Below are 144179 nucleotides of genomic sequence, written 5' to 3' on the forward strand. Positions count from 1 at the left end.
TATGCTTTTTTCCTAGCGTGGACACTCCTATACAATTCAGACCAGTGCTGAATGTTCTTGGCAAGCCACTGAATCAAAGTGTGATTTTTAGTAGACAATTGTGATGCTTCCCAGGATACCCAGGGTTGTGAGGAACCTCACTACCACATGCCCTTAGCATAAGGAAGCTTTGTGCCTTCCATGGGTCATATCCCCAAATCCAATGGCCACGAGCAACACAAACACTCCCCTCTAGGCCTCACCAGCCCCAGTTACTCTACAGGTTAGCAATAGGAACACTCCAACCCCCGAAGGAGGTTGCACTGAACACTCACTGAAGCCTCTGTTACACTGAACACTCACAGTATTAACCAATTCTTTGCTTCTAAAGAAACAGTACACCCCAATTTACCAGATCCACTTCAGATTATCTCTCCACTTAACACACAACACTTTGACACTTTTATATTGAAATCAAGTATAAGTTTATTTAACAAAGCACAGAGATTCAAGTAACAGCAAGTAGTAGCAAGTAGAAAACAAATGTTTATATATAAAACAAAATCCTAACACACATTCTAGAACCTAGACTTAACTAACTAGATACTTTAGTGTCTTGTAGAGTAGAGTAATGCTCACCCAAAGGTCTTGCAGCATTTTACAGACAGGCTAGGCTGTGATTCTCCTTTCATAAGGCAGGCACGCTGTCAGCTTGTCTCCCAATATATACAAATCCCATACTTTGACTTAATTCATAAGTAGGCCACCGCTCCCCACCCCTCTATTGCAGTGGTTCCCGAAGTGGGGTTCGCAAACCCCTGGGGGTTCACAGAATGTTTCAGATGGTTCGCAAGAAAAATTTCATTAATGGCGGCCAGAGGACTCTGCTGGGACCCAGCTGCAGGGCAGACAGCATGAGCCCGAGGGAGAGCGGGGCCGGGCAGTTTGAGCTGGCAGCCCGAGCCCCTCCCCTGTCAGCCAGGGAACCGGCAGCCCGAGCCTCGTGGAGAGCGGGCAGTTTGAGCTGGCAGCCCGAGCCCTCCCCGTCAGCGGTGGAACCAGCAGCCCGAGCCTCGGGGAGAGCGGGGCCGGGCAGTTTGAGCCAGCAGCCCTAGCCCTCCCCTGTCAGCGGGGGAGGCAGCAGCCCCGAACCCCAGCACTCCATGCGGGGTGCAGGTGGCAGCTCAGATTCCTGTCCCACCTTCCTCGGTGGAAGAAAAGCTGTTTGCGAGCCAAACCAGCCAGAAGCACGTTGTAGCCAGTGTAGGAGCGTTAAGGTGTCTCAGTAATTGTCCTTCTCTCTGGAGTGCTGATTTGCTTCAGTGAGTGAATCTTCTCAGTTTTTAGTTTGTTGGCTGTTAGCAGTCTCTCTCTCTGTTATTTTTATTAGAACTTTTGTACACAAGTTCAATGGATAAGTGGCTGAAAAAGGAAAGTGTAAAGACGCTGGAATCAGCTAGTGTTTCCTCAAGTCCACACTGTGGAAAGTCTAATGATCATGATGGTCCTGGAAAGACACTTACAAAGAAAAGAAAATATGACGATGATTATATAAAATATGGCTTTACATGCATTGGTGATCAAGAACATCCAAAACCACTGTGTGTGATTTGTGGTGATGTTCTAGCAAACAGCAGCCTCAAACCTTCTCTACTTCGGCGCCATTTAGAAACTAGGCATCCTGCACAACTCGACAAGCCTGTTGATTTTTTCAAGCGAAAATTAGCTGAGAAGAAAATTGACATTACCAGTTTTATATCCAAAGCAAGTACTGATCATGAAAATGCACTTAAAGCGTCATACCACGTGAGCTTCCGAGTAGCAAAAGCATCAGAAGCCCATACCATAGCAGAGAGCTTGATTGGTCCATGTATAAAAGACGTAGTTCACTGCATGCTCGGAAAAAAGGCTGCAAAAAGGATTGACATGGTACCTTTGTCCAATAATACCTTGTCATGAAGAATTAATTACATGTCAAATAATGGAGAGACCACAATTTTACATAGAGTGAAAAATAGTCCATATTATGCTATACAGTTGGCTGAATCAACTGATGTAGCTAATCTAGCTATTTTGCTACTGTTTGTACGTTATGTGAATGAAGGTATGGTTGAAGAAGACTTGTTGTTTTGCCGACCATTGGAAGAACGTACAACTGGAGAAGATATCTTCAATCTGACTAATGCATATTTTCAAGAAAAGGAAATAGATTGGTCTCATTGCCTAGGCATTTGCACTGATGGGGCCACATCAGTGACGGGGAAGTATACTGGATTTGTAGTTCGAACAAAAAAGGTTGCATCAAAAGTCTCTTGGACTCATTGCAACACCCATAGACAAGCCCTTGCAACAAAATGCATGCCAGAGGGACTGAAGGAAGTGCTGGACAATGCAGTGAAAATGGTGAATTTCATAAAATCATGGCCAACAAATTCCAGAATATTTCACGTACTTTGTAAAGAAATGGGTAGTATACACGACTGTGTGTTGACCCATACTGAAGTTAAATGGCTCTCAAGGGGTAAAATCCTTGTGCGCTTGTTTGAGGTTAGAACGGAAATCCTAGGTTTTTTTTCCAACAGCCACCCTTTCCACTTGCCAGCTGTATGGAAAATAATGTCTGGGTCCAGAGCCTAGCTTATTTAGCAGAAATTTTCTCAAGAATTAATGACCTAAATTTATCTCTTCAAGGCCTCAATATAACAGTTTTCAATGTGCAAGAGCGAGTTGAATCCCTGATAAAGAAGTTGCAGTTCTGGGGAAGTTGTTTGGAAAACAATCAAGCTGAGCGTTTCAGTAATCTTCATGACTTCCTGGCAGAACATAAGCTTCAGTTGGATCAGTGCACTAAAACCAATATAATTGCACACCTAAAAGGACTTTGCACAACTTTCAGGGAATACTTTCCAGCTATGTCAGGCGATAATAATTGAATTCGCAACCCTTTTGATGATACCACTTTCTCAACACAGATATTAAACACGAAGGAAAAAGAGAAATTGATTGAGATCTCCGGTGATTACGAACTGAAAAGGAGTTTCAGAAATCTGTCATTGATCAACTTTTGGCTGAGTTTAAGAAACTAGTACCCCTTTCTGGCAGAAAAAGCTGCTGCAGTTTTGTTACCATTTTCAACATACTTATGCGAGAAAGCATTTTCCTCATATGCACATCTAAAAAACCAAATACAGAAACAGACTTGATGCCCAACCAGACCGGAGACTTTATCTTTCTCCAGTGGTTCCAGACTTCCAAGAGCTATGCAGAGCAAGGCAAGCGAATCAATCACACTGAGGAAATTTAAACTTAAATCCCTGGAAATATTCATTTTTAGGAGGGGGTTCACGAGATGTCACAATTTAGTGAAAGGGGTTCGCGGGCTGTTAAAGTTTGGGAACCACTACTCTATTGTTTTGTTTCTTCCTGTAGATTCTCTTGCAGATTTTGCAACCTTTCGACTGGCACCTAGCTCAATATCCAATAACGTTTCGTTGTGAGGCAAACAACATACAACACACAAATGACCAGACAGAGACATAAGCGTCTGTTACCACCGGCCTGAAAGGAACATGTCCAAGGCATGCAAATATCACAACAATGCTGTTCAATTCTGTACACACACAAAAAAAAAAAAAACAGTTCTGTTATTAATAATTTGTATTGCAGTAGCAATGAGAGGGGGCCCCCCAGTCATGGATTCTGGCCAGTCCCATTATGCTAAGCACAGTACAAACAAGGCATAGTCTAAATCCCTGATCTTACAACAACTTAAGCACATGGGTTGCTTAACTTAATACACGGTTAGTAAAGTTAAGCATGCGTTTAAAAGTCTTTGCAAGGTTGGGGCTTAAGGGAGTAAATATCCAGCTGTTCCTGCTTATTTGTCAATCTGCCTGTGGCACTCTCTTGATAGAAACAAAAGAAATGGAGGAAGGGAGCCAACAGGCAGACCAGAAATATATTATCACCACCAGTGAAAGCTCAATACAGGAAAAAAGATATTCCTTTAACAGTTTGATCTATTTAAATGCACCTCAATACAGAAATTGAAAGAACTACTACATTTAGAAATACAGCCAACAAAACACTATAGATCAAAATTGCCATTAGCTTTGTTAAAAACGTATCTTATGACTGGTATTTTTGGTACCACAAACAAAATAAAATCTTCATTTTGGAAGAAAGCTTTATGCTGTGTTTTCTTACAATGAAGGAAAGTATGCCAAAGAAATTAAGACAAAGAAACTGTGTCCCTCAAATTACACTTAAAGTATTTTATTGTTAATAAAATTTCATCTTAGGAATTAAAATACCCTGGAAATTAAACCAAGCTTTATAGTGTTATTCCCCACCGCCATAGCAACAAAATCGAAGAAAGATTTCACTTGCAAAACAACAACAGAGAACTAAACCTGGTATGTTAGAGGAAAGATATTCTATGAAGAGTGGACTAAAGCGGTGGTTCTCAACCTGCAGCCCAATCAGCACACAGCTGTGGCCCATGTGACACTCTCAGTTCCATACAGGTAGTATATATTTTGTATGGATGCGACTAGAGTGACCAGACAGCAATTGTGAAAAATCGGGACAGTGGGGGGGGGGGGGNGGGAAATAGGAGCCTGTATAAGAAAGACCCAAAAATCGGGTCTGTCCCTATAAAATCAGGACATCTGGTCACCCTAGATGTGACCCACGTAACACAAAGAGCTGCATATGTAGCCCACAATGGTAAATAGGTGGAGAACCACTGGACTAAAGCATATTCCAAATGTATTCATTTGTTAAAATCAGCTTGTACCCCAAAAATAGACCACTAATCTGTAAAAAGAAAAAACTTCGAAAGGGGTCCGTTTCCACCATCCTGTTTTATAATAGAAATGTTTGTCAGATCTCACTAAAATAACTAGCAATGTTACAACAGTCTGCTTCACAAATATTCTTTGATATACAATTTGTTTGTACCTATTTTGAAGTCTGTAGCTATCAAGATTACTCAAAAGTAGCCATTAAACAGGCACCTGCATCTTTTACTCATCCATTTCCTTCTTCTCAAAAGGACAAACTCCCAAAATATTGATTTCATTATGAAAATCTAAATTGCAAAAGTTAGTATCAAATCAGAGAAGTCACACAAACCCTCCAAATATGTGAAAATATAGCAGTCAGCCATCTGACACTTCTGAATGGAAAATCCTTCCAAAGGCTTTTCAAGGCTGAGATAAAATTAGATGAGAAGAGAGACAAGTGCAATGGTTTCCAGGGTTAGAGACTTTAAAGAAGTCTACAGACATTGACCTCTGCCTTTCAAAAAATGTGATGTACACAGCACAAAATTTAAGTTACCTGAATTTAATGTGCAAGCAACTGGTTAAGGAAATCTGCATAGAAGCAAACCCAGCCACCAACTACAGCTCTTTCTGCCGTTTTCACATACCTGTCTGAGTGGATTGAAATCAATGCAGAAGAGGAAATGTGCTGGAAAGATTAATGAAAGCAGATTAATTTTCACTAATGTAACCAGCACAGCACCAGATTGTTTTTTAAATCTTTCCATAAAAAGTTATATGCTTAAACAAAAACACAAACAGAAGTGACAGAGGAAGTAGAGACTAATAACTGAGCATAAGAAGCAGAAATTCTACAAGTAACAGCACATTTGAAACACTCATCCTAGTGTAATAGAAGAACTAAATAGCTGCAGCATCTTTGTCTTGTCTGTAGCAGACTGCAAGCACTTCAAGGCACAAGCTGTTTTTTCTAGTTTTCCGAAGCGAGATGGATATGTACAGCTATTTATTAATAAGCAGTCTCAGCAAGACCATCCCCTATCTCTCTGGTTTTCCCCATGACCCCACCTCTATGTGAAAGGAGACCAAGAGACTCGGGGACTCTCAACCTGTGAAGATGTGAACAAGAGATCAGAGTCACCAGTGCTGATAACCAAATTGCCACAAGGCAACACACACACACACACACTCCACAAGCCCTCTCCTAAAGAGAAACACGCGCAGGCCGCTGCGCCAGACTCCAGTTGTGAGACGATGGGCAAGTGGCTTAGGCTGCCTGTGCCTCCGCTTTCCCATCTGTCAAGCGCGAGCGGAGGGGGTCCCTGGCTGCCTGTCGGGGCGCTGTGCGGGCACATCGGGGGGGCAGCGCTCCCAGACCCGCCAGCCCCAGGCGCTGCCCAGGCGCGCGGCAAACGCCTTGGGGCAGAGACCCTCTCTCGTCTCGCTGCGAGGGCGCCGGGAACACGCGGCCCCGAGCGATCAGGTCAGTCCTCGCCGCTTGATGACCCAGGCCAGCGCCAGGCGGGCTCGGCAGGCTCCGCAGACTGAGCCCTGCTGCCAGCTTAGAGCCGGGGCAGCGCCCCCGCCGCCTCGGGTCAGGGCGCCCCAGCAGCAGCAGCAGCACCAGGCACCCGCACTCCGAAGCCCGTCGGGCAGGGACACCCCAGCCCCAGGCGCGGCGGCGGGAAAGAGTGGGGAACTCCCTGCAGGGAGCGCCTGACAGCTCTCGGACCCGGGACTGGAGGGAGCCGGGAGGCCGGTACCTCCCCAAGCTGCCGTTACCCGGCGGTTCTAACAGTCCCAACGGCCAAAGTCTCCCAGCCCCGCCAAGAAAAGTTCCCTCAGCCCGAACAGCCGCTAGTCAGACTCACCCCTCCCGCCCAGCGGCGCCGCCGCTCCGGAGTCCGCCGCTCCCTCACTCACTCCGACACACCACCTCCCCTCCGCTCACTGACTTACTAGCCTCGGGGTCTGCCTGGCGGCTAGGGGGGGACGTGAGGGGCCGACCCCGCCCAGCCTGTCCCTGCCTGGCTGCGGCGTCAGCCAATGCTGAGGCGATGAGCAGTCACGCTAGCCTATGGGATGGCACAGAGGGTGGGATTTAGAACGGGCTCCCCCCTCCTTTTCCACTGGTTGGATCTGTCCTGTTCGAGGGGGTGGGGTGTGTGGGCGGGGATACAGGCTATGGGCGTGGTTTCCAGACTTCTCTCGACATCTGATTGACAGCAGAGGATCCATTCAGCCCCCAGTGTTCTGGGGTCAGGGGCGGTGAGAGTGTTCTTCCCGTTCTCGTGCTGGTGCAGCTGCTCTGTTCTCTCAGGACACCGGGGCCGGGTGCCTTGACAGTGACACGGGAACGTGATCCTGTGAGATGCTGAGCTGCCTGGATGGCTGCTGCAGAGGAGGGGAGTGGAGGGACTCAGCATCTTGCAGCAGCGGTTCAGCACTTCCCATGATGGAGCCCAAAAGCATTAGAGGCCTCGACAACCTTAAGGCATGGATTACAGGGGAACTAATGGAAGCAAATCCATTACCTTAGTCTCACTCTTAATCAGAGATGGGCCCAAACTACAAGATAGGTGCAAAACTGCCAGGCTCTATCTGTACAATACATACCAGCTCCTCTTTTAATAACCGTTCTTAAAGCTAGCTAATCTATGTAGTATAGAAACTGTAGTGGCCACACACCCATTCCTTTATGTTCTGTTTTGCCTAGTTCTCTTATTTTTCGTTGTGCATTTAAATCAGGGCAAGTACACTGGCTACCAAATAATGTGAACCATGTACACATAAATTGTAACATAAATTATTAATAAGAACCAATTAGCTCTACACTCCCTGAATTCATTCACCACAGGTTCAGGAAACATTTCTTACTCAGACAAAATATTATCATAATGAAATTTCAGGAAGAGCTTGATCCACTTTAAGGACTGATGTTTTCATCTGAGGATACAACTTGGCAAAAACAAAATCTTAACTCAAGATAAAAAAAATTGTCTCAGATTTGGAGCTCAAAATTCCATGAATTAAAAAACCCCACTAAGGACCAATAGGCCTGAAATCTGTTAATTTCAACTTTCAGTCAGCGTTCAGGCACATTGGTGGGGTAGCATGAACAGCCACATATACTTGTTTTACTGTTCTCTATATCTCAACCAATTTTGATAATTGTTCAGAAATAAAAATAGGGTTGACAATGTAGGCAAATTATTACCTAAAGTGATCTGAAGTATGAGTTACACAGCCCTGACAAATAGATGCTTAAAATGGAAGTACTGACTGACCCTTACGTGGAGCATTCAGAAGCCTTAATGAGAACACCTCGCCTTTAATCTCTTCCATTTATAAAGAATACATCGTTTTCAACTTTTTTAAAGTTTTAAAGTTTCAACAAATGATCAGCGTTTTCAACTTTTTTATGTACATATGTAGTGTCTTCTTACCAACCCCTTGGAAATTAAACAACTGTGATGGAGGATTTCAACTTTGCATCAATCATAAATAAGGCTTTTTTCTATCACAGACATTCTGTAATTTCAAAACCTACACCGTAAAAAGAAAAGATACTTCACTTTTAAAAAGCTAAAATTAAGTGATGAGGTCAAATTTATGCTGTTACAGTGGTGAGGAACAAGACAAAATTAATTTTTTTTGCACAGTCATTTCTTTTTATGAATAACAATGTGGATTATAATGAAGAATTAATTTAAAATAAAATTAAAGGCACTTTATCATTTGTAAAAGTGTTATGAAGATTATGTATTAATCATGAAAATATATCTACATAGGCGTTTCAAGGATTAATAAGGATTTAATGAGTCACTGTTGTTAGTGCAATTTTACACATGGTGAAACTAAGGCATAGAGATTTTTGACTTGCCAAAAATTAAATGATAATCAGTGTCAGACCCAGCACTAGAATTCAGGATTGGGCCCTTTGACACTTACTTTATAACAGGGGTTCTGAAACTGGGGGTCGGGACCCCTCAGGGGGTCGCAAGGTTCTTACATGGGAGTTGCAAGCTGTCAGCCTCCACCCCAAGCCCCACTTTGCCTCCAGTATTTATAATGGTGTTAAAAATATTTAAAAAGCATTTTTAATTGATTGAGGGGTCGCACTCAAAGGCTTGCTATGTGAAAGGGGTCACTACTAAAAAAGTTTGAAAATCACTGCTCTATAATGCTGTTTTCTCAAACAATTATTCATTTCAAAGCCCTGCCCTTATATATCATATGGACAATATTAATAGGTGAAGTACACCCTATGGTCCTGCACTAGTAGATATCTATGCTCACACAAAACTCTGTTGACTTCAACGTATGTCTGTGATGTGTGGATCTCGTTGCAGAATTGGGGCCTTAGCCAGGTCTCTGTATTTACCTATTCATATCTTACTTGCTGAACTGGATGTATACTTGGATGTCTTGACATAGATCGGGGTGGCCAACCTCTGGCTCCGGAGCCACATGCGGCTCTTCAGAAGTTAATATGCAGCTCCTTGTATAGGCACCGACTCCGGGGCTGGAGCTATAGGCACCAATTTTCCAATGCACTGCTCAACCCCTGGCTCTGCCAGAGGCCCTGTCCCCACTCTACCCCTTCCCGCCCCCTCCCCTGAGCCTGCAGTGCCCTCGCTCCTCCCCTCTTCCCCTTTGAGCCTCCTGCACTCCACGAAACAGCTGATTGGAAGGTGCGGGAAGTGATGGGGAGGTGCTGATCAGTGCGTGGGAGGCGCTGGGAGGAGGGGAGCTGCTGGAGGGCTGCTGACATATTACTGTGGCTCTTTGACAATGTACATTGGTAAATTCTGGCTCCTTCTCAGGCTCAGGTTGCCCAGCCGACATAGATGCACATAGAAGTATATAATCCAATGTGTATTATTTTGTTTACAGTAAAATCTCTGATTACTTTTAAAGACCTGTCCATTTATAATTACTTATGCCTTCATTGCTCAGTTATTCATCTCTGCCACACTCCTAGTCTGTTACCACTGAAAAGTCTGAATTTAATAAGGTGGTAGTTTTTGTGACATGGGATAAAAATGCAAAGTGATTTTCCTTACTCAGGCTGGCAGCCGGAAGAGGTGGGGCTTATCAACCCCAATACTCCATGGTAAAGAGGAATGGGGACTGTTAGAGAGAATAATTTTAGGAATAACCAACTGGTTGTTTATGTTTAGTTAAGCTAAAAATAAAGGCTAATCTTAGGAAGAGGATAAATTTGAGTAACTCCAACAGGGCATGAGTCTTCTGCTTTAGACATATGTAAGTGAGAGGCGATGCAGATGCAATGTGTGTACTGGGCAAGGAGCAGGGTGGGTACTTCACCTGCATACAGTGAGGTAAGAGAGAGACTTTTGATTTATTTTTAATTCTATAGCTTGAAAGTGACTTAGGATGGTTGCTGCTTCTGATTGCATCTATTAATTGCAAAAGTGGTATAGCATGATCATAATCCTAAATGCTGCTAATCAATTAGTAGTTTTATTGTTAGTGAAGCATTATGATTGTAATAGTTAACACAAGTAATGGTGTTATGAATCCCGTACAATGATAAGAAGGTGAATACCTCACACTGACAACACTGAGATTTTAGGGCATATTATCAAAATAAATTAGTTTGCCTTGTATTATCTTAACAGGTTTTAACACTGTTTAAACTATTTTGGTGCTTCAAGCATTTTTAAATGGCTTTCTAGGTATAGTGGCTTTGTAATGTTATTAATGGTCCACATACTTTCCCAGGAATGTGTGGATTCTTATTTCAGTAATCATATTTTTATTGCTGTGTGCACATGTGAACCGAATTTATTACCTTTTTTTCTTGTATTCGTTGCAGCTCTCTTATCGCTAGCAAAGGGCCATTTCAAATTACCTAGCAAGAGTTCCTTTCAGGCTGATAAGGACTACAAAGAATAAAAACTTCAGTTGCACTTCCACTGACAATTGCTGATACTTAATGCTGCCTTTAAAATAAGTGTTCCAGAAAGTTGTTTCATTATAGGTTTCAGAAAATATTTTTGTTCCCCAGGAAAATAATTTCTAGCCCTCAACTTCACTTGTTGGGTTAGCAGTTCATTCTGCACTAAAATAAATTTAGTTTTAATTTTAATTTCATATATTTAGATTGCAAACTACTGTGCATTTGTAAGCTTCTTTAAAAAGCAGAAATCCTTGATAACTAAATATTTAACTGTAATCTGGGGTCATATGATTAGGTACCCAGCGCTCAATTCAACTAGTAACACACTATTAAAATAACAAATCTGAGCCTTTTCTATGGAAAATCTGAAGTTATTTCTGGTTATATTATCTTATATCAAATCTATAGCATATGAGACATTCTAGAGGACACTGTTTAGAGAAGGGTACTGAAATTGGGACTCTTAAGACTTCTTGTTCCTGGGTCACAGTTCAAATCTAGGTCAGGTCAGTAGCAGCTGGAAGTCATTACCATCTGATGGCCATTTGGTGGTCTGTGTGAATGGAGTAGTCAATTCTTCAGTTCCTAGCAGAAACTTATCCAAATCTCAGAACCAGATTCGAGGTGGACACCCATTGGAACCTTGGTTAGCAATCTCAAAGAGATCAAGGACTGAGGCCCCAATCATGCAGACACTTAAACCTTTAAGTAGTTCCATTAAATAGAACTATTCATGTGTGAAGTTACTTTCATACAAAGCAGTGGACTGAAGGACCACTGAAGTCAACAGAATGACTTCCATTGAATTCAATTAACTTTGGATAACTAAAAGTCTGCCAGGCTAGAGCCTGAATGAATTATACTCTGACCCTCAAAATTGTCCTAGAATAGGGTGATGCATGGTAGTGGAAGACTGTGTGAAAGCTTGCAATTCCCCTACCTGTGCGTACTCCCTTCTAGCTATATAGAAGACTTCAGTCTTCAGGACTATCCGTTTGACATCTTTCACAAAGAATAAACTCAACAACAAAAAATGAGACCTTGTCAGAAAAAAAGTCACCAGAAAGCAGAGCTGTTTGGGAAACAGGATTTCCATTTCACAGAAAATTCTGACATTTCAAAATTTCCTTTTGTCCTGAATTGGAACCAAAAGTCAAAATTCCCCACCAAACGAATATTCCAAAATATTTCATTTTGGGAACACTGAAACCAAATTATCAAAACAAAACATTTAGATCAGCTCAAAACATTTTGTTTCAGCCTTATCATTTTGAATTTTAATATAATTAATATCAATATTTCAACAATGAATTAAATGATTTGATAATTTCCCATCACATTTTTTGATAAAATCAATATGGTCCCAGAAAACATTTCAATGTCATCGAATCAGCATTTTCTGACAAAATACTGTTCTGGAAAATGTTTGACCAGCTTTGCCAGAAAGGTGGAGACTATATCTTTATAGTAGTTGCTTGGCTATCAAACTAAAAGATCAAAGATCATAGATACTAGTTTTATTTTTTTATAGTATCAGAAAACATTTTAAATTACAAAAGCAGAACAATAAAAACAGTTACAAATGTTTTATTGATCAATTGACTGTACTTATGGTCCTCTTAAAGCAGGGGTTTTCAAACTGGGGGTTGAGACCCCCTCAGGGGGTCACGAGGTTATTACATGAGGGGTCATGAGTGGTCAGCCTCCACCCCAAACCCCGCTTTTCCTCCAGCATTTATAATGGTGTTAAATATATAAAAATGTCGCACTCAGAGGCTTGCTATGTGAAAGGGGTCACCAGTACAAAAGTTTGAGAACCACTGTCTTAAAGGAACATTGTCAGCTTTAAAATCATATATTGGTACAGCAATTTTAAAAATCATTTCCTTAACTTTATAACAAATAACATGTTATATTATCAAATCTGAAAGAATTTTTCAAACATGTAATTTTATTTTTAACACTTTTTTTTTTTGGTCTCCTTTGTGCAGTTCACTTGCACTGGACTCGGACAATGGAAATACACAAATCTATTTTGCATTTGTCTCTACTCAGTTTCTTTTTCCAGGTCTCATGTGCTTGCATAATGCTGCAATATCTTAGTTGCAAATTCCTTCAGAGGAATATGTACTTACTATATTTAAAAAACACTCAAATGGAATTTAAAACAAAATAATGGAAGCTTTTCTGCTGGGCTTAGGTTTTCAAATACTAATTTTCACAAAACCCAGATTTAGGGTTAAATTTGAGCTGATGGTGTATCTTTAAAGGCCAGTTCTCTAAACAAGATGCTCAGTGCCAGAGTGTCACATAAATATGATTAACAGATAATGTTCATAACCTTAGAGAATAGGAAGCAATAACTCTGATTTTGATTAAATACAGCAGGAAAGCATCTGCAAGGCATCTGATAACATCAAAAGCTATTAATTCCACTGCCACAAATTTTACTCCTATTATACTGTATGACGAGATTTAAAAAAATGCAGCAACCAAATCAGAACCAATGCAAACCAAGAATAATATGTTCTTACCTTAAGAGGGCTAGAAAGTCCTTTGCTGACTCTTTCTCAGACTTTTTAGAGAACACATTGGGTTGTGGTTGGGAAGGGTAATAGAGCCAGCGTGAGGTTAAAAATGAATTCTTACTTTTGCAGGGATAGGTCCCCAAAGTAAATTGTTTGTGAGTAGCATGTATCATGCAATTGGATATATATAGGCCTGAATCTTGTCCTGCGATGAACAGATGCACTGGGGAGCAAGTGGTGGACAAGAATGCATAAAGATGTCTCTTCCAATTTAGTGTGTCTACGCAGCAATGGGACAGAATTTATAGCACTCCAGAGTGTACCACAGACTAAGGCTGGATTAAGGCAATCTGAGGCTCTAGTACACCATGACACAGGGCCCCTTGTGATTCCCATCCCTGCACTATGGCTCTGCCCACCATTTGGGGCACCAAGAGCAGGGCTATCGTGCATCACACGTTGTTTGACACTCCGGCATTTGTCAGCCCTGTAATGCCTGCCTTAGTCAAAATTTCACGCATCCAGCTAAACTGTAGCAGGGGCTGCAGTTCCTCCTGATGGACTCTATTGTACATGGTTATGGAGTGTGGCAGCAGCAGAACAAGAGCAAGCAGGGAGAGATGGGGGCTGGATGGGGAGCAGAGAAGGCATGAGTGAAGAATGGAAAAAGCTGATTGGGGGAAGGGAAAAACAGGAGAAGCTGTGCCAGGACCCAAAACCTCAAGGATCCTTGGCCTCCCATTGCATGAAGCTTGTCTTGCTGCTCAGAGTGTAGAAAAACAGAGGACTTCATTTAGTACGGATGTCAAACAAGATAACAACTTCACTAGTTCTATAGCCACACATTTTTAGGGTGAAGTTTATGGTTATGTGCCAATTAAATTCAAATATGCAAATTACCTCATTAAATGTCATCCATGGAGCTGCACAAAACTTGGCAGCTATGTGAGAGCACCTTGCCATCCCAGGGAAGTGGGGGCTGTAGTATGGGGCTCCCTTTTCCTCAGCCCCAGGAGCATTAGCTCAGGGGCGGCTCTGCAGTACATACACCAGCATCTGGGATTTATGGGATTTGATAGGTGGACCAGGTCTCATGCACTCTTCTCCTCTGGTGGAGGACAAAGGTTAACAGAGTATGCTAGTGAGTGTTGGAATTCACACCTCTCAGAGTTATTGTTTCAGGCTCTCTGCTGACTCAGACAGACATCTCTGCATCTGTTACTCTTGGGTCACATTTTCAAGCTTTTGTTTGCAATCACAAGGGTTAGAAAAATCTTAGCATTTAAACAGAAAAAAACAGTTACTCACCTTTGTAACTGTTGTTCTTCGAGATGTATTGCTCATATCCATTCCAATTAGGTGTGCGCGCGCCGCGTGCACGATCGTCGGAGAATTTTCTACCCTAGCAACACCCAGTGGCTCGGCTGTGGAGACCCCTGGAGTGGCGCCTTCATGGCGCTGGATATATACCCCAGCCGACCCAGCGCCCCCTCAGTTCCTTCTTGCCAGCTACTCCAACAGTGGGGAAGGGGGGCAGGTTTGGAATGGATATGAGCAACACATCTCGAAGAACAACAGTTACAAAGGTGAGTAACTGTTTTTTCTTCTTCGAGTGCTTGCTCATATCGATTCCAATTAGGTGACTACCAAGCCTTACCTAGGCGGTGGGGTCGGAGTGAGACATTGCTGAGTACAGAACCACTGATCCAAATGCAGCATCGTCTCTGGACTGCTGTACAAGCACATAGTGAGCGGCGAAGGTGTGGACCGATGACCAAACCGCCGCTCTACAAATGTCCTGGATCGGGACGTGATCCAGGAAGGCAGTTGAGGAGGCTTGGGCCCTCGTGGAGTGGGCGGTGAGGCGCAGCGTCGGGGCACCGGCCAGGTCGTAGCAAGCATGAATGCAGGATGTGATCCAAGAGGAGAGACATTGCAAGGAGACCGGTAAGCCTTTCATCTGGTCGGCCACTGCAACAAAGAGTTGCGTCGTCTTCCTAAAGGGCTTCATATGCTCAATATAGAAAGCAAGGGCCCTGCGTACGTCCAAGGAGTGCATACGCTGGTCTTGACGGGTGGCGTGCAGCTTAGAATGGAAGACTGGGAGAAATATATCCTGGGTCACATGAAAAGCTGATACCACCTTGGGAAGAAAGGCAGGGTGGGGGCGAAGCTGCACCTTGTCTTTATGGAAGACTATGTATGGAGGCTCAGACGTAAGCACCCTGATTTCAGAAACACGCCTTGCTGAAGTGATAGCTACAAGGAAGGCTGTCTTCCAAGATAGGTAAAGGAGTGAGCAGGTAGCTAATGGCTCTAACGGGGGCCATGTGGGCTTGGAGAGAACCAGGTTAAGATCCCACGCCGGAACCGGTTGACGTTGCTGTGGGTATAGTTGGTCTAAGCCCTTGAGGAATCTGACGACCATCGGGTTAGAGAAGACCGAGGAAGAGTGTTCTCCTGGGTGGAACGCCGATATAGCAGCCAGATGTACCTTGACCGAAGATATCGCCAAGCCCTGCTGTTTTAGGGATAGGAGATATTCAAGTATAAGTGGAATTGATGCCTGCAAGGGGGGCGTGGCCCGCTGCTCGCACCAACAGGAGAAACGCTTCTACTTGGCCAAGTAAGTGGTCCGTGTAGAGGGTTTCCTACTTCCCAGCAGAATCTGTTGCACGGGATGTGAGCATCGTAGTTCTGTCCGATTCAGCCATGGAGCATCCATACTGTAAGGTGGAGTGATTGCAGGTCGAGGTGATAGAGTCGGCCGTGGTCCTGAGAGATCAAGTCCTGGCGCAATGGAAGCGTAATCGGACTCTGTACCGATAGCTCCAGAAGCGTGGTGTACCAGTGCTGTCTTGGCCAAGCTGGAGCGACTAGAATCATATGTGCCTTGTCTCTGCATAGCTTGAGCAGTACCCTGTGGACCAGTGGCAATGGAGGGAAAGCGCAGAACAGCTGGTCTTTCCACGATAGCAGGAAAGCATCCGACAGGGAGCCCGGAGATCGTCCTTGGAGGGAGCAGAACGCGTGGCACTTCCTGTTGGCGCGTGAGGCGAACAGGTTGACCTGGGGAAATCCCCACCTCTGGAAGATGGAATGGATGATATCCGGGCGAATCGACCACTCGTGCGTCTGGAAGGATCTGCTGAGATGGTCCGCTAGAGTGTTCTGGACTCCAGGGAGGAACAATGCCATTAGATGTATCGAGTGGGCAATGCAGAACTCCCACAGGTGAATGGCTTCTTGGCATAGGAGAGACGACTGGGCTCCTCCTCGTTTGTTGATGTAGAACATGGCCGTGGTGTTGTCTGTGAGGACTGACGTACAACGGCCATGTAGGAGACCGAGAAATGCCTGACAGGCTAGGCGCACCACCATCAGCTCTCGAACACTGATGTGCAGAGCTAGTTGGGATGCGGTCCACAGGCCCAGTGTATGGTGCTCCCCGAGGTGAGCACCCCAACCTAGAGATGAAACATCCATGACCAGGTACAGGGAGGGATGTGGGGCGTGAAACGGCACTCCTGCGCAAACCGCCTTGTGGTCCACCAGGTGAGAGAGGTCAAGACCGAGTTCGGAACCATGACCACCATGTTCAGGTTGTCCCGATAAGGACGGTACACCGCCGATACCCAGGCCTGAAGTGGGCGAAGCCGAAGTCTGGCATGCCTGGTTATGTAAGTGCAAGAGACCATGTGTCCCAACAGGCCGAGGCACGTCCTTATCGTGGTGATCGGGAAGACCTGGAGTCCGTTGATGATGTTTGCGATGGTGTGAAACCGAGTGTCTGGCAGAAGAGCTCGGGCGAATCTGGAGTCTAAGACTGCCCCGATAAACTCTATTCTCTGGGTTGGCTCCAGAGTGGACTTTTCTTTGTTGAGTAAGATGCCTAACTCGTGAAATGTTTGTAGTGTTATCTGGACGTGAACTTGAACTTGCTCCCTGGTGTGGCTGCGCACCAGCTACTTGTCTAGATACGGGAACACCTGTATCCTTTGTCGACGACGGTATGCTGCCACGACAGCCAGACATTTGGTGAACACTCTCGGAGCAATGGACAAGCCGAAGGGAAGGACGGCAAATTGGTAGTGCACATTGTTTACTACAAATCGAAGGAAGCGCTTGTGTGGGGGGTGGATTGCTATATGAAAATATGCGTCCTTCATGTCGAAGGCGACGTACCAATCTCCAGGATCCAGGGAAGGGATGATGGTCCCCAAGGAGACCAAATGGAACTTCAACTTTACTATGAATTTGTTGAGTCCGCGTAAATCTAAAATGGGTCGCAGACCCCCTTTTGCTTTGGGGATCAGGAAGTAGCAGGAGTAAAACCCCCTGCCCCTTAACTCTATGGCCCCCATAGAAAGGAGCCCAAAAACCTCCTGTGTAAGGAGATGCTCGTGAGAAGGGTCCCTGAAGAGGGACAGTGAGGGAGGGTAGGAGGGGGGGAACGAAGAAAACTGGAGAGCGTATCCCCTCTCCACTGTGCGAAGGACCCAACAGTCCAAGGTTATAAGGGACCAAGCACGGTGGAAACGGGAGAGGCGATCCCGAAATAAAGGGAATGGATCCTGGGTAGTGGCTAGCACTCCGTCCTCGAGCGCACCTTCAAAAATTTTGCCTAGGCCCTGAAGGTGGTCTAGGAAGGCCTTGGTTCTGACCGGGTTGGGGGCCGGTCGACCTCCGTCTACCACCTCGCCCCCGCCTTCTGGGGAAGTCCTGTCTTGGACGAGGAGGAGGAGAGTAGAACCTCTGTGGCTGGGGCCTAAAGGGCTTGCGCTGGGGTCCTGGGACATGCATCCCCAGGGAGCGCATGATGGTTCTGGAGTCCTTGAGGCTCTGCAACCGAAAGTCCGTCTTGCCCGAGAACAACCCCTGCCCCTCGAATGGCAGATCTTGCAGGGTCTGCTGCAGTTCTGGCGGTAACCCCGATACCTGAAGCCAGGAGACGCGTCTCATGGCTATCCCAGACACTAGTGTCCTGGCGGCAAAGTCCACTATGTCCAGGGAGGCCTGTAAGGAGGTCCTAGCCACCTTTTTACCTTCCTCCACTAGGGCCCCAAACTCCTCTCTCGAGTCCTGGGGGACCAACTCTTTAAATTTACCCATGGAATTCCAGGAGTTGTAATTGTACCAACTCAAGAGCGCCTGTTGGTTTGCGACTCTGAGCTGCAGTAAACATTAAGTCCAAACAAATCGAAGCGTTTGGCGTCCTTCGATTTGGATGCTGCCGCCTGCTGACCATGGCTTTCTCTTGCATTCACTGAGGAAACTAACAGTGAACACGGCACTTCCTCTCTACACCTCTGGCAGTGGGAGGGATGGAGGCCGGGGTTTGCCATATGGCATTAGTGTTAGCCTGGATCGTGCGAATAATGGGCAACGCCACCCGGGATGAGGCATCAGCTGAGAGGATGCTCACCACCGGGTCCTCCACCTCCACTATCTCCTCTGCCTGTAGGTCCATGTTCCGTGCCACCCTATGTAACAGGTCTTGGTGAGCACGGAGGTCTATTGGAGGTGGGCCTGAGGTTGTTGTGCCCACCACCGCCTCATCTGGGGAAGATGAGGAGGACGCCTCAGGGGGTAAAGGATCCAGCGGTGGGTCCGGCTCCAAGGGTCCCTGATGTGCAGGATCCCCTGCAGCAGGGTCTGGGACCTGCATGGGTGTTAGCACAGGAGTCTCCATGCCCCCTGGGGGAGGACGGAAGATGGTGGCCTCAGGTACCCTGGGCTCAGAGTGTGCCGAGCAAGAGGCCGCTGGTGGAGCCCCTTGAGCTTGGTGATATGCCCATGGGGTCCAGAAAGACCAATGTGCAGGGTCCTGTCTAGGGTCCTCTGCCCCCTCCTGCCAATGGTCCAAGTCGTCCGGAGCCTGACCTGAGCAGGGTCTGCTGATCAGGAGGCCCCTTCTGACGAACGAGATGCCGATCTTAAGGGCCAGGGCGGTGCCAAGTGTGATTGCAGAGGCTCGTCCTGGAACGGTGCCGAGCGGTGCTGGTCCACAGGCGAGTGGTCTCTGCACGGTGCCGGGGAGCGAAACCGGCCATGCCTGTACCGGGATCCCGATCTGGATCACGAAGACGAAGACCGTCTGTAGACTCGGTGCCGGGAGCGGCCTCACAAACGGGAGCATCGCTCATACTGGTGCCGGGAACTGCGTCTGGACTCTGACCGGTACCGATGCTCGGGTCGGTGCCGAAAAGTGGACCGGTGCCGGGAGGAAGATCTGGGCCGCGAGTACGACCGGCGCCGAGATGAAGACCAGTGCTGGGACTGCGAGCGGCGTCGGGACCTTCTCCAAGACTGGGAGCGGTGCCGTGAGTCCACGCTCGGAGATGGAGGGCGTATCAGGGCAGGCTTGCCCCTGGATTGCACCGTGCGGAGGGGATGCAGTGCCGCAGTCTGAGATGGCGCCAGCTCTGTGAGGGCGATGAGGTCCTTCGCCGTCGCAAATGTCTCCGGCGTAGAGGGGAGACAGGGCTCAAGCACAGGACGAGGCGTTGAGCCAGTCCACACCGGACTCAACAGCCCTGGTGCCGGAGTCAACAGTGTCGACGATGCCTGCACCCTCTGGTGTTCCAAAGCCAGACGCAGCTCTAGCACCGGTCCGGGGGGAGCTGGTGCCTGTTGTATGGTAGCGTCCTGAGTCTTACGGGGTCTTTTATGTCCTGGAGACAGGGAAAGGCGCTGAGGGGCTTGCGGCGGACGCGGTGCCGATGGAGGACGGTGCCGTGGGGCCTTATCTGCGTCTCCTCGTGGTGCAGTACCGGAAAGCGCCGCAGGGATGCTGCGCACCGAGGCTCTCGGTGCCGGAACTTGGCGCACCAAAGGACGATCTGGGCTAAGTGCCACCTCCATAAGGAGCTGCTTAAGTCTAAAGTCCTGCTCCTTTTTGGTCCTGAGCCTGAAAGCCTTGCAGATTTTATACTTGTCCGTCTGGTGAGACTCCCCTAGACACTTCAGACAAGAGTCGTGAGGGTCTCCCGTTGGCATAGGCTTAGCACAGATCGCGCACGGCTTAAAGCCAGGAGCCTTGGGCATGAGCCCGGCTGCGCGCTGGGGGAAAAAAGGGGGGGATAAACCCCCGCTAACTATTTATAACTATTCTACAAAACTACTAATCTATAAGTATATAACCAACAACTATCTACAAGAATTAATGAGTAAAGCTAGGGAGAGTGGAGAACAGCTATGCCGCGCTCCACAGTTCCAACGACCGTCACGGGTGGTAAGAAGGAACTGAGGGGGCACTGGGTCGGCTGGGGTATATATCCAGCACCATGAAGGCGCCACTCCAGGGGGCTCCACAGTCGACCCACCGGGTGTTGCTAGAGTAGAAAATTCTCCGATCATCGTGCACGCAGCGCACGCACACCTAATTGGAATCGATATGAGCAAGCACTCGAAGAACAAAGTAAGGTATTGTAGTGACATGACTCCAGGAGCCAGAAAACTAGAGATGCCTATAGTGCCTACGCCTTAATTTGGTCCAACTAGGAGGAGGTATCAGCTAGTGCACTTTCTAATACACCATGGCCCCGATTGCGTATGTCTAGGCCCCAAGGTGGCTAACATATATGCTGCAGTTGGTTCCACATTCTAATCAGACTGGAAGCTGCTTTAAAAAGGAGCAGCAGTAAGATGCACCCAGAGGTGCCTTTCTACCTGCCCTGAGCCATTCCAATCTCACCAATAGCACTGACACCACCATAGAGGGGCCAGCACTAGTCCACAGCCCCCACCTTGTGTGCAACTCCCATCAGTCCTTACTGGGGTCCTTACCATGGGCTCACTCATATTGTTATTAAAGTTTGTGTCATTTGTGATGGATAGTGGTTGATTTTTCTGGGCAGTGATTGGCCATATTTGTTCTCCCATCATAAAATAAATGGTAACCTTTTTTCACAACATGTATAATGTATTAATGTCATAACTATAAAGGGAAAGGTAACAGCCCTCCTGTGTACATATTATAAAATCCCTCCTGACCAGAGACTCCAAAATCCTTTTACCTGTAAAGGGTTAAGAAGCTCAGGTAACCTGGCTGACATCTGACCCAAAGGGCCAATAAGGGGACAAGATACTTTCAAATCTTGGTGGGGGGAAGGCTTTTGTTTGTGCTCTTTGTTTTGGGGGTTGTTCACTCTTGGGACTGAGAGGGACCAGACATCAATCCAGGCTCTCCAAATCTTCCTGAACAAGTCTCTCATATTTCAAACTTGTAAGTAAACAGCCAGGCAAGGCGTGTTAGTTTTTATCTTTGTTTTCTCAACTTGTAAATGTACCTTTTTGCTAGAGTGTTTATCTCTGTTTGCTGTAACTTTGAACCTAAGGCTAGAGGGGATTCTCTGGTCTCTTTAAGTTTGTTTACCCTGTAAAGTTATTTTCCCTCCTGATTTTACAGAGATGATTTTTACCTTTTTCTTTAATTAAAAGCCTTCTTTTTAAGAACCTGATTGATTTTTCCTTGTTTTTAGATCCAAGGGGGTTGGATCTTGATCCACCAGGAGTTGGTGGGAGAAAGGAGGTGGATGGTTAATTTCTCCTTGTTTTAAGATCCAAGGGGTTTGGATCTGTATTCACCAGGGAATTGGTGAAGAGTCTCTCAAGGCTACCCAGGGAAGGGAATTAGCATTTTGGGAGTGGTGGCAGCGGACCAGATCTAAGCTGGTAGTTAAGCTTAGACGTTTTCATGCAGGCCCCCACATTTGTACCCTAAAGTTCAAAGTGGGGAAGCAGCCTTGACAGTTAAGGTTTGAATATTTTTAAGACTAAGTGAAACCAAAAGTACAGTATCAAATTACTGTATTATGGAATGCTTTTAGGATAATTATGGGAACAATCTGAATGGGTTTATAAGTGTTCTGAAATGGGACTGCTGTTTCTTATAAGAAAATAGATGCACAACATTAAAATATGCACACTTGAAACAAAACACAAAATGTGTACTTGAGGCAGTCAGTTAATTTTGTTACCCTTTCTGGCAGATTATTACCAAGTTGATGTCACTTGCCTTTATAATATTTGAGCTGTATCTTTAAAGACCAATTCTCTAAACAAGATGCTCAAGGTCTGAAAAACACTGTGTTTTTCCAGCTCTTATAATATGTTACTAATGATATGTATTACATTATGTCTTATTTTCTTAAAATCATTAACTGTTGTAATCCATTTTAAAATTGCCATGGATGCAGAAGCACTTTTTCTTGTTATGTAGGTCTTGGATACTTTGAGAGAATTCAACTAAGTAACTAGTGAGTGTCTTCCACCCACCCCCATTCATAACTCCATCTCCATATAATTAAATAGATGCTTATGTGACTATAGTAGAAGAATAAATCCCTCCAGCTCTGAGATGGATTAACTGATCCAGAGCACTCTGATAGTCAGCCAGGAGTCTGTTCCCCCTCTATCAGGAGCACTGGCTGCTTTGTTTTGATTAAATACTTGTTTTCATTCCAGCAGAAGCTCTTTTCCATTCGGTCAAGGACAAACCCTGAGCCAACCATTTTTTAATTGTTTATGCTTTATAAAATACTTGCCTTTAAGTTTTCCTCTTGGTGAGGAAGGCCATGGAGCTGATATAATCACTTGGCCATCTTCCACACAGTTCATCTTTTTGAGCATAGGGATTGGTTTCAGCCTCCAACACCATGCGAAGGAGAAGAAGATTCTTTAATTAATCAGGACAGCTGCCTTCTCTGCTTTCCCTTCCCCCAAAGCCTGACATTTTAAAGAAGAGGGCCTTATTATTCACAGGGCTGTAATCTACAAAATAGAAAACATTCAAATTATGGATTTATTTTTTGATAGCAGTGGATATCCTGTTGATTTTACGAAAAGCCACTTACATGTAGCTCAGAAGCTTACTTGCCTTACACAGCTTACTTTATGTTACATTCCATCTGATTGTATGCTGCCTTGATTCATTCTGTCATGAATATATGTGTGGCATTGTATGACAATTAAGGGAGATAATCCCCAGACTAACTATCAATATCAGTATCAAGTACCGAATCAGAAGTTTTGGAAGATCAGTGGGGAGAAAAAAGTTTGGGATTCTCACTAGCTCTCAGGAATTGCTCTCCGCTTGATACATTAAAGTTATTACATTTTTATAGAGGTGTGAATTTACAAACAATTTAATAACCAGAGGAAGACACTATTCCCTATTAACAGTTTGTATTCTAAAGATTAACAAGATGTATGGCAACAGTTCAAGTGATGGAGGGTGCAGAGGGGTTGTTGATGATGGAAAAAGGGTCAGAGGATTTCCTGAAATTAGTTTTAAAGACGAATTTGAAGGAAAGAGGGTGTTTTATAGACAGAAAGCATAAGACTGTTCCAAACAAAGTATAGGAGTCCACATGAATGAAGGTGTACAACTGAGAAGGTAAGAAGGTTACAAAGGAACCATACACATGCATGTATAACAATAAATATTACACATATTTATAGAAACACTCACATAATGCAAAAATTCCGTTGCTAGTGCCTATTGTAACCTCTTAATATTCACCTTAATTAGTTAATGTTTTTAAAGTGTTGTGAAAATAGAAAGCTCTATATAAATGCTAAACATTGTTATAACTACCTTGTTTGAATAAAAGCCGTGCATATTGTAAGAAAGAACATTCTTTTTTGTTTGCTAGACAAATGATATTTCTAGAATCTGTAGCCCCTGTTGTATTTTCCATTGTCACAATGACATCTACTGGTAGGGACAGGTTTAAACACCTGGAGAATTCTTTGTCCACACAGTAACACCTTTACAATTTTCCATCAATATGTTTTTTGCAGACTTGCTTAATAACAATATCACTACAGTGATAAAATGTATAGTAAGCAAGAGGATATCATTGTTCAAAGATACTATAGAAGCTATAAAATACAGCAAACCCTTCAAAAGCTACTTGATAAATGAGTGTAAAAAATGAATCCATATTCCATGTGTCAAGTCAAAATACCAAACATCCTGTAAGGCCTTTTAATATTATTAGCTGATAAAGAAATAAACTTCTACTATGTCTAAAAATAAAACAGAAAACTGACTTTACAAAATAATTATCTATTATTGTGGCACTGTGAATTTGTGTAGGTCCAAAACTAGGGCTTTGTCAAAATAAATGAGATTTTAGTAATTGGTTGTACAAAGCCTAATGTGAACTAAAATAAATGGAGGCTTTTGGGGGTATTTTTATTTGTGTCACATTTCAATGTTTTCCTTTTATTTGCAATTAAAATATTATACATTTGTATGGAAAAAATGTTGCAGGTATAAAAATAATGTTTTTGGAAGGCAAATGCATATGTATCTTCATGTTTGTTCTTAACAGGAGCTTAGAATGTATTTGTTTGCTCGGGTATTTACTCAAGATCTTACTGTTTTGTGGGTACAACTATTTTACAAGAGCAGGGGAAAATTGCAGGTTGGTACTGTCATAGTTAACTGGGCTAACAGCACCTCTAATCCTCCTGGTCTCTCCAAGCCACTGCCCTCTCAGATCTCTAGCCATCACCTGTCACTCAAGGTGGAATCACATGATTCTCCCACTCTTGAGACTGAGCCTTGGATGTAGTCTACTGTGTATAAATGTGATGTACCCCAGTAGGTCTGACTTAGGCTCAGACCCTGCAGTTCTGTTCCCTCCAGGAGCAATGGCTGTGGTAATAGTGACCAGACGGCTTCCTTAAAACAAGCATTATTTATTTAGAACAAAAGCATTTCAGAGAAAGCACATCTTAAAAACAACAAAACAGTATACGTATCTCACTTTTCTCTAAGGCTTAGCATTCCCTGCATCTGGAAAGACCCAACGTCTTTAGATGTCCTCTGCAGAGTCTCTCTCTCTCTCTGTCAGCCTGTCTTCCTAGACAGCTTCTGACAAATAGCAACCCCTCTCCTTTTTTCAGAGGGTTTTGATATTAAACAAATATTAATATCCTTTACCTCTCCAAGTTGCCAGCCAGGAGAATCAAGCCTGCGTCTTCCTTGGAGGCAGGAGTAAGGTCCTTGAAGCTGATAGCTTTACCCATTGTATTTCTACTATGCGCTTGAGCAGTAGCTGGGAAGCTATTGAATTGTTTCCTGGTTTGTTCTTCTCACAGCCCCCAGTATAAGTTAGATCAATACAGTCATACAGAAAATTATTATGACCCAATATGCAATAACTACTGGTCACTTCTGGCACTGAGGCTGGCCAGCGCCCTGGTGCCAGCCAGGGGCCCATGGCAGTTTGGCCCGTGCTCCTCTGGCTGATGGGGTAGGGTGTGCTCAGGGCTCCTTGTGAACAGGGGGGCAAACCCCCACGCCCCAACCCCGCTCTCCGGCAGGAGCGCTGAGTGGGAGAGTGGGCCAAACCCCCGGACCCTGACCCGCTCTCCGGCAGGAGCACCAGGTGCGCGGGTGGAGCAGGGTAAGCCTCTGCACCCCAACTCCATTTCCCCAGCAGGAAACATATGTGACTTGGGGGAGGAGATGGGGGGAATGCAAGCAGATGGGGGGGAGGGGTCCCCCTTGCTCTGGTCTAAAGCCCCACAAAACCATAACTGCCTCTGGGTTGGGTCTTGTTCAAGGAGTCGACCCCACCATTTCTCCAGTCATCCCTAACCTGCATCTGGGAACAGGAGTGCCCTCAAGCGTTGGCTTAGTGGTCACTGGGGGCCTATGCCAGTGCAATGGCCCTTTTCTCCTCAATCCCGGGGCCCATTCGAGGTGCTACTATTTGGTGGCCTCTGAGAGAAGGGCCCTGCTGCCCCATTGGGTAACACCTGCTCCGGACCATGGTGCCATGCCCTGAGCCGAGTTCCAGGAACTGGCTCTGCAGGACCCAGCTGGCACAGAAAGAAGAGTACCACCCTCAGCTGGTGCTGGCCTCCTCCTCTCCTGATGATGCTGTATCAGGAGCAGGCGTGTTGCCTCCCCTAGATGACTATAAGGCCCATCAGGAATTGCTAAAGAGGGTGGCCCAAAATTTGGACATACAGGTGGAGGTAGTAAAAGAGTCCTCCCATAGTCTGGCTGACATTGTGGCCACGGCAGTCCCATCAAAAGTAGCCTGCCTCTCAATGTGGCAATCATGGACCCTGTGAAAGCCTTGTGGCAACCCTGCCACTTCCCTTCCCCTCACATCAAAGAGAGCTAAGAGGAAATACTTTGTTCCTGCCTAGGGTTATGAGTTCTCGTACACTCACCCCTTCTTCTCTCTCTCTCTCTCCCCCTTTCCCCCCCAGGATCCCTGGTGTTCTCCGTTGCCAACAAAGGGGAAAGGAAGGGTCTGCAAGGTGCAACACCAAAAGCAAAGGAATCAAAAACTTGGATTTATTTGGTAGAAAGGTCTACTCTACCAGGGGTTTGCAGCTCAGGATCGCTAACCAGCAGGTGTTGCTGAGCAAATATGACTTCAACATATGGGACTCCATGTTGAAGTTCAAAAACTTGCTGCCTCAAGAAGCCAGGCTGTAGTTTTCCTTGCTGGTGGATGAGGGGAAATCCATAGCCAGAGCTTTCTTTGCAAGCTGCCTTGAATGCAGCGGATTCGGCGGCGAGGTCCATGGCTTCCGCAGCAGCCACGTGTAGGAGTTCATGGCTACAGTCCTCTGGCCTCCTGCAGGAGGTCCAGCAAACTCTCCAGGATCTTCCCTGTGTGAGGGAGCTTTGCTCTTTTTGGAGCAGACTGACATGAAACTTCGTGGACTGAAGGACTCCTGGGCGACCTTTAAGTCCCTGGGACTGTATACTTCAGTGACTTTAAGGAAGCACTACAGATCTCACCAGTCCTCCGGGCACTCCACCCCACTGGCCTGTCAAGACCTGCAGAAGAAAAGGAGCAGGAGCTTTAGTGTAGACCACTGCTCCTTTTTACCTCAACATCAATGTTTGTCCCACCCAGACACCTGGGAGGCTCAAACCATGCCTTTTGATGGGGCACTCGAGGACAAACCAGTTCCCAGGTTTTGGGACCCCGTTTCTCCTTCATTTGTGGACCTCTTGTCCCACTTCATCCGTGCATGGTCTCATATCACTACGGACTGTTGGGTGCTGTACACGGTGGAAGTAGGCACAGGCGCCGATTCCATGGGTGCTCCAGTCCTGGAGCACCCATGGAGAAAAATTAGCAGCTGCTTAGCACCCACCGGCAGCCAAGCTCCCGTCTCTCCCTCCCACTCCCATCCACCGGCAGCCTCTGTGCCTCCTACACGGGAGGGAGGAGGAGGAGTGGGGGTGGGGTGCACTCAGAGGGAGGGTATGGAAAGAAGTGGGGTGGGGGCAGGAAGAGGCAGGGTGGAGGTGGGGCCTTGGGGGCAGGACTGGAGTGGGGACAGCGCTGAGTGGGGGTTGAGCACCCTCGGTGAAAATTAGAAGCTGGTGCCTGTGGAAGTAGGCTATAACCTCCAGTTAATTTCTACCTTTTCTTAACACACTCCTTCCCTGTCCCTCTTCAGAGATCTCTCTCACGAGCAACTACTGGCCCAGAAGGTTCAATCTTTCCTTCGGGTGGGAACTGTGAAAGAGATTCCGCAGAATCTAAGGGGGAAGGAGTTGTACTACTGTTATTTCCTAATCCTGAAAGCCAAGGGTGGTCTTAGACCTATCCTACAACTGCGCCAGCTCAACAGCTACCTCAAGAAACTGAAGTGCCGCATGGTTTCCCTGGCTTCCGTTATTCCCTCTCTGGATCCCGGAGACTGGTACACCACCCTTGATTTGAGAGACATCTACTTTCATATATCGATCCTTCAAGGTCACAGAAGGTTCCTCAGGTTCGGTGTGAACCACACACTACCAATTCACAGTTCTCCCATTTGGCCTGTTGACAGCCCCGCAGGGTTTACAAAATGCGTGGTGGGAGTGGCGGCCTTCCTGAGGAGACAGGGATACAAGTCTACCTGTATCTGGATGACTGGCTAGTCAATTGTCAGTCCAGGGCCCAGGTGGAGTCTTGTATCCACCTCATCCAGTCAACATTCAAGGCCTTAGGCCTGCAAATGTACAGAAGTCCACCTGCACTCTGGTGCACAGGATAGAGTTTTTTGGAGTGGTGCTTGACTTTACTCAGGGCAGAGCCTTCACCCCAAAAGGCTAGTTTCAGGCCATTACATCCCTGATAGTACACCTTAGGGGCCATCCAATTACATCAGCCCGGAATTGTCTGAGGCTTTTGGGTCACATGGCCTCATATACATATGTAATGTAGCAACCAAGACTACACCTCAGACCCCTCCACGCATGGCTGGCCTTGATGTATTTGCCAAACCACTACCATCCGGACTTGGTTCTCTCAGTCCCCCAGTCTTTCCCTCCTTCAACTGGTGGATGGATCCACTTGCTGTTTGCCTGGGTGTTCTGTTTTCACAGCCCCAGCCCCCATCAATATCTTTGGTCTCAGATGCATTAGCGCTAGGCTGGAGAGTTCACCTGGGACCCTTCAGGACTCAAGGCCTTTGGTCTCCAGAAAAGCTCTCTCTGCACATCAATGTCAGAAAGCTCAGACAGTTCGCCTGGCTTGTCAGGCATTCCTGCCTCATGTTATAGGCAAGAGCATGTTGGTTCTTACGGACAACACGGCAGCCATGTTCTAATCTCAACAGGAAGCAAGGGGCTTGCTCTTCCCTCCTGTGTCAAGAGACAATTCAGCAATGGAAGTTCTGCATAGCCCACTCAATTTACCTCGAGGCTTTCCACCTGCATGGAGCACAGAACGAACTGGCAGATCTCCTCATTAGGTCTTTCTGCAGTCACCATGAGTGGTCCCTTCGTCCGGACATCATTAGGGTCGTTTTCCAGCAGTGGAGGGCTCCCCAGGTAGATCTATTTGCCACCCAGTACAACAAAAAGTGTCACCAATTCTGTTCCCTGTGAGGTCACAGTTTGGGATCACTCATGGCTGCCTTCCTGCTCTTGGGTACAGGTCACCTGTACTTCAGTTTCCTATCCCACTTGTGCTCAAGGTTCTGCTAACGAACTAGTGGGGCCAGGCGCAAGTCATTCTAATAGCCCCAGCTTGACCCCATCAGCATTAGTTTGCCACTCTGCTAGGCCTCTCTGTGGTAGCTCTGATCCTGCTCTTTCTACACCCAGACCTGATTTTTTAGGACCACAATCGGCTACTCCACCCAAACCTCAGCTCCCTCCACCTGACAGTCTGGAAGCTCCATGGCTAAACCCCAGAGAACTAGCCTGCTCAGAGCAGGTTCGTCAGGTCCTAATAGGTAGCAGAAAGCCCTCCGCCAGGGCTACTTACCTCTCAGAATGGAAGCGGTGCTCCATCTGGGCTTCCCAATGTGGAGTCTTGCCCAAGCGGTTGTTGCTGCAGGTCATTCTTGAGTACTTATTACACCTGAAACAGCAAAATTTAGCTATCAGCTTTCTATCCTTGGGTGGATAACCAGTCTGTTTTTTCACATCTATCCATTTCCTCAAGGACCTAAAAAGATTATATATCCAAATCTGAGACCCGGTCCCTCTCTGGGACCTAAATCTGGTCTTATAGTGGCATTGTGCCCCTTATTGTGCCTTTCATGGAAGCTGGCTTTCGTAGTGCTTACTACTTTCTCTAGAAGGGTCTTGGAGATCCACACCCTCACATTAGAATCTCTTTACACTGTCTTTTTTAAGGATAAGGTGCAATTACATTCTCACCCTTGTTTCCTCCCAAAAGTGGTTTCACAACAATCAGGCAATCATCTGTGTGTGATACTCTACCTCAAGGTAGCACTCGAGAACCCCTGTATTCACTATTGTCATATGATTTTGATATGTTTTGTACAATGCATGCCTTGTGAAGTATCATTTTAAAAGTCTTGATCAGTTGAACCTTAATATCCTGGTGAATTGTTTGTGCTATCATTTTATGTGAAGTTGTGAAATATTGCTATGTGTGCGCTACTGAAATGTGTTGGGAGGTTGGAAGATGCCCATAGCCAGCCTTTCAGTTGCAACAAAGGAGCAGCTATCACTGGCCAGACAGGCGTTAATGTCTGATCAAGAAGAATCCACTCCTGCAGAGCCTGCTCAGGGAAGGCACGTAGACAATGAGGGTGGAAGAAAGTATAAAAGAGGGACAGTGACATCATCACTTGGCCTCCACCTCCCACCTCCTCCCATTTCAATACCTGGAAGATCATCTGGAAGACAAAGACTTTGAACTAGGGTGGGGGAGAGGGGGACAAACTACAGGCCAGGGGCCACATACGGCCCTTCAGATGTTTTAATCCGACCCTCAAGCTCCCGCCGGGGAGCAGGGTCTGGGGCCCAGGGCTTGCCCCACCGGAACAGAGTCAGGGGCTTGCCCTGCTCCGCGCAGCTCCAGGAAACAATGGCATGTCCCCCCTCTGGCTCCTACACATAGGGGTAGCCAGGGGGCTGCCCCAACCCCAAGCGCTTCCCCCGCAGCTTCCACTGGCTGGGAATCGTGGCCAATGGGAGCTCCAGGAGCAGCATATGCAGTCGGGGCAGCACGCAGAACTGCCTGGCCGCACCTCCACGTAGGAGCTGGAGGGGAGACATGCCGCTGCTTCTGAGAGCTGCTTGAGGTAAGCGCCACCCGGAGTCTGCACCCCTGACCCCCTCTCACACCCCAACCCCGGGCCCCTCGGTCCCAGCCCAGAGCACCCTATTGCACACCAACCCCTCATCCCCAGCCCCACCCCAGAGCCTGCACCCCCAGCTGGAGCCCTCCCCCATCCCACACCCCAACCCCCAATTTAATGAGCATTCATGGCCCGCCATACAATTTCCATACCCAGATGTGGCTCTCGGGCTAAAAAGTTTGCCCACCCCTGAACTAGGGAGACTGGACCCAGGCTGGATGGGAGTTCAGTCTGTGTATTAGGAACTGTGAGCTGCCTGTAACATCTATTAAGGTGAGAGATTGTTTGATTCAAATCTTGCCTAGTCTATGAAAGTTAGAATTTGCCCGCATTTCTATTTTTATTTCTTAGGTAACCAGTTTTGATCTCTATGCCTTAAAATCTATCTTTCTGTAGTTAATAAATCTGTTTTATATTTTACTTAAAAAGCGTGGTTTTGGTTTAAGTGCTTGGGGAATCTCAGCTCAAATTAACAAGGGCTTTTGCATGTCCACTGCTCTTTTGTTGGAGTGATGAACTAATTAAGGAGCTTACGCTGTCCAAGAGAATCTTCAGCAGTGTAAGATGGTATATTTCTGAGGTGCAAGGCTGGAGTGATTTGCTGGTGCCTCTCTCTGTATGATTCATGAGTGGCTCAGGGAGCATTCATGCAATTTAGCTGGGTGTGTGGCTCCACATGCTGATGCCTGAGCGATCACAGTGCCTGAAGGGGTTTTGCTGCTTGTCACTGGCACAACATTGTGTGAGACAAGCCAGGCGGGAGAGTTAAGGGAGCACAGTGGTCCCACAGTTCCAGGTTGTACCCCGAGGATCCCATCGTGCTGTGTTCTATCCAAAACCACATGCAAACAGGGAAGAGCAGCGACTTCACTCATTGGATGTTAGGCATGCTCTAGCATTGGACATTAGGCGTGCCCTAACATTCTACACAGAAAGGACCAAACCGTTCCGGAAATCCACCCAGCTGTCTGTAGCTGTAGCGGACAGGATGAAGGGTCTTCCCATCTCTGCTCACAGAATTTCATCTTGGATCACATCGTGCATCCACAAGTGTTACAAGCAGGCCGGTGCTCCACTTTCAGCTATCCTAACTGCTCACTCCACGAAAGGATAAGCATCATCATCAGCATTTCTAGCACAGATCTCTATTCAGGATATTTGCAGAGAAGCAACTTGGTCATCAGCACATACGTTCTCTTCTCACTATGCCATCACTCAGCAGTCTAGGGACAATGCAAGATTTGGTCGAGCTGTCTTGCAGGCAGCATGCCCATAAACTCTAATCCCACCTCTTATTCAACTGTTTGTGAGTAACCTACAGTGGAATGCACATGTGCAAGCACTTGAAGAAAAAAAATGGTTACTAACCTCTCCACAACAGTTGTTCTTTGAGATGTGTTGCAAATATCCATTCCACGAGCCGCCCTGCTACGCCTCAACATCGGAATTGGCTGTAAAGAAGCAACTGGGGTGGGTGTCGCCAGCTGAGTCCTTCATACCAGCGCTATGAGCGCATGGCACCAGAGGGCGCCGGAGCCGCCCTGACGGGTACCACTGAGGGAGAAATTTCTGGCCACTGTGCTCGGGACATGCACACACCTACAATAGAATGGACATGTGCAACACATCTTGAAGAACAACAGTTAGGGAAAGGTTAGTAACCATTTTTTCTTGAATTATCTGTGTCTGTAACCAATTGGGCAATGGACAGTCAAGCTTAGTGGTGGAAAGGAGATTTGGCCTACCAGTTAGAGCTGAATCCAGAGTAGGCAGAGTCCAGGAAACAAGTCAAATGCTAGAACTGGAGGGTAAACTGGAGCAGTCAGCTGGGGCAGAGCAAGGGATTAGTACCAGAGAGACAGAAGGATGCCAGAACCAGAAGGGTCAACCAGAGTCGCACGCCAGAGGCAGAGCCAGGAATTGAAGACAGAGGGGAGCAGGGGCTGGAACAAGGGCAAGCACAGCTTCTGTGATGATATGTGTTGAGCAGCCACTGATCTTTCTTTTCTTTTTCTCCTTTTTATGGCAAAACAGACTTGACTGAATAGTCTATAACCACTACCAACTATAATTCCTCTGTACTTAGTGGTTTATACCCTCTCGCTCTGCCCTTTGTCTTTCAGATAATGGAACAGTGTCTTTTTAATAATTTTTACTAAATAATAATGTAATTTTTTAATCCTAAAATGTTTGAATTTCTCAAAACGATTTTCCATTTCTTTATCAAAGCCCTTACATACCCATAAATGGTGATCAGTTGTTTCTTCCACTTTACAGAGTGCATATATTCCATCATAGTGTCTCCTTATTTGAAAAATATTTTTGTTTAAGCCACAATGACCATATAAAAACAACAAGGAGTCCTTGTGGCACCTTATAGATTAGCAAATTTATTTGGGCATAAGCTTTCGTGGGCTATAACCCACTTCATCAGATGCATGGAGTGAGAAATATAGTAGGCAGGTATAAATATACAGCACATGAAAAGATGGGAGTTGCCTGCCTGTTATAGCCCACGAAAGCTTATGCTCAAATAAATTCATTAGTCTCTAAAGTGCCACAAGGACTCCTCATTGTTTTTGCTGATACAGACTAACACGGCTACCCCTCTGAAACCAATGACCATATAGTACTCTAAACAAAAGTACTTCATTAGTCTTATCCAGGCCCTAAAGTATATCATAAGCCTCAACTATAGGGCACAATTAAAAAAATCATCTTCCTCTTTTTTCATTAATCCAAATTTTTTGTCATTCTCCTTTTAAATTTTTCTGGACTCAGCTTTTTAATTCCTGTTTACTCAAGGCTATTTCTATGTTAATCCTTCCATTTCTTACAACTTTTGCTGCTTGGTCTGCCATTTCATTTCCTGTTATCCCAATATGCGTGGGGATCCATGCTAATGCTACATGTACTAACTCTGTTACTTGACATACAATTTCACTGATTAAATCACTTCTGTGTACTGAGACACCCTTTTTGATTGCCACAAGGCCTGAGACTGAATCTGAAAAAATGACTGCTGCTGCTGCTGGGCGTACATCCCAGATCCAATTTAATGCTAGCATTATTGCTACTAGTTCGGCTGTTATGACAGCTGCATAATCAGATATCCTTGTAGATGTACTAATTTCCAATTTTGGTATACAATATGCCGTTCCTACTCTTCCTGTTTTTTCTTGTTTGGACCCATCTGTATATATTTGACAAAACCAACTCCACTTTTCATCTATATACTAGGGGCTTGTCTCCATTTACCAGTGGATCAATGTTGTGGCGATCAATCCACCGGAGGTCAATTTACCGGATCTAGTGAAAATCCGCTAAATCAATCCCCGATCTCTTTTTTACCCTTAAGTTTATAAAATAAATCTAAATCCACATTTGGACATGTGGCTTTCCATCTACAACTAATTTTCCCGTAACTAAAAGTTTTGACTTTGTTCAGCTTTTCCTTGTCTTTCAACTCCTGCATCCACACATTAAATCAAACGACATGTGGCATTCTAACATTATGTGATACAGTTTGCCTAATTCCCAACAATCCTCATATTTGTTTGGTACCTTCATCATTGTGGTTACCATTAACTTTGGCCAGAAAGTTAGGTCCTGTAGTTTCATTCGTAGCTTCTAGTGAAATGCCACTTACACTGTCTGTAGCGTGCCTATAGGTGTTGTAAGAAATGCACTTTTAGTTCTTGACCATGTGCTATCAGACTGTGTCCATTTCAACAAAAGATTGAGATCCCCATACTAATCATATTTCACCATTAATTCCATTCAAAATGACATGAATATGGTCCATTGACAAGTTGCTAACATACATATATTTTTCTGCTGCCCTTGTTATGATTTTCATTTTTCTGATTTTTCCCCAGTTTGTGATGTACAATTTATCATTTCTATCATAAATACAATAAACTTTTCTTTTTTTGTTACTAGTATATCATTGCCTATTCCTTCCACAGAGTTTCATATTCTTTATAGAATGAGGCTGTCTACAGTTCCCCTTTTTCTGTGCTGATTGTCTCTTCTTTCTCCACCTGATACTTTGAAAATGTCCTCACAGGTTCCATTAAGATATATTACCAATGTTTGTCTTTTGTAGCTCTTTAGCTTGACTTACTGCAATTCACCCCTATAAGCCAGACTGACTGTGATTACCATCACAGTTACAACATTTGACCTCTGTCCCTTCTATACAATTTTCATAGAAATGCCCTCCCTCACATTTACCAGATCTTGTTTTCCATTTACAAACAACTGCTACATGTTCATACCTGTTGGCACTTATATATCCTCCTCCACCAAGGTGTTATGACTTGGTTCTGAATATCTGAAACCCTGTTACTTTCTCAAGTAGAGTCCTTCCCTTAAATGTAATCACTACAGCTGTCAACGACTTTCTTTCTCCTCCCCATTTACTAATTAGTCACTTACTTACACACTTTAACTTCTCCTATGCTTTTGGCTATCTCATCATTGGTCAGCTCTAATGGCACTCTGTCACATACTTGGGTAGCTGGCAATTTATTTTAACTTTCCCTAGTATTTTAGTTTTTAGCAGTTTATCATCTTGCTCTTTGTTTTTACATTCAGCTAAAAGATCACCATCTCAGTGTCTCCCAGCTCTTACAATTCTCCCTATGCTTTTTTTTATTCCAGTCAGCTACTTTCACACGATTAACACCTAATCTTATTTCCTTAACTACGGATTTTACAATTATAACATTTTGGTTTATTTCCTTTCTCAGCTTTGCTTTTTTTGATGATATTATCATCATCTGATTCTGCTTCCACTCTCTTCCCCCTCCCTCCCCTCCATTCTCACTCTCCAATAGACTCTTTTTCAGTTTCCAGAGTGACTTCATTCGGGGCCAGAAAATCCTCCATCTCCCTCCCACAGGCCAGGGCCGCCAGCCAGCCACTGATCTGCTATGGGGGGTCAAGCTTATAAGCAGGACTGCTAAACCAGCAGCCAATCAGGGCCAGTGCAGCTGGGCTCATTGGTTGCCTAGCAGCGTTACTTAGTCAGGAAGCAGTCAGCCGCTAGTCCAGTGCCTCACAATGGTGTCCAGTGCTTGGCAGTCATAGATGCAGCAGGAGATTCAGCTTCACCATAAAACACAAGAAGAAGAAAAAGAACTTCAGTGGCTGCTCAAAGCATTTGTCTATAGCTGTAACAGCTCCTTTGCCTGCTTGTTCCTGGCCCTGCTCCTGTCTTGCCTGACTCTGGATAACCCAATCCTGATTCTCAGCTCCAATTCCTGACTCTGGCTCTGACTCTTGGCTCTGGTGCCTGGCCTCTGACTTTGATTCGGAGGCTCTGATTCCTGACTCCTGCTCTAACCACTGCCCACATCCCAGTCGCTGACATAGTATGCTTATAAAATTTGCAAATGACACCACACTGGGAGGAGTTGCAAGCACTTTGGCAGACAGGATTAGAATTCAAAAGGACCTTGACAAATTGGGTAACTGATCTGAAATCAACACGATGAAATTCAATATAGACAATGGCAAAGTACTTCGCGTAGGAAATAAAAATTAAATACACAATTACAAAATGGGGAACACCTGGCTAGGCAGTAGTACTTCTGAAAAAGATTTCAGGGTTATAGTGGACCATAAATTAAATATGAGTCAATAATATGATGCATTTACTAAAAAGGGTAATATAATTAACAGGAGTGTTGTATGTAAGACACGGGAGGTAACTGTCCCCCTCTACTCAGCACTGGTGAGGCCCCAGCTGGGCACCACGTTTTAAGAAAGATTTGGACAAATGGGAGAGTTCAGAGGAGAGCAATAAAAATGATAAAAGATTTAGAAAACGTGATCTTTAGAAAACCTGATATAAGAGGAAAAGGTAAAAAAAAATGGTTATGTTTAATCATGAGAAATAATCCTAATAGTCTGAAGTTAGTGAATGGGAATCACCAGGACATAGAAGGATTTTGAGTTCTAATCCTCAATTAGGTTATAGGGTGAGGAAGCATTTAAAGATAACCACAGCTGATTTTCTAAATGAATGCAATACAATATAAACCGAGAAAGCACATTAAAAATATACCTCTTTTTGTGCTCACAATCTCACTTATTCTATTCCTTTAGCTAAGAGATGTGAACCAAAAAGAATCAGGGTGTTAACATCCTGTTACGGTAACGGTAATGCTTTAACCCTACTTACATGAGACATTTTGACTTTTTGCCCTGTACGTTAATCACTTAATTCCCAGCATTCATCATATTAATTTAGTGTTTCCAATGACTTTAGCTCAAAAGGTTAAGTTTAAAAGCTTAATTCTTAAAGTAATGGACATTTCACCTGCAGCTATCTGCAAGACACACAGAGGCACTGTGATGAAGGCATCCATGCAATTTGCAACATCTGAGCTTGGATTGATTCAAGCTTTCTCAAATTCATTTTCAATGCCGAACTGAAAGCCTGGCACCCATAGTCAATAATTAGTCTTTTTAGCTTTCTGTTAGTATTCCCACACTCCAGGAAGTTCCAGAAATACTTTTAAATAATAGCTGATTCTGCCTTTACACTTATCTCTAATTTTTTCAATATGATCCTTCCAAGTGAGCTAGCTATCAAATATCACACCTAAATATCGGAAGCTTTTAACCTGCCACTGCTGCTGGGCTTAAGAGCCGGTCTGCTGACTCTTCCAACCAATCAGGCGGGGTAGCCTATCAGGCAGCCTATTACAGACCAGCTGCACTCATCATGTTGCTTCCAGACTGCCTCTGCTCTAGGTCCTGCTTCTAGACATACTCTCCACTCTATTATCTACATCTTTAAGTAAAAGACTGAATAGTACTGGACCTAGTACAGACCCCTGCAGGACCCTACTAGATACATCCCCACAATTGGAGTGAACCATTGATAACTAATCTTGGAGTACAGTCTTTCAAACAGTCATTCACCCACCTATAGTAATTTAATCTAGTTCACATTTCCCTAGTTTGCTTATGAGAATGTCATGTGGGATTGTGTTAAAAGCCTTACTAAAATCAAGATATAGCAAACATTCAGCTTTCCGCCATCCTCTAGGCCAGTAACCCTGCCAAAGAAGGAGGTTGTTTGGGCATGATTTGTTCTAGACAAATCTATGTTGGCAATTACTTATTACCCTATTAGTGCTTACACATTATCCTCTAACTGCTTAAAAACCAATTGCTTACAAATTTGTTCCAGTATCTTTCCAGGTATCAAAGTTAGGCTGACTGGACTATAATTCTCTGGGTCCTCTTTCTTCCCCTTTCTAAAGATTGGTATTATGTTTGCCCTGTTCCAGTCCTCTAGGATCTCACCCATCCTTCATGAGTTCTCAAAAATAATCACTAATGGTTCTGAGATTGTTTCAGGTAGTTCCTTAAGTATCCTAGGATGAATTTCACTGGTCTTGCCAACTTGAATACATCCAACTTATCTAAATATTCTTTAACCTATTCTTTCCCATTTGTTGCTAATATTCATTGCTGTTTGCAGTGTTGTTGTAGCTAGGTGGACCCAGGATATGAGAGAGACAAGGTGGATTACTGAACTACGGTAATTTCTGTTGGTGAGAGAAACAAACTTTCAAGCTCCACTGAGTTCTGTGATGAGAACTGAAGAGAGAGCTGTATCAGACAACATGCTAAACAAACAAAGTCTTTGGAACAATGTCAGTTCTGAGCAGCTGCTGAGGAAGTAATGAGTAACTGATGAGAGGGCTAGGTTTTTTTTTTTTTTTTGGTCATTTTCATCTTATGGATGTCAAAATGACTCAGCTGCAATATACAGCCCTCTCACTCATCTAGCATACAGATGTATTCTCATGAGATCTTCTAGAGCATGTATTAACCTAGTGCCAAATAGAGCCATTTGTAGACAGATATATATATATATACACACACTGTTCCTACTGTAGCCAGTAGGGGTTATGAACACCTACGAGATAGATGTGCTCACAATCTTTAATATAGATGCTGGCAACATATTTTTAGGGAAGACACGTCTTAAATGTTGACAGTAATTATATACCTTGATCGTACGCACTTTGGGGCAGGGACCATCTTTTCATTCTGAGTTTGTACAGTGCCCAGCACAATGGGATCCAGGTCTATGACTAAGGCTCCGAGGGGCTATGATAATATACCTAATTAATAAAGTAATATAGCTACTTACAAGTAATTCAAAGAATAAAAATGGCACAATAAAAATACTCATCATGAACTGTGATAGGTGAAAGTCCATTATTGTTTCAATACACTACACACTGCTAACTGCAACTTTAGTCACAGTTATTACTTATAATAAAGCTTTCTGTGAATGAATTCATTCAGTCTAAGAAGATTCTGCTGTGTTTAATGTTACAGTTTTGTTCAGACTGCTAGAGCCTTTCACTTAGTGATAAATCTGTTAGGACAGCACAGAATACATTCATGTCACTTACAGAATGTCTTTGGAAAGGGAAGCCTAAAAGGTTTTCCAATTAAATTACCAGGATTGAAATGAAGCAAGAAGATACAACATTTCATCTGTGTGGATGCTGAAAGTTCCATCTTGTCAGGTGAAATGGTGCAAAATTTATTCTAAAAAGACACATTTTTTCCCAGCTACAAACATTATGCCAAAGTTGATTTTAGGAAAGAAGTGGATAATGGGTTATCTTGTGAGATGGCAGCTATGACATAAATTTTGATTTGACCACAATCTACCCTGCACATCTCAGTGGCTGAAATAGTAGCAATACAGATACAGAATGGCAGCCTCATACCTTGCCCATAGGTTTTGAAGTGTGAATTTCATCCTCTCCAACCTTCAGCACATCACCCCATTTATTCTGTCTGGTACAGGAAGAAGTAAATTTCACTCTCATAACAGAAAAAGGGGAATAGTTAGAAATAATGGAGCATTCCAGGCAAAATCTGAAATTTTACTAATCCTAACCACCCAAAAACACACTGAATTCTCCATCCAATCTGACAGCCCATGCTCGAATTAAGCCAGGAAACAGATATTAAAACATCAAGTACTGAACAAGAAACAAAAGTAATATTGGATATGGTGGGTCACAGGTCAATGCCTAATGTCTCATTGGTTTTCTAATGAGAATACCTCTGCAGTAACTTGTCTTTCAAACTAAATTTTGATCTTAATTCTGTAGTTATGTTAGCCTCACTTTCCACATAAAAAAAACACAACAGTAATTCTTACTGTAGTAAAAAGAACAGATTTGGTTCTTAAAACCTTGGGCAACTACATAAGTAACATAACACTGTTAATATTACTTAGATATTTTAGTTGGCTACACAGTGACTCGCCTCAATTGCATGTTTCATGAAGATGACTCATACATCCTTTCTTTGAAGGCATCAAATTACAGAACACATTTGGAATGGAAAACATGTTTTACTTAAAATGTTTACAGAAATATCATTAGGACCAAGGATGTATTCATGGGGAAATAGCGTTTCTGAGTTCCTTTAAATTATGGTGGTGGTCCAGGATATATGAAGATTGTCCTTTTTTTTGTCATTTTCTGGCAGTGTGCTACTGTTTTAAAAAATTGTACCCAGCTCCTTTTATGATGTGTGATGCTTTGCAAATGCAGATAAATCATAATGGTTACAATGATAATTAAGAACAGCTTTGTCTTAAAATTCTAGAGCCAGATTGTTGCTATTCTTCTCCATCCCCCACAAATTGCCATATGGAAGGTCTTTTCTGTGCACAAGATCTCTCTGTTCCTGTGCAAAAGTAAGGGGTCAGCCCTGCTCCATGGCACATATTCTTAATCTCTGGTACATGGAAGTTCTCTGCAGGATTCGGAAGGCAGAGAGGCAATGTAAGATATACATTGTTCCTCCACCAACCTCATGCAGAATCTGTAGAAAAGTTAATACAGTCTGAGACTGCAGCAGGTATGGGAATCCATAACAATCTACATGAATTGTAAGATATTCAGATCTCTATCCACCTTACTTTAACTGATCATTATTCTTTGAGAAGTTAATGACGATAAGTTTTCCACCTGGGAATTTCCTTTCTTTTCCTTTTTATTTTTTAAAGGAGGAGCATCTCATAGATAGGATCAGATGAGATGCAAAAGAGATCAAGGATATATTGGTTTTATCTGGGGAGAATAGTATATAGTTGTGAGGACAGAGTTGAAACTGTTTGTAGAAACATTTTTCTATGCTGAAATCCAACATTTGCAGGAATCAATTTGTATAATGGGATGGGCTAAATTAACATATAACTGCTACTGGTACACTCCCCTTTCCTGCACCTTAGTGTAACTCTTCGCTGAAAAACAGGCCAGAGTTCAGTCTTTGAAGGATTTTTTTTTTTGGAAAGCATCCCACATGGGGCTCAGCAAAATTTTTCAAATAGTTTATTCCATGAAAAATGCAGTTTCAGTCAGCCTGAAACTATTCATGAATTTGCTCAATAGTTTTTGCCATTTTAAAAAAAAACTAAATTCACAAGGGGACCTTGGTATCCTTCACAAAACACATAGCTGTGTAGGTGAAGTTCCTTGGATAGCCTTTAGCCCAGTGGTTAGGGCACCCATCTGGAAGAAGGAAGACTCAGGTTCAAATCTCTGCTCTGGCCTGGAGCAGAGATTAGAATCCAGGTCTCCCCTTCCCTCACCCGCATTCCAGGTGGGTGTCCTAACTACCAGGCTATAGGCCAGGGGTAGGCAACCTATGGCACGTGTGCCGAAGGCAGCACGTGAGCTGATTTTCAGTGGCACTCACACTGCCCAAGTCCTGACCATCGGTCCGGGGGGCTCTGCATTTTAATTTAATTTTAAATGAAGCTTCTTAAACATTTTAAAAACCTTATTTACTTCACATACAATAGTTTAGTTATGTATTATAGGCTTATAGAAAGAGACCTTCTAAAAACATTAAAATGTATTACTGGCACATGAAACCTTAAATTAGAGTGAATAAATGAAGACTCAGCACACCACTTTTGAAAAGTTGCTGATCCCTGCTATAGGCTATTCTTGGGTGGGTCACTCTCAGTCTGTCATGTTGAAACTGTTCCACTTGGTATAAAATTCTTGAATATTCATTGGAACGGGGATTTGAACATGGGGCTCCCTCCACTTGGGTGAGTGACTAACAACTGGGCTGTGGGATATTCTGTAGTGGGTTTTTCTCACTCTCTCCTGTTGAAGCTGTTCCACTTTGTGGAAAATATTTGAACAGTTCCTGGGCCAGAAAGAGAGAGAGAATGTTTCTATATTCTTTTTGTTTCTGTTTCCAATTCTGACACTGACCCTCTGTGAGAGCTAAGACAAGCCACTTAACCTCACCGTGCCTCAGTTTCCCCTATTTATATATTGGGTATGTTAATGCTTATTTCCTCCTAGAGTTTAGGCAACACAGGGAGATATCCTGAGCTAGCATCTGATTAGGTGCAGCTAAGTCCCTTAAAAGAAGGATGGATTAGTTGTAGTCAGAAGACAGCAGTATGGGCATTCTGTGTTCTAGAAGTCAGGGCAGGGAGTGCTGAGGAAATACAGGAGCGATCCATTTTGGTTTGTATTTTGTAGTTTTGAGTTTACTTTTTAAACTGTGTGGAAGAATGCAGGTAGAAGCTTTTGCCAAGTTGGACATCATACAGAACCCCTGCAACAAAACCCAACCCAGAAAAGGTGATTGTCAAACACACCTCAGCCTCCAGTGGATTTTTCTTGTCACTCAGCAACTGGCCTTATTACAAATCCTACATCACCAAGACTACTTGCCCATATTCCCTCCACCCAAGGAAGACTGGCCCTTGTTCTGTCTGGAACCTCTGCAGTACCCCTATATCCTGCTGGCCCAGGAAGTGAAGACTTGACCTTGGACCCACATGTTCGTCTTCTACATGACAGCATATTGCATTACCAGTAGCCTGCCAGGCCATTATACTTCAAAGATGCTCACATTGTCTTGCTGCATCTAATTATATTATAATGCATAACTAGTAATAAATTTCTGCAGTGTTTGAAGTCATTACAACTTACAATATTGTTTTTGTAGGGGTGGGTCCAGGGAAGTTAATTGGTTTAGCAATATGGATGGTAGATGACACTGATATTTATCCTTCCTCTGAGAGTAAACAAGCTAACTTTAAGAAAAGGACTTGAACTAGCTAATACACTAACAAAACCAAACAAAAACATTTAATCTAAGTCAAACACCCATGACCAGAGAGGATAATGTGTAATAAGTACTATTACAGCAATAACTTCACCCCACCCATTAGCTGGTTGACCAAGAGGTCAGCCAAGCAAGATTCAGGGTTTTTTCCTCCTTTTGTAATAGTTTGTTTTATCTGTTCCCATACGGAGATTATTTTCAGAACATTTACATGTATTTGTCATAGTTGCCTCCCTAGGGTGGCCCTGAGAAGAAGTTATTCCACAACAGGCTAGAACAGGAATGTAGTCAGTTACAAGAAGAACAGTGCTTGACTGAACATACATACTGAACTATCAGAGAGAAGCAGATAACTAAACAATTGATATCAGTCACTGGAACTTTAATAAGAGTGTTTCCTCTGGCTGTTCACCAGGCTCTTTGTTTAAATTGGGGCTAAAAAACAAAGTGGTTCACATAGTCTGAATACAAATCACTTAATCTCTCAGATAATCAGGTATCTCTGTCACAAACTCACTAGTTCTCCCAGTTAACCATGGAGTCTTCCAGGAAAGACAAAGTGAACAAAATTTGAACACCTTGTGTAAAAAGAAAGATGGGGGAAAAATTAAATACAGGTGTTCCTTCTACATCATGAAGAAGCAAAAGAGGGCACAAACCCACTCCCCTCCCCTCCCCCCCCTACCCCAAACACACACACCAAGGTCATTTTTAAAACTCCAGTGCTATTTAAACAGCTAGCACCAACTTCAGTTGCAAACCGCAGCTCAGTGAGTTGTAAGAGAAAAGAAGTTACCCTTTTCCTTTGGCCATAGACTCATAAGCCATAATTGCGTAGGAAGAAAACTAAGGAACTATTTCTACAAGAAAAAGGAAAAAGAAGTGTAGAACAAAGAGCTCTACAGCACTAGAAACAGACAATAAGTCATTTACTCAATGTAACAATGAAACACCCATTCAAGACAAGCCATTAGAAAAACTTTTAATAACAAATTGTGCAAAAAGGAGTATGCCAATTCAACCAAGAAACACTGTTCAAATACAAATCCCCTTAGATCTCAAGGAAGGACCAAGAGAGATGGGGCAATGTTTTTTCATGGGGAGAGAAAGTCGGCACCCATCAACAACCTGCCCCCACAAAGACTGCTGTGCAATTGTTGACATTTTTAAATGTCCCTGTGGTCAGGCAGCCACCTGCTAAGCACCTCCTCATGGCCTCAGGTGGCTTCACAGAACTCTGCCTCAGTTTTCCCTCCCCAGGGTTTTCTCTCTCTCCCAGGAATTCACAGGGCTCAGCTCTCCAGCTATGTCACCATCAGAGTTCCATTCCCTTTCAGGGTAATGAAAGTCCCAACAAAGAAGTTCTTTTGCCCCACTTGGGCTCATCAGCTTGTCTTCTGGCCTCCCTGCTGTGGGACAGAGCACTAGCTCCTAGGTTGCTTCCCTAAATCCCTCTCACAATCTCAGCCTTTCTAGCCTATCTTTCAGTCATCCTTGCTCCAGGATAGGGTCCCAGGTAACTTCCGTTGAGTGCCCTGAGTCCAGGGCCATAGAATCCCAAATAGCTCCTTCTGGTTCCTTTTCCAAACTGTGTTCTCTGCCCTTTCCTGAGGCTCAGATGTTCATCCATCTCCCATCTTATCCCAATTAGTCCTACCCCCTTAGGCCAGGAAGCCACTAATTATGAAACAGGCACAGCTGGTCCCATTTCCCCTTAAAGGAGCCAGTCATCCTGTGACAGTACGAAACTAAGGTGGAGTTTTGATTGGGGCAATTCCTGTGAGATCTTCCTGATGCACAATGGAAGCACACAGGCAATATGAAACCTGCTCCTCTGAATACATTGAGCCAGCTCCACAGACTGTTGTAGTGGAGCAGTAGACCCACGATCTCCCTGACCTCTCTGGGGAAATTTACACTTCAGGATACATAGCACTCCTTGCCCTTCCCTGAGTGCAGAGGCTGCGATTGTCCCCGGCCCTTGCATAGGGCACACAAGGTGGTGGTCCCACTTTACTTCCTATACATCCAAGAAAAGACCAGGGACACTAAAATCAGAGTTCGTGTTCAACAGGGGGATGTTATTAATATTTAACGTTTGTGCCTATTCATATGAGTATTATCACAGAGTTTTGCTCAAATTTAAATATTTCTAAACATCTTAATCTTTAGACACACCGGAATAATTTTTGAGATTCCCATGGGATGACCCAACCCTTCCACCCTCCTCTTATAGTAAAAAAATGAAGCATTGATCTTGCATACATAGCTGCCAGAATAAAATGCAGGACAGAAACCTTAGTTGTCTGCATGCCAGCACACTACACTACTGCTGCACCAACAGAGAGGCTGGTTTTGATGTTTCTACATTGCTATGGATTAGAGGTTATTGGAGTAACCAAACATTTCAGGATACACAGGAATAATGCACAAACCTGTTCAGCAGCATTAGTTGAAAGCTCAAAATGTAATATGATGCAGTTCTTGAGACTGCTGTGAAAAAGATGTCGTTTGTACCAGTCCAACTACTTTCCCACCCAATCCTGTGAATAAAATACTCTTTTGGGAGGATATAAATGTCTCTTATAACCTCAGTTTGTGGATTGGAGTATAAGACACAGTTAATGTTTGTACAGGGCTTTGAAAACATAATGTTCCATACCAGTGCTAATTATTATGATAAAATTATCTTAATTTGCATAATATGCCAATTTACACTGCAAGTTGCCTATTTCTTTTTAAGTTAAATTATCTGACAATTTCTTATTTTTGTAATGGGTAGCTCTATCACTGCTACAATTTCCAATCAACACCACCACCACCATGCTTACATGGTGAGGATCTATGGTGCTGAATGTCCCTGGTCACATTGTACAACTTTATTCCAGACTCTGAAAGCTTCATAGGATTATCACTGATCTGGTGCAGCCAGGTCAATCACTGAAGACTGTAGCTACCGCCAGCCTGTGGCCGGACAACGTCCCCTCCTGACCTCAAGTCTGATCTTCTGGGCTCAATTTGTGGGCACTTTATCTCCGATGGGGCTACATAACCAAAAAGTGCCTGCCACTGGTGCCCAATGATTTCTATCCTCTCAAGGACAGTTCTCAATAATACCTCCCTATTACTGATAAAAATCAAATCATCTTATGCCCTGCAATTGCCGTTACCAATGCATATAAAATGTCTTCTGGTGAATTCTTTAAGCAATGTCCATGTTTCAGATCCATATACAGTGCTGTCGCATCTTATGTGCATTTAACATGCGCGATTTCAGCTTTACGCGGTCGGCAAAAACAAAAAAAGAGAAAAATAACAATTTTAATACTGTACCTGTAGTGCGGGAGATTCCGCCCGCCATTACACTCAATGTAATTTTGACTATACGCGATTTTCACTTTACGCGCTGATTGCAGAATGTAACCCCAGCGTACGATGCGACAGACCTGTAAGAGGATTGGAAGTACACAGGTATTCTTCCAATCCCCACCCCAAAATTCTGAATAAAAGACTTTCCATGTGTGCCTTATGTTGTACGCTTTCCCATGTTCCTCTTAAGGCTGAAAACCCTACTCACATCATGAAATCTAGGACCTTGGCACATATTTTTTTCTTCTTCATGAAAAAATGTCCCCCTTGTCTTTTAGTTTACTTGTATATGGAAAATGTTATCTGGTTTTCATCAAAAGAGGAGGATGGAATCCATGAAGATCCATCTGTTTCTGATGCATTCCAGCTACTAACTTCCCTGTATTCAGCTGTAAATATAAAACTCATCTCTTTGACTTATGATAGGTTGTCTTCAATACATTATATATACACACACAAAGCCCACCATGAACTAATAAAGCTATTTCTCCCCGCTGGCTGGAAAGGAAGGAAGAGACAGAGATTGTTGTTTCTATTTTTAAATACTCATGAGGCACTCAGACACTATGTTGATACAGGCCATATAAGTACTTAGATCAGGGGTGGGCAAACTACAGCCTCAGGGCCGCATCTGGCCCTTCAGACGTTTTAATCAAGCCCTCAAGCTCCCGCCAGGGAGCAGGGTCCAGGGCTTGCCCCGCTCCAGTGCTCCAGCCGGGGAGCCGAGTCGGGGGTTGCCCCACTCCATGCGTGCCGTGGCTCCACATGGCTCCCAGAAGCAGCAGCATGTCCCCACTCTGGCTCCTACGTGTAGGGGCAGCCAAGGGGCTCCGCAAGCTGCCCCCGCCCCAAGCCCGGCTCCTGTAGCTCCCACTGGCCGGGAACTGTGGCCAATGGGAGCTGCAGGGGTGGCACCTGCAGACGGGGCAACGCGCAGAGCTGCCTGCCCGCACCTCTGCGTAGGAGCTGGAAGGGGGACATCCTGCTGCTTCCAGGAGCTGCTTGAGGTAAGGGCTGCCCGGAGCCTGCTCCCCTCCCCCGAGCCCTGATCCCTTTCCCGCCCTCCAAACCCCTCAGTCCCAGTCCGGAGCCCCCACCTGCACCCCCAACCCCTCATCCCCAGCCCCACCCCCAGCTGGAGTCGTCACCCCCCCCCCAACTCCAGTCTGGAGATCCTCCTACACCCTGAACTCCTCGTTTCTGGCCCCACCCCAGAGCCCGCAGCCCCCTCCTGCACCCTTAACTCCTCATTTCTGGCCTCATCCTAGAGCCCACATCCCAAGCCGGAGCCCTCGCCCCCTCCCACACCCAAACCCCAATTTTGTGAGCATTCATACAATTTCCATACCCAGATGTGGCTCTCAGGCCAAAAAGTTTGCCCACCCCTGACTTAGATAGAATACACTCACACCACTCTGTCTTCTTTTGTACTTACTGTACCTGAGATTATCTTCCACTGTTGTATGCAGTAGCCATATCAGTCCCAGGAAAACTTCTCTCTTTCACCAACAGAAGTTGGTCCAATAAAAGATATTACCTCAACCACCTTGTTTCTGCGGTTGTTTAGCACACCTCACAATGTGCAGGATGTGAACTAGTGGTGCTATATTAATAAGAGATTTTCAACAAAGAGTCTATAATATTTAGAAATGGGCAGAAAATGTATTGTTATATCCAGATCAGGTTCAGATTACCAATCAAAAACAATGGTTGGAGTTCAAAAGTACCCAACTCTTCTGAGCTGTTTCAATAAGATTTCATCCAACAATGGTGGACATTTTGTGAGTTTAACTGATCTAGGGTTCTCCTCCACATGAATAGTCAATATCACCAACATCAACTGCTCTTATGAGTTTTCCACCATTTAGGACTATATATTGGAAGAATAGCTGTTCTTGTGTATCCCAACTAGGAAATAGGCCTCTTCTGGTTTTGTTTTTGTTCTGAAACTAAAATTTTATAGGTAGGTTTGGATCTGTACACCCTGGAATTTGAAATGGGGCAGATTCAAGATCTCAGTTTTGGTCCATTTGTAATATAAGTGCCAGGATAAGCCTGGGATGGCAGACTCAACATGGCAATGATATTATATGTACATTTCTCTTTTCTGTTTTTACAACGTATTAGATAAAAGGGAAAGCCAGGTAATATCTCTGTCACTATCTTATCCTAGGGTGACCTCCTAATGATAAATGAAATAAAGGATAAATATATTAAAATACCAAATCTGATTTCTATAGTATAATATGGATTTCTATACAAAATAGTTTGTGTACTACAAAAAGTCACACACGATTATTGCTGCAGCACAGGACAAAGTACATCATATAGTGACTTAGTACAGTATAAGGATATTAGGCACCACATATAATATGTTCCTTAAACTAAAGATCATATATAAATCCCTTTCTCCCACAAATCACAGGGTTACTCAGTTATAAAACCTCGGCAGCATGGCATTAAAAGTAGAGCACTTACAAGTCAAAGTGGGACTATCCTCTAGGTAAAAGCTGTATCCTGCCAGTTTTAACCCCAACACCCAAATTTTCACTGCAAAAACTTGGAACGGCTAGGTTTTGTACCATGATACTTTGAGATCTGTTTTCTTCTGGTGGACTAGGACATGCTGCATATTTATGTACTAAATTTAGATGCTAAAACTGGGAGGAAGGACAGTTATGCAGCCAAAATTAGCCATATCCAGCAGAATGCAAATGCAAGCCGGGGAATGGTCCCGCTATTGTTGGGAACTTTCCTGGCTTCTGCACTACCCCAGTGAAGTGGGCTAGCGAAAGGATCTGAGTCCTCGCTCCCACTTCCTTTACCCAGAGGCCTCCCTGCCCTTGAGGACTCCCCTCCACTCTCCTGTGTGGCAGAGTCCTCATAACCCCAACAAGGCTGGGCCCAGGATTCCTGGGGGGCTCAACCCCCAACCCTGCTGTGGTCACCTAGGACAGGGGCTAGGGTGTCCCCACTCCAGGGCACTCTCTCTGCACTGGGCACCTCCCTGACCCACTGATCATTTCATACAATTTAAAGCAAGTACAAGTTGTTTAATTAACAATTAATTTTAAAAAAGAATAAGAAAAATGGGAAAGCTTAAAGGAAAACACATCACCCTGCTCTGTGGCAGGGAACATCACAAACAGTGTCTCTGGACATCAGGGCACTTCACCGTCTGTTCCTTGTAGGTCCCAGGTCTCCTTCTCAGGCCCTGGCTGTGCTGCAGGGATGCTGGCGGTTGGACACTTGCAATTGTGGTGGCCACATACCTCCTGGCTTTGGGTGGTGGGACCCTTCTTCCCAGCGTCAGCTCCCCGTCGGGTTAAGATCCCCCTCCCAGTCTGGCCTACGAGGACCCTTGGCTGGGGGGTGTCTTTCTGCGCTGGGCCCTTTGCTTAAGGTCCCCCCTTGGCTGGCCCCAGTTGCTCACCACACCTGGCTCTGTGGCTGCAGCTCTGCTCCCAGCACAGGATCTGCTCTCTGACGGGGCTGTGTCTCTGGCTCTGTGGCTGCTTTTCTGACCCCTCTGGATCTGGCATGGCTCTGCTCCCCAGCTCAACTTGGGCCCCTGCTCTCTCCTTAGCTCGGCCCCGCTCTGTTTGACCCAGGCAATTCCAGCTCACACGGAGGATGGGACCCCCCGGCCTCCTGACTCCCTGATTAGCCTGCCTGCCCTGTCAATTAAGCTGACCTGGATCACTGGCCTCTCCCCATTGTTCCTGGGGACTGTCAGTCTCAGGGTCCTGATTTCCCATCAACCCTTCCCCTTTTAGTGCTGGGAGCTAGCCAACCAAAACACCCCCCACTGAGTGTTAGTAAGGGGGCAACAGTCCCCTTACATAAACACCACATTAAAGTTAAAAGTAAAGGGATGTGCTGAAATCCAGATTGGGGGAGAAGGGGGGGCAGACTAGTGAAAAATTTGGCAGGATCCAGGTATTTATAGTATTATTGTTCCAGGATATACCAGAATTTTTTTTAAGTGCAAGAACAGCAGCTACACTTGTTCTCAGGCTCTGGCGGATGAATGTGATTGTGACCACACAGTGGCAGGTTCCCTGTTTTGCAGTGGTGTGGTGCCAATATGCTCAGGGCTGGATTGGTGCCCAAGCAGCGACTAGTTGTTTCCTCCCTAAAAGGGAAGGGGGTTTTTATAGAGGGGGCGGGAGGACAAAACCCGTCAGGAACCAGTTTTTACCTTTTCCCCTAAACATTGTATGCCTCCGAAGCTCGGCAGCTGGCAGCTCGGATAACACAGTAAAACGCGCGGGGTTTGCACAGCCCTGTTCCCCTCAGTACACACGCGCATCCACCACCCCACAACGTGCTCTCAGCATTGCACAGTCAGGCGTGTGCGTGCGCACTTGACTCAACCCTCCTCCCCCGCCCGTTAATAAAGCAAGCACGTGACCCATTCCACCTCCTGGTCCTTTGTTTGTTTGGCTCCGGAGCGCCTGCGGGGGTAGGAGGAAGACTAGAGATAAGACCCCTGCGCCGTTCTATGACGTCAGTGTGCGCCGGTCCGCTCCCCCCGCCCCCTTTGGGAATTATGTAGGATTTTCTCCAGGAGCTCACATTCTATCGGTGGAACGTTGGCGATCGATGTGTCGCGCGTCCCCACCATCCCCGGAGCGCTGCAGCCGCGGGCCCCAGGCTGCGTTCCCAGGTGTCTGTACTAGAGACTGGTTGGCCCTGCGGCTTCTCCTGGGATCTGATCAGTCCGGCTCCTCCGGCTGCCGCGGCAGGTGATTGCCTAGGTGGCTCGCCCTGCTGGCTGCCCGGTTGTAGAAGCAGCAGGAGGTTTTGTAGTGCGTGGTTACGCAGCCTACTCGTCCGTCTGGGATCTTAGTTAGGGCAGTTCGGTGTGTTATAATTGGCTTCCTTTGGCTGCTGTGCATGGGCCTGCGTGAGTCCTGCCAGCCTTTGTTTTCTTGGTGGTGAGAGGAGGGGAGCATGGCAGCCTCTGGGTCGGAAAAAAGCAACAAGAAGAAAACAGAGAAGAAACTTGCAGCCCGAGAAGAAGCTAAACTGCTGGCGAGCTTTATGGGAGTCATGAATACCATGCGAAAACAGGTAGGGCAGGAGATACAGCTGAAGGAGCAGAAGGTCCTGTGTTCTTTCGCTGTTTGTGGTGAAATCTGCCCAATAGGATCCAATATCCAGTGTCTAGTAGCCAACATCATCACCACCCAGTCTTAGTAAACTGATCTATATCCACCTCAAGTTTCCCAGTAATCGTAGTTAGAACTAGGGTGACCAGATGTCCCGATTTTATAGGGACAATCTTGATATTCGGGGCTTTTTCTTATATGGGCACCTATTACCCCCCCACACTCTGTCCTGATTTTTCATATTTGCTGTCTGGTCACCCTAGTTAGAACATGTCATCATTAGTCCTGTCCTTTGTTTTTGGATGCGTGTGTGGGCTTCCACTGACTTCTCTGCATAGCTTTGAGTATGCACTGGAAACTGTAACCAAGTAAGCTACACCAGGTCTGAATTATTGTTCCCATTTTACAGGCACCAAGCATGTAAGTAATTTTCCCACGGGCACACATCTGGTCAGATGTTGATCCCAGGAATCCTGCTATCCCACTTGTATTCACTAGACAATTCAACTTTGTTTCATCTTTAATAGATGTCTCCCTGTCTATAGGGTGGTTGCTTAAGACAATTTTCAGTATTATTGTGTTAAACCAACATCTGCTTTTAAGTATTCTAATAGGGGTAATCCACCAATTCAGAGTTTGAGCCCAACCAAAACTAATTTATCAGCTAGGCTTCAGTATCCTTTATTAAATGAATATGTTCATATAGAATAATCTAGAGATCTGGTGGAGCTTCTAAAAATTGTTTAGGGATGGACAAAACCCCTTTCTATTTAATCCTTGCACATATTGGACTTTGAGAGGAAGATGTCACAAAATGAATTGTATGAAATACAAGCAATAAGTAGACTCAGCATGCTTTGGGCATTGTAAAAATAATAAATAGCTGCTGACATACTTGTGTACTGTGGCACAGTGTCAAGTATCAGGGGGAAGCCGTGTTAGTCTGTATCAACAAAAACAGCAAGGAGTCTGGTGGCACCTTAAAGACTAACAGATTTATTTGGGCATAAGCTTTCGTGGGTAATAACCTCACTTCTTCAGATGCATAGAGTGAAAGTTACAGATGCAGGCATTATATACTGACACATGGAGAGCAGGGAGTTACTTTGCAAGTGGAGAACCAGTGTTGACAGGGCCAATTCAATCAGGGTGGATGTAGTCCACTCCCAATAATAGATGAGGAGGTGTCAATTCCAGGAGAGGAAAAGCTGCTTCTGTAATGAGCCAGCCACTCCCAGTCCCTATTCAAACCCAGATTAATGGTGTTAAATTTGCAAATGAATTTTAGTTCTGCTGTTTCTCTTTGAAGTCTGTTTCTGAAGTTTTTTTGTTCAATGCTAGTGACTTTTAAATCTGTAATAGAATGACCAGGGAGATTGAAGTGTTCACTTACAGGCTTATGTATGTTACCATTCCTGATGTCCGATTTGTGTCCATTTATTCTTTTGCAGAGGGACTGTCCGGTTTGGCCAATGTACATGGCAGAGGGGCATTGCTGGCACATGAGGGCATATATAACATTAGTGGATGTGCAGGTGAATGAGCCCTTCAACACCATCCTGGCCACCATGGATGTAGAAGCTCTTTACACCAATATTCCACATGAGGATGGACTACAAGCTGTCAGGAACAGTATCCCTGATGAGGCCACAGCACGCCTGGTGGCTGAGCTTTGTGACTTTGTCCTCACCCACAACCACTTCAGATTTGGGACAACTTATACCTTCAAGTCAGTGGCACTGCTATGGGTACCCGCATGGCCCCACAGTATTACAACATTTTTATGGCTGACTTAGAACAATGCTTCCTCAGCTCTCATCCCCTAGTGCCCCTCCTCTACTTGCGCTACGTTGATGACATCTTCATCATATGGACCCACGGAAAGGAGGCCCTTGAAGAATTCCACCTGGACTTCAACAATTTCCACCCCACCATCAACCTCAGCCTGGACCAGTCCACACAAGAGATCCACTTCCTGGACACTACAGTGCAAATAAGTGATGGTCACATAAACACCACCCTATACCGGAAACCTACTGACCGCTATATGTACCTTACATGCCTCCAGCTTCCATCCAAGACGCATCACACGATCCATTGTCTACAGCCAAGCCCTAAGATACAACCGAATTTGCTCCAACCCCTCAGACAGAGACAAACACCTACAAGATCTTTATCAAGCATTCGTAAAACTACAATACCCACCTGGGGAAGTGAGGAAACAGATTGACAGAGCAAGACGGGTACCCAGAAATCACCTACTACAGGACAGGCCCAACAAGGACAATAACAGAACACCACTGGCCATCACATACAGCCCCCAGCTAAAACCTCTCCAGCGCATTATCCACGATCTACAACCTATCCTGGAAAATGATCCCTCACTCTCATAGACCTTGGGAGGCAGGCCAGTCCTCGCTTACAGACAACCCTCCAACCCGAAGCAAATACTCACCAGCAACTACACACCACACCACAGAAACACCAACCAGGAACCAATCCCTGTAGCAAACCTCGTTGCCTACTCTGTCTCCATATCTACTCTGGCGACACCATCAGAGGACCCAACCACATCAGCCACACCATCAAGGGCTCATTCACCTGCACATCCACTAATGTTATATATGCCATCATGTGCCAGCAATGCCCCTCTGCCATGTACATTGGCCAAACCGAACAGTCCCTCCGCAAAAGAATAAATGGACACAAATCGGACATCAGGAATGGTAACATACATAAGCCACTAAGTGAATGCTTCAATCTCCCTGGTCATTCTATTACAGATTTAAAAGTCACTAGCATTGAACAAAAAAACTTCAGAAACAGACTTAAAGAGAAACAGCAGAACTAAAATTCATTTGCAAATTTAACACCATTAATCTGGGTTTGAATAGGGACTGGGAGTCGCTGGCTCATTACAGAAGCAGCTTTTCCTCTCCTGGAATTGATACCTCCTCATCTATTATTGGGAGTGGACTACATCCACCCTGATTGAATTGGCCCTGTCAACACTGGTTCTCCACTTGCGAAGTAACTCCCTGCTCTCCATGTGTCAGTATATAATGCCTGCATCTGTAACTTTCACTCTATGCATCTGAAGAAGTGAGGTTATTACCCACGAAAGCTTATGCCCAAATAAATCTGTTAGTCTTTAAGGTGCCACCAGACTCCTTGTTGTTTTTGTGGCACAGTGAACATCCTCCTGTATCTGTATTGAAAGTTCAGTTATTGTTATGCAGAGTTTATTGCTAATACGAAAACAGGAAGAGTTACTGCAGTGGGTCCACTTTCTTATCTGACAGGTTTCAGAGTAGCAGCCGTGTCAGTCTGTATCCGCAAAAAACAGGAGTATTTGTGGCACCTTAGAGACTAACAAATTTATTAGAAAGCTTATGCTCTAATAAATTTGTTAGTCTCTAAGGTGCCACAAGTACTCCTGTTCTTTCTTATCTGAGGACTTCTCTGTACTAAGCCAAAAAATCAAGTTTGAGTAGAGGGCTGTGTTATTTCAGGTTGAAACTGTATTAACACACAACCCTTTTTCAGAGACTGTTGGAATTGAGGTGGACATGCACAGTCAAGTCTTTATGCTTGGTGTAGGTGGAATGGGTGTTGGGTGTTTTTTAGTATTTATTCTCCCAATGTGGATCCCAAACTAAATATGCCTCCTGTCAACTGAATCAGTTGAGATTCTGTTAGAATTCTAGGTGACAACCCTGCAAAATGTTGTTTCTTGATCTACATGGCTGCTGTATCTGACTGCTTACCTAAGAAGCCCATGCTCATGTTTATAGCCTGGTAGGTAGCTACTGCAGGGCTGGCCCACAACATTTTGGCACCTGAGCTCAAACGACGCCCCCATGCCTCCTTGCTTGGGCCAAAACTTTGAAAGGTCTCTCATCTGCCTTCTTCCTGTTCTACTCCCCTATTGGGGCAGGTAGCAGAGCAGTACCATGAAAGGAGAACTAACAACTTCAAATGCCTTGTTCAAAAATGTTAAGTAACACTTAACTTTCAAATGCCTGAACAGCAAATGTAACTTTTCTTGTCTGCATAGTAAACACTGGCATTTTTATCTGTTTGAATAATCAAAGTGGTGCTTTCCGTGCCTTCTTGGTTGCAAAGATTTGAACTGCTTTCTGAAGGTCCACAGTCTGGGCCCGCTCATGCTCTATTGAGATGGTTGCAAGGCCGACCAGCCTCTCCTGTGTCATTGTGGAGCGTAGATGTGTTTTTATTAACTTCAGCTTGGAGAAGCTGCGTTCTCCACTGGCAACTGTTACAGGAAGTAGTAGAAGTATGTGCAGAGCAAAAAAAGCATTTGGAAAGAGAGTGGTCATCTTATTTGTGCATATATATTCCAGAACAGCTTTTGGAGTTGATCCTGCTGAAATGTACACCTCTACCCCGATATAACGCGACCTGATATAACACTAATTCGGATATACCGTGGTAAAGCAGTGCTCCGGGGGGTAGGGCTGCACACTCTGGCAGATCAAAGCAAGTTCGATATAACGTGGTTTCACCTATAATGCGGTAAGATGTTTTGGCCCCCGAGGACAGCGTTATATCGGGGTAGAAGTGTATCTTGAAAGGGCTTTCAGTTCATCACCTAAATCACTCGGATCAATATCGCGCATGTCATCATGTGTCAACACTGTCTCTAGTGCCCTGCATTGCTGGTGTAGGTCTTCTTCAGGTATAGTGAGGAGTTTTGGAATATCATACAACATCCCAAATATACTGCTGTGTTCCTTGAGCTGCATGAAACAATCTAGCACCTGGTTAAAGAATTCAATTTTGAATTGTTGTTTGGGATCACTTATGGGATTATCCCGTGCCTCGTAATCAAAATGTCGTCTTCTTCTTTGGTGACTCTTGTATTCTTGAATGGGTGGGAAAACAGCTTCAGTGTGAAGTTCCTCTGCCAACTTCTGTGCACTCTTCAGAACATTTTGAAATCCCTCATTTGACCGGTAAGTATAACTTTGCTTTATCCAATTGTTCCATTGCTCTAGATATATCAAGGTCAACACCTTGGAGTCTCTTGCTTACAACATTTATTTCAAACGCTATGTCATGCCACAACACTAAGCCACACAGAAATTTGAAGTTACGTATGTTTCTGGTGATTCCATTTCCCTCTGCCACTGTTCTCCCATGAACAGTTCCTGTCATAGCACTAACTTCCATAATGGCAACTATTGCATCATCTATCTTCCCAATTTGGTGTTTGATAGGCTTTATCACCTCCATTCGACTTTCCCATCGTATGGCACTCAGTGGTTTCAGTGTCAGAGAGGATGTTCCCAGATGTTGCTTCAAAATTTGCCATTGATGAGTTGATGCAGAGAGAAATACATTGATGCTTTGAATTACATTAAAAAATTCAGCAGCCTCACTAGAAGCTGATACTGCATCACTGACCACCAAGTTCAATGAATGAGAACTGCATGGGACAAAAAAAGTTCGAGGGTTTAACTCTCGGATCCGTGTCTGCACTTCTCTGTTCTTTCCTCTCATGTAGCTACCATTATTGTAGCCCTGACCTCTCATATCAGCTATCGCAATTCCCGTATCTTCCAGCTTTTTAAGAAGCACATTTGTCATACCAGCTCCTGTAGTATCATCTATGTCAATAAATTCTGTAAAATGCTCTCTGACAGTTGCCTTTGCAGGGACATTTTCACTAGGTTCTGTTGTTGTTACAAAACGCACCATTAGAGTCATTTGTTCCGTATGGCTGTTGTCAGGTGCGCAGTCAGGAATAACAGAGTAATATCTTGCTGACTTCACATCTGCCACAATCTTCTGTTTGACTTTTGTTGGCAGTAACTGTATGATCTCATTTTGAATTGTTTTTCCAAAGTAGTGGTGTGTGTACATTTCCTGGGTGGTGACTCTTCTTAGGCTTGGTCTACACTACCCGCCCCAATTCGAACTAAGGTACGCAACTTCAGCTACGTGAATAACGTAGCTGAAGTCGAAGTACCTTAGTTCGAACTTACCTTGGTCCACACGCGGCAGGCAGGCTCCCCCGTCGACTCCGCGGTACTCCTCTCGCCGAGCTGGAGTACCGCAGTCGACGGCAAGCACTTCCGGGTTCGACTTATCGCGTCCAGACTAGACGCGATAAGTCGAACCCAGAACTTCGATTTCCAGCCGTCGAACTAGCTGGTAAGTGTAGCCAAGGCCTAAGATGCTCCGGGAGTACAGCATCAAACTCAGCCATCAGCTCCACAATTTTAAGGAAGTTTCCATTGTTTGGCACATACAGCTGATCTGAAGTGCCACGCAGTGCTAAGTTTTGGGTAGTAAGCATTCTCACAATGGCATTGAGCCTTTTCAGAACATTTTGCCAGTAAAGAGACTCTGATGCAATCTTCTCTTGATGCTGATCATCTGTGGTTGCCTTTAACCTTAGTCTCATCTCAAGCTCTTTCCACCTATGGAATGCTTTCTGGTGATTTGCTGCCTTCTCATGGCATGCCAGATTTCTAGCCAGATTTTTCCAGTCCTTTGTTCCTGTAGAACCCAATGTGGCAGGAACATTAGACTGGAAGAGTTTGCAACAAAAACAATATGCAGCATTCTGGGTTTTTGAGTACATAAGCCATGGCCTCTCCACTTTGTCACCATTGGGGATTTCATGCCAGTAATGTATTGGATGGAAACTTCTATTTTCATTTGTCTTTGGGGAACATGAAGTTTTTCACTTGCTGTGGCCCATGCAGTACAAGAAAGTCCCTCAGGCTGCTGCTCAAGTGGGTCCACAGTCTTGGATCATGATATAATAATATATGGAGATATACCTATCTCATAGAACTGGAAGGGACCCTGAAAGGTCAATGAGTCCAGCCCCCTGCCTTCACTAGCAGGACCAAATACTGATTTTGCCCCCGATACCTAAGTGGCCCCCTCAAGGATTGAACTTACAACCCTGGGTAAGGCCAATGCTCAAACCACTGAGCTATCCCTCACTGCCTCATCTAGACTTATGGAACTAAACTCAGCAGCAGCTATTTCTTGCGCCTCCACCACACTCTTCTCTGATCTACCCTTTTCTTCAGGAATGTGCATGGGTTACATCCATTTGAGATGGAGATATGGATGGGGCAGTAGCTGCCAGGTCACCTACACTCTGACTAACTGGAAGATCAGGCATCTCCTCACCACTCACATCCTCACTGGGGCCGGAAGGCTCACCGTTAACATTTGTGTCTATGTATCTCAGGAGAGCTCCTTCCTGCTTAGATAGAAAAGATTCCTTTGCTTTCTTTCTTTTTCTGAATGCTGCCCCAGAGGGGCGTTTTCTTCTTTCACTCATGACTGTTCTGTGCCAGCTATAGTGGCTCTCAACACTCAATTGAAGGGGACAAATAAGCAGGCTGGTAGCAGGGCCTGAGTGAGGGAAGATATCAACGTCTTAAGGGCCTAACTGGCTCCTACTACTACAGTTGACTGCCTGTTCTCCTCAAGTGGGTTCAGGGAAGCAGCAGGAAACTCCCTGAGAAGCTGGTTTAATCAGTCCAGGCTCCTGGGGGTGCTAGAGAGGTACATAAGAGGCGGCTCCTCTCTTTCCCTGCAGCTCCTGCTGCTTTCTTTTATTCCTTCTCACCTTTTCTCCTGCCTTCCTATCCTCAACCTCAAAGGCACTTGAATCCTAGAATTAAGTTTGCTTTTGTGGAGTTGGTTGGTTGTTTTAAACAGAGTTGGCAGTTTTTTAAAGAGACATTATTAAGGGCACACAAGCAAACTATCCCACTGCATAGGAAAGACAGGAAGTGTGGTATGACACCATGCTAGCTTAACCTGACCTGTAACTCAAAAGAGAGTCATACAAGAAGTAGAAACTAGATCAAATTACAAAGGATGAATAAAAAACACCACCACAAGCATGTAGGGACAAAACTGGAAAGGCCACGGCACAAAACAAGGTTAAACTAGGTAGAGATATAAAGTGTAACAAGAAAGCATTTTACAAATACATGAGAAGCAAGAGGGAGACCAGGGTTAAGGTAGGCCCATTACTCAGTGAGGAGGGAAAGACAATTACAGAAATTCATTCTGTAGAGTGCCATTCACTCACAGCACCAATTTGAGGCTACTGAATGGTGCTATTCCTTGTCTGTAAGCAATTTGAGGCAGGGAACATCTTCTCAATACATGTACATACAGCGCCTAGCACAATGAGGTCCCAATTCTTGATTGAGGCTTATAGTTGCTGCCACAACACAAAAAAAATTAATAATGTGTTGGCATATGGGTGCATGGTGCTTTATTATAGCAGAGCACCAGCACCACTGTAGTTAAGATTGAACATCACTTTCAGGTCTAAGGCTGACTCATCAAAGTGTGTTAAAATCTGCATGCTTACTCAGATTATCTTGAGATTTTCAGTGACACACAAGGGTGCTGGGTAACGTTAGTAGACCAAGTTAGAAGTCATCTGAGAAAAGTGTTCCTTAGATGTAGCTCCTCTCTCTCTCCCCCCCCCCCCCCCCACATACACACCCCCAAAAAAATACAAGGGCTTGGGTTTGGAGCAGTTTTTTTTTTTAAGACCAAATTTGGTCTTTATTGCTTAAGTATTTTTAGCTACAGGTGTGCAAAGAGACTTTTTCTGGTGTACACTTGTTACTCAAACAACTGTTTGTTTGGTTTTTTAACATATGCATTATTTTTATGAATCTGTTATTGTAGCTGTAGGTGCTTCTGATCTGTGTTATTTCCTGAGTGAATCAAAAACTACTAAAAGAGCATTTAGGGATCTGACTGAAACTCAGATAATCGGATATTTAAACTATCATTCTGTTTTCCCTATCTAGTTCTGACTATGCACACTTCCTTCCCACTCTATTAATGGGTTGTTTTGGTTTAACTTTTTTGCAATAAGGGGACTTCATGTACCTCAGAATGAAGTTCTAATGCTAGACAGCAATATTAGTGAATTCAATAAGAACCTGATGCTATATGTCCTCAGGTCCTATTGAAGTCTGACACAAGTGAGTGTTCATGTTCTTAAAGTCAGTCTTAAAGGAATGCCAACTTTAATTCTATTCATTTATATATATTCCACCCACACACACTATTCTTGCTCCAACAATTTTTCTAGTTTTACAGGTGCTTGCTCTTCCAGTCGCTGTGTGAAAGATCACACAAATGGGAAAAACTGTCTGACTAGACATTTAGTGCTGTCAAAATATACCAGGTAACCAAACTGAGTAAACAGAAAATTCTCAGAACAGTGATCTTACATGTTACTTAGACAATGACAGGTAAAAAATCATTTCTTTTGTAGAAACTTTTAAACTGACAACTGTCCCTTTAACTTGCATATTTTTGAGATGATGCTTGGGTGATCTATTTGTCTCCAATATAAAGGTGCATTATTGTCTTGTTAAACAGGGTAAACCAAGATTAATATGTAAGCCTTAACTTTGATCATCCCTTCACCTTTGTTTGGCGTATCTAAACTACTAATTGTTCTTATGTTTTTTACTTTACCATTATGTGATGAGCCTGCTAGCCGGAGAGCAGAGAAAGCAATGGATTTCTGAAAACCTCTTTTAAGATAATATTCTTGTGTGTATTTCTCACAAAGCTGATCTTTACTTTTTTATTAGAAAACTCTCTGTGATGTCATTCTCATGGTACAGGAAAGAAAGATCCCAGCTCATCGTGTTGTGCTTGCTTCAGCCAGTCACTTTTTTAACTTGATGTTTACTAGTAAGTCTTCTCAAAATTGGCTTATTTTAATGTTTTTAATATTTAAAATAAAAAGGTTAACAACTTTTTGCCAGGGGTCTCTGAAGAAGATAATAGAGACTGGCTCTTAAACAGTCGGAGGGAAAGCTCTTGTACTTTCCTCTCTCCTTAATTTCTCTCCTTCCCCCATGCAGCGCTGCTTTTTACCCTTTTTATCTTCTCTTATTAAAGTCAGTGGGGCTACTCATGTGATTAAGTATCTTCCTGTGGAACTCCTTGCCAGAGGATGTTGTGAAGGCCAAAACTATAACAGGGTTCAAAAAAGAGCTAGGTAAGTTCATGGAGGATAGTGGCCAATGGCCAGTGCCCCAGAGGGAATGAACAGAACAGGTAATCATCAAGTGATCCATTCCCTGTCTTCTATTCCCACCTTCTGGCAAACAGAGGCTAGGGACACCATCCCTGCTCATCCTGCCTAATAGCCATTGATGGACCTATCCTCCATGAATTTATCTAGTTCTTTTTTGAACCCTGTTATAGTCTTGTCCTTCACAGCATCCTCTGGCAAAGAGTTTCACAGGTTGACTCTGTGTTGTGTGAAGAAATACTTCCTTTTGTTTGTTTTAAACCTGCTACCTTTTAATTTCATTTGGTCATTCCTAGTTCTTGTGTTATGAGAAGGAGTAAATAAGACTTCCTTATTTACTTTCACAACACAGTCCTGATTTTATAGACCTCTATCATATCCCCCCCCCCCCCCCCCCCCCCGGTTGTCTCTTTTCCAAGCTGAAAAGTTCCAGTTTTATTAATCTCTCCTCATACGGAAGCCGTTCCATACCCCAATCATTTTTGTAAAATTTTGGAGCCTGCAAGTCCACTCAGTCCTACTTCTTGTTCAGCCAACCACTCAGACAAACAAGTTTGTTTACATTTGCAGGAGATAATGCTGCCTGCTTCTTGTTTACAATGTCACCTGAAAGTGAGGACAAGCATTCTCATGGCATTGTTGTAGCTGGTGTCGCAAGATATTTACGAGCCAAATGTGCTAAAGATTTGTATGTCCCTTCATGCTTCAACCACCATTCCAGGGGACATGCGTCCATGCTGATGACAGCTTCTGCTCAATAACAATCCAAAGCATTGTGGACCGACGCATGTTCATTTTCATCATCTGAGTCAGATGCCACCAGCAGAAGGTTGATTTTCTTTTTTGGTGGTTCGGATTCTGTAGTTTCCGCATTGCAGCATTGCTCTTTTCAGACTTCTGAAAGCATGCTCCACACCTCGTCCCTCTCAGATTTTGGAAGGCACTTCAGATTCTTAAACCTTGGGTAAAGGGCTGTAGCTATCTTTAGAAACCTCACATTGGTTCCTTCTTTGTGTTTGTGAAATCTGCAGTGAAAGTGTTCTTAAAACGAACATGTGCTGGCTCATAATCTGAGACTGCTATAACATGAACTATATGGCAGAATGTGGGTAAACAGAGCAGGGAACATACAATTCTCCCCCAAGGAATTCAGTCACAAATTTAATTAACACATTTTTTTTAATGAGCGTCATCAGCATGGAAGTATGTCCTCTGGAATGGTGGCCAAAGCATGAAGGGGCATATGAATCTTGAGCGCATTTGGCTTGTAAATATCTTCCAATGCCGGCTACAAAAGTGCCATGCAAATGCCTGCTCTCACTTTCAGGTGACATTGTAAATAAGAAGAGGGCAGCATTATCTCCTGGAAATGTAAACAAGCTTGTTTATTTTAGGGATTGGCTGAACAAGAAGTAGGTCTGAATGGACTTGTGGGCTCTGAAGTTTTACATTGTTTTGTTTTTGAGTGCAGTTATGTAACAACAAAGAAATCTACATTTGTAATTTGCACTTTCACAACAAAGAGATTGCACTACAGTACTTGTATGAGGTGAATTGAAAAATACTATTTATTTTATCATTTGTACACTGCAAATATTTGTAATAAAAATAATACACACTTTGATTTCAGTTACAACACAGAATACAAAAAAATATATATATATATGAAAATGTAGAAAAACATCCAAAATATGTAATAAATTTCAATTGGTAGTCTATTGTTTACCAGTGTAATTAAAACTGCGATTAATTACGATTAATTTATTTTGAGTTAATCATGTGACTTAACTGCGATTAATTGACAGCCCTAGTTCTTATGTTCTTAAATGTGAGTAGAACTTACAAAAGTGAAGTTATTATTGGAATATTAATAATAAACTTTTATATTATGATAAAGTATAAATTAATTTTGTTTCTATTTAAATAGTTCCTATGTGTGAATATTTAGGTTCTGGGAATGCTGGTTTTGTTTTGTTTTTGTTTTAAGGTTTTCCCCTCGGCATAGTTGCTTTACTGCTGATTTTTGTGACTGGTGGAAAAATAACTGCTCAGAGAATGATAGACTGATGTAGTTCTATTGTTACTTTTCATTGCAGCAAATATGCTTGAATCAAAGTCCTTTGAAGTGGAGCTAAAAGATGCAGAGCCTGACATTATTGAACAGCTTGTGGAGTTTGCTTATACTGCGAGGTAGCTTGTTGTTTAAAAATTTGTCATTTTTGCCACAAAGTTTAAAGCTTAGTATACTATTTATAAATGATAAATCTCAAAGAAAAAAAAAGCGTGTGTAGTTCAGCGACTTGTTACTATTTATAGCTCCTTATTTAAGTCTTCCTTAAAATTTGTTAACATTGGTAAAGTTTTTTCTCTGTACCATAGTCATTCAAATAGTTATTCCAACTAAAATATTAATAATGTATGCCTTGATCCTGAAAACACTTAAACTTGTGTCTTAAATGGGGCTACGTGTGTGTACATGTACAGTAGGAGCTAGGAGTATGATTTCCCCTGCTTGTGTAAACATATTTACGCTAGCTCTCCTCTGAGCTGTGTCGAGTACAAGCTGAGTCGAGCTAGAGAAGTACATGTACACGAGCATGGAATAACACCTCTAGTTCCATGTGTAGACATAGCTTAAGTGTGTATAGTTGAACTCTAATGTGCTCGTGTGATGAGGGCCATAGTGATGTAACTTAATAAAACAGGGTTTCTGTTGTTCCAGGTTAGGAACTTTTTAAAAAAAAATTGAATATATAATTGGCAAGTTTTTGCTTTTGTTTCTAAATAAACATTCCCAAGTGCTTAAATGTGCTGTTTGCATTGCTACATGGAGTCTCTAAACATCGGTCTGACAGCACCTAAAACTAATAGATGCAAATATCAGTGAAAGAGATACCAAAGGCTCGGATCCTGCAAGCTGCTGTCTGTGGGCAGGGACTTGCATATGCCCCTGTTAACATCAATGGAGCTCTACATGGGCGCCGGTCACCAGAGTCTGCATATGCAGAATAGCTTGCAGGACTGGGGCAAATGTTTCTAGGAAGATTAGATGGGTACTTCTATAAACTTCATAAAAATATTTCTTTTCTCTTCTGCTTTTAAATAGTACTTCAGTCACCTGGAATGTTTATATTGAGCTTATTTGGGCTAAAAGGACTTTGGGGTGACGCTTGATGAAGAGATGGTCGGTCCGTTCCTTCAATCTGCTACCACTTGTATAAGGGCTAATTATACAAATGAGGGTTGCAAGATCAGGCCCCTACAAATGTCCAGAGGTTAAGAATCATCCTTTAGAATTAAGGACCAGTGGTTCCAACCTGTCTTTATTTGCTTATTGTTATGCTTACATACATTATTAGGGGAGGGCAGGAAAGGACCCAAAGAAAGAATACATCTCACCCTTAAATGTAAGGTAAAGCTGGCTGGGAAAGAGTGGGGAAATAATTTTGCAGATGTTTTTGTGTAACTTTGTTTAAATGTTTCAAACACCAGTAGCTTGGTAGTTTGTGGTGCTCATTTTGTACTAAATGTGTTTTGCAGAATTTCCGTTAATAGCAATAACGTCCAGTCTTTACTAGATGCAGCAAACCAATATCAAATAGAACCTGTGAAAAAAATGTGTGTGGATTTTTTGAAAGAGCAAGTGGATGCTTCAAACTGTCTTGGTAAGTGATTATTTAACACAGATGCATCATTTTAAAGGTATTCTTTGAAAAATGCCAATGAATGTTTGGAGCTGGGTGTTTTTCTTTTTAAAAGACAACAGAATTTGCACAAATCAGGTATATATCATTCAATATGTCATAAACTTTTGAGACGTTTCTTAGAAACTTATGAACTGCATAATATTACTAAAAACTTATCCCACCTAGATCAACTCAAGTTTCAGAGCAGCTTCTACAAACAATATTTCTTATAAGAGGTTCCGTGAATTTCAGTATAGGATCCTGTTTAACAGAAATGAAGATTATAATGTCATGTTCTTGACACTTTTTAAGGAATTGATGTTGTTTTCATTATAAACTGAGGTCCCAATTCTACAACTAGCTTTTCCTGTGAAGAGACCCATTAACCTGATCCAATTATGGGCTTGCACAGGATTGGGAACCAAAAGTGGAATAGCATTATATTGTGTTAGAAGTACACCTCTACCCCGATATAACGCTGTCCTCGGGAGCCAAAAATTTTTACTGTGTTATAGGTGAAACCGCGTTATATCGAACTTGCTTTGATCCACCGGAGCGCGCAGCCCTGCCCCCCCGGAGCACTGCTTATTCGGGTTATATCGAGTCGCATTATATCGGGGTAGAGGTGTATTTCTTTCCCTCCTTTCCACTGAGATAGATCCATAAATTGGTGTTTGCCTCCAGTTTCAGAAGAAAAGAAGCATTTAGTTCTTTCAGCTTGACTTGCAGATGAGTTATGGGTAAAACTGTGTGCTATGTAAGTAATAAAAATACCATCATTTCAGAGATACTTATTCCATTGGCGTGTATGAAAACTTCTTGCAATACAAACTTTGGGAAAAATCCAACACCTTTTTATATTTTCCACTTCCCTATATAGGTATAAGTGTATTAGCAGAATGCCTAGACTGTCCAGAACTGAAGGCCACTGCAGATGACTTTATCCATCAACATTTCACTGAAGTTTACAAGACAGATGAGTTTCTACAGCTTGATGTTAAACGTGTGACACATCTCCTGAACCAGGACACACTAACTGTAAGGGCAGAAGATCAGGTAAGACTCCAGTTTTCTTAGTAAAATGTGTCTTCTACTATCTAAATACATCAATTGAAAGGTTTAAACACTGACTTACAATGTATTACATTTACTATTTCCATAGTGCTTCATAGATCATGGAATAATTTATGAACCCTGACCCAGAAATCTTTCAGTCCTATTCAGACAAAAACAAATACGGGGCAGCATTTCAGGTGTAGGAAGCTGTGTAGTTGTGAGGATGGCTTCAAGGAAATAAGGAGGGGATTATGGAAAGAGTTCTGTCTATTTAGGTCCATATATGACCTCCATTGCCATCATTAAAGTTAAGATTTTTGTCCCAGGTATTTTTAATAAAAGTCACAGACAGGTCGCAGGCAATAACAAAAATTCATGGAAGTCCACAATCTGTCTATGACTTCTACTAAAAATACCTGGGGGAATACTAACACTGGGCGCCCCTCCAGGGGCTGACTGCTGACTGCTACGGTGGGCTGAATCTGAAGAAGTTATGGAGATCCGCTGGAGTCATAGAATCCGTGACCTCCGTGACAGAACTGTATCCTTAGCCATAGTACATGAGCTGAGTTGGAAGGGGAGTCTATATAACTGGAATGGACAGAGCACTCAAGAAACCTGGAAATGGAGAAAGAAATGGGATTGACTAGATAGAAGATCCAAGACAAAGCTTGTAGGCAGCTAAAAGGAGCCAGAAGACACTTCAGTGAAAGGAATTACTGCCGTTGTTGATAGCCCTAAAAGTTGCCTTCACTCCATCCCATTTGGAATGTAAGACTCTGCAGATATTGCTTCTGCATGTTATTTTCTAGCCAGTCTTTGCAGCTACAGGAAAACTGGAAAAATCGTGTTAAGGGGAAACCATGAGCAACTTCCTGTCACAGTAGCTAACAAAAATGTGTGTGTGTGTGCGCGCGCGCTAAGATAAAATTGGCATCTTGCTGACTTTAAGGTTTGGTAAGTTATACAGGCTCTAAGATTAGTTCAGGTTACTTTATATATCTGCTGCAATAAAGCATTTACATAAAACTATGTGAATTTGCTTGGGCAAAGACTAAATAACGAAGCTTCAGTTTATATCAAACTGTGTGTGTGGTCTTTTGTTTTTTAAATGTTGGGTGGTAAGAACATGAGAATTGACTGCTACAAGCTGTGGAAATGAGTGAAACTTCAGAGTTCTAGCTGTGGGCGTGGAAACACTGAGACCACAGAGTAACACCCTAGAAACTAGAAATGCACGTTCCAAAAGCGGTGGAGTACTTTTTGGGGGGTTGGGTTTTTGGTTTTTTTGTTTGTTTGTTTGTTTGTTTGCAGGCTTAGTTAACTAGTAGAATAGAGTTAAAGCCCTAAGCTGAGGGGGTGAGCTCCAGTTCAGCTAGGTTGTAAATGATTTTGTGTATGAAGAACTTAACCTGCATAAAAAGCCTCTAGGAAAGTGGAAATGAGAAGATTGAAGTTGCATAAATTGTTGTGTGTTCTCAAAGGGAACTTACTCCTAAAATGTCTGCCAGCCAAGCACTCCTGCAGGAAGGGTGATTGTTGTGTGTACAATTTATTTATTTATAATGGAGATATCCTATCTCCTAGAACTGGAAGGGACCTTGAAAGGTCATTGAGTCCAGCCCCCTGCCTTCACTAGCAGGACCAAGCAATGATTTTTGCCCCAGATCCCTAGGTGGCCCCCTCAAGGACTGAACTCACAACCCTGGGTTTAGCAGGCCAATGCTCAAACCATTGAGCTATCCCTGCCCCCCCCCCCCCCCCCCCCCATCATCTGGACACCCCGGTAGCTTGTGTACTACTCCAGAGTGCATTTAGCTTAAGCTAAGGAAAGTTGGTTTAGTTATAAACTACCTTTCATATTTTTCCTGTATATGTTTCCATCAGTAAGTGTATGTCATGTTTTCTGTTGCAATTATACATCTGTTGAGTTTACTTAGGTTTATTACTAACCCTACAGGCTATCTTTTTTTCATTCACCCTTATTTTCTGATTTATAATTCATAGGTATCGGGGATTATAACTGAAATGTTTTAGTCTGGTCAAGAGGACAGTCCTTTGACCTTAGTAATTCAGAATGTGGCAAAGGGGTTTGGTGGCAGAATACCAATCCAGTTTGAACTCTTAATTACTTTTTATGATCAGTTTTCAGCTCAAATGTGCTGTGACAGCATGAACAGTAATAACTATTATTTAAAGTAGAAACTGTCCCGTGTAAACACATTAGATAAAATAAAGAAACACTTTGCATTCTTGAACAAACAGCTGCTGCATTTACATACAATTATTTTAGCATGCAAACCCTGGATGCTTTTTTCTTTAAACTTCACCCAAGAAGACAACAGAAAAAATGCCCACATGTTGTATTTCGGCATACTTGGGTTCTTTACCAAGTTAACTTACCGTAATGTTGCATTTGCAGTAATCTGCTGTTAATTGTTTTAAATAACTTTTATTTGAATTGGCACTCCTAACAAAGGTGCTATGGTAATGTGGAATAAAAATAATATAAATATGTTCTGAGACATACAATTCCAGTATAATTGAGATTTCCCTCACACTGTAGACGAGAAACATTTAAAAAAAAAAAAAAAAAAAAAAAAAGTACAAGATACTTCAGGTAAGGGCAAGGTTAAAAATCTTGTGTTGTATTATAACATCTGCCTTTTGCTTTGGTCCTGGTCATACAAATCCTTATGCTCATGAGTAGACTTGATATTAATGGGGCTATGCAGGTGAGTAAGAATTTTCAGGATTGGGCCTTTCATTTGAAAATAGAATTGGTTTGCATAGACCTCTCAAAATCTGAAGCCTTCGTAGGCTGTATTTATCCTAAAGTAATATGTTTATTTAGTTTAGTGTTAAAGCAGGGGTTCTCAAACTGCGGTTGGGACCCCTCAGGGGGTCACAAGGTTATTACATGGGGAGGGGGGGTTGCGAGCTGTCAGTCTCCACCCCAAACCCAGCTTTGCCTCCGGCATTTATAATGGTGTTAAATATATTAAAAAGTGTGTTTAATTTATATGGGGAGTCGCACTCAGAGGCTTGCTATGTGAAAAGGATCACCAGTACAAAAGTTTGAGAACCACTCTGTTAAAGTATGTTGGATTTTTCATATTTTTGTGAAATTTACACATTCTGGAATCATAAATTAGATGAACTTTCAACATAGGGTAGCCAGGTGCCTGGTTTTTGACCAGGAAGTTTGGTTGAAAAGGGGACCAGGCATTGTCCAGTCAGATCTACTGACCAGTCACCCAAAGTCTGGTTACTGCTGGCGGGGAGGCACTGGGTCATCACCCATGCCATCCCCTACTCAGCCCGGGCCACCACCTTCCTGCGTCGGGCTGCTCCAGCTCCCAACCTTGGCTCTGCAGGCTAATCCCCCCCCGACCTGGGCGGGGAAAAGCAGCAAGTGACATGGGGGGAGGGAAGAGGGACAGAGGAGTGGATGGGGACAGAGTCTGGGGAAGAGGCGGGATGGGGAGGTTCCAGCACTCCTGCTGGAGTGTCCAGTTTTTAAATATTACCAAGTTGGCAACTCTATTTCAACTACACAAGAAAAATTGTTTTGCAGCTTTAGCTACTTTACTGGGTTTTGGTTTTGTGTTTTAGGTTTATGATGCAGCAGTCAGGTGGCTGAAGTATGATGAACCTAACCGCCAGCCATACATGGTCGACATCCTTGCTAAAGTCAGATTTCCTCTTATATCGAAGAACTTCTTAAGTAAAACCGTACAAGCTGAGCCACTTATTCAGGATAACCCTGAATGCCTTAAAATGGTGATCAGTAAGTTGCCTCCGAGTTGCACATTTTAATATTCTATACGATTGGTTTAGATGCGTAACTTTTTTTGCTCTCTGACTGTTGCTTACTCTAATATGAAAATATTTTTCACTGTATTTTAGTTTAGTTTAAATGTGGCAATAACTGTATGCCTTCTAGAGTGTCTAGTTTAGCTGAAGTTAATTAATTGCTTGTCAAATAAATAGCACCTATTAGAGAATAACAGATATAATGAGAAAAGAAATGAAAGTCAGCGGTAAATGATCCCAACTTAGTGATAAGTAATGAAATGTGGCTTCCTTGTCAAGATTATTAGGGATAATTGGGAGGGTTAGTGTACCTTTGAGACTAGCTAATAACTTTAATATTTCTCAGGTTTAGATTGGAATTAATAAGAAATGTTTATGTCAAAATGTCTGAGTCTATGAAGCTTCCCTAGGTGACTTAAGAAAATTAAACCTGTGCTCTACCATCTCTGGTACTAATGCAGACTGACAATTGGGACTAGAGATACAGCACTCTAAAGGTGCTGAATGAAATATCTCTGACATAGTCTGTGTTTATTTAAATGAAACAGGGAGGGGACAAATCCTCCTACGCCCCCTTCCTGACCTGGATTCCTAATGCAATCCTTAAAACTTCATCAAATGTCAGTGATGAATCCAGATATTCTTAAACATTTGTTCAGGTTTTTGGAAAGAAAATCCAAATTTAATTTTAGCCTTTCAATTACTGCTGGAATAAACTACATAGCACTGCTTTAAAAGCAACACTCAGCCATTTTTTTCCTGCTAAACTAACTCTTACAAACTTAAGGCTTCATCCTGCAGGGTGCTGAGTGATCTTGACTCTCAGTAAAGCCAAATGGAGGTTAGAGCTCTTGGTATAAACCCAGGGCAGGGTTGAGGAGACAAGTTATACCACTGCTGATATTAGTAAAATTTTTGGACATACCAGGCTATTTCCTAACCAGACAGTAAAGTAAGTGCTTGGATTATCTTTGAAAAGGTCTTACACTGTTGCCACAGGTAAACTAAGGTTTTGGTTTGGTTTTGTTGATGAGAAGGGGAACGCAAACAGCTGCCTCTCCTCTGTGGTGTTAGCTGGAGACTAAAAACAAGTCAGTGTCTTCCTAGCATATTTGTATCCCCTTTTAAATTTTGCTGGTCAGGTTTCTCTTTCCTTATACTTCTACTTTGGACTTCCTTTTCTATGCATGTTTCCTTCTGTCAGTTTCCATGTGGCAACTTGGTTATGTCTTTAAATGGATAGATTTTTAAACGAATAGAGCATGCAGGCACCTTTTATCCTTGTTCTATTTTGATGTTGCCAGACCTGTCTGACATGGATCCTAAAACTGGGCATCTGTCCTATCCCTATGTTCTACTACAGCGGTTCTCTCAACAGGGGGTCTGCGAGCCCTTTCAAGGGGGCCGCAGGACCCCATGGCTGAAACCCAGATGGTGAGCCTAGCACCCCCTGCGGGGCTCAAGCTGGGAGGTGCGGGCCTGAAGTCCCAATCCCTGGCACCCCATGGGGGGCTGAAGTCCTGATCCCCACCACTGTAGGGGCACAAAGAGCTCCCTGGGAGAATTTCCTGTTTAGGTTGTACTGAGCATGCTCACCTGAACTGAGCAAGCTCAGCAGGTAACTGCTATTGGTGGGGAAATGAGCCGGCTGTTGTTTTTGCCATTACACAGGCAGTGCGTGGCAGTTCGTGCCATGGAGCAGGCCGCCGCAGCGTTCCTTCCTCTCCTGCCGGTGCCCTGAGTTAAAGCTGCTCCTCAACTCCCAAATCCCAGCCCCCTTTGCTCCCGCAGAGGCAGCCAGTAAGAGCCACCTGGGTGGGGAGAATCGACTCCATGGCTGGCAGACCCCTCTGGCAACAGGACCCCCCAGCACACAGCCCTTAGTACCCCCCTTCCTGCACCCTGAGCTACCCCCTGCATGCACATAGCCCCAGCTACCCCCCTTCCTGCACCCTGAGCTACCCCCAGAGTGCACACAGCTCCAGCTACCCCCCTCCTTGCATCCACAGCCACCCCCTGTGTGCACAGCCCCAGCTATCCTCTTTCTGCACCTCGAGCTACCCCCTGCCCTCACACAGCCCGTAGCTACTCCCTCCCTGCACCCTAAGCTGTTTTCAAACTTTGTGAGCTAAGCTCCTACCTTTGAGTTCTAATTTTGATTGCCCCCCAACCCAGACTGGTGGATGGCCTGCTGAGGTGAGTCAGGTGGTGGAGGGTGGCACTCCCTTCCTGGACTCCTGGCCCCTGCGCCCCCCCCCCCATAGAAATCAAACTACACCTATGCCCAAGGCCCCTGCCCCCCACCCAACCCCCTGCTGGGCCCTGGAGTTTTTATAGCATGTTGAGGGGGGCCTCAGAGAGAAAAAGGTTGAGAATCCCTGTTCTACTCTATATTCTCTCCTAAATGGAAAAAATTGATGAATATTTTCATGAGTGAAAAAAGTAGGTTTAAGAAAAATGCTGGATATTTGGAAAACATAGTTTAAAATTTGTTTCTCTATGATTATCATATGCATACATACCTCTCTGTACAATATGCATGGATTTCCTTGTAGGTGGAATGCGATATCATCTGCTGTCTCCGGAGGACAGAGAAGAACTAGTGGAGGGCACGCGGCCACGAAGGAAAAAACACGATTACCGCATTGCCTTATTTGGAGGATCACAGCCACAGTCTTGCAGATACTTTAATCCAAAGGTAAACCATTGCGTCAGAATACATGCAGTGTCTCTGTTGTAATTTCCATTTGTTGTGGTGGTGGTGGTGGTTGTAGTGGTATTAACTGAGCACTGATGACCTACGTGGTGCTGTACAGATAGATACAGAGAAAGATATATGTGACAGGTTGGACCCCCCTTTCCGGGGTCCCACCTGATGTGCTGGTGTCCCACTGAGCCCACCTGTCCCACCAGACTGGGTCCCCCCCGCCCCTTGCTGTTGTGTCAGGCTCTCAAGCCCCCATCCAGCACACTCACAGAGGTAGGGACACACCCAACTGTAGAATCTCACACAGTCTGCAATCCGCTGTGTGTGGGAGGGCTCAGCTTAGGGAATTGCCCAGCACTCTGGTGCACACACCCTCTGGAGTGTTAACCCAAAATTATATTGTCTTGTCCTGTATTGTATAGAAATGTATACAGCGTAAGCTCATGAAATTCGCCCCCTCCCTCAGTGTGGAGGAAGATATGCACAGCTTCCTCACCAACCCTCAAGTTATGAATTGTACAAAATGGGTTTTGGAATAAACAAAAAACGAGTTTGTTAACTACAAAAGGTAAATTTTAAGTGAGTACAAGGGATAGCAAACAGATCAAAGCAGATTACTGAGCAAATAAAACCAAACACGCAAACTAAGCTTAATACACTAAGGAATAGTGGCTACAAATAATCATTTCTCACCCTAAATGTTGTTTCAAGCAGGTTGCAGAGTTTCTTGAAGGTAAACTGCACTGCTTGCAGCTTAAATCTCCAGGGATTCCTTTTACAGGCTGCAAAAAGAAGAACAGGAGTACTTTTACAGGCTGATCTGTCTCGCCTGGGCTCACTCCCTACCTCCCCCAGCCTAGTTCCTTTGCTGATTATACCTGCCTCTGGAAATTTCCATTACTTGCATCTGAAGAAGTGAGGTTCTTACCCACGAAAGCTTATGCTCCCAATACTTCTGTTAGTCTTAAAGGTGCTACAGGACCCTCTGTTGCTAGGTAATTACTACTAAGTCACAGTGGTGGGTGCATCTTGTTAGTTCTAGCCAGCATCTAAGTGGAGTGGGAGCCTTTCTGAAACACAGAGAACTAACTGTTGGGCCGAAAAGGATCTTTAATTAAAAATCTTAAAAACCAGCCAAGCTTGGAGATTCAAAGACTGAGGCCATTAGATCATCTATTCTGACTTCCTGTATATTGTAGGCACTTAAATTTCACCCAGTTAAGCCTGCACTGAGCCCAACAACTTGTTCTTGGCTGAAGCACATCTTGCAGAAAGGCAACAAGTTGTGATTTAAAGACCTCAAGAGATGAGAGAATCCACTGCTTCCCTTGGTCGTTTGTTCCCATGATTAATCACCCTCACTGTTAAAATGTGTGTCTTATTTCCAATCTGAATTTGTCTGGCTTCAGTTTCTAGCCTCTGGTTCTTGTTATGCCTTTCTCCACTAAATTAAAGAGCCCTTAATTTTTCTCCCTGTCAAGGTACCTCCCAGTCTTCTTTTTTGATAAGCTACACAGATGGAGCTCTTTAAGTCTCTCTCTGCAAGACATTTTCTCCTTATAATTTTTGTGGCCCTCTTCTCCAGTTTTTCAACAGCCTTTTTAAAATAGGGACACCAGAACTGTACACAGTACAGTCTCACCAATGCTGTGCATAGAATTAAAATCGCCTTCCTACTCCCCAGCATGCATCTCCAAGGATCGCATTAGCCCTGCTTGCCACAGCGTCACTTTGGGAGCTCATGTTAAGTTGTCCACATCAGAGTCCCTGACTTTCAGGATACAGTCCCTAATTCTCTAGGTATAGCCTGCTTTCCTTGTTCCTACATTTATCATTTTGCATTTGGCTGTATTAAGGTGTATTTTGTTTGAATGGACCAGCCTACCAAGCAATCCAAGTTGCTCTGTGTGACTGCCCTGTACTCATCATTTACCATTCCACCAATCTAAGTATCATTAGAAAATGTTATCAGCCGTGATTTTATATTTACTTCCAGATCATTTATGAAAATGTGGAATAGCATGAGGCCTAGTACTGATCCCTGTGGAATCCCACTAGAAACGTCCCATTCAGTGATTCTCCCTTGACTAATTTTTGAGAATTATCCATTAGCCAGTTCTTAATCCATTTAACGTGTGCTTTATTGATTTTTTTTTTTTTTTTTTTTTTTGTATAATGTAGATTTTTTTATTTCAGTTACTAATAAATCCAAACTGCAGGAAGGGAGTAAATTTGGATGGTATGCAGTGTGTATATATACTCTGGTAACCTCAGCTGCTTACAGAAAGATTATCTATGCTTTCCACTATCACCCCAACACACACATGAATCCTAAAACACATTGATATATATTTTAAAAATTAATTGGGGTGATATGATGTGTTTTTATAAAAATATCACAAAGGAATATATCATACCAGACATATTGCTGTAAAATTGGCATATCAAATATGTGTTACAGTTTCAAATGGCTGTATGCTGTGTGTGTTTTTGGTGACTGTGAAGGGCCATTTGAGGCCATAGAACTTATGATTCAGAATGTAGGAGTCCATGGGTAAATCTTGGGTTCCATTTGAAGTGAATGGCAAAATTCTCATTGACTTCACTAGGATTAGGATTTCATTCCATGTCTCTTCCTTTCTATGCACAGATAGTCTCCCTTGAAATCCAGGAAAATGTAATCAGACTTGCTCTTTCCTATACCTGCATCTGTCACTTGGCTCTTAGGCTACATCTACACTACAGGGGGGAGTCGATTTCAGATACGCAAATTCAGCTACGTGAATAGCGTAGCTGAATTTGACATATCGCAGCCGACTTACCCCGCTGTGAGGACTGCGGCAAAATCGACCTCCGCGGCTTCCTGTCGACGGTGCTTACTCCCACCTCCGCTGGTGGAGTAAGAGCGTCAATTAGGGGATCGATTGTCGCGTCCCGACGGGATGCGATAAATCGATCCCCGAGAGGTCGATTTCTACCCGCCGATTCAGGCGGGTAGTGTAGACCTAGCCTTAGAAAGCACTTAAATTCTCTATCTCCAAAGATGGAATTCTGTTAGGAAGTGTGGATTCCTAAATAATTAATTGTACTTTACCTCTCTGATCACTTGATTCACATACTAAAGAAAGATATATGAACACTGTCCTTGTAAGAAACAGAGTAGAGATTTGTATGGTAGGATATCATTTCCAGGGTAAAATGATGAATTCCCAGCAAGAGGTTGTTCAGAGAGGTACAATCCATGTTTGAAAACATACCTACTATCTTTGATCGGTCTAGTCATCCTCTTCAAACAGTTATTTTTTTCTGACATTTAACAAGGCTGTGATATATGCAATGTGCTTTGACCTCTCTGTGTTAGATCAAATTGTTTCTCTTAATCGCAGATCACATAGATAAAGTATGAAATTATTTTAAGGCAGCATGGAAACTGGCTCTGAGTACTACAGCTTCAGTCATTAATTGGTAGTTCTGTTATCTTGGCTTAGAGTATATCCAGTCTCTTTGCCAACATAACTAATAATAAAAAGGCTAAATTCCATGATAAGTACTTCCTGTTAATTGAGGTAAAAGTGGAGAGGGGGGAAGACCAATTAATAACTATATAAACTAGTACAAAATTCCTAGATATTTTTTTGAAGGCTTAATCTTGTAAAAGCCCCTGATGTATGCTGTGTGCTGCAAAGCAATAACTTGCAACTTGAAGAAAGGTTGTGTTTGCTGTCAGGTGATCTTCAACCAAAACCTAAATGAGATATTACAAGTAAAATGGTCTGAGTTAGACCACATGGAGCCCTTTGAATTTTCCTATGTTCTGCAACAATTACTCTGGCCCATCACAAGGTCAGAATTATTTGACTCTGGATGGAGCTTTGTGCAGCCTTGCTTGGTCAGAAGAACTCCTTCTGAGTTATATGGCCTTGAAGGTGGGACGGTAAAGAGGAGTGACAAGTGGGTAATTGGGGATCTGAGAATCAAAGACAGGGTAAAAGTGTTTTGTAAACACTGGCTGGTGCTCATACACTTGTGTTGCTAACTACCCATATATTAATTGTTCCATTTGATATATGTTGTTGAGCAGTTCTGTATTTACTCAACATCAACAATACTGAAAGAGCTTTTAATAAGTCTCTCAAGCAGCACTGTAATCTTTTATTAAATTAATATTGTGGTATCACCTAGAAGCCACCGAGCAAGGATCAAGGGCCCAGTGTGCTTGGAGTGGTATATGCACACGGACACAGCATTTGCAATCTAAGGCTCTAATCCTGCAAAGATTGGCGCACGTGCTTAACTTTACATATTGCCAGTGATCTCATTGAAATCAGTAGTACTGCTCACAGTACAAGAAGTTAAGTACATATGTAAATCTTTACAGGGCCTTAGTAAAGAATAAAACTCAGTTATATGCTGCCTGCTGCACACAGGTTTGATAGAGAGGTAGTCCTTCATATTTAACTTTAATGTAGAGACTTTCCTACACTTCTATTGAAGAAACACTGCTAAAGGTTGTTTCCAATCCAGTAATTTGGAAGGGGAAGCTATTTGGTGGGAAGGAGCATTGCCTTCAAAGAGGGTGATTAAGCATCTTTCTCAACCTGTCATCAATATTAAAAAAACAAAACAAAACAAAACCACCGCCACTTGGAAGAAATTTCAGATGACAGATCACAAAGGAATTAAGTTCTGTGTGGGAACCAACACTATTATTAATGCTCTTATTCAGCAAAGCAGGTGTTTAAGTGCTTTGCTGGATTGGGGCCTTAGAGCATTGTCATTAAATAAATCCACAGGGATACCAGTTAATGTCTTCTACAGGTTATAGAAGGATCATTGAGTCCCATGTTGCTATCCTCTTATTTTGGGATTTAGCTGCTGTTTAACCTTGGAAAGTCCTGCCTTTCCCTATGTCTCTGATTCATCCTTTGCTGTGATTATATAATACTTCTCCAAACTAGATTAAGTATCCTCCTTGGAGGAATTCTAAAAAAATATTATAGAGTAACAACATGGTGGTTGCATGACATCTGCTATTGTAGCAGATAAAATATAATTTAAATCCCACAGAAGTGAAGAAATTTAAGAGTTAAAGGGACACAATCAACTTGCAAAAATTGCATGTCTCCCTACAAATATTTTCTCTACTAGTGTTACAAATAACAATTGTAAATAACAAGGTGCAAAAGATTTCTTTCAGGTTGTTTATTTAGTACACAAAGTGCCGTCAAATGCAGATTTTCTCCTGTACAGACTGCTAGTTGGTTTTCCTGTTGTTATTTTTTTCCTTTTATCATAAAACAGGGAACAGGAAAACCATTTAAAAATAGAAAAATGTGATTGCACACATTGGCACAGAAATTAGGAAGAGTGGTTGGAAGCTATTTTTACCTTTTGTCAACTTGCTATCTAGTCAATTAAGTGTCCTTTTTAAAGTTAAATTCTGCTTTCCTAGATGCACCATGGCTAAGGGCTCCTGTGATGCATGCCCTTCCCTCACTAAGAGGGGGGAAAGAGTGGTGCATCATAGAAGATGTAGTTCAGCTCATAGAGGAGAATGATTGCATAAGGCATCTGAACTACAGCTTCCATGAGACACCATGGCACCATTTTAATGAAATATTTCAGTTTTCAATATTTCATTTAAAATAAATCTAAATCATGTGCGGGGGGTCGGGCGGGAAACTACTTCCCAATCCACGCTACTGAACAGCATGACAGATGGGTAACAATCTTGGCTTCTTGTTAAGCCGTCAGTACAAATCTTGTATGCGTTTTCTCTGACAACCTGAACTATCGAGTTCAAACTTTCTGGCTTCCCTTTTTTACTCTCCTTTACCCCCAAAACCAACCAGGCCTGACACAGGCTAGTACAGTGGGGAGCAGTATCTCATCACCAGAACAGGACCTTGCTTGCTTCTAGTTAGAGGATGAGGAGTCTGCTGAATAGGTCACCCCAGAGGAGGGTCATGGAAGGCCCTGGGCTTCCCTACAAGGTCTGAAGCTTGATTCTGGAGGAAATAGGAGTTGTGGATTGAAGCTGCTGAAGGGGGTCAAACCCACTAGATCCCCTCTGCACTTGCGGGAGAGAAGCTTTTTGCAGTGAAATCAGGTAGAAAACAGGATGATCTTACATAAAGCAGCAAGAGAACTTGAGATTTAAGTATTCCTTGATAAGGTTAGTTTTCTTCCAGTGCTGTAGCATACCTTCTCTGGAGGCTGTCAGGAGGGTCAGCCTAAACAGCATCCTCATGTGGCATTACTGATTGTGACCTGGGGTGCCTGGGCAGCCCTCACTGGAAATGCCAAGGTCAGGGCAGGCTGCGAAAGGGAGAGCAGATGCTTCCAAGACTGGTGGGTAACACTGAAGTTAAACTCCCCAGCCAGTCACAGACTGCGCTTCTGATCCTTCTCCTTCCTCTCCCCCACTGGTTATCAAGAAGCAAAAAAGAAATCACACAGCCCCCTTATTGCATTCCAGTTCTCTGGCTCCCAGTCAGCACCTAGGTCCAGTACAGTGAGAAGTTATTTAAAAAACTCTGCTCACATATACAGAAACGGTCTTCTGACCCCAAAGGTGATGCAAACACATAAATGAGATTATCGTATTTGTCAAATTATATCATTTTTGCAGATATCTTACATGACATATCTGGCACAACTCATTGCAATTTTACAATATTAATGTTCATAATATCCTAAAGTGTCCCCCAAATTCCATACAGCATCATACTGATAACTTAAACAGGAGTCCCAAAGGTGACCTAAAATAGAATGGTCTTCCACCACCCTTGGGGGGGGCCCTTCTGCCCCACTCTTGTGGGGCACTGACAGATTTTTTTTCCCCAGAGGCCTAGCTCTGATCCAAGCTGCTGACCCTCAAGGCTTCTCCCTGGAGCCTTTCTTACCAGACTGGATCCCGATTCCTAATCTCCCTCCTGGCCGTCTGTCTGGGTTTTGGCCCTTTCCAGGGCCTGCCACAGGATCCTCTTTTCCTGCCACTTTCTCCCTTAAGGGCCAGTCACAGGACAGAACTTTCCTCTTGCAGCTCTTCTCACCAGCTGAATGCTCCCAGCCATTTATGGAATTCCTCTGATGCCTTCCCAGGTGGGTCTGAAACTGAATTCAGCCACCTGATCCACCTGGGGGAGAACTGATCCATCACAGGCAAGGCTAAGCCTGACTCCCCATAAGGGGCCAGCCAGCCTGTCACATAGGCCCAAGAATTAATATTAGCCCATTGCTCATTATCACCAAGGTCTGCATGCATCTTGTCAACCCTTCTTGATGTGTGTGATGCTTCTAAGGCAGATTGCAAGCTGTTTTGGGCTGCAGTCATCAGTATATTGATTTTACTTAGCTCTGTTATCTTTACATTGAGTCCAGATATTGGTAATATTTCTTTCTCCATGTCTGACCAAGTATCATTCATGCTATCTCCTTGAAATACATGTACTTACAGTTATCTTGAAGACCACCCAACAACTTTAGATAGTGCAGAAAGCAGCCACCCTCCACCCAAATGGAGTAGGGTGATGCACATGTAATCCCTGTGCTCAGATCTCTTCACTGGCTCCCTGTGCACCATTAGGTGCAATTCAAGCTGTTGGTGAAAATTTTTTAAAGCTCTGAACGATCTGAGATGTAGCTGTTTAAAAGCTGCCTCTTGTACTATATGCCATCACAGTGTGCGGTCAGCTCCTTGGTTGGACGTTTCTAGGACTTCCCCAGCGAAGGTCCCCCGCTCATTACCACCCATGTTTGGTACTTGTTTCTTCTTGCAGTCTGTTAGAGCTCAGATCCCTGACAGGGTGGCTGCTAACATTTCTGCCAGCAGCATTATCAGTTTTTATTAGTGCTATCCACTGTGAATAGCTATGTATAACGTGTTGCTAAAAACTGTAAACAAGCTCCTAGCTGTCAGCAATTAGAGCTCTATGTGAGATGCAAATTTTTAACACTCTTTTGTAAAACTGGGCATATTTTTATTCTGTAGTAATGTGTTCTTTCTCTATATCAGATATCTCTTCTTCCAGTCCCATAAAATAAACAGCTTTAATCATTTTATGGACAGCATATATAGTTTCTGACATGATGTTAGTAGGAGATCAAATCTTCTTTTGTACTTTTTGTGCTTTTATTAAATTCTCAGTTCTCAGGAAGCTGTTTTGGGTGCACAAAAGGAATAAGAAAATAGAAATTGGTACTGCTATGGTTCGTTGCAACTAACTGCTTGTGTGTCTAAGAGAATTTTTCAAAACGTATATGCCTGAGGAGTGTTCTTCAATTCACAGTACTGGTGTTTTGTTTTGAAAAGGAAACTTAAAACTGATCATGTCTAAAATCTCTGTGAAAATATTTGTTTGAAAACTCTCACTCCAGGTAGTCATTACCTGTTCTTTATAATGCAGGATTACAGCTGGACAGACATCCGATGTCCCTTTGAAAAGCGCAGAGATGCAGCTTGTGTCTTCTGGGACAATGTAGTTTATATTTTGGGTGGCTCCCAACTCTTCCCTATAAAGCGAATGGACTGCTACAATGTGGTGAAGGATAGCTGGTATTCCAAACTGGGACCTCCAACGCCTCGAGATAGCCTTGCAGCCTGTGCTGCGGAGGGCAAAATTTATACATCTGGTGGTTCAGAAGTGGGTAAGAGACCATCTTTTTTTTTTTAAAAAAAAAAACCCCAAAATACATTAAATGCTTTTTAGTTCCATTACTTCCTTGTTTGAATAGAATCTGTACATGTTGCTTAATACTAGACTATAAAGTTCTTCTGTTCAATATTAGGTCTCTCTTTTCCAGATGCTGAGAGGTTTTATCAATTTGTATTGCATTTTTAGATGCTATTTTACTGAGTAAAAATGAACAGTCTATCTTTTATCTGTATCATAAAGAAATTACTACAACTGCCTGGAGTAAATTAGCTGCAAGCAAATACATTTTGGGGGTCAAATTCTGTTCTCTGTTTACTGGTGTAACTCCCAGATAATTCCACTGACTTTTGATTCAGTAATAGCAGAATGTAGCCCAAGATTTTTTGTCACAGCTAATGCAGTACCAAGACATTGCATTTGGGTAGCTAATGTGAATAAGATTTCTGTTAATAGTCTTACTATAATGGGCCTAATAAATATGAAGCCCAAATATCAGCTATCTTAATAATGCCATTTAATGTAACTATATGGTATTTTCAAAAGCTATCCATTTGTACTGGAGGGAAAACCCTACTTAACTGTTCATGGAAAGAAAGATTTCCTATCCCCCAATTTTAGGGGATTATTTGTTGAAAAAAGTTGCTTCTTGCTGGTTTGTTTTTCTCTCGTTCTCTGTTAGTTTCTGCCTCATTAACTGAAGTTAACTTTCTCCTTCAGAAACAGATTTTTGACTGTGTAACAGTGAAAAAGATCCCGTAAACCACAGAGGAAGATAAAACTATTGCCAAGACAAGTGCCTTGGTTCTGATTTCACACTTTAGTATTAGCTCAATTTATTTCAATTGTCTTATGCCTAATTTACACTGATGTAAGTAAGGTCTTCATCAGACCAATTGCTGCAATGTAATGTATGTAGAATCTCACAGATTATTGCTGTGAGAGCTAAAAGCTCTGCAGTCTGCCAACATATCTAATGCTGTGACAGTACAATTCAGAGCAAGTCATTTTGAGTTCTGCCTTGCTGCAGAATAAAGCAAGTAGAAGATAAGCACTGATGCTAATGGTTGTTTAACACTGAAATATTACTACCTTGATAAGAAGTTGTGATATTTAGATAGCATTTGATTTTAAAATACTTCATCAGGTTTGACTTTGCAATTGATAAGGCAACAGTTCATTGCTGCCATCTAGCGTTGTACATATGAAATAACTGTTTTCCCTCTTTCAAATCATTTACTCATCTCATGCTGTGATATTCAGACCTGAGTAAGGCCTAGCCTTCTCTGTCCAAAACAACAGTCCATGAAGGTAGTGTGTCCGAAACTTTGACTGCATAGGCTCTTTTGCCCAGCATCTCGTGAAGTTAATACACCTGTAATAGGAAACTGTTCTAGGATTTATGTGTTTTCAGTTAAATAAGATGTATAGTTCTCCTTTTATCACTATAAATGTTTAAGATATTTAGTTCTCCTCTTACTATTCTATTAGAATTAATCTTGGCAGTGTATTTTAGAATCTTTGACAAACATTGGCCAATTGTCCAGAAGAATATTTTTATTCAAACTGTGACAAACTTTTACCATCCTGTTTAAGATCAAAGTGAATAAGTAACATTTTTACCTGTCTTATGTCTAAAGTTTTTTTTCCCTAATCTTCCTATAATACTTAGTTGTAAATTACAGATTTTTCAATAAACTCCTCGACAAGTCAGTAACTTATTGTGTGTTGTTGGATTGGCTATGATAAGAGTCTGAAAAACATGGTACCAATTTAATCCAGGTTGAGGATTTCACTGGCTGATTTCTGTTTATTCACTGTAGACTATACTTTGGCTAATATGGCCTCTTTCCCCCTTATTGCTTTGGTGGGAGTGCATTTTAGTTTTAACTTGAAAATTTTTGTTAGCTGTTGCAAGTGATGGAACTCTTTATTTTATTTGGACAAAAAGAGAGATTCCTTTATATTGTATTGAAAATGTATTCAGAACTGATGTTATATTTCGGATTTTTTAAAATAAAGTTCTATGGCCATTCCTGTTAATGCTAACTTGCACAATTCCCATTAGCGTTAATGTGTGTGTATTTATATAAAGGAAGAATATGCTCCATTCTGTGTGTAGTTTAGCTTTATGATTGTTTATTATCCCATGTTGTCCCTGCTAAATGGAACTAAAGTGTGACACAGCCTGTTTCATAGTTAGTTAATGTGCAGCTTGGCTAGTCGGATGATAATATGTACAATATACATGCATGTTTCATAGAAGTCTATGCAGGCCTGATGGCCTAGTGAAAATGTAATGCTCTGCCACATGGGGTTCCAAGGGTTTGAATCCGTATCTCCCAAGGCAGGCAAGGGTTGGGAGTTCTGCAGAAGTAGCATGCTCAGTCCTGGAGGTAGAGAGGAGGGGGAAATACCTTGCCTTCAGTCGAGTGATGATATCTGATGGAATGAAGAGTTAAAATGACAGAGTAGCTAGAGGAAACCATATCCAACCTTCTTCAGTTGGGCCTTGATTCAGACAAGCACTTTAGCATCAGCTTAAGTATCATTGAATTACTGTTGTAATCAATAGGACTCTTTCTATTGACTTCAGAAGGAACTGGATTGGGCCTTTCAAGGGAAGGGCACTGATACGGGACCTTTAGAAAGTGAGAGGCACATGCCATCTTGCCACCCCCAGAAAAGAAGTACGATATCAAATGGTAGCTTTGTAGTTAAATGGTCACTAATCACATGGACGTAAGCTACCACATCATTCCAAAAAAGAATACATTGTGACCAGCGTTATGAAGTGAATTAATCAAGCCGTGTATTGTCATGTGAATCCTGTTGATTTGTATGAATTTGTGCAAAGACAATGTACAAGTCTTTATCAATTTGACTGTGGCATTTAAGAGTTCAGCACATTTCAAATAATGAAGCTGACATAAACTATCATTTTATCAATTACATGTAAATGTACTCTCTCATGTTTCTGTTCATTTCTTTTTTTAATCCACCGCCCTGAGCTATCCAAATGACTTTCATTAAATTTTAAAGTACAGATATCAAAACTTATCCCAGGTTTAAGGCCAGCTAGTTTTTAGGGGGGTGGGGTAGAGAGGAACGGGATAGAAAACCACTTTCCCCTTTAACTAATGATTGAAGTATTAACTCAGTATTGTTAGGTTTTTCTTTTCAAATACAACCGCTAAAGTAAATATTACTTTGTTTTCTTGAAGGAAATTCTGCTCTGTATTTATTTGAATGCTATGATACAAGAACAGAAAGCTGGCACACAAAGCCCAGCATGCTGACTCAGCGTTGCAGTCATGGGATGGTGGAGGCAAATGGCCTGATTTACGTATGTGGAGGAAGCTTGGGAAACAATGTTTCTGGAAGGGTCCTGAATTCCTGTGAAGTTTATGATCCAGCAACAGAAACGTATGTACCAATGCTAACGCCCTTTGTCACTGGTAGCTCTTGTGGACTTGCTCGCTTTTCAAATAGCTAAACTATAGCCAACCAGGAAGAATTGTGCAATTACTGAAGAAGGGACAGGAATAGTGAATAGGAATCCAAGATATTTGACTGACTGGCTGCAAACTGGAGGTCTGTGCTTTAGGTAGCTTTCCTCCTCCATACCTTGCCTTTCCCCAATCCCAGAAGATGGGAAAGAAATGTAAATAAATGACCAAGAACTAGGTGAGTAACTCTTCATTTTTTTTCTTTTTTTCAGGTGGACTGAGCTGTGTCCAATGATAGAAGCCAGGAAGAATCATGGGCTGGTGTTTGTAAAAGACAAAATATTTGCTGTGGGTGGACAAAATGGCTTAGGTATTCAGTTTTGTAACTCTTCAAAATATTGTTTCTGACTGTGTTCTTTATACATACAAGTTATTAATGATTAATAATCATGTTTTATTACAGTAATACCTAAAGACCAACCAGGAATAGGGCCCCATTGTGCTAGACACTGAGCGAGCAAACAGAGTAACAGATTCTCCTTGTCCTGAAGATCTTACAAACTAAATAGACAAGACAGACACAGGGTGGGAGAAAAGATAAAACACACTAGCAGAGTGAAGAATGTGATAGTGGTAAACAGCATACAAGTTCCACAATTTTGGGGGTTGGAGCGGTGGATTTACTTAAGAGGGGATCAACTGGAGGGATCAGGATGGGGCAGGAGAGGATTAGAGGGGTAGGTGTGGAGTGAAGCTAAGGTAAAGAGACTGTGAGGGAGGAAGAAGGTTGAAGCAAACAGCTAATCAGTACTGGACAGAGAAAGTTCATTGCAGTCATGTTCACGCAACTGAAGGACTCTTATGAGCAGATGAGTAAAAGACTGGTTTGCAGTCTTCCATCTAAACTAGTGGATGAGTTATCTTGATAACATGAACGTTAAAATTGGAATTATGCTACTTTGTAACTTGGAAGAACACTTGTTAGTTTTTTTTTGTTAATACATCAAATCACTACAATTATTGATAAAGCTACTTCTACTATTTTTGGAATGTATTGCTTGGTAGCATGGCAATCATGCAAAATAAGAACAGAATCTATATCGTATTCCCTTTTTTGAATACTCACACTGTAAAATCTGATCTAGGTCAGAAATTAGGATACAGTCAACCTATCGTTTAGAATTTTACCTTATGCTTAGTAGAAATCTGGTACCATGCAGTCACATAAAGGTATTATTAAAAGGCTGAAATTGGAATTTAGTCAGGATACAAGGGTAAGCACCCCTCTTATGTGAAAAGAGCTCTGGGATCTGAACAACCTCAGGCTATTAAGGGCCCTCATTATTGCATCATATGCGAAAGATGGCAGCTTCTTCAACAAACCCTCTTCCCTTGTTTTCAATTCCTTTCCTAGCGGTATGTTGGAATTACTGAGTCATTAAGAATAATTAACCTACCTATTTGTTTTGTTCAGCACTCTGTTCCCCCCCTCCCTCCCTCCCAGCTGAGGAAGGTTTCCCTTGCAGCTAGATTGGGAGAATTGCTAAGCTCTCTAGTAGCTTCACTTCTTGAACACTGGCAGTGTCAGAAACTGCATTTTTATGATATTGATCTCCATTTCTTTGCTTTTGGGGTGACAGCAAACACATACTCTCCTCCCTCCACTGTTGCCTCCCTTCTTCCTGCCTCCTTGTATCCTAGATACTTCCCAAACGTTCCTATTTGAAATTGGATCTGGTGGAACTGCCAGTAGTAACTACTTTGGGGAAGTTTGTTCCCACTGTTAAATGAAACTATTCTAGAACATTTGACAAGAGGGTAACTTCATTACTGTTAATTAAATATTTTTGAGAAGTGGCAACGGTGTGCTTGAGAGAAAGATACAGTCACTCCCCTGAGGAATTTACAGTCTAAAGGATTATTACAAATCAATAATTAAAAAGGGTGAAACTACTTGTTTTGACTGCCCTGAATACGTAACATAGGATTTGCTGGGCAGTCTTGGGCAAGTCTCTTGTCCTCTGTTTGTCCCCCCACCTGTAAAACAGAAATAATAATACTTACCTACCTCACAGAAGTGATGAAAGTTAATTAGGTAATGTTTCTAAAGTGCTTTGAAGATGAAAATTACTCAGATGCTAAACTTATTATTACTTATTCATGCTAACAACTGGAATATTTTGTTTCAGATTAATGCTAATTAAATGGCAAATTATAAACTGTCCCAAAATATTTACTAACGGTATTCCAACGTAATGGGTAGTTTCCAGTGCAAAGAGGTATATGTAGGTGCATCTTACGTTCACACAATGAGACAATCAGAGTTAGAAACTCCACCCTTTGAGCCTACTAGTTGAACACCCAATTTGAAAACATACACCACTTACCCAGTAAACTGCAAAATAGTATTTTGCAGTTGACTTTTTGTTCAGTGAAAATTGGCCTGATTGACTAATTACTTCCTTTCAGTGTAGTCACTGTGGTATAATAACAGTGCCACGGTCATGGATTCCATATCTCTTCAGGTCATAATGTGTTCTTAAAATCCCATGTATCTAAACAGTTAGAATTTGGGACTGGGAATCAATACTCCTCTCTGCCTTGTGGGTGATAGTGTTGTGAAGCACTGTTTGTAAAGTGCTTTTTAAGATTTTTGGATGAGATGCTATACATTCATGTTTGGGGTCTTGTAACTGCTTTTCATCGCTTCCCCTGTCCCCTTCCCTCTTTTGAAAGAAAAAACAACTAATCCCAATTAAAGAACATGTTGCCTTCTAAGAAACGGGAGGAGGGGGTTGATTTTAATTTAAAAAATAAAATTGGATGTCAAGTTTCAGCCCAGAGTGAAAGTTTTAATGAAGAATCATTAAATAGCAATTTATAATTGGAAATGTTACACAACTGGAACTCCAGCAGCACAAACATTACCCACATGTGTGGTTATGCACACGCTACACAAATATGCGTGTTCTATAAATACTCCCACAGGGAGAAGATGTATGATAGATTAAAGAGCCTTCTACTACTATCAGTCAAAGGCATTTTCTGTGAGATTTTTATGTAAGCGGTGGCAGTGTTCATATTGCTGTTAATTGTTACTTGTTTGATTCATTTCAAGGTGGCCTAGACAACGTGGAATATTATGATATTAAGATGAATGAATGGAAGATGGTGTCACCAATGCCATGGAAGGGTGTAACAGTGAAGTGTGCTGCTGTGGGCTCTATAGTCTATGTCCTGGCTGGCTTTCAGGGTGTGGGCCGATTAGGGCACATCCTTGAATATAATACTGAAACAGACAAGTGGGTAGCCAACTCCAAAGTCCGTGCTTTCCCAGTGACGAGTTGTTTAATCTGTGTTGTTGATACTTGTGGAGCAAATGAAGAGACATTAGAGACATGAAGGCCTCAAGGAGAGGTCAGGACATTTTTCAGAGACTTGGAAAAGATGGCCATTGGTGCTTTGCTTCTGTGTTTTATTGATTCCTGTTAAACTGAATAATCTGAAAAACTGAGATGCAGTCCTCACATTTGTATATACAGTATGTGCCAGTTTAATTTTTACAGTTTGTTTTAAAAGATGGGATGCATTTCAAGATTCCACTAACATAGTTGAGAACACATGACAAGTTCTCTTGAAAATATTTTTTTTTTGGGTGGCTTTGCCAAAAAACAGACCACCTCCACCCTCACCACACACCACTCAATCCAGTTACTTAGAAAATGTTAGTGCATTTGATGTAGTTTAGCCTAAATCTCATCTCATCTTTACTTTACTTAGTTAAGTTACTTAGTGAAGTCATCTTTACTTTACTTTAGTTAAGTGAAAAGCAGACTGTGAAGAGTAACAAAGGGATCTCCTAAAACTGGGTGGCTGGGCAATAAAACGGCAGATGAAATTCAATGTTGATAAATACAAAGTAATGCACATTGGAAAACATAATCTCAGCTATACATCTAAAATGATGCGGTCTAAGTGGACTGTTACCACTCAAGAAAGAGCTCTTGGAGTCATTATGGATAGTTCTCTGAAAACATCCACTCAATGTGCAGCAGCAGTCAAAAAAGCTAATAAAATGTTGGGAATCATTAAGAAAGGGATAGATAATAAGATAGAAAATATCATATTGCCTCTATATAAAGCCATGGTTCACCCATATCTTGAATACTCGTGCAGATGTGGTCACCCCATCTCAAAAAAGATATATTGGAATTGGAAAAGGTTCAGAAAAGGCAACAAAAATGATTAGGGGTATGGAACAGTTTCCATATGAGAAGAGAGTAATAAGACCTGGAACTCTTCAGCCTGAAAAAAAGATGACTAAGGGGGATATGATAGTCTATATCGGATGTGGAGAAAATAAATATGGAAATGTTATTTACTCCTCATAACACAAGTACTAGGGGTCACCAAATGAAATTAATAGGCAGTGGGTTTAAACAAAAGGAGGTATTTCTTCACACAACACACAGTCAACCTGTGGATGTTGAGGATGTTGTGAAGGCCAAGACTATAACAGGGTTGAAAAAAGAACTAGATAAATTCATGGAGGATAGGTAAGACTACGTGTCTGTCACAGAGATCACGGAAATCATGAATTCCATGACTTCTGCAGCGGCTGGTGCAGCTAGCTCCAGAGCTGCCCAAGCAGATCAGGCAGCCCCTGTGCCAGCCGCACCGGCTGCTGCTGGGGCAGTTTGGGTGTAGGAAAGGGCTCAGGGCTGGGGCAGAGCTTGGGGTGCAGGGTGACGCTTATCTGGGGGGCGCTCCCTGGAAGCGACTGACACATCCCTGCAGCTCGCAGGTGGAAGGGTCAGGGGGCTCTGCGCGCTGCCCGCACTCGCAGGTGCTGCCCCCGCAGCTCCCATTGGCTGCAGTTCCCTGCCAATGGGAGCTGCAGAGTCGGAGCTCGTGGTGGGGGCAGCATGGGGAGCCCCTGTGGCCTTCCCTCCCCCATTGGGAGCTGCAGGGACATGCAGAGCCGGGTAGGGAGTCTGCCAGCCCCGCCAACACTGCCCTCCCCCAGCACCAGCAGGGGACCCAGGCTGTTCGCCCCTCTCTTCCTCCCCTCTCAGTCTGCGTGGCGCCGCCTACCCCCCAGCACCAGCAGGGGTCCTGGGCCACACACCCCAACACCCATGGCACCCCCAGACCACGACCACCCTGAGCACCTGCAGCCCCCCAGCCCAAGTTTTAATTAGGGGTACAAGTCATGGACAGGTCATGGGCTGTGAATTTTTGTTTACTGCCCGTGACCTGTCCATGACTTTTACTAAAAATACTCATGACTAAAACATTGTCTTAAGGATAGGTCCATCAATGACTATTAGCCGGGATGGTCAGGGATGGTGTCCCTAGCCTTTGTTTGCCAGAAGCTGGGAATGCGCAACTGGGGATGGATCACTTGATGATTACCTGTTCTGTTCATTCCCTCTGAAGCACCTGGCGTTGGCCACTGTTGGAAGACAGTTTACTGGGCTAGGTGGACCTTGGGTCTGACCCAGTATGGCCATTCTTACGTTCTTATGAAATTTCTACACCTCAGACACAGAGATTCTCCTGCTACCAAAGGTGAGTGAATATAGCTTGGGTCACAAGCAAAAATGAATTTGCTCATACTGTTCCCTTTCTCATTGATGCACATTGCACAACTACAATTCTACTTATATAACTGTAAGTATCCAGCCTTGCAACACAAGGGGTATAATGGATTAGGAGTGATGTGCCGATAACTTGCACAGCGCCTGTCTGTACTATGGCTGATTTATTCCCATGCTGTTCATACCTCACCTTCATGATCATTTCAGTGTATACTGATTTTAAATATTAGGTCATATGTACATTACAGAAACATTGATGCCTAGATATTTGATTTGGCACTTTGAGGGCCTTATACAAAAAGACCTCTAAATTATCACAGAACTCAGAATCTTGACATTTGATTGCATATTTCATTCCTCACAATAATAGTGCTCTGTACTATCAGATTGGGCACTTGGGATCAATTCCCAATCTGTTTTCCCATTCAAATGTGCAGTAAGCACTGTGGAAGCCAACCCATTTGTGAAGATTTGGGGTGGAAAAGTATTCAATAAGATAGTTATATTGACTTTCTTCCTATTGGAATTGATTGTGTAAAATTCCTTACAATAATTTTATAGAGACTTATAAAGTTGGAAAAGATTTTGAAAAATCTGTGGACTATAAGCATACAGTACTGTAAGTGTATCGAAATCATCAAAAACTTCACTGTAAACATGGCAACAATATAATCTTCCAGTTCCCCCATGCTTCAGTTTACAAGACAAATAAGCTAAAGTGTTAATGCTTGTCAGCTAACCTCTCATACACTTATCAAAGTCAATACTGTATACACTTTCCCACTTTGAAAAACTACAGACTTGTATGCATAAGTTTGTACTGCTGTGCACATTAGTTCAGTTAGTTCATGAGTTTTCACCCTAATTTTATCAGTTCTATAACCTCCTATCCTTTTCAGACCCATCCCTGCTAGACTATCAAGATAGCAATGACTTTAATTAAAAAAAAATTACATTTTTAATGGATACTCTGCCAAAAGGAAAATGGGATGTCTAAAAGATGCTCTGCTCCAAGTTCTATATAAATTTGGTAAAATCCCAGCTTCCAGATCTCACTAACTTTCAAGTATCTCTGGGGGCTAAAGTATCACATATACTCTCATAGACTGGATTAAATCCTACACTTTCTGGGTTCAACAGGCTGATTTTTATAACTGCTAGTATGTTTGTAAAATTCCAAAGCACATTTCTCTAATTTTATTTTCGATAGGTTGATAATTTTCTTAAACTACCGACAAATTTATAAATACAAAGAATGAAAGGATTTGAACAAATTTGACTGCCGTGTAGCACAGTTAAAAAGCAGCTTCAGTTGGACATTTTGTTGGAACTGCTATACAGTACTTTTGGTTTTAGCCTTTTTGTCTTTTCTAGAAGATCAATCCACCTCTTATTAATCAGTCAATCTCTATAATTTATTGACTTAAACTAGTGTAAAGTAATGAAGATCTTGCTTATGTACTTCATCTGTTAGAGTTTATTTGGGTTTTCTCATGCTGTGTAATCTAGCTTGTAGTCTAGAGTATGCTAAACCTGGTTCATTGTCGGAATTATTGGTATCAGTATTTGAACATTACTGAGAGTACAACAAAACTTTTCTTCATAGATAATTCTGTGTATCAAGCACATGTACTGATAAACCTTAAGTATGGCTTCTGTGTTAAGTATCAGAAGCACCCTTTGAAACTTTCTGTTGGAAATGAAACGAATACCTCAGTGAAGTTTGTGGATCAGTAAACATTGTTCAGTAAATGTTTTCTTCAGTACTAACAGTAAAGTGTTAATGCTTGTCTTATCTCACCAAAAACTTAAAAAAACACAATTGTTTGTTACTTAGTATTGTAGTGACAAATCCATATGCCCTACTTAGGCCCTGGCAAGTTTCTGCTCAGTAAAGCAGCTTCTTCTTCAAGTGATTGCTCATGTGCATTCCACAATAGGTGTGTGTGCTCGCCACGTGCACTGGTGCCGGAAGTTTTTCCCTTAGCAGTACCCATAGGGGAGCGCTCCTAGCGACCCCTGGAGTGGCGCCTCTATGGCGCAGTATAAGGGGTGCTGTGTGCTCCCCACACCCTCAGTTCCTTCTTGCCGCCAGTGAAGGTGCATTGGAACTGCTGTGCTCCAGCTTGGCTGTAGCTTTCCTCTTGAACTCTTGTTCATTCATAGTAGTACCTGTAGTTAAAGTAGTTTAGATTAGTGTTAGTTCCATTTAGTGTGCCCGGGTAGGGGCATACCCCGGGCTTTAAGTTGTGCAACACTTGCAGGTGGCCGATGCCAGTGAGTGATCTGCACACGGACTTTTTACACTGGGGGAAACCCATCTCGGTGAGCGCTGCAGGATTTGAAGATCCTTCAAGCCTCGGACCTAGAAGAAAAGGGACATTTGGCTTCAAGACACTCTGATGGAGTCCTAATTGGGAATGGACCCCATCTAGACCGGGATAGATGGCACCAGAGGTCCTTATCTCCGAGAGGCTACCGTAGCCCATCCCATTATGGGCATCAATGCCGTTTCCGTTCTTCATCTCGCTCCAAGACCCCACTGTGGCACCACTCCCATAGTCCCAGGTTTCGATCGCCGGCACCTCACCGTCGCGCATCCACCCGTCGGAGCTGATCGCGGAACAGCTGCTACCAGCGGAATTCCCGCTCCTCCATGCCGGGATCACGATCTCGTGGTCAAAACCGTTCCCGATGACGCTGCCACTCTTGGTCCCAGGACAGCGGCAGGTCATACGCCAGCCCGGCCTCCTTTTGTAGTCATCAGTCGATGGGACAGGCTAGGCAGGCTGACCAGCCTGCTCCGCCAGTGTCACAGCTCTTTGGCCGGCACCATGGTACCAATGGTCCCTGTAGCCTCAGAGAGACCATCGGCCTCCCTCTCTCAGCCTCCCAGAAAGGAGTCGGTGGGGCGTTCATCTCCGGTTCCGCGCCCAGAGGGCGACCAGGTGGTGGGACCTCCGGTATCGGTGGGTACGCAGAGTACCGCACCCCTATCCTCATCCTCCCTGATGAGGTGATTACAGCCCCTTCTCTACCTGTTCCACAGGAGGACTTTAAGGCCCACCAGCAACTGTTGAAAAGGGTGGCATCGAGCCTCAACCTTCAAGGCGAGGAGGTGGAGGAACCCTCAGACTCCCTCTTCAACGTCCTTTCGGCCTCGGCACCAGGGTGGGGTGGCCCTCCCACTCCACGAAGGGAATTTCAAATGCCTCATGGCAAACCCCAGCTTCCTCCTTCCTCCCCCCCCATCCTGTACACTCACCCTGCCCCCACTCCCTGGTGGTCAAGTCGGTCAACCACAGGGAGAGGCAGGGCCAACCAGGCCCTACACCAAAAAATAAGGACTCAAGGCTGGACTTATTCGTGAGACAGGTTTATTCATCCTCGAGTTTCTAGTTAAGGGTGGCAAACTATCAGGCCCTCCTGGGTGGTATGAGTTCAATTTGTGGGGCTCTCTGCCCAAATTTGAGAACTCCCTCCAGGAGCATGACAAGAAGGAGTTCAAGGCTCTGGTGGAGGAGGGTACAGAGGCTGCCAAGGCGACCCTGTAGGGAGCGTCGGCTGTCACGGATACGGCTGCAAGGTCTATGGTCTCCACGGTGTGTCATGGCTCCTGCTGTCGGGGCTGTCCAGCGAGGCACAGAACTCCTTGCAGGACCTTCCGTTTGATGGCAAGGCCCTGTTTGCGGAACAGATGGACGTGAAATTGCATGGCCTGAAAGATTCCCGCATGACACTTAAGACACTTGGCCTCTATGTCCCGGCTCCGGCCAGGACCAAGTTTAAGCCTCAGCAGGCTCCCAGCCAGGCCACCCACTCTAAATATGAGCCCCCTTATAAAAAGTCACAGCACTATAAGAAATGCCCACAGAGGCAGTCCCGGTTTGCCCCCCACCTGGGCCTTCCAAGGGCAAACAGGTGGGGAAACGTCAGTTTTGACAGGACGCCCAGGGGCGACTTACCAGTTCATACTAGAGATCCACCCGCAATAAAGTTTCCCTTCTCCAACTGGGGTGGTCGCAGCTGACCTCGGACCGTTGGGTCCTCAACACCGTCTCCCGGGGCTACACCCTCCAGTTTACCTCTACCCCCTCACCATCCTCCATCCCTGTCACTCCTCGGGGACCCCTCTCATGAGGCCCTGCTCGAGCAGGAGGTGGGGCAGCTCCTTGGCCTAGGAACGGTGGAAGTGGTGCCAGCAGAGTTCAGATGCAAGGAGTACTACTCCCGCTACTTCCTTATCCCGAAGGCCAAAGGGGGGCTCAGGCCCATCCTGGACCTGAACCAGTACATGGTGAAGCTCAAGTTTCGCATGGTCTCTCTGGCCTCGATCATCCCCTCCCTGGATCCCGGAGACTGGTTCGCCGCCCTTGATCTGCAGGACGCATATTTCCACATTCATATATTCGAGGGACACAGGCGTTTCCTCCGTTTCACAGTTGGGCAGAAACACTACCAATTTACAGTCCTCCCATTTGGCCTGTCCACTGCTCCCAGGGTATTCACAAAGTGCATGTCTGTGGTGGCGGCCTACCTCAGACATTGTGGGGTTCAGATCTTCCCCATCTCAACGACTGGATAGTCAAGGGCGGCTCCAGGTCGCAGGTGCAGGAGCACGTGGCGCTCCTCCTATCCACATGCACCACCATGGGCCTGTTGGTAAACGACACCAAGTCCATGTTAGTCCCAGTGCAGCGCATAGAGTTTATCCAGGCAGTCCTGGATGCGACATCAGCCAGGGCTTCCCTCCCACCGGACAGATTCGAGACCCTGAAAGGATTCATTGACACAGTCACAAGGTTCCCTGTGATCACAGCCAGAGCATGCCTCCAGCTCCTGGGTCACGTGTCGGCACATATGTAGTTTGCCACACCGGGCTCAGGATGAGGCCCCTCCAGCTCTGGTTGGCCTCGGTGTTCTCCCACTCCAGAGACAGGATGGACAAAGTCCTCACTGTGCTCGAACCAGTGATCACCTCCCTACAATAATGGTCCTCCACGGGGAACATACTTGACGGGGTCCTGTTCAGGGGCAGGCCCCCCTCGTTGGAGCTGGTGTCCATCGCATTGAACCTGGGGCGGGGAGCCCATGTGGGGAATGTTCAGACCCAAGGTCTGTGGTCCGCGGAGGACCTTGCCCTGCCTATAAACATCAAGGAGGTCAGGGCAGTCTGGCTGGCATGCGTGGTCTTCCACTCGCACCTGGAGGGCAGAGTGGTCAGGGTTCTCACGGACAATATGGCCTCGATGTTTCACATCAACAGGCAAGGTGGGGCCCGCTCCTCTGGCCTCTGCCAGAAAGCCCTCAGGCTGTGGGACTTCTGTGTAGGCAAATGTTGTGGGCTATAAGCTTGCCACTTACCAGGCGCCTGGAACTCGCGGGCAGATTTCCTGAGCCAAGACTTCTCAGCACAAGTGGTCACTACACCCAGAGGTGGTGCACAGGATTTTCCAAGAGTGGGGAACTCCCCAGGTGAACCTGTTCGTGACTCGGCAGAACCGCCGGTGTCCCAGTTTCTGCTCTGGGGGTGGGTTGGGCATGGGCACCATCACCAATGCCTTCCTCCTGTCCTGGTGGGGCCAGCTTCTCTAGGCCTTTCCCCCACTCCCGCTGATTGGCGAGGTCTTGGAGAAGATAAAAACGGACAGGGTCCGGGTCTTCCTGATTGCCCTAGCATGGCCCAGGCAACATTGGTATAGGACTCTCACGAGCCTGGCAGTCGCCCTGCCGTGGCCGTTGCCGTTCCGCCCGGACCTGCTCTCCCAGGACCAGGGCTGCCGCCTCCACCCCAACCTAACAGTACTCCACCTCACGGTATGGCTGCTCAATAGTTAGGCTGGGGGGAAAGGACTTGCTCAGAAAGGGTTCAGCGCGTCCTCCTGGAAAGCAGACGGCCCTCTACGCGCCGGGCCTACCTGGCAAAGTGGTCTCGGTTTTCCTGATGGGCAGCCAATCGGGGCGTTTCGCCCGTGGCTGCTCCGATCCAACTCATTTTAGACTACCTCCTTCACCTTAGAGCCCAAGGCCTAGCGCCCTCCTCCATCAAGGGGCACTTGGCAGCCATTTCGGCCTTCCACTCGCCGGTGCAGGGGCACATGGTATTCTCCCATGCTATGACTGACCAATTCCTTAAGGGATTGGATCGTCTCTTCCCATATATTAGGCCCCCAGTCCTGCAGTGGGACCTGAACTTGGTGCTGGCCCGGCTGATGGGTCCCCTGTTTGAGCTGCTAGCTACATACTCCTGGTCGCACCTCTCGTGGAAGGTAGCCTTCCTGGTGGCGATCACGTCAGCTCGATGGGTCTCGGAGGTCAGGGCCCTGACCTCCGAGCCCATATACACAGTGTTCCGTAATAAGGTCCAGCTCCAACTACATCCTTTGTTCCTCCCCAAGGTGGTCTTCATCTACCACATGGGTCAGGACATCTTCCTGCCAGTGCTCTGTCCTAAGCCCCATGTGTCCAGTGAGGAGTGCCGCCTCCACATGCTGGATGTGAGACAGGCTCTTGCCTCTTACCTGGAGCAGACTATGCCATTCAGGAAGTCCTCGCAGCTGTTCATTGCCTCAGCCGAACGCATGAGAGGCCAGCCAATCTCCACTCAGCGGCTCTCCAACTGGATCACTTTATGTATTCGTACCTGTTATAACCTAGCAGGAGTCCCCCTGCCGCCGATTGTGAGGGCACACTCGACTAGGGTGCAAGCCTCGTCAGCTGCCCTTTTAGCCCATGTTCCCATTCAGGACATTTGTGGGGCTGCCACATGGTCTTCGGTTCACACTTTCACCTTGCATTATGTGATCGTCTCCCAAACCAGGGAGGACACCGGGTTCAGCAGAGCTGCACTCTGTCCCGAGAGTCTGTGAACTCCTACCCACCTCCAACAGATATAGCTTGGAATCACCTGTTGTGGAATGCACATGAGCAATCACTCAAAGAAGAAAAGACGGTTACCTTTTCTGTAACTGGTGTTCTTCAAGATGTGTTGCTCGTGTCCATTCCACATCCCGCCCTCCTACCCCTCTGTCGGAGTTGTCTGGTAAGAAGAGACTGAGGGTCGGGGGAGCGCGCAGCACCCCTTATACCACACCATAGAGGCGCCACTCCTGGGGTCGCTAGGGGCACTCCCCTACGGGTACTGCTAGGGGAAAAACACCAGTGCATGTGGTGAGCACACACACCTGTTGTGGAATGGACATGAGCAACACATCTCGAAGAACACCAGTTACGGAAAAGGTAACTGTCTTTTTCTGCGCTGTAACTCCCAAGATATACACACTGCCAAGCCACTTAGTGTGCAGAAACTGCAGTTGTTGCACTTTAAAAAAAAAAACACCCCCACAAGAGGCGTACAGCTTTCTGTGCCGGGCCTACAGCGCTGCAGTGCCAGTGTAGGCACCGTGGTAATTACAGCACTGCGATTGGCTTCCGGGAGGTGTCCCACAATGCCTGTTCTCACCTTTCTGGTCATCGGTTTGAACTCTACTGCCCTGCCCTCAGGTGATCAACCATCATCCCCGCCCCATAAATTCCTTTGCAAATTTGAAAGTCCCCTTCCGGTTTGCTTGGTGATGGGTGCAGTGCTCTCAGCGCATCTTTCCAGGTGGCCATGCCTGCTCCATGCACCAGGCGATCCCCTGTTTTGAGCAATGCTGAGCTGCTGCACCTCATCAGCATTTGGGTAGAGGAGGCTGTGCAGTCCCAGCTGCGTTCTAGCCATAGGAATTATGATACCTATGGACAGATTTCATGATGCATGACAGAAAGGGACCATGACTGGGACACATTGCAGCGTAGGGTAAAAGTGAAGGAACTGCAGAATGCCTACCACAAGGCGTAGGAAGCAAACCGCCGCTCTGGTGCTGCACCCACAAGCTGCTGGTTCTACAAAGAGTTGGACGTGATACTCAGTAGCAACCCCACCTCCACTGCGAAGGCCCCTGTGGATACTTCGTTGGCTTGCATGCCAGTTGAGAGTGGACTGAGCCAGGAGGAGGAAATCTTGGACGAGGAGGGGAGGACGACTCAGAGGCCAGAGATGCATGCAGCCAGGAGCTCTTTTCTACCCTGGAGGAGCCTAGCCAGTCACAGCAGTCGGATCTTGGTGAAGCGCAAACAGGAGAGGAGGCCCCTGGTAAGCGGACCTGATTTTGGGAATTCTTGAAGCGAGTTGTTGGAAAGCAGGCCTGTCTCCTACCGCATGCCTACTCTGAGCGGCGGAACAGGCTGTTGATTGACTCCCTCACTTCACGGGAATCTCCCTCAGAGATCTCCAGAAAACTCGTGGAGATACTGGGCAATCTGCAGCCTCAGGTTCTTTGGCAGAGCTGCTTTGTTTCTTGCCCCATTAATGGTAACTTTCCTGTGCCACTGTGCTGTCACTGTGGGGAGGGGGAGGGGAACCATTGCTGTGCACAGGTGAGCTGCATAAGGGCCAGGGCAGAAGCCGCAGGCTTGGAGAAGGCCCTCCCTTGATTCCCTGCTCACCCTCAGCAGTGGGATATCTTCCATTATGATCACATCCTGTGGAAAGTGTGGGGAGAGGAATGATTATCAGGCCCCTCCTACAGATCTGGCTCTCCCCAAGAGCCACATGCCCAGTGTACAGCAGGATCCGGGAACAGTGATTTACCCTGCCCCTCTGGCTACTCACCATTTTGGGGGTCTTGTGGCTCATGTGTGCTTGCCTGGGGGCAGCCAGTTAGTGACAGGTGTGTAAGTACTGGCTGTGTTTTAAATCACTGAATCAGTGTTGTCTGTGTTGCAAACAATACTGCTTCTGTAAAATGTTTTAAACTTCACAGAGATGACCTTCGGAGTCCAGCCTTCCTCTTTATCAGCAGCAAAACAGCTTCACAGAATTAGAAAGTGGCCAAGAACTAAGGAGGACTTTCTGCGTGAGGTTATGATGCACTCTGCCGCCGAGAAACAGGAATTGAAGGAGTGGTAGGACAGCGAGGAGAACGCGCCACACCAGACTGAAGCCACGGAGCGGCTCTTAAACATTATGGAGCACCAAACGGACACACTCCAAGCGATACTAGCTCTCCAAACCGAGCAGCTGCGTGCCCACCCTCCCCTTCAGCCGCTGTCGTAAAACTCTTTCCCATGTGTCCCATAGACACTGCCAACACACTCATATCAACTTCCTGCCTCCAGTCTCTACTCGCAGCATTCCACTCCTCCCTCCTCACACTCCAGGACTGTGCCCTCAAACTACCCACTGCACTCAATACCCCTCCCTCTGCAGTTTGGCCCTGCTGAAGTACAGTACCCGCTGCATTGTACTCCAAAGGAGAAGGTTGGATATGAGATAAGGTGGGGGAGGGATAGCTCAGTGGTTTGAGCATTGGCCTGCTAAACCCAGGGTTGAGAGTTCAATCGGTGAGGGGGCCATTTAGGGATTTGGGACAAAAATCTGTCTGGGGATTGGTCCTGCTTTGAGCAGGGGGTTGGACGAGATGACCTCCTGAGGTCCTTCCAACCCTGATATTCTATGATCCCTGGACATACACAAATCTTTAACCATCCTGGGACCCCTCCTCCTCCTGGGACCTTCCCTTCCCCTATCCTCCTCCCTGCTGATGTATTTTTTCATTTGTTGTCTTTTAATAAAAGAATTGTGTTGGTTTGAAGGCAATCTTTATTCTATTAAGTGAAAGCAAAAAGAGCACTGCAAAGCAACATACAATTATGTTAAACCCCCTTATGCATCATGTGCACTAATCACCTCCTAGCATTACAAGCCCTGCAATCCCGAACATAGCAACAACTATTAGTGGCTTTCAGCTTCAAATTGCTGCCTCGAGACATTCCTGATCCTTATGGCCCCCTCGCTGTGCCTATCTAATAGCCCTGGTTTCTGGCTGTTCAAACAGCCTCCAGCCACTGAGTCTCTGTGGCCCAGCCCTGACTGAAGCTTTTACCCTTCCCTTCACAAATATTATGGAGCGTACAGCACGTGGCTTATGCATCACAGGTCATTGGGGCAGGACCCAGGCTGCCGTGCGACCCTCTCCACCCTCTCACAAGTCTTAGTGGCAGAAGAGAAAGAGGTGCTCTGTGGGATAGCTGCCCAGAATGCATCGCTCTGAATACCGCTGCAAGTGCTGCAACTGTGAACACGCTATTGTTCAGGCAGCTGATAGTATGAACACACAACAGCCGTTTCCCTTCAGTGCTCTCTGAGCGGCGCTGTAACTGCTGGCGCTGTAACTTAGCCAGTTTAGATGTGCCCTTAGCGATGCAGCTATGAAGCAGGAGTGAGCCTGCAATCAAGATAATTTGATACAGTTTATCTGGCAATTCAAAATATTATTTTGACTTTTTACATAACTTTAAAAAATCCTACATTATCACAAGTTATGTTTGATTAAAATAGAGCTGGCTTAGTAGCTGGATAGGGTAAAAGGCAATTTTTTTAAACAGTGTTCTCTAACTAGTTGAAAGCTACTACTACCTAAATATCACATTTTGCCTAAGTGGCTGTAATTTTCATTGCTTTATATGTGAAAACATTGTTGGGAGGAGAGTGTAATTAATGTTTGGAACATTAGGAGCTAGTTTCCCTTACTCGTATGGGCATGGGGTCAAGGTGGGTCACTGTCTCCCTCTTGGGGGAGGGTTGCAGTGTGAGTCCAGTATGTCTCTTGGGGAGATGCCAGAGTCACAGTCCGTCTTTGGGGGGAGGGAGGAGGACGAGTCATCCCCATATTAGGGACTTTGTTTTATATAGGTAACTACTTACCCCCTCTGCTGCTGAAAAAAAAGGCCTGATTTTTCACATTTGCTATCTGGTCATGCTAGGTAGGATGGGGGTGTCAGTGTGGGTCGCAGTTGCTCTTGGGGAAGGGAGTTGCCAATTTTGGTTGGATATGTTTGTGGAGATTTCATCACATGACAATCTTTAATTGAAGGTTAATCTTTAATTCCTGGAGAATTCAGGCCAATCCCCGAGGGTTGGCAAGCCTAAGTGTGGGTCACAGTCTGTGTTGCGGAAGGGGGTAGATGAGACTGAGTTATGGTCTAGCTCCCCCTGGGGTGGCTGTGTGAGGCATGGGGGTGGGGGCACGGTGCATCTCACAGCCTCCCCCTTGTGCTGCTGTGCTGGGACCTTCGGGATGGCTGCAGTGCTGGCCCCGCTGTCCCTTGCGGGGACTGGAGGGTGCTGTGCCCTGCGCTGTGCTGAGGATGGGCCGCGCCAGGTTGGGGGGACTCAGTGCCACTTCCTGCTCCCAGCACAGGTGGGGAAATGGAACGGGGCTAGGGCTGGGGCTTGGGTAAGGTGACCAGACAGCAAGTGTGAAAAATCGGGATGGGATGGGGGTGGTAATAGGCACCTATATAAGACAAAGAACCAAATATCGTGACTGTCCCTATAAAACCGGGACAGCGGGTCACCCTAGGCTTGGGGGGCGGAGATTAAGGGGGGAATGGCGGGGGGATGATCGCACGTGCAAGTAATAGATTGAGGCAGGCTGAGGCCCTCTGATAGGCAGTTGCGCTAAACAGGGAGTAAGGGGCGGAGCAACAACTCTGCTGCTCATTACGCCGCTTAACTGGCAGTTTTCTCCACAACCGCTAAAAGTCGGGTCCCGCCTTCTTCTTACGTCCTCTCTTGTATTGGGGGTGGGAGCTCGCGCACGTCATTAAAAAGCGCCGGAAATGTCCCGCCCCGAGGCGGTTGTGGGCCCTGTCACGTGATGGCAGTGGGCGGCTCTGTAAGCCCGTGTCGTTAGCTGTAGCGGCGCGTTGTTTTGACGTAGTAGGGGTCGGTTGAGGGGACAGGGGGGCCCGTCCGCTGCCATGACCATCTGCCACTTCTTCCTGCAGGGCCGCTGCCGCTTCGGCGAGAGGTGCTGGAACGAACATCCCCGCGGCGGGGGGCGCTCGGGCCCGGCCGCGCCGCCCTCCCAGGGTACCCGCGTCTCCTCTTCTCCTCCGCCTGCGGGGCCCTTACAGAGCGGGGGGGCCGGCCGCGCTACTGGGGTTTCGCGCCCGCGGCGATCGGCTCTCGCCTGCTCTCTGCGCGCGGGAAGCCGGCGGGTGAGGGCTCCGAGCCCCGGGTTTGAAGCGGCTGGATCGGTCGGGGCCCGCGGGGAGCCGGCCGGGTCCCAGACCAGGGGGCCCAGCGCCCCCCTTCGCGCTGTGGTGTCAATGGCCAAACGTCTGGGACCCTAACTGCGCCCCCCTCCCCCCGCCCGCGCATGGGGCTTGTGCCAATCACCCCCTGGCAAATCCAGCCTCGCGCCAGGGCCCGTGATCCATGGCTGGGGCCCTAGGCGCTTTCCGTAGCAGTAATTACCGCAGCTGCTCTGTTAGCTGCTCTGCTCTGACCCGTCCAGTATCGCGCCCGCAACAGGGGACAGCTTGCGCGGAGCCCTGCCGCGGGCGTGGGATAACCTGCGCCCAGAGAAGGTTCTTCCTGATTGCACTCTGCCCCATTTAGAGGTTAGCTCCTGCCATAAAGCGTGTAGCTTTATATCCCTGCCCAAACTCTTGATTGTTCTCTTAACGTTTACTATTATAATTCTAGATAGTCTTGTCATCTCTGTAGGTCCCTAATTATTGTCAGAATCCTAAAACGTTTTTGTCTGTGTTCTGTGCCGTAACAATGTAACCACTGGTGCTGCTGTTAGCACCTGCTGTTTCAGAGTGCCTAATCTGGTGGGGTAATGTGTAATCCCGCTCAACTGGCATCTCGAACTCCTCCCTCTTTAATGAACAGGAGGCTGGTAGATCTCCTTAACCAGCAGATTTCTAAAAGAAACAAAAATTGTATTGCACCACATATAAATACAGAATTTAGGTGCACCAAATGCTGTAGGCTTTATCAGGAACTTTAAATTTAAAGGGTTAAATAACTGTCAGTTCAAATAGGAAAACTTTAATAGCAAACAGTTCAGTATTTTACCTTTTTCCTTTTTAAAAAAAATTTTTTTTAATTAAATGTTACTTGTAAAATTGTACCATGAATTATCTTTCACTGTCATCCTTGCCATTGGTCACTATTTCACATAGCTCATGTGGGAATTTATTGTAAATGACTAATAGCTTGGAGCTAGTAATATTTGTAAAATAAAAAAGTTGACTTTTTCTTATTAGAAATTATAGCCTGTCTAGATGCATTTTTGGTTTTATTCTAATACATAAGCAAGGCTTGAAAGTTTCTGGAGGGTGTTTTCAGAAAATCTTTTGTTTTCAAACCAAAAAAACTCCTCCATTCTTGATTACTGGATGATTGGAATATTAATAGGATTCTGATATAAGTATTAATGGAGATGAGATACAAGTACACTGGAGAGAAACCTTCTCTAATTCCTACTGCACAGATGTGGTTTTTCCGTATATCTTCCATAGACAGAACATACACATCCCAGTGCTGTGATTTGTTGTTTCCAAAGTGGACAGTTTGAAAGGGAACTCCCCACCACCCAAGCCTCGCTAAATACATCATTAATGTTTATGATTTGTAAGGGGTGCTGCCAACTTGGAATCTGATCTGTTTCAAAAAAATATGTTAAAAGTTGTTTCAGATGCTTATCTGCCCCTGAATCTCCCAGCAAATGTTTGTAGCTTACAGTCACATGTTCCCTTGTTATGGGTTTTTTTAATGTTTCTGTCCATATTGTCCTGTGAAATCTCTCACAAGCAGTGTGAAAATGAGGGCCTCATTCTTCTAAGCTGAACATCTGGACTTCACTTGGTAGGGCCAGGGGTGCAGCTATGCAGGTCATCTTTCAAGATTTGGGGCCTAAATGGGAGACTATCATGAAGTGCTGTCAAATGGGCAAAATAAACTGAAAAAAGAATAGTGATTTTTTTTCTAATCTTTCAGATATAATAATCTTAAATGTTACTTGCAATAACAATGGGTAAATTTCATATTGGTCTATGTGTGATTTTTATTGGTGTCCCTTATGGTTTATTTTACTTTGTTTTTTGGCCTTTTGAAAGGTTTTGAGATATGAATTAGATATCTTAATACCCCACTCTGCAAACATGTGCATAAATAGTCCCATTAGCTTCACTGAGACTGCTCACATGATTACAGTTGCTTACATGTGCAGGCCTGGGCTCTTAGTTTGTCCACGCATCTTTAAACAAAATAAACTTTGATCACATTAAACACCACCTCAAAATGTTGACTATGTCTGAAAAATTGATTCTCTTCAGGCTCCATTGTACAGTGCTACCATGTACAGCTGGGCTTAGTTTACTTGATTCATGGTAGTGAGGAAAATGTGTGAAATGTGGAAGAATATTTAATTATTGTTTTTTCTTTTTCATTGTAAGGTACTGGCAGAGGAGGATGGGGTGCCCATAACCAGAGATACAGCAATGTTGTCCAACCTTCTAATTTCTCTAAACCCACTACATGGGGTGGCAGCAGAGATGATGGAAAGGCATTTTTTGGACCCTCTATTGACTCTGGAGGTGGCAATAAAAGTTCAGGATTTTCTCAAAACAGATTCTCTGCATTAAGCTCTGAGCAAAATATTGGCAATAGCTACAGAGATGAAGAGGAGAAGCTTCTGTAAGTCCTTGTTCTGTCTTTGAGCATCTAGAAAGTATTTAGAAAAATGAATTCTAAAAGTGTAGATTTGTATGGAGGCACTTGTTGAGTGTATTATGTAATTTCCCCATAATGAAGTCTAAAGAGGCTTCTAATGCATAAATATTTATTATCCATTATAGATCACTTGTTAATATGAATGTCTTCACTAGGGGGTAATAAAGAAGTGTGTTTGTAGTGAAATTAAATTTCATGGAACTTCAGTAGAGCTGGAAGGAAAACCTCAGTGAACCTTACATTAAAATGCACACAGACAGTCTTTATGAATTTAAGATACTCTTTTAATAATTTGCATTTCTCTTTAAAGGAGATCTGAAAAGGGGGAAAAATTGGGCTTGTATCTTCTCCTCCCCTCCCCCCTGTTTTTGCTTTATTCTCACCCATAAAGGACACCAGGAAGGTTTATTTAATAATAATTATAATAATAAAAAAAAAACCTACTTCTTCCCCCCCGCCCCCCCTCCCGCTTGTTTTGAACCAAAAAAAAAGCCAGGCTTTTGCTATTGGATGACTTGAGTACTGATAGGATCTTTATATCACGGGTATTAAGGAATTGAGGTACTGGTTGAGGCCAGAAGTGGCTTTTATTCTATTTTTAGTTAAACAGGTGTTCTGAAAAAAGTTTTAATGTACCTAGATCTAGGGGAACACTTTCTTTAAGATTTTGATGTGCCAGCCATGTTAATTAAGGGCTGAGAGCTCCCAATATACATTTAAGTCATTCAAAAAGTTCTCCAACAACAAAGGAAACATTTGTCTTGACTTTCCTGACACTTAAAGAGAAAACAAATAAAACCTCCTCCCCCTTCTTGTGGGGGGGGATTCAGACATTCTTTATACATTAAGAAGGGCACAAACTAGATTAGAGAGAGAAAAAATTTCCCTTTGCAGGTCACTTTGTCTAGAGTAGGATGAGGAAATTTTTAAAATCCTTAAAAGATGGTATTTACCTACATTTTGGTTACCTCATATGAATGTGTGGTTTTTATTACAAAAAATCCAGAGTAATAAAAGCAAATTTCTAATACTTAGTGATCTTCTCTCTACAGTACAGTATTCTTGCTTTTGTTCTCTTCAGTGTTTGTCTCTAAATGTTCTCCTTTCCATTTTGTTTTACTTCAGTTGATTGTCCTTTATCCCTATTATTTCATTACTTCTATAGTATATGGACTTCTGTATTCTCTTAAAATTGACATGAGACAGCTGTTTTCCTCTAGTCAGAGTCTTTCTGCGTTTTACTTTTTGCTGCTATACATATTAGCTTATATTTTTAGAATTACCTTTATAATTTTCAAGGTTTCTCAAACAGTAATGTTGAGATAATAATCTGCAGCCCTCAGAGGGAATCATTTAATGGGAGGTATGCACTTCAGACTGCCAATCTTTTTCCAACTTGCTTAATTCATTATGCAATTATATACTTTAGCAAAACATTTAAAAAGTGACCATTCCTATAGGTTATCACAATTGTTCACTGAGGGGCCAATTGTCCCAGTGCTCATACTGATGAGTGCCTTACTTCAACATGTGTAAACCATTAATGTCCATGGTTCAGCTTTACTACTAGGATGGGGAAATGCTTACTTCATTAAAGTCAGGGAGACTGCTCCTGGAGTATGGGGCTGCTCAGGGTGAGGGAGTGTATCAGAATCTGGCCCGGAATTATTTTGAAATACCTTTTTGTTCTTTTTTTTTTTTTTTTGATCGAATAATTGATTTTATTCAATTTTTTTTCTTTGGTATAATTTTTCTAGCGAAGGCATAATAAAGGACATGGAAGTCTGGGAATCTTCAGGACAGTGGATGTTCTCCTGTTACTCACCTATGAAAGAAAAACCGAACATCTCAGGTAGTAACTTCCCTAGTGTCATCATACACTTATTACCAAGAATGTTTCTCTCAAGGTGTTGCATTATATTTATTTTAGGGTCCAAAAGAGTGCCAGTTGCTTTGCAGAATTGCACGAGACAAAAGCTCTTCCCCTAAAAAGCTAAAGCCTCAAACCTTCCACTTGTTCCACCTATGTGGAGATCTTGCAGGATCTAGACTTAACTTATGATAAAGTGATATGGTGCCTCATTTTTGGCATGTGCAACCTGGAGGTTCTATTACAAGTGACCGTTGCATCTTTTCAAATGTGCTGTAATTAATTGACTTATTATGGGTGTTGCAGCAAGGCCTATCTATTGTAGCGTCATAAAAATGCTCTCAAACAATACATCTTCCTCTGAGGATTTTGATTGTTCCTTTCCCTACAGGTTTTCCAGACTTCTCACCAGAAGAGTTGCATCTTGAATACTATAACTGCAGAGCAAACAATAATATTCAGAACTATGTAAGCTTTTTAAAAATATTGCAAACTTTTCTGATGTAACATACGCAGTTCAGAGTAGTGCTACTTTAATAACTACAGTGGTGGCTCATTTGATTTGTGTAACAAATTCCAAGGAATTTTCAGAATGCCAAAATACATTCTCAATGAATTGGCTGTCTTTAGTTTTAAATATACTGTGCATGCTTTCCAGTTTCAATTATTAATTTCATTGAGAACACTGGCCAAAACTGTCTCACGTGGGTGCCTAAAATTAGGCAGCTAAAGAAAGTGGTTTGATTTCCTAAAGTGCTGGGCACTTGCTTTGTTAATGCTGCTGCTCCATGGGAAGCAATAGGAGAGGGCGTTTGGCTAATCTCACATAATTAAATTTAGGGGCTGCTCTTTGCCTAGATTTTCCTCTGCTCACACTTAGCCTTACTCCTCAAGCTTCTTCTCTGCTAGCCCTTAGAATCTTCTTGGTACTATTTGTGTAACTGCTTGAATCATGGCCTGAGAGCTTGACACTGTCTCTGCTGATATCGATATAATTTGATATTGATGTGGCAGAGCATAGGGCACAATGAAGATAAACTCCATGTATTGTTTAAAGTGTCATCACCCTTTAGAGCAGAGGACTTGTACCAGTACAGTTAAACAGTGATTCATTTTAATTTTATGTCCTTGCTGCCCCTAAAGCCACGTAAGTATCAAGGGAACCAGCCTGGCAATGGAGGCGATTTGACACTGCAGTCTCGTAGTAGGAATTGAGCTGTTTGACAGATTTGGGGATATAGAAAAACTGCAAAGGGAAATAATAGGTAGTGGTAGGCCTGCCCTGAATGGAGTCACTACACTTAATTTGATCTGCTACAGGCAACGTCTCTAGCGGTGTCAGGAGTTCTGATTTCCTTGGGAGAACAGCAGCCACCTGAATCACTAATCATGCCCTACTTTTTTTTTAAATATAAATATCATAGTTTAGATTTATAAAACATGTACTATGAAGTGGTACAGTGATCTTTCTGGTGAAGAAGAGGACACAGTCAAAAAGTGTGTGTATTTGAGCTAATTATATGGGTTTTGTACCAGCTGCACCAGTCAGGCTGAAGTTTCATCCACATCCTTTCATAATACAAGTTATCGCATTTACAAATAACTAAAAGATGACTGTCAAACTTCTGAGACACAAACAGGTTAGTTTATCTGTATTACAAACATATGGCGCTGTGAAGGCTCCCTTCTCGTGAGCAAACTGTTTTTTTTGTTTGTTTTGTTTTTCCTTGTCTCCTATTCAAAAAGTCCTCCTCTATACTGTTGACAGTTTTTTTTTCCTACAGCTATATCAGCAATGCCTCTTAATGTAGATACAGTTTATACTGGCAAACAAATTCTTTTCCAGTATAGATAATATCAGCAAAAGCATTTAGTGCTGGTATAACTGCATCTACACTAGGGCTTTGGTTGTTATGGAAATGTTTAAAAAATAAATTAAATCCTGACTGACATTACTATAGCAGCAAAAATTCCACAAGTAAACCTGGCCTTAGTCTCTCCAGTCAGAAAAATGTGTCCATTGACTTTATACCCCTCTGTTCTTTCCAATCTGTCTGTCTTTTACCACCAGTCTTGCTTGTTAAACTAAAATCAATTGCAGTAGTGTGGTTAATAATAAAACTGTTTATAACACCCTCAATAAGCCAAGCGTTTTATTTTTAAATTTGTTTTCCTGTGTTCTTTCTTTCTCAGTTCACAAACAGGAAATTATGCTATTGCAAAAGATTAACTTTATAACACCCTAATGACATCAGAAGTCAAATTTTTCTTTGAAAGTATTTGAAGAATTGCCCCCAAGTAACACCTAATGTTAATTCAGAAATTAAAAGGAAAATATTTTTTTGAAAAGAATTCTGTGCAATTAACAAATTTGTGATAGACCATTACAAGATTTCCCATTTGTGTGGATATTTCACACACTGGGAACTGAAAACATTTTTTTAAAATAGAAGAATGTTGTCGTAAACCCACAAATTACTGACATTGAAACTACCTTACTTCAAATCTTTTGTAATTGACTAGATTTCAAGTTAATTATCTTCCTTTAAGTAGACTTCGGATATTGCTGCAGTCCAGAATCTAATATGCTGGGATTATAAAAGCAAACTGTTTGTTTTTATTCTGGAATATCATGATTTGGATGCCCAATCCTAATCTGATCGATTGCTGCACAATTTTTCTTCCCGTTGGACAGCATTTCAGTAGGAATTGCTAATATTACTAGTTTTATTAGACACAGGAAGCACTTAAATGCTGGTGCTTCCTGTTAATTTTAACATTTAGCACGAACACTGCTTCTTGGGATGCAGAAGAAAATTTTGTCCCACCAGAAACATTGTTTAGTATTAGTCAAACAAGGCAGTGAAGATATGAAAGCAGAAGTGATTAGAGAAGGGCAGAATCATACAAAAACAAAAAGTATAACCCTTTTATTTTATTTATATATCATTTTTTTGGTCAAAGGTGGAACAGTTGCTTCCTCAAATCTCTGAAGTGAGCCTTCCAAATATAACTTTCTAATCTAGTAAATGTTTCACCTTTAAAAAAAAAATTAAATGTACATTTATTTTTATCACCTTTGCATGTTTTCTTAGTAGCTGGTATTGCTGCAATGCTGAGAAGTTTTTGTAAAACCTTTAATATTTAGTAAGCTATAATCAAACTTAATGGTGGTGGATAGTGTATTAACTGATTTTAAGATTTGTAAGAGAGCATCACTGAATATTTGAATGCAAGTTCATGAAGTTGTCAATATACAAGTCCATAATTATTTACCTTGTATAGTCCTTCCATGAGATATTCTCATCCAAATCATGTTTCATTCATAAACTGAGTCAAAATATAAACGAGGAATTTCCCAGTCTGTGTCTTATAAGAGCTGATGTCAGACAATGATCTTCCAGCACGTGACCATGCTGAATAGAATTGTTGGTGTGTTTGTGATGTTGAGACACTTTGAAAGTGTGTGAAGATTTTACTAAAAGATTAAATATTCCACTTTCACAGGTTGCTGGCACATCAAAAGGCTTTTCTAATTTTGACATCGTTTTTTTACACTACGTTAAGCCTTAGCTACTTATAAAAATGTGAAAGCACATTATTTTATTTAAATTATACTGATGTGGAATAGTGATGTACACAATATTGTGATGTGATTATTTAATGTTTTAATCATTACTAAATACCCTTTTCTTCTATTAAAGTTTAATTTCCTGTACTTTAGCAATCACTACAGAATTGTGTGTAGTAATCCACTCTGCACTTTAAGGGAACTGATTATATTAGTGAATTTAAGTCCTTAATTAATAAGTATGGAGTGATAGTGCTAAATTATCCTGAGAGAGAAGGGGGTGTTTTTGCTAGAAAGCAAGGGGAGCATTCGGTAAACTCTTGGTACTTAACTTAATGATTCAGCACATACAATGTCAACTGTGCCAGCAGTAAAACAAGGAATTGAAGAGTTTATTCTTGTAGAGCTGGAATTTGGAATTCCTCTGTTAATACTACTAATTGGTTAGAACTTGCATTAAAGAAAGTATCCTGCAGTTTCTCATGTTTTATATGCATAAAAAGCAATACGCTTGGTCTGAGAGCAATTGTGTAAAGAAAGTTGATAATATTGAGTTTCAGACTTGCACTTTCCCTGCTCAAATTTGTAGCGTGGAGGTTTTGGGTAGGGGTAGGTGTCTTCCTACTTTTGGGCTAGTGGGGTTGTCCTATCGTAATTTAAGAAACTTGTGCCTTTTCAGTTGCATCATGAAATTACTCAATAGTGCCATTTCTTACTTGCATCATTATCATAGACTTAATGTCCTTTGTCTCTTTTTTTTTTTTCTTTTTCCCCCTCCCCTTTTTAGATAAATTCAGTCCAGCAATTAGTAAACCAATGGAGAAATAGATTGCTTGAGTTGAAGACTCTAAATACATCTACCAAAGCAGCATTGGTGAGTATTACTGAAAAGTAAAATATATTTAATGTTCTCCTTCCCCTAATTTCAAACAGGAATGTTTAACTTGGATTCAAGATAGTTTGTTAGACACATCATGCCAAAGTGTGCTACACATACCAAAGTTAGTTGCCTTCACAATGATCGTTAAGGAACCAATTTCTAAGACATGATATGGGTGAAGAAATGGTATCCATATTTGCCGACTTCATGAATTGATCTTCGTATAGCGATCTGGCAAAAGTTCCATGTGTAGAAAATACAGATAATATAGTCATAGGATTTAGCCATCCATCTTCTATTGTACATTAAATTCTAAATCCCCCTTCTTGGCTTTGAAAATTTCAACATTTTTTATTTAAGAACAAGTACTTTGCAGTCATTTAGAATGGTCTTGCTTGGCACTAAATAGCCAAGACTTGAAAATATTTGCCTTCTAGCTGTGACAATTTTAATAGAAGATGTGTGGCTAAAACTGCTGCAGTACTTTGAAAAACACCATAGTTGAGATTATCTTCCATATTACTGCTATGCAGGGGTATCCATGTCAAAGGATCTGGCCAAGTAGCAATGAGACAGGCATGTTGATAGTAGTCTGGCATTAGGTCTTGGATAATGCTTTTGGAACACTTGTTTGGGTGGGGGGGCAGTGAAGAATGACAGAACAGATGGAGCATGTGAGAGAGAGACAGAAGGTGGTGGTCTGGATTTGAAAACAGTGTCATGCTCCATTCCTGCCACACAATATTTTTAGGCTTGGCCTGATATGACAACATACTTAAAAGAACCATGCCAATTAACTTCTTCAGTTGAAACTAGTTTTGACTTCACTGACTTAATTATCAGAAGTATTTATATTAGTTATAAATGTTTATAGAAAGAAACACATTTGCCCACTTTAAAATGTGAATCCTACATTTGCCTTTTTTTAAAAGGTATCTGAACTTAAAAATGTGGTTAGTCAACAATTGCCTGCCTTTGGATTTGGTGGACAACAAACATCAACCTTTGGGTCATCAGGTAAGTTTTCTGTATTAATAGCTAGCACTGTTAATTGTTGCCTTTTGTTTTTCTGTTCTAAAAATTTCCCTATGTGTGTGTTATAATTGCAGGCTTTCCACTAAGCAGCAGCAGCAATAGGAGTGCCAGCAGTTCTTCCTTTAAATCAAATACTGAACTTGTTAATGCATCCTCTGGAAGCACCACTGCATTTGGAAGCTCTTCTATTGTTCCGGACCCTTCAGCATTGGGTGTGACCTCTTCCTCAAGATCAGCCCCTTCCATTGGCTTTGGTAGCCAACCAGCTTCATCTGCAGCCTCTTTTTCATTTAAAAAGCCTGAAACGGCAGGTGGTTTTGGAACTTCTGGATTTTCAGGGTTTGGCAGTTCCTCTGCTGTAAACTTGTCAAGCACAATCCCACTTCCAGCCTTTGGAGCTGTTAATGCAGCAGTTGCTGCCCCTGCCTCAGAATCAGGCAACTCTTTATTTGGACAGTCTGTTAGTGCCTTTGGATATAATGTAGCACCAGCACCTCCTGCAGCCACAAGCATTGTTACTTCAGATAAGTTATTCACACCAAAGACTGATCTATCACCTGAGGAGTTGAAGCAGTTTGAAGCAAAGAAGTTTACGCTAGGAAAGATTCCTCTAAAGCCACCACCAATAGAGCTTTTAAATGTTTGAAACTATAACATGTACAGTGAGCAAATTCTGAAATTAAACTTTTACAGAATGTTTTTAATTTTCTGTAAGTAGGCAACTTGACACTTTAACAATTCAAATATGTAATTTTGAGGTTTGGCACTGAACTATATACTTCTTGTGAGTTAAATTTTAATTTCCTTTCTAAGGCTGCTCCAGGAAGGTAGGATCCCAATTGTAAATATTCTTTGTTTGCTTTGGAAGAGTCTTTAAACCCAAGAAGTTTACAATTGAAAATAAAGTTTTTATAGTAAATTAACAAAATACAGTGATATCTTCTCAATCTTTTCTTCTCTGCTGTGAAAAGAAAATCTGCAGTGGAATGGGAGTACTTTTGAGATAGACAGTCAACCAACTGATGATGAAATGTGTACAAAGAAACTGCTGTACCCCTCAAATCACCTACTTTCCCTTGCCTCTTTTTGCCTTCAAAGAAAGGGACATGCTTTCTTCAGCAACTGACAATTTTACTGTGTGTGTCTGAATTGGAGACCATTACAAGTGCCATCTACTCCTCATAGGCTCTAACCTTGTTTCTTCACCCTACAGTCAGTTCATAACCATAAAATCTACAATAGGGCAAAGCCCTGGCTGTCAAGAGAACCTGGATTTTTTTATTTATTTATTTTTAGGCTTTTGTTTGGCCCTCATCACCATAACATCTGAGCATCTTGCAAAGGCTAATGAGTTTTTTAGAGCTGGTCAGCGAATGGTTTTCCTGTCCTGTGAAAGTTTGAAATTTCAGAATTTTCCCATTTCAAATCATGAAAAGTTGAAATCTCAAAATTTTGCTTATCAATAATGTGAAGGGGAAAAAATGTGGAACAGGTCAACCTAAATATTTCAGTTTCCACTTTTTAAATTTTTTTTACTAAAAATTAAATTTCCAAAAGATCTTTATTTTGGAAATTTAAACAAGAAAATATACTTCTTGTTTAGAAAAAATGTAAACTTTTTTCAAAAATTTTTTGAATCAGGGATGTCAAAATAAATTATCTCCCCTGAACAGTTTTGGTGAATTGCCATTTATCACTGAAAAACCATGTAGTTGGAAGACTTCTGACTTGCTCTACAATTGCTCTTCCAAGAGCTTGTGAGATGAGGAAGCATTTTTATCACATTTTACAGGGGGGGGAAATGGACAAAAAGGTTGTGATTTGACCAAGGTCATCTGTGTAGTATGTGGTAGAGATAAGAACTGAACCCCGATCTGTTGCCTTAAGCACAATACCATTCTTGTGCAGCCCTGCCACATGCTATGTGACCTTAATCAAATCACATCACTTCTCCCTGCCTTTAGCGTTCCTATCTGTAAAATGGAGGTAACTGCTCACTTTTGTAGAGACTTTATTGATCTATGAATGGAAAGGCCTATGTAAGCAAATAAGCCTTTCTATTTCCCAGTTTACAGTTAGTGCATGGATTTGAGTACTTTCTTATCACTGATAGCTACAAGAGGAACCTCACAAATGTGTGGCTTGAGACTCTGATTGTCCAGAGCCATATTCTGGTTGGCTGGAACTCTCCTTGGAGATGTCACAGCTTTGCACCAATTCACTTAATTAGGTCCTCTTCAGCAAGCAGGGAAGACTCTCTCCACTCTTTGTTCATGCAGAAAGAAATTTAAAACTTTTTTTTTAATATATACAAAGACACTAAAGGGTGGGAGGAGAGTGGGTGACTATTCTAGGACCATCCCTTTTCATAGTGGAAGGATAAATTGCACAAATCCTTCCAAAAACTGGTTAAGATTGTTTTAAACTACTGAGCCCCTCATGCTTTAATTGGAAAACAAAATAATAAATCCACTCCAGGCTGTGCATTAATAAGCTGAGGTAATTCATAGAATCAGAGTATCAGGGTTGGAAGGGACCTCAGGAAGTCATCTAGTCCAACCCCCTGCTCAAAGCAGGACCAATCTCCAACTAAATCATCCCAGACAGGGCTTTGTCAAGCCTGACCTTAAAAACCTCTGAGGAAGGAGATTCCACTACCTCCCTAGGTAACCCATTCCAATGCTTCACCACCCTCCCGGTGAGAAAGTTTTTCCTAATATCCAACCTAAACCTCCTGCACTGCAACTTGAAACCATTACTCCTTGTTCTGTTATCTGGTACCACTGAGAACAGTCTAGAGCCATCCTCTTTGGAACCCCCTTTCAGGTAGTTGAAAGCAGCTATCAAATGCCCCCTCATTCTTCTCTGCAGACTAAATAACCCCAGTTCCCTCAGCCTCTCCTCAAAGTCATGTGCTCCAGCCACCTAATCATTTTTTGTTATCCTCCGCTGGACTCTTCCCAATTTTTCCAGATCCTTCTTGTAGTGTGGGGCCCAAAACAGGACACAGTACTCCAGATGAGGCCTCACCAATGCCGAATAGAGGGGAATGATCACGTCCCTTGATCTGCTGGCAATGCTCCTACTTATACAGCCCAAGATGCCGTTGCCTTCTTGCAACAAGGCACACCATTGACTCATATCCAGCTTCTCATCTGTAACCCCTAGGTCCTTTTCTGCAGAACTGCTGCCTAGCCACTCAGTCCATAGTCTGTAGCAGTGCATGGGATTCTTCCATCCTAAGTGCAGAACTCTGCACTTGTCCTTGATGAACCTCAGATTTCTTTTGGCCCAATCCTCTAATTTGTCTAGGTCCCTCTGAATCCTATCCCTACCCTCCAGTGTATCCACCATTCCTCCCAGTTTAGTGTCATCTGCAAACTTGCTGAGGGTGCAATCCACGCCCTCCTCCAGATCATTAATGAAGATATTGAACAAAACCAGCACCGACCCTTGGGGCACTCCGCTTGATATGGGCTGCCAACTAGACATGGAGCCATTGATCACTACCCATTGAGCCCAATGATCTAGCCAACTTTCTCTCCACCTTAGTCCATTCATCCAGCCCATACTTCTTTAACTTGCTAGCAAGAATACTGTGGGAGACCGTATCAAAAGCTTTCCTAAGGTCAAGCAATAACACATCTATTGCTTTTCCCCTCATCCACAGAGCCAGTTCTCGTCACAGAAGGCAATTAGGTTAGTCAGGCATGACTTGCCCTTGGTGAATCCATGCTGACTGTTCCTGATCACTTTCCTCTCCTCTAAGTGCTTCAGAAATGATTCCTTGAGGACCTGCTCCATGATTTTTCCAGGGACTAAGGTCAGGCTGACTGGCCTGTAGTTCCCCAGATCTTACTCCTTCCCTTTTTTTAAAGATGGGCACTACATTAGCCTTTTTCCAATCAGCCAGGACCTCCCCCGATTACCATGAGTTTTCAAAGATAATAGCCAATGGCTCTGCAATCATATCCGCCAACTCCTTTAGTACCCTCAGATGCAGCGCATATGGCCCCATGGACTTGTGTTCATCCAGATTTTCTAAATAGTCCTGAACCATTTCTTTCTCCACAGAGGGCTGGTCCCCTCCTCCCCATACTGTGCGTCCCAGTGCAGCAGTCTGGGAGCTGACCTTGTTCGTGAAGATGGGGGCAAAGAAAGCATTGAATACATAGCTTTTTCCACATCCTCTGTCACTAGGTTGCCTCATCATTCAGTAAGGGGCCCACACTTTCCTTGACCTTCTTGTTGTTGCTAACATACCTGAAGAAACCCTTGTTACTCTTAACATCTCTTGCTAGCTGCAACTGCAAGTGTGATTTGGCCTTCCTGATTTCATGCCTTCATGCCTGAGCAATATTTTTATACTCCTCCCTGGTCATTTGTCCAAGCTTCCACTTCTTGTAAACTTTTTTGTGTTTAAGATCAGCAAGGATTTCACTGTTAAGCCAAGCTGGTTGTCTGCCATATTTACTATTCTTTCTACACATCGGGATGGTTTGTTCCTGCAACCTCAATAAGGCTTCTTTAAAATACAGCCAGCTCTCCTGGACTCCTTTTTCCCCCTCATGTTCTCCCAGGTGATCCTGCCCACCAGTTCACTGAGGGAGTCTGTCTGCTTTTCTGAAGTCCAGGGCTGCTGCTCTCCTTTCTTCCTTGTGTCAGGATCCTGAACTCGACCATCTCATGGTCACTGCCTCCCACGTTCCCATCCACTTTTGCTTCCCCTGCCAATTCTTCCCAGTTTGTGAGCAACAGGTCAAGAAGAGCTCTGCCCCTAGTTGGTTCCTCCTGCACCAAGAAATTGTCCCCTACACTTTCCAAAAACTTCCTGGATTGTCTGTGCACTGCTGTATTGCTCTCCCAGCAGATACCAGGGTGATTGAAGTCCCCATGAGAACTAGGGCCTGTGATCTAGTAACTTCTGTTTAGTTGCCTGAAGAAAGCATCATCCACCTCCACCCCCTGCTCTGGTGGTCTATAGCAGACTCCCACCACTCCATCACTCTTGTTGTTTACACTTCTAAACTTAATCCAGAGACTCTCAGGTTTTTCTGCAGTTTCATATTGGAGCTCTGAGCAGTCATACTGCTCTTACATATAATGCAACTCCCACCTTTTCTGCCCTGTCTGTCCTTCCTGAACAGTTTATATCCATCCATGACAGTACTCCAGTTGTGTGAGTTATCCCACCAAGTCTCTGTTATTCCAATCACATCATAATTCCTTGACTGTGCCAGGACTTCCAGTTCTCCCTGGTTGTTTCCCAGGCTTCTTGCATTTGTGTAGAGGCACTTAAGATAACTCGCTGATTGTCCTGCTTTCTCAGTATGAGAGAGGAGTCCTTCCCTCTTGTGCTCTTCTGCTCGTGCTTCCTCCTGGTATCCCACTTACCTCAGGGCTTTGGTCTCCTTCCCCCCGGTGAACCTAGTTTTAAAGCCTTCCTCACTAGGTTAACCAGCCTGCTTGCGAAGATGCTCTTTCCTCTCTTCGGTAGGTGGAGCCCATCTCTGCCTAGCAATCCTTCTTTTTGGAACACCATCCCATGGTCAAAGAATCCAAAGCCTTCTTTCCGACACCACCTGCATAGCCATTCATTGACTTCCACGATTCGACGGTCTCTACCTGGGCCTCTTCCTTCCACAAGGAGGATGGACGAGAACACCACTTGCGTCTGACTCCTTTATCTTTCTTCCCAGAGCCATGTAGTCTGCCGTGATCCGCTCCAGGTCATTCTTAGCAGTATCATTAGTGCCCCCGTGGAGAAGCAGGAAGGGGTAGCAATCTGAGGGCTTGATGAGTCTCGGCAGTCTCTCTGTCACATTGTGACTCCTAGCTGCTGGCAAGCAGCACACTTCTCGGTTTTCCTGGTCAGGATGGCAGATAGATGACTCCTTCCCCTTTAGGAAGGAGTCCCTGATCATCACCACCCGCCTCCTTCTCTTGAGCAATTTGAAGACGTTTTGCCTTAAATCTTACTATGGACTACATAGCCTTTGCACAAATACACTACTAATTAACACAGAAGATGGCTTGTTTAAATAATGAGTGAATTTGGTGTACATGAAAGCAAACTTGAGACAGGCATATGCTATGCAGGCTTACCACAGAGACTCTCGGCTGTTAAGTCTGATCTGCAACAGCTTCTCTCATACTTCTGGGTTGTTTGCACAGAATTTCTGGGGACTTTGATGTAGATTAGAAGAATGGAAGCATCTTTTGTTTTTGTTTTGTTTCTGACCCAAAACAAGTTTTGAACTGTTAACTTTTCAAAGGAAAGGCTATTACATTATGCTTGGGCGCTACCTAGCGCCTGTGAAAAGTGTTTACATACCATGCTGCATCTTTTGAATACTGATGCTTGTACAAATTAAGGTATGCACATTTTAATTTAGAACTGCCTTAGCTATGGGTTTCTTACATCAATTGCTTCTGTTTTAAGATTTGTACTTGGAGAAGCCGAGGCCCATACCAGAATTAAGATGAAATATCCTTGTTCTAGGACTTACCCAGATGATAAAACCTACTTGCATGTCACTTATCATGCCTTTGTAATTCTAAAAAAATGACACCCTCACAGCCTTCGCTGCCTCACTGTTTTTATCTACAAGTAATTTTACAAAAATGACAAAGACTGTTAGAGCAGATTTAGCCTTGGTGCTTAATTTAGAAAACGAAGTCAGTAGTTGGATGGGAGATTTCCAAGAAAAAACAAAACCAGATGCTCCAGGAAGAGGTGGTGGTGATAGTCTTTCTATTAAACTAGTGTTTAAACCAGTGCATGAGGGTAGTCTGCACGAGAGGTTATAGTTTGAAAGAAAGCTTAAAAATAAGGTCCTCCTGGCATTAAAAATCCCCTGGCATGCTTTTTAGAAAGTCATTCTTAACTTGTGCTGGGAAAATTCCACAAAGGGTGGTTATAATCTAGAAATTCCATGTATTTCAACTTTCAATACATCATTCTTTACATCTAGCCTCATGGTTTGTCCAATTAAATGGCTGCCATAGTAATGACAGGGATCCTTGAAATAGCAGTTGAGGAGGGGCTGCATCTGCTAAAAGCTTAAGCCACCTTCATAACACTGAAAAAACTGGGCCACTATATGAGCCTTTAGCTGTATTTGCAATGCAGATGCTCCTTATAGTTGCTTAGCATTGAACTTAAGTGCTGAGCTGCCTACAACTATTAGCCCCTTTTAGGGTGTCTCACAGGCTGCTACTAAGCTACTTAAGAACTTTTAAGGGCTTAAGTGGCCAAGGGCTTCTCTAAGCTGCAAGGTTTTGCGTGCATACCACATTCTAAACAGCTATACAACACTGTAATTTGGAATAGAAAAGTCTATTGCATGCAGCCAAAATGCCATCTTTAAAATGACATTTTTCAAAACTTGGATTATTGTCAGGCTGAGGGATGTAAGAAAGCCAAGTTTAAGTTTTTAACTTTAATAATTTTAAGGCGATCAGCAATGAAGGTACAATTCATTAGCTGGGTGTACAACAAAAGTATCACTGTACTAGCTTTGATCAACTTTAAGATACAACCAATCCTCATTGAGCTAGCACAGCACCCCACCCCTTCATCCTCAATGGAATTTGTTATGAATAACTAAAACAAGGAAGAGGCTAGAATAGAAAATTGGTTCTCTATATTAAATGGTAGCAGTCAAGCATCTGAGCGTGGTGGCCTATACAGCAGATAAGACAATGCTAAAATGAGCATAAGTATTATGACAACTGTTTGTATTATTATAGCACCTAGGAACCCATCTTGGACTAGAACCCTATTGTGCTAGGTTCTGTACAAACACCACACAATGAGACAGCCCTCATCTCAAAGAAACTAAAATCTAAATATAAGACACCAGCAAGAGAGGGCAAGGAAATGAGACAATATTGTCTGTATAGACAAGATTGACACAGGCTGTGGGAAGGGGTAGAACATACTAGCAGAGTGCACAATATGATGGAGGCAAGCAGCATGTTAATCCCTTTATAGATTGTGGAGGTGGGTTTTCTTAGATGGGAGATCAGCTAAGTTGAAAGGAGGGGGGAGGGGATGAGAGGGTCATCGCAGGTGTGGAGTGAAGAGATGGTGGGGGAGGATTGGAGCAAACAGCCAGTCAGTACAGGGCAGAGAAAGTCAGAACATGCCATAGTTTTGACTGGCATGTCCAAAGGTCCCTGCTTTGGCTGCTCTTGTTCCTACCAGCTGGAGTCTCAGAGGCTGGCTGCTCTCTGCAGTTATTCCTGAAGGCAATTGGGGAGGAGAAGTACCACCTGGGTTCTAGTGCCCCCTGAGGGGGTGGGGAGTGGTCAACTGCACAGTTCTGGGTCCAGGGCAGAGCTGGGGCAAGGAAGAGTGGACCCAGCTTGGCCCCACTTTACTCCCTCCCCCAAGTAGAGCAGTCTCTGCAGATGGTAGGAATACAAGCAGCCAAAGGTGTCTTGCTAAATTGCATAAGGTCTGGTCTATACTACCCGCCTGAATCGGCGGGTAGAAATCGACCTCTCGGGGATCGATTTATCGCGTCCCAACGGGACGTGACAATCGATCCCCGAATCGGCGCTCTAACTCCACCAGCGGAGGTGGTAGTAAGCGCCGCCGACAAAAAGCCGCAGAAGTCGATTTTGCCGCCGTCCTCACAACGGGGTAAGTCGGCTGCGATACGTCGAATTCAGCTACGCTATTCACGTAGCTGAATTTGCGTATCTTAAATCGACTCCCCGCTGTAGTGTAGATGTACCCTAAGACAGATAACTTCTAAGTCAGTCAGTCCATCCAACTGAATAGTTGTGTTCAAAAATGCCCCACATGCACACCCTGTCACACTGCCATTATTAATCAACTACAGTGAAAGCAGAACAGGGTTTCAAAATTCACTGTCAACATGAGGAGGGGGGAGAGAAACTCCAAATTCATAGCAGTTATATCCCTCTTTTAGCCTCCTGATTAAAGTGCTGCCTCTTGTGCCTACCTCCCTATTTGGCTGCCATACAGATAGTCATAAAAGTTTGGACTTGACATATGGAAAAGAAAATGGCACATGGTAGCAGATTCACAGAGCTCATTGTCACAGTTAGCTTTAGTTCAGGTAATAGTTTAAAAATCACAGTGCAGGGCTAGAACAGTTTTAAGGGTCATGATGGCTGGCAGAAGACTAAGTAAAATAGTGGCGTCAAGCACTCAACCCAGGATCTGACTCCATGTGATAGTGAGTATTTCCCTTGCTTTGAAAAAACAGGGTTTATGAGTCACTGAAATTCCTGTGGTGCGTACAAATAACTAATTTTAAGAATTATTTGAAGTTTGGTTCATGGGAGATGATGGTGCAGTTCTCAGATAGCAGCAGCTATGGGCTGGCAGTATGCCCGAGACATTTGTCATCCAAAGGCATCCTTCTACTGCACAAGCAAAAGGAGCAGATTTAATGGGCAACAACTGGAACTCTCTCCAGGCTTCTTCAACCAAATATTAGCAGCAGCAATATGGGGCCTCAAGTGTAAGCAGTTAAAGGGTGAGGGGAAGAGGCTTGAAAATAATTCCAATTGTGAAATAAAAGGAAAGAAAAAGTAGTAGGAATAGCTTCACTAACTGCTGCTGAAAAATCAGAGGCTAACACTTCTGACAAAGAGGAAGAAGGTGATAAACTGAAAATGTTAAAACTTGTAAGAAGATAAGTGCAGCAAAAAAATAACGAGTTAAAGGGGAAAGAGAAATAAGGGCTTTTACAAATATATTTAAGGAAATACAAGAGTCTGTTAATAAAGGAACAGTGAGATGAAACTGATGACTTTGAAATGGCTGAGAGATCATTTTTTAAAACACTGTTGAAATAACTGGCCAGGAGGAAGGCAAAGATGATGCAAAATGGTTATTGATAAAAGGCAGCTAAGGGAATCTTTGTGAAATGAGAACCTACTATACACAAATCATTGAGTCCAGATGGTGTATCTCCTCCAGTAGTAAGAGAATGAACTAATGCACTTACTGTGCCACTGACAATTATTTTGATAAGTTATGGAGCAGTAGGGATGTACTAGAGAAAATACATCTTAGCAGGCAAACAATTGCTTTTTTGACAATTACAAAATAATTGAAGGGAATTCTATGCATGGATTGTTTGACTTTTAGTAAAACGTTTGATAGTGTATCCCAAAAAAGTGTGATATGTTTGTTTTCAGGTGATTTGGATAGGAACGTTGCTAGGTGTACTGAAAATGATGGAATACCATTTATTTATAGTCTACTTTCTGTATCTAGTTTGAGAGAAATAGCTAAAGGTCAGTGTTAATTCTGTTATTGAACACTTTTATTAATGATCTGGAAGTAGAGGTAGACAGCATGTTAATGAAATACACTAGACCACGTTGTGGACAGAGAAATAATACAAAAATGTATTGAGAGGTTATAAATAAGTGTACAATTATACTTAACCTTGAAAAATGCAAACTAAGAGCTGGTGGGAAATCTGTACTGTGTATTTAGTGAGAATGAGAAACCTGTAAATCTGTGATTCTGGAAGATGTTAGGTGACACTGGACAGCAAACTAAATATGACTTTGGAATGGGCTAAGTCAATAGAAAAAGCCAATACAATTTTTGAAGTACACAGATATCGAGTATGGCAGTAGAGAAATAAGTCTCATTCTAACACTGGCTCAGTACTGGTGCCATTGGTTCTAAGTACTGTGTAACCACAAAGCTGTTTAAACAGTTAAAGAAAATTCCGAGGAAAGCAAGCAAACTGAACGGGATGTTGGAGGCATGGACTTATGAAGAAACGTAAGAGCTAAATAACTATTGCTTGGTGATAACTAAGTATGTGGAGTGGCAAAACTGTCTACAGGTACTCAAAGAGTGTAAACGGAATATTTAAAAGGATATAACTAGTCATAATAGGTGAAAAGAACTTGCTGTCAGCTTTATTAGACCAATAGTTCCCACTGGGACTACTAGAAGTCCCATTCCTTCTCTATTTAAAACTTCATGAACCAAACACACTACCACCAAACAGTGTACAGTAGGGACCAATCCTGCTCTGACTGGTAAAAGGAATAGACGACCTAATGTATTTCTATAATGATATACATAATTTGGTGTCTGAATGAAGGATGTTTTATCTCCCTCCCACAACTGTCTAGAGTTTTCCTTTTGAGAATAATACTCTTACATAGTCTGCATCGCTGCTGCATCTCTTCAGAGTTTTCTCTGTGCAGTAGGACTAGATACATTCTTGTCAATATCACCTTAAAAAAAAAAAAAAGGTACTGGGTGTAAGTTTTTTCCCCATACAAAATGAAACAGCTCAAAATGTTGGGAAGAGGAACAAAGGCGAAGAAAGTTTTTTTTAGTGTCAACAAATGCATCAAAAGTGTTTTTGGGTTGATTTGGTTTTGTTCATGCTTTCTCCCAGAAGACTACACACTGGTGGGTGGGATTTTATTATACTTAGTTTACAATATTCAAACACAATTTGATAGATATTAGAAACAACCTTTGAGCAGTGAATTCGGTAAAAGTGTTCATTATATAACTTAGTGGCCACTGGAAAGGAGACGCGGTGGTTAAAAGTACATGCAGATCTTATTTCCTGCAGATCCTGTGTTTCTGTTCATTGTTAAGCAGAACTTTCCACATCCCTCTCAGCAAACTAAATACTTTCTAGTCAGCATCTTAGTCACATTCCTATAAGACTTCTCTGTTGCTTTATCCTTGCAGATCACATGAAAACTGGCTGCAGCATATGTTCCATCATGTGTTCTATCTAATTAGATTGTTCCTAATTACTTAAATGCAGCCAATGTACCCTACAAATACTGTTTTACTTCTTACTTTGTTTAGAATGTTTATATAAAATACATGGTGTAGTAACATATACAAGACCTCTTCTGAAAGCGGTCACATGTGGCACTGTTCTTGCTGTTTGCTACTCTGCTTTCCTACCTTCCCCCTGTTGTTGAATTTTCTCAGCTAGACAAGTCTTTGAACTATCTGGTGAGCTCTGGACTATTGTGACTATTCTGTAGTTAAATGCTACAGAAACCCTAAAAAGCAAAGGAGATTTTTTTTGTTTACACCACTCTCATGATGATTGTCTTCTCTTTACAATGAAGAATATATTCAGGTTTCCCTTGAAGTGCTGACCATTGTTCAGGAATGGCATTTTATAACAATGGGATAAACAAGAAAATGTCATAAGTAGCACACTGTTTCTGCACATCAGATGCATTTCAGATTAGATCCAGATAGAATTCTGCCTTAGATATTCTTTAACTCTTGCTGTGATCAAGGATTTACAACATTAGAGCAAATAACTACTGGCCCCAATGATTGAACTGAAATTATAGCATTCCTCCTCCTTCTAAAGGAGAGAGAAAATAGCTGTTGCTCTGAGCATCTTACACATTATTAGATCTTATCTACCAACATCCACTTTTAGAACGGTTTAGAAAAGTTTTGAAATATTCCTTAAATCCCCTGTTCTTGGTCTCTTCTGCTGCCCTACCTTTGCACATATGCTATTCAATCCACAATCCCAACATAACACAAAGCATGCAACTCTACCATTACTAAGCAGGAGTTATCTACAGTTGCAGGAGCAGACTCCTTCATCAGTTCATGGTAGTTTATTTGCCATAGGTTGGTTGGTTTTAGGACTGACTATGCAGTATTGCTAGTCATTATTTGTGAAGAGCTGGTGTCACAGCTCAGGGCTAGCTGCACCTCTAGCCCTTTCCTTGGTCTCTTGTGAGTACTTCCCCTCCTAGTCTTGGGCATTGTGCCTTCACCTTTCTAGGGCAGAATTCCACAATTCTCTGACTCTAAGACCAGGCCTGGGCCCAGGGCTACAGTTCCTTGTGTACCAACCATGCTTACCCAGCAGAGCCTACTGGACTCGATACATGTGGGAGTTGTGACCAGCGGTGACTACAGTGTTCCCACACAGTCTTCTTAAAACAAATTATTTAATCTTAATAGCAGAAATTCAGCATAGCATAAGAGGAAAGGGATTTTAAAACAAAATGGATATACACATTTATCTCACTTACGGGCTTAGTTACGCCTTTCTTACCCAAGACTCCCACCTGTAGAGTCTGGGGGTCAGTCTGCTCCACAACAGTCTCTGCCTCAGTCTCCCCCTTAACCATCTGCCTTCCTCGAATGTGTGTGTCTCTTTCAACCCTTCTGAGGCCTTTGATCCTGTCCACCTATCACAGGAGCTGAATTCCTCTGGGAGAAAACCCATCTGTCTGGTCCATGAGGGCCCCGAGGGGCTGTGAGAAACAGGGCTTCAAAGTGAATTGCTCTGCACTGTCCTCCCAGTGTTTGCAGAGAGATGTGAATATCAGGAACCAGCTCCCTTCCTGACTACATTTCCTGACAAAACTGCTAAGAATTCACTCACACATATGCATACAGCAAATATCATGATCCAGCCCAGATCTGCTATTGCTAAATTATTCCAGGCAGCTCCAAGGCAGTCACACCCAGCCAAGGGCTCAGTGCTGTACAAGACCATAGAGGGGCTGTGCCACTACCTAACAACTTGTGTTTCAGGTTGGAGTTGTTCAAAGTTGCCATCCCATTGCAGCATTTCTTTTACATGGTCAGACTAGATCGAAACCGATTTTAAAATGTGGGTCTTTCACCTGGAACAAAATAAATCTGAACCTGATCTGACTTAAATATCCAGTGGTCCCGTCTTCCTGCTTTTCCTTCAGATCAGCCAGCTTTCCCTGTGCTCCTGCTAACCACAGTGGGTGGCACTGAAGCTGTTGTTTCAACTGTGTGCTCCAAGATAGATACTATTTTCTCCCAGACACCTGTCCAGAAGAGGTTAGAACATTACTTCCCCTTCAAAACAACATATGGAAGTGACTTGACTTTTTTTTTAAAAAAAAAACAGGCATCCAGCTTATTCTCTTCTCTCTTTCCCTTTAGCAGACACCATGCCAAGGACATGATCTCTAGTCTTCAAATTACCCTGGGATTATAGTCTTTTACAGTCTGTGACCCTGTAGGAAAATATAGGTGAAAGACTCAATTGTCATATCAGATACAATGGTGCAGCTTACACCAGCATTTTGCCATCATAAGGCTTGATCAGGGGCATAGTCTGGAGAAAGTAGAATAGTCTTGGTCCATCACACAATAATGACTCCCTATCTGCTAACATTCTGTTGTGTATTCCCCCAGTTTCCTCTGGGAAAACAACATTTCAACTGCCCCTTACATTTTTGCCTTTACCATAGTCAGGCTGGAGTGGCAGGGTGATTGGATCTTGGCTTGTGCATTCTACTTCTACAATGGAAGAGTTATTTTGAAGGTGGGCTAATAATACCATTATTATTAAGAGTTTATGCACACGGTACTTGTTTCCCACCCCACCCATCATCTCATTTCCAAAGCAGCACCCCCACTCCATGAGCGGTCAGCTTTTGGTCTAGATAAGCAGCCAATGCTTTTAAGTGTCCTGGGTGGAGGGAGTAAACTGCTGAATCCAGGTCAGTCTGCCTTTAAGGAGACAGAGCTCACGTTTTCTTAGCGTTATCTCTGTCAAATATGCATCAGTGATCAATTCAGAACACTAACTGCATAGCCTAGCTGTGAGCTTTAACGGTAAATCCTCACCCTTTTGGGCAGAGTCCTTGTGTACTGGTGTTGTGCAGGCACTGTGAAAAGAGAGAAACGGAATCCTCCCTGCAGTTGCGGAATTGTTCTCAGACTACGCCTGCAGCTCCCGGACCTGCACACAAAGAAGGCTTTGACTAGCAGGTTCTCATAGTCTACTGTCAGCCACCCTCCCCTGAATGCCCCACAGACAGCATTTGTAGGCTGCTCTCATCCTATGGGTTCTCTATAGTCGGTCCACATCCTGCAGCCCACATCTGCATTTTACAGATGGGGAAACTGAGGCACAACACACTTCTGTGTCTTGCCTCTGGTCACACAGGAAATCTAAGACACCACTGGGGATAAACCTAGATCTCCTGACTCCGGGTCCTGTGCTTTAATCACAAGACCATCCTTCCTCCCACAGTAGATCTACAGAGTAGTTTATGAAGGGCACATTTCATATAAGAAATAGGCCAAAGAGTGCATGGTTTAACCATGTGTTGATTCTTACATCAGGAAATAGATTTCACATATGGCTGCTGATTTTACTTCAATAAAAATATACTAAAGCAATGTGGACATCTGTCAGTCTACAGGCCTGGACTGTCGGACTGATTTGTGCTGAAGAGATCCGGGCGCTCTTATTAATATTTTTCTTCCCTTCCCATTTACACTTTCACTTAGAATGTAATCTAATATTTTCCCCCAAAAGATTAACATTATTCCTATCGCTTGGTATTTAAATTCAATACTGCAGAACAAGTAAATAAATACACACAACAGACATCTTGATCACAGCTGCTATAAAAGTGGTTCTGGCAGCATTGGGAGAATTCCTCCCAGTTAGATGTTCATTGGATACATTCCATTCTTATGATGGTCTACTTTGAAAAGGTTTATTTTTCCAACAACAGCAGAATGGGAACATTCACGAACAGAGGGAGCCCTGTTATTGTTCTCATCTAAAGTCATTATGCATTTTCATAATCACAAACATGTGTTGTAATCTATAGCTATGTAACTTAATTCTGTGAGTATATATATAGAAATGAGTATGTATGTATGTGAATATATTAGAGTACCAGTACACCTGAGGGGGATACAGGCAGCTTTCTACCAGATGTTTACCCTGATCCTGGGGCTAGCCAGGGCCCATTTAGCCCCCTGTACAACCTAGGGCGGCTCCAACTTGTGCTGGCAGTGCAGGACCGCTAGAGCAGTGTTCTCTAGTCCTATTCCTGAATGCCCTCTGTGCTGGGGATGGTATGCCCCAGGAGCAAGTGGCATAAAGCCAGCTATATGCTATCCAAAGATTTCCCTGTGCTAGGAGAATCCCCAGCTAGCAGTTTAAGCTTTCTGGAGCAGCACATAAACGATAGAGCAAGGCTGAGGGGCTGGTCCATGGTATTTATTTTCTGCTTTATAGTTGAACATTCTAAAAATCCAATACATTTTTAAATTAAAAAAAACAAGACAAAACCCCTATTGAAATCTGAAAAAGAAACCCATGTTTGGGCTGCCAGGAGAGGGAGCAATGGAGGAGAAGCAGTTTGCTTAGCCCTTCATGTGGGGAGGACTGCTGCTATTAGACTGGCCACAGGTCCAGTAAGAGTAGTGCTTCTAAGGGAGTTGTATCCAGCCTTCCTGAGATCATAGGGAAAATGGACTGACTCATTGGAGATGAGCTCCAAACAGGTTTCTGCAACTGAACATGAATCTTGGTACACTTTCCTTGGGAAATAAACAAAACCTTTTAAAATATTCATGGAGGTAAGTGCTTCTTACCACAAATGAATTTTTTCTTCTGATCATATTCTAGCCTATTCTTTTCTAACTGTTCACCCCACTCCAGTCTGTACATACTACATGTTTATTTGTTGTTTCCCATTCTATCCAATAGGAATCTCCCCTAAAATACAGCTGGACTTTTAAAGGACATTTTATCTAGTGCATCTTCAGAATTATTCTAAAGATATTGCCACCAAGTGTGACACAAGCCCCCAAAATATAGATCACCCAGATTGACTCACAAACTCACCTCGTTCCCAATCGCCCCCATGCTCCAAAAACCACTCTTGCACCTCACCAAACCAGTAAGATAATAAATAAACCTGGAACCCTGCTCTGAACATCAATAAATTTAGGCTATTTTGACCCAAAGTGGAATTGCGTTCCAGACTCAGCAATCTCTCCCAGAACATGCTTAGCTACTGCTTTTGAATCATGGAGTTGATCATTCATGTGCATCAACTGATCACAAATGTGATGCTGTTACATATGGGGAAAGAGGCAGTTTCCACAAAGGAAGAATCCAAAACATTCAGGACTTTATAGATCGAAGTCAGAAATTTAAACTCCACCTGGAAACTGAGAGGCAGCTAGTGCAGACTACAAAGCACTGCTATAATATGTTGTTTATATGAAATGCCACTTAATAGGCAGCTACAGCTCTACTATCTTAAGTTTCTGGTTGGTCTAGCACCATATGGTTATTTCTTCACTCCTTACACAGCCCTGGTGTAAGACTTCATAAATTCTTTATAGCTCAGTCAACTGTGACATAACACTTAAGTCACCAGTGCAGTGGCCAAGTATAAAACAAGAGAAACTGGAAAGAAAGAAAAAATACCATGGGCCTACTCCTCTGCCTTGTTTTATCTCTTATGTGCCACTCTGAAAAGCTCAAATTGCCAGCTGGGGATACTTGTCTCCTCATTTGTTTTAGCTGTGGAACATGGTGACCTGTGAGGATGAAGGAAAGAAAAAGGATGTTTAGGAGCCCACTGCATTGCCAGAAGGACAACAAGGTCATTATAAAGTCCTCCCAGGTCACTGAGGTAGTGATCCATCAGACAAAAAGTATTGTCTCCTAGTCATCTGTAAGTGCATGGATTCCATTCATTTCAGAGGGGGGCTCATCAAAATATTGCTCTGAACGGAAGAGTGCTCTGACCTAAAATCAAAGGAGATACTCTCCGCCTGTGATAGACGCATCTGATGTCCATTCTCAATCTCTTTCTCTCCCTCCTAGCCCCCAAGCTTTCGCTCCCCGGCCAGTGTTGCCAGCTGTGTGAGATGAGCCAGAAACCACCTGGTTTAAGCCTACGTTGCCATGACAGCTTGAGCTAACTCAGAGGAGTTGTCATAATATGATCATTTTATTAACATCAGCAAAGAATATGTATAATAATAAGCAAGTGTCAGGTAAGTCTGTTTATCCATGGTATCAAAACAGAAATGGAAGAGTGGAGGCTCAGCCAAGTACAGTGCAATTAAATCTGACAATGACAGTGCCATTCCAGACACTCCATAAATATTAGAACCTGAGTTTAAACAGCTGAGTTTCTGGGGCAGGGACTGTCATTTATTTTGTCTGTATACTGCCTAACACAGAGGAGTCCAACCTGGGTGTGGCCTGTAAGCATTACTGTGATATAAATATTATGAGTTCTTAATTACAAAGCAGCTTGTGAAGGCTGAACATCAAAATTATCAAAAGAATCTTCCAGATGTGTCTTCTGGCTGTATTCCTAAAACTATTAAAAAAAAAAAAAAAAACTCCCCAAGTCTATGCAGTTTGAGAACCTACTATATTATATCAGAATCTAAAATAACTCAAATCAATATGTGGATACCAGATTAACTGGAGACTGAAATATGTAATCTGTCTCTCTCAAAAACTGTATGAACTGGGACAGTTTACTTGGCATAAAAGATAACATACTAACAAGCTAGAATTTCTTCCTTTCAATCATTTTCAAACACACAATAAATAAAATAAACACAACTGAACTGTGTAAGCTGCTGTTCTTGATTAAAAAGTTTTCCCCAAAAAATGTATGATGTAACTTGGAGCAGAATTGTGTCAGCTTAAAGCTTTTTCTCCCTGACTTCTCATTAGCAAAGGCACATGTTCCATCAGCTCTTTCGCCACACAAACCTCACGCAAAAGTGCATGACTGCTGACCTAAGCACTCTCTAGTTTTTAGGAAACTTAAAATCATGCCTCCTAAAAGATTTTGAAGAAAGGGCAGTACCGGAGAGTAAAGTATTGTCATGGACACACCTGGGACTCTTAATTTCAGTTTTTCGTTAACTGGTATAATATCTTCTTCTAGTACATGCTCGTAAGCACATGCTATAGGTCACACCTTAAAAACTAAGGACCAAATTCAGAAGTGACCCTAATCTAATCTAATTTGGTGTGATTTACACCTTCTTCTGGCCCTCTCATTGTGTGTGTTGTGGAAACATGTCCTCCCACTGTCTGTCTTTATACAGATTTATTTATATAAACTCATATCAATTTACCGATGTGAAAATTATATGTACATCACCTATAAGCTTGGCCCTTGAAGTCTAACTGAAGCAAGGGAATCTAACTTAGTCCAAAGGGCTCAAAGCTAGATGTGACATCACCTCTGACTTCACCTTCAGGATGAAATTCACATCTCCCATAATATGATGATAAAATCAGGCTTTATGTTGTTGACATGCATGAGGTCTAGGCTTGGCAATCCATCCTTATTCTGGGATCAGGGTGCAGAACAACCTGTTGCCTCCTTCTCACAGCCACTACTCCTGGCATGGGTTGGAATAGTAGCTGCAATCCCTCTGTGTCCCTGGCATGGGTTGTTAGGCCAAATGAATCTATGTAGCTGTATGGTCCATTATTCTGCCCCAGGTTCTACCATCCACAGTATGCAGAGATCCCCTGTGTAGTTGCTCTGCCTTTGGCTCTTAATGCACATCCCAGGATTTGGCTTAAGGGATGAAAAGGATTTGTGCTGGTTCTCCATGTTGAGATAAATTTCACTCTAAGAGCACAATTTTTGGATGATGTGTTATTCAGCACAGTAAAGACAAAATGTACTGGGAGACTCGGGTATGATCATGAGAAATCTTCTGTTTGAATCATAACTGTTCCCAGCTGGAATTTGCTTGAGACCCCATTCACTTTGTCAAGTAGGTGGCATTTGCATCATCAGTGCCCCCATATGTAGTAATAACATGGCTTTCACATCACAGCTATCGCTAAGTGTCTTTATACAGGAAAGAGGATATTTTCCCCCTACAAGTAAATTTAGTGCTATGGTTTGATAGCTATGGAGATAGAAATCCTTTCTTTATCTGCAAAATAGGCACAACATATGCAGATATAATATAAGCATTCCTGCACTGCACTGTCCTCACAATGTGTCTCAACCCCATTATGGCCCTCCCCCATCCTCCAACCTCCTCTCTCTTACCTCATCAGATCTATCCAGGAGTCTCTATTTCCCCTCCTCTCTCTTAACTTCCAGAACAAAGTAGTTTAGTTTGCATGCCCAGCCATCCTTGGCCTCTCAGCTGAGCTATCTAACAATGGTGCCGTTGTGCTGGTGGTTTTAATATAAACAACAAACAACTTTATTTTTATTTGCGAATAACCTGAAGCTTTCTTTTTAATTAGTAATTATTACAAAGCATCCTCTGCTACAGATTCTTGAATAATCCATATATTAATTATTATTTATTATTTTATTTTAAAGCCAATAGAGGCAGAGGAGCACATGGTTCAGACACATCCCTTAGGGGTGGATTTATTAAAGGAGATACTTTATATCCTAGTAAAGAGGAGAGGGTAGAAGTTGATAAGGCACAGGAAGAGAAACAATTACATCACATGAAGGCAGTCAACAAAATAGTGACAAATTTGATAAGTGCTTGCATACAAATGCTAGAAGTCTAAATACTAAGAAGGGTGAACTTGAGTGCCTGGTATTAAATGAGGATATTGATATAATAGGCATCATAGATAATCAATGGGACCTGGTAATACCAAGATACAAAATATATAGGAATGATAGAGCAGGTCGCACTGGTTGCGGGGTAGCACTGTATGTGAAAGAAAGAGTAGAGTCAAATATAGTAAAAATCTTAAAGGAATCAAACTACCACAGAATCTCTGTGGATAGAAATTGCATTCTTGAATAATAAGAGGATAACAGTACAAATATACACCTGACCAGGACAGTGATGGTAATTGTGAAATGCTCAGGGAGATTAGAGAGGCTACAAAACCAGACAACCCAATAATAATGGAGGATTTCAACTATCCCCATATTGACTGGGAACATGTCACCTCAGGACGGGATGCAGAAATAAAGTTTCTAGACACCATTAATGACAGCTTCTTGGAGTAGATAGTCCTGGAACTCACAAGAGGAAAGGCAATGATTGAATTAGTCCTAAGTAGCGCACAGGATCTGGTCCAAGAGATTAATATAGCTGAACCACTTGGTAATAGCGACCATAATGTAATTAAATTTAGCATCCTTGTAGAGGAGGAAGAATACCAAAGAAACCCACCACAGTAGTACGTAACTTCAAAAAGTGGAACTACACAAAAACAAGGAAGCTAATTAAATGGACATTAAAACGAACAGTCACAGGAGTGAAAAACCCGCAAGCTGCATGGAAATTATTTTAAAACACCATAATAGAGGTTCAAACTAAATGTATAATCCCAAATAAAAAAAACAGAGCACCACACAAAAAAATGCTACCATAGCTAAACAGCAGAGTCAAAGGTGGTTAGAGGTGTGATGCTGTATGATTAAAGATGACCATTTATATCATTGATATTACCACTGTTATACAATTACCATAAATCTTGTACAAAGTGTATCATGTAAGATGCCAATGAAAAAAGCTACCCCCTATCAAGTGTGATTATCCTGGTTAAATCCATGTATCATCTTTGAATCAGACATTATGAATATTGGCTATGTACTGGTATCTTAAACCTGTGTTGTATTCCTGGGTGACACTAGTCAGATGGATTTACATCAGGGCTAGACAGCTATATATTGATGGTCCATCACGGACCATCAGGCCTCACAATGGGCTATTGAACTCATTCCACCCAGTAGGTCTTCCTGCGGATGCCTCAGACAGCAAAGAGCCTATGGCCACCTCTTGTGAGTCAGTAAACCTTGTAAGGACATGTGATATGCTCACATGATCCTGGATTCCATCTTGGGCCAATAACTTTCCAACCTCTGGGGCTGTGGGCTTTGTTTGGGACAGTAACTTTCCATGCACGTGGCAGAGGATATAAAGACACCTGAGCCATCTCCATGTTGCCTCTTTTCCTGCTCTAATTCTCTGGACTGTGAATTTACAACTAAAGGGAGCACCGTGAACTATGGACCTTTTGGAAGTTACCAGAGAGACTTTACAAGCTGGCAGGCTATTCCATCACTGCTACACACCTGAGCTAAGGACTTCGAGATTATTTGTATGTATATGATCTATTAACCACCTGTAAACTCTTTTCTTTCATTAATAAATCTTTAGTTAGTTTAATAAGGATTGGCTGACAGCGTGATATTTGGGTAAGATCTGAGATACATATTGAGCTGGGGATGTGTCTGATCCTTTGGGATTAGAAAGAATCTCACATATGGTGAAATGGTTTGCAATAACCTCTCACTATTAGATTGGGGTGCCTGAATGGGAGACAAGGGCTGGAATGTGTTTGGCTTCAAGTTAACTAGTGTGGTACTGCAGAAGCTCTTTTGTTGCTGGTTTGGTGAATCTGACTATAGAGGAAACCACCAGCTTTGGGGATTATCTGCCCTGAGTGTAGCATTATCAGTATGATCTATCCAAGGCACCCAGTGACAAGAGGCAAAAAAGCATCCTTAAAAAATTGCAAGTCAAATCCTAGGGAGGAAAATAGAATGGAGCATAAACTCTGCAAATCAAGTGTAAAAGTATAATTAGTGTAGGCCAAAAAAGAATTTGAAAAGTAACAAATGACACAGAAACTAACAGCAAAAGAATTTTTAAGTACATCATCATAAGCCTGCCAACAGTCAGTGGGGCTGCTGGATGCTCAAGGTTCTTAAGGCACACTCAAGAAAGATAATGCCACTACTGAGAAATTAAATTAATTCTTTCCATCTGTCTTCACTGCAGAGGATTTGAGGATCTCAGGAACTATCCCAGACTGAGACTGAGCTGTCAATAGAGGAGCTTTAGAAACAAATTGATAAATTAAACAGCAATAAGTCACCAGGACCAGATGGTATTCACCCAAGAGTTCTGAAGGAATCCAAATATGAAAATGCAGAACTACCAACTATGGTATGTAACCTGACGCTTAAATCAGCATCTGTACCAGATGACTGGAGGATAGTTAATGTAATGCTAATTTTTAAAAAGGCTCCAGAGACAATCCTGACAATTACAGGCTAGTATATCTAACTTCAGTACTAGGCAAATTGGTTGAGCCTATAGTAAAGAACAGAATTATCAGACATGGAGATGAACACAATGTATTTGGGAAGAATCAACACAGCTTTTGTAAAGGGACCTATTAGAATTCCTTAAGGGTGTCAACAAGTATGTGGACAAGGGTGATCCATTTGATATAGTGTACTTCGACTTTAAGAAAGCATTTGACAAGGACCCACAGTAAGGGCTCTTAAGCAAAGTAAGCAGTCGTGGGATAAAAGGGAAGGTCCTCTCATGGATAAGTAACCAGTTAAAAGATAGCAAATGAAAAGGATAAGAATAAATATAGAGAGGTAAATAGTAGGGTCCCCCAAGGATCTGTGCTGGTCAACACATTCATAAATGATCTGGAAAAGGGTGGCAAAGTCTACAGACAATAAAAATTACTCAAGACAGTTCAGTCCAAAGCTCACTGCAAACAGTTACAAAAGGATCTCAGTAAACTGGATGACTAGGCAACAAAATGGCAGATAAAATTCAGTGTTGATAAATGTTTGACATTACACTCCATATTCTTCATGGAAATATGGTTATGATATGAATATGATATAACTAAGATATACTTTATACAAGATGGCTCATGTAAGGTATCATTAGGAAGGTTATGATTTACTGAATGTGTTTATCCAATTTGTATGCATATATCATTTTTGTATCTGAAGCTGGGAAATTGACCATGTCTCTGTATTTCAAATATGCTACATTGGACAAGGCCAAACAATGTTAGTGGGTTATTGAAGAAATGCACACAGGCACAAGGATTACCCCAGGAACTGTGTGCAATAGAAACCTCTCAGAGACAGCTCTACACAATGGAAATTGGTTGACCCAAATCAGCTAGCTTTATACAATGGGAACTGTTTGACTCAGGTCACAGCAAAAAAGCTTTCCAGCAAGTGGGGGAAAGATATAAAAGAGCGACAATGATAACATGAGGGGTCCTCACTCTCCCTACAACCACACACCTGAAAACACCCGAGGAACAAAGATTGAACTGTGAGACGTGATGGTCCCAAGCTAAGATCTTTAGCCTGTGTATGAAAACCTGGGAAAGCCCAGGCAACTTGTGCCTTAAGAATCTGCCAGCCTGTTTATCACTCAGAGTGAGAATTCGCTAATTTGTATCCTACCTATCTAGTGTGTTAAGCCCAGTTTGCGGCTTTTGTTTATTTACTAAGGTAATCTGCTTTGTTCTGTTTGCTATCCTTTTAACCACTTAAAATCTTCATAGTTAATAAAATTTGTTTTGTTTATTATTAAACCCAGTTCATACAATTTCTAACTGGGGTGGTGGGGGAGAAGTTGTGCACATTGAGGAAAAGAGCGAATTTTATGAGCTTGTGCTGTACAGATATTTCTATACAGCGCAAGACAGTATTATTTTCAGTTTGTCTCCCAAAAGGGATGTGTACGTGAGTGCTGGGGGAGTCCTCTCACAAAGAGTTGACTTCAGTCTGTGTCTGCAGCGGGGTGTGGCCCTATCTGTGTGTGTGCACACTGCAAGAGGCCGGAGAGCCTAATTCAGCAAAGTAGGAAGAGGGAACCCAGGGTGGTTGAGCAGGAGAAGCTCAGTTAAACCTCAGTACATCAGGAGCATCCCAGAAAGGGGTCCAACCCATCACAAAATGCAAAGTAATGTACATTGGAAAACCATAATCTCAACTAATATATACAAAATGATGGGGTCTAAATTAGTTGTTACCACTCAAGAAAGATCTTGGCATCATTGTGGATAGTTCTCTGAAAACATCAGCTCAATGTGCAGTGGCAGTCAAAAAGCAAACAGAATGTTAGGAACCATTAGGAAAAGGATAGAAAATAAATATACAAAATAAACAAAAAATATCGTAATGCTGCTACATAAATCCATGGTACACCCACACCTTGAATACTTTATGGAGTTCTGGTCACCTCATCTCAAAAACGATATATTAGAATGGTAAAAGTTACAGAGAAGGGCAACAAAAATGATGAAGGGTATGGAACAGTTTCCATACAAGGAGACATGAAAGCTGGAACTGTTCAGCTTAGAAAAGAGGTGACTAAGCAGGGATATGATAGAGGCCTGTAAAATTATGAATTGCATGGAGAAAGTGAATAGGAAAGTTTTATTTACCCCTTCACATAACACAAGAGTCAGCGGCCTTCCTATGAAATTAATAGGCAGCAGGTTTTAACAAAAGCAAGTAGGCTCAGTCAACCTGTGGAACTCATTGCCAGGGAATGTTGTGAAGGCCACAAGTATAACTGGGTTCAAATAAGAATTAGATAAGTTCTTGGAGGACCCAAGATAAGTTCTTGGAGGACAGGTCTATCAGTGGTGAATAGCCAAGCTGGTCAGGGATGCAACCCCTTGTTCTGGGTGACCCTAAACCTCTGAGTGACAGAAGCTGGAAATGGATGACGGGGATGGATCACTTGATAATTGCCATGTTCTGTTCATTCCCTCTGAAGCACCTGGCACTGGCCACTGTCGGAAGACAGGATACTGGGCTAGACAGACCATTGGTCTGACCCAGTATGGCTGTTCTTATGTTATTTTTATTGAAACAGAGAAACGCATGCATAAACTATGGTAGCTTAAAATAGCCAGCCGTTCACTGGCATGATCTCCAGCAGTGGTTCACATAATTTTTCATGATGTGAATTAGTTTGTATGAGACATATCCTCTCCCTGACCACTTCCCCTCCCAAATTTTTAGTCCCACATATTATTTATTATAGTGTTGCTCCAAACATTTCATTCTGTAGACTAACAGAAGGTGTTTCTCACACTATGGACTGTCTGCATAACTTGATAACTGCAGATCTACAACATTTCATAATGATGTCAGGCCAGGTCTACACTACAGACCTATATTGGTACAACTTGGTTGCTTGGTGGTGTGAAAAGTCTACACCCCTGACCGACATAGACGCTCTCCTGCCAACATAGCTATTGCCTCTCGGGGAGGTGAATTAACTGACAAGAGAAGCTGTCCCGTCAGCGTAGGACCATTTTCACTAAAGTATAACAGTGGTGTATGTGATGACAAGCCCTAAATTACCTGCTTTATTTCTGAGAGCCTTGATTTGTTGGCACCATATTCTGAATATGATGCTCTGCTTTTCATGCCATTGTTAGACTGTCTAATTTCATTGAAGGCTTTTAATCCCTGTCTTCATCAGAGGAAAAAAATAGCTTCTACTGTGTCCTTCTCCAGGAGAGAAATGCCTTAGCTCATGGAAGGATCTAGGGGAGCAATGCAGAGGCAAAGGAAGGTAGGTCCCTGTTTCATGGCATAGTAGGGAGCTGGTCCATAGACTGAAAATGTTATCTGTCACTTTTACTCAGAGCTTTTGCATTTCAGCAGAGTTAATGGAATGGATCAGATTTAATGGTGTGACATAATACAAGCGCGAGAGAGAGTTAGGTTCCAATAAGCGACTATGGCGAGATGCTCAGAAGAAACACTTGCATTCCTCAGCATACCAGGCAGAATCCATGGGTAATTATTTTATGTATAACTCAATGGGTGATGTCTTTGTGCGTTATCTTTATAACGATCCCTCTGTCTCACGTATTACTAATTCTTCCTTCCCTCTCAATTTTGTTCATTACTTTAGAGCTGGAGTAGCAACCCTGGAACGTGAAGTTATTTATTTATCCAAAGAGCCATACAGCTGAGGCAGCAGCAGTGCAGGCTTCTTCACACTATCCTGCTAAAGTGTCTTTTTCCTAGCCTAGAGGGACCACTTAGATGTCCTTTCAGTCTTTGGCCCCTCTGCTTCAACTGCCATCTAATGCCAAGTGACGCTTTAGTGATGTAGACAGTTACCCCCCTGGGAGCTGGACTCCGACCACCCACTCATTGTACGTAGTAGGCCAGCAAACAGCCATCAGATGCTAGTGATTTACTATCTCTACTTACCTGAAGCAGAACTGCCCACCCAGAGGTGAAAAAGCTCTCTATCCCATTATTAATTCTGTGTCACCCAGTCCCCAGGTCTTTACTACAAAGTTAATTGCTGTTTTTCTATTAGCCAAATAAATGCACAGTACAAGGCAGTTTCATATTACTGGTGTCCAGTTACCGGTGGAAAAATAAAATAAATAGTTAATTCTTCCTTGTGACTTAATGGTTTAATAGATCTTTGATGATTGTGAGGCATTTTATGGTGAAGTGCTTCTAATAGAAGCAGGCTCTGGAATGTAGTTTCACATTTTATGTCTCTATGACAGGAATTTGTTCAAAGCAAGGATCAGAATGCATGCTGACTGTAGTAAGAAGAGGCCCTGAGATATAAACCTTGGTATCAGAGGCCTGGTATGAGGCCTAAGGCCTGAACTAAAGTAATGGTCAAGACTTTGCTAACATAAAGCAAAGTTAAGCTGTGAGCCAGAGGCAGGCCCTGCCACAGAAGCTGGCAAGGAAAAGGCTGATGTTGCATAAATATATATTCACCTAGCAAAGTTAAAAGTATAAACATGGTACCAAGACATACCATACGGGAACATTCCACAGATAATATGGAACAGGCTGACCCATCCCAATGACAGGGGCAAAAGGGTAAAATGATGGATAGAGTTTTTTTGATCGAACCAACATGTACAAGGTGAGAGGCGGCACCTTACTACGTAGAAGGGTTGTACCTTGCTGCGTATAGGGGTTGCACCTCAATACATCAGGAGTGATGTGTAACTTGTTTGTACCTGTATATAAGAATGCATCCCTGAGTGGATGTCTGTGTCCAGCCGAGGGGGCAGTGGAAAGTCCCGCCACTGACTGAGCTGAGTCCATTGCCAAGAGGCACTTTCTCGTAGTATGCCCTGAATTAGGCTTAGAAATCTACAGGGAACTGCAATTGTGTCAGGGTCGCAATAAACCTGGCCGAGGTGCCTTCGTACCTTACTAGACTCTCTGGTTATTGGGGGTTCTCTTCGGGTCTGCTGGGTCAGATATCTGCACAGAGCTGGGGCAGCACACAGAGGGAACACAAGCACGCAGCCAAGTGATATCAACAAAGGAGAAAGCAGAGCACCACACCGGTAGCATCTGACAACACTGACTACTGCAGTGATCTGAATCCAGATACTAGGTCGGCCATAAATGACACAATGCCTTGACAGTCTGATTTACACTTCTCATCCTGCTACCTAATGGCACTATCACACAGTTAATGAATCAGATAAAGCTCATGCTGTGCTATTTATTTTTAATAATCACAGTCACCTCCAAGTGAGTCTTGTCAGTGAGCAGATTGTTACTGCAATGGGAAATGCAAAGCGTCTATCTTGTGACACAAACCTGGAGGTTTTCCCAATCACAGTGAGAGCAGAATGTCAATACATACATGTGCGAAGGAAGGTGAACAGTGTCATTGAAGTTGATCTCTCAGCACCAGAGCTGGGCTCTTTCTTGAACTAGAAAGCAGCACTTAAAGATAAAGAAGTAACTTAATGGACTGACCATTATATTAGTGTTCTTAAAAAAAGAAAGACTACACTTAGTGCTTATACACTATTGTGCTTTACACTTTCAAAGCACTTTATAAATAATAACTACTTAATCCTCCGTTCAGCACCCTTGTGAGGTAGGAATTATTTATCATCAACATTTTAGATGGGTAAACTGAGGCACATCATGTATCCAAATCTATACAGTGAGAGAGTGATTAGAAGTTAGGCTCTCTTGGCTTCTAGTCTTTTAACCAGTACTGCCTCTCTATATGCCTCCACCCTGGCAAAGCGCCAGTCTTTCATACTGAGAGGATCAGAGGCAGCAAAATCTTTTGTGGCATGTAAGAAACAAGAACTGGCTCTGGCAAACATCCAGAGAATGACAAACCACCAGCAACTCAGAACTGAAATTACCTGCTATGGCTTTCATTTTATGTTACCCCATTTCAGAAAGCAAATCAGTCTTTTTGCTTTCATTTGGACACTAGCCTTGACTTCAGCCTGGAGAATCACTTTAACTTTGGAGAGCTCTAAATATATGAACCACTTTTTCCTCTTCTTTTAAACTGCTCATTTCTTTAATTTTGTTTCTTGATGCTGCTCCGGAATAAGACTAGTTTGTGTATAATCCTCTGTTCCTGGAGGAAACATGTAGTACGAGGTCAGATTCAGAGCTGGTTCAAATGGGTGCAATGACATTGGCTTCAAGGGAGTTGCAACTGCTTTACAGGAGGTCTGAATGTACATTTAATAACTGTGAAGCTTCCGCTCCATTGTGTGTACATTGGCACCAGGTAGCAGATCGAGCACTCACCAGCTCGGCGCCTCCTGCTGGTCATCCAGGAATTAGCTCTTTTCCAGCCTCAGAGCGCCTCCTGCTGGCTCTCCTGCCTCAGGCCCCCCATGTCCATCCCAGACCCCTGTGCCCCTTTCCTTGGGGTTCTGCCCTGCAGCAGTGCCCCCACACTCTGGGGCTCCCTTCCCCTAGGAACCATCTCCCCCTATGCCCACCTTGACTCAGTGGCTACTGCTAGTCACCATCTAGCCCCCATTCTCTGAGGCAAACTGCAGTCTGTAATGGCCACTCATCACTGGCAAGGGGGTTGGACCCACTGCCTCTGCCTATCCCTGGGCTGCATCTCTGCAGCCCCAGTACCTCTGTAGGCCTTTACCAAGGCCTCAGCCTGGGGAGTTGCCAGGCTGGAGCTCCCCAGCTCCTCTTGCCCTCCCCCAGCACTGCACTACACTGCTTCAGGTGCCTTTGTGCTCCCAAGCAGCTAGACCTTTCTCTCTCCAAAGCTAGAGAGAGACTCTTTGCTTTCTGGCCCCACAGCTCTTTTATAGTGCCCAGCCTGGCCCTGATTGGCTGCCTCCCAGCCTCTTCTTATTGGCCCTCAGCCCCAGCCCTCTCCAAGGGCTGGCTTTTAACCCTTTCAGAGCCGGAGCAGGGTGACTGCCCCGCCAAACACCATTTGTACTGAAAGTGTAATTGTTTCAGTTATGTGAACAGGCCAGCCACCTCCTCAGCACCCCCTCATGGCCTGAGGTCACTCTGCAGGTGTCCTGCCTCAATTTCCCTTCTTTTCAGGGTTCTGACAGTCAAATTACCAAAACAAACTCTTCTCAAGTTCAGCAACACCCTTCTGTGGGGCTGGATTTATTAACATAACAAAATATTCAAAATAAAAGTTCTCAAACCCCCAGCAAGTTCATTCTCCCAGTCTCCTTGCTGGGGGTCTGCCATGCCTTCTGCCTGGAGCTTTTTCCCTGCTGGAGTTCACTTGCTTCCAGTAGCCATTCCCTGCCTTGGCAGGCTTCTGCAAAAGTCTCTTGTTCCCAGCTGGGATACTCCAGCCAGCCTTATTCACTCCTGCCTAAGCATCCCCTCAGAGTGTTTAATTTACTGCTGTACAGGATACAATAGTACCCTGAGCAATAGGCAGGAATCACATGTTTCTTGGGGGAGATTTCCTATGCTATTCTGTTCTTTCTAAGAACAAATCTTTTGTGCTATAAATCGAAGAACTGGCTTTTTTATTTATTTTGGTGATTCATGTGCATTTTCTGTAGTGAGTGCTATCAGGCCAAAAAACATATAGGTAGGTGCTATGGTGACTGCTGCATTCTGGAGGTCTAGAAGATAGACGGATTTTTCAAAGAAATTCCTTTTCCAAGTTACAAGCAGCACTTTAGATCATTAAAGTTACAAGCACTGCAAAAATCTAATTTGCTTTTTACTGTTTGACGTTTATTTGTAGTTCACCTAGGTCAGAGAGAGAAACTCAACTGGTCTGTTAGTTCCATTTTTGGCTTTCATATAAGATTGTAATTAGTTTTCCAACATTGTAGAAGAAGGTTTAGATCAGGGATAGGCAATCTTTCAGAAGTGGTGTGCCAAGTCTTCATTTATTCACTCTAATTTAAGGTTTCATGTGCCAGTAATACATTTTAACATTTTTAGAAGGTCTCTTTCTATAAGTCTATAATATATAACTAAACTATTGTTGTATGTAAAGTAAATAAGGTTTTTAAAATGTTTAAGAAGCTTCATCTAAAATTAAATTAAAATGCAGAGCCCCCCCAGACTGGTGGCCAGGATCCAGGCAGTATGAGTGCCGCCGAAAATCAGCTCGAGTGCCGCCTTTGGAGCGCGTGCCATAGGTTGCCTACCCCTGGTTTAGATAAAACAACAAAGTTTCAATACAAATCATATATATATACAATTTTTTTTAAAGTGAAAATATGCTTATTCATATTATGGCAAATATAAAATTTGGTGATTCAGATTGCCTGAGTGTCTCTTTCAAAACAGGATTTTTTTGAGTATATCTTATAGTACATTTAGTACATTTGATAACATTTTCCCTTCCTCCTCTCATCATAATTCTGTTAGTTTTAAGCTTTAAGTTTAAGCACTTAGAGAAATCTTGTGTTACATTTTATATGCGTCTTAGTACACCTCTACCCCGAAATAACACTGTCCTCGGGAGCCAAAAAATCTTACCGCGTTTTAGGTGAAACCGCGTTATATCAAACTTGCTTTGATCCGCTGGAGTGTGCAGCCCCGCCTCCCTGGAGCGCAGCTTTACCGTGTTATATCCAAATTCATGTTATATCGGGTCGCATTATATCAGCGTAGAGGTGTATTGACAGAAAAAAAAAGTTCATTGTTTTAGCTTTGTGACGGGTTGGATCACAGAAACCCCCTTGGGAGCTGCCACCCAATGTGCAAAGACTACCCCTGCTTCTGTTTTCCCTGCCAGCTCAGGACTCCAGCACCCTGTCTTGCTGAGCCAGACACTCCCGTCTGGCTCCAGACACAGACCCAGGGTCTGAATCACTTGTCCCAAAGCTGCAAGTTTACCTGAAAACAGCTCGCAGTAGCGCGCTTGTCTTTAGCACTCAGAT

The 144179-nt window shown here is 43.2% G+C and overlaps 3 protein-coding genes and 1 long non-coding RNA gene across 16 annotated transcripts in view; 2 read left to right on the forward strand and 2 right to left on the reverse strand.

Moving 5' to 3' along the window:
- Window positions 1-6747, reverse strand: part of FAM126A (family with sequence similarity 126 member A) — a 96261-nt gene extending 89514 nt beyond the window's left edge. For all 5 annotated transcript variants that reach the window (XM_034760612.1, XM_034760610.1, XM_034760613.1 and 2 more), the window contains exon 1: window positions 6638-6747. The gene's annotated coding sequence lies outside the window, so the exon portion shown is untranslated. The remainder of the gene's footprint in view (window positions 1-6637) is intronic.
- Window positions 6748-26532: 19785 nt separating this feature from the next.
- On the reverse strand, window positions 26533-50651 carry LOC117872299. Of its 6 annotated transcripts, none has more exons than XR_004644455.1 (7): window positions 50545-50651; window positions 39590-39659; window positions 32187-32417; window positions 29471-29566; window positions 28897-29037; window positions 27636-27753; window positions 26533-27039 (listed from the first exon to the last, which is right to left on the reverse strand). It is a non-coding gene; the product is annotated as an uncharacterized LOC117872299 (long non-coding RNA). The 6 variants fall into 6 exon arrangements; XR_004644452.1 differs by lacking the exon at window positions 50545-50651 and adding an exon at window positions 35846-35930 and having other exon boundaries at window positions 39590-41592; XR_004644454.1 differs by lacking the exons at window positions 32187-32417; window positions 50545-50651 and adding an exon at window positions 35846-35930 and having other exon boundaries at window positions 39590-41592.
- A 128-nt stretch (window positions 50652-50779) lies between these two features.
- KLHL7 (kelch like family member 7) lies at window positions 50780-88410 on the forward strand. 2 transcript variants are annotated; one of them, XM_034760616.1, is made up of 11 exons: window positions 50780-51419; window positions 61084-61186; window positions 63629-63722; window positions 65073-65197; window positions 66099-66274; window positions 69890-70064; window positions 72646-72788; window positions 81206-81446; window positions 84676-84877; window positions 85173-85270; window positions 88019-88410. In XM_034760616.1, the coding sequence occupies exons 1-11, from the start codon at window positions 51300-51302 to the stop codon at window positions 88300-88302; spliced, it is 1761 nt and encodes a 586-aa protein (XP_034616507.1). In that variant the 5' UTR covers window positions 50780-51299; the 3' UTR covers window positions 88303-88410. The 2 variants fall into 2 exon arrangements, with proteins under 2 accessions (XP_034616507.1, XP_034616508.1); XM_034760617.1 differs by lacking the exon at window positions 61084-61186 and having other exon boundaries at window positions 51318-51419.
- A 13819-nt stretch (window positions 88411-102229) lies between these two features.
- NUP42 (nucleoporin 42) lies at window positions 102230-113359 on the forward strand. Of its 3 annotated transcripts, none has more exons than XM_034760618.1 (7): window positions 102230-102420; window positions 104799-105039; window positions 106833-106927; window positions 107337-107413; window positions 111304-111390; window positions 112329-112413; window positions 112506-113359. In XM_034760618.1, the coding sequence occupies exons 1-7, from the start codon at window positions 102309-102311 to the stop codon at window positions 113075-113077; spliced, it is 1269 nt and encodes a 422-aa protein (XP_034616509.1). In that variant the 5' UTR covers window positions 102230-102308; the 3' UTR covers window positions 113078-113359. The 3 variants fall into 3 exon arrangements, with proteins under 3 accessions (XP_034616509.1, XP_034616511.1, XP_034616512.1); XM_034760620.1 differs by having other exon boundaries at window positions 102238-102358; XM_034760621.1 differs by lacking the exon at window positions 102230-102420 and adding an exon at window positions 102526-102548.
- The last annotated feature ends 30820 nt before the right edge of the window (window positions 113360-144179 follow it).

This window comes from Trachemys scripta, chromosome 2 (assembly GCF_013100865.1).
Source record: "Trachemys scripta elegans isolate TJP31775 chromosome 2, CAS_Tse_1.0, whole genome shotgun sequence".
Classification (NCBI taxonomy): domain Eukaryota; kingdom Metazoa; phylum Chordata; order Testudines; family Emydidae; genus Trachemys; species Trachemys scripta.

What these genes read in the sequence shown, in the direction of transcription:
- KLHL7 (XM_034760616.1), top strand. Translation starts at nt 51,300, where the DNA reads ATGGCAGCCTCTGGGTCGGAAAAAAGCAACAAGAAGAAAACAGAGAAG. An exon ending in TTTTAACTTGATGTTTACTA is followed by an intron (nt 61,187 to 63,628) that starts GTAAGTCTTCTC and finishes TTTTCATTGCAG; the next exon opens with CAAATATGCTTGAATCAAAG. An exon ending in GGGTGGACAAAATGGCTTAG is followed by an intron (nt 85,271 to 88,018) that starts GTATTCAGTTTT and finishes ATTCATTTCAAG; the next exon opens with GTGGCCTAGACAACGTGGAA.
- NUP42 (XM_034760618.1), top strand. Translation starts at nt 102,309, where the DNA reads ATGACCATCTGCCACTTCTTCCTGCAGGGCCGCTGCCGCTTCGGCGAG. An exon ending in AGAAAAACCGAACATCTCAG is followed by an intron (nt 106,928 to 107,336) that starts GTAGTAACTTCC and finishes CTTTCCCTACAG; the next exon opens with GTTTTCCAGACTTCTCACCA. An exon ending in ACAATAATATTCAGAACTAT is followed by an intron (nt 107,414 to 111,303) that starts GTAAGCTTTTTA and finishes TCCCCTTTTTAG; the next exon opens with ATAAATTCAGTCCAGCAATT.